This window comes from Moschus berezovskii, chromosome 12 (genome assembly GCF_049115385.1).
Source record: "Moschus berezovskii isolate FMDL1 chromosome 12, NW_MosBer_1.0, whole genome shotgun sequence".
In the NCBI taxonomy this organism is placed as follows: domain Eukaryota; kingdom Metazoa; phylum Chordata; class Mammalia; order Artiodactyla; family Moschidae; genus Moschus; species Moschus berezovskii.
This window is the reverse complement of record NC_142471.1, coordinates 73,256,593-73,400,771: the sequence shown is the minus strand read 5'-3', so window position 1 is coordinate 73,400,771 and position 144,179 is coordinate 73,256,593. Positions and strand designations below refer to the sequence as shown.

At 40.3% G+C, this 144,179-nt stretch overlaps 1 long non-coding RNA gene across 1 annotated transcript; it reads left to right on the top strand.

The window, feature by feature from the left end:
* The first annotated feature begins 61,985 nt into the window (after positions 1-61,985).
* LOC148776024 (uncharacterized) lies at positions 61,986-143,628 on the top strand. Its single transcript, XR_016038787.1, has 3 exons — positions 61,986-62,079; positions 124,133-124,291; positions 143,571-143,628. It is a non-coding gene; the product is annotated as an uncharacterized LOC148776024 (long non-coding RNA).
* The last annotated feature ends 551 nt before the right edge of the window (positions 143,629-144,179 follow it).

Below are 144,179 nucleotides of genomic sequence, written 5' to 3'. Positions count from 1 at the left end.
TCATAAGAACCTATGATTGCAGCCATGGTATTAAAAGATGCTTTCTCCTTGAAAGGAAAGCTATGGCCAACCTAGACAGCATATTAAAAAGCAGAGATATTACTTTGTCAACAAAGGTCTGTCTAGTCAAGGCTATGGTTTTTCCAGTGGTCATGTATGGATGTGAGAGTTGAACTGTAAAGAAAGCTGAGCGCCGAAGAATTGATGCTTTTGAACCATGGTGTTGGAGAAGACTCTTGAGAGTCCCTTGTACTGCAAGGAGATCCAACCAGTCCATCCTAAAGGAGATCAGTCCTGGGTGTTCATTGGTAGGACTGATGTTGAAGCTGAAACTCCAATACTTTGGCCACCTCATGCGAAGAGTTGACTCATTGGAAAAGACTCTGATGCTGGGAAAGATTGAGGGCAGTAGGAGAAGGGGACGACAGAGTATGAGATGGTTGGATGGCATCACTGACTCAATGGACATGGGTTTGGGTGGACTCTGGGAGTTGGTGATGGACAGGGAGGCCTGGCATGCTGCGGTTCATGGGGTTGCAAAGAGTTAGACACGATAGTGACTGAACTGAACCTATGATTAGAGGATTCTCACTGGAGAGTAGTGACAGGGCAGACTTTTCAGAGAAAGTGTTGAGCAAGAGGCAAGTAGAAATTGCCTGGGTGAAGTGAAGTGAAAAGGAAGGGTGCAAAGACTTCTGCAGAGGTTTTGGCATGTGGAGGGAGGAACCCTGCAAGAAAGAAGGCACTCCAGTGTGACTGGGATGGAGAGGGATCATGGGAAGTAGGGTGTGAAATGTGACCACACCAGTAGACAAGAGTAGGAATTAGAAGGGAGGGATGACAAGTAAAGTTGGAAAGGGGGGTGGGGAGAAGGGGGCAAATATGCACTTTGGAAGATCCAAGAGAAAATACTGTCAAATCATGTAGGAAAATAGTGGAGAAAATCAGGAGAGGGATAGTGCATAGGTTGAGTTCATATTGATGGGAATGCATTAGTTTGTTCATATTCAAGAAATGTTCAGGGAGTAAATGGTAAAGATTGGGGTAAACCAGTAAAAAAAATAATAAATGGGGGAGTTAAGGATAAAAATGATGGGGGAGTCAAGGATAAAGGCTAGATATCTTGCCTGACAGCAGGGTAGATGATGGTATTGTTCACCCAGAGAGGAATCTCTGAAACAGGACCCATTTTGGGGAAGAAGATCCCAAGCTCAATTTTAGAAAAGCTAATTTTGAGGTGTGTTTGAGACATCAAGGGGAATTATCAAATACAGAGTTTGTGCTTCTGATAAGAAACTACTATGCGCCTGCTAAACTAAAAGGTGACACTCTTCAGTAGCAGCTGGCACGTTGCCCCCAGCAATCACAGTTCCATTTTTGTTAATCTGTAGACTTAAAAATGGGTGCATCCCCGCCCCACCAGCTGAAAGTGCTGCTAACCTGAAACTAAGCAGGGAGCCAAGAGAGTTTAAATCAGAAGTCAGTGTTGAGCATGTGTTGAGGGGAGAAAGAAAGTGAAGGATAAGGAATCAGATTTGCCAGCGCAAAGTGAGGGACACTTCCAGGGCACATAGTTTGGAGGGAGGGACATTGGGGAGTCTCACATTGGACATTCATATAAGCCCTGAAGTAGCTGATTAATACTTGGCTGTCTAATGAGCTGATTGAATGATAATATATTTTGGAAAGAGATCTTCAAAGTTGCCTAGATGAATCATGCCTGTTACATTGAGGAAACTGAAGACTGGAGGGGATAAATGACTTGTCCAGGTTTGCCCCACTTGTTAGTGACAGTGTGTGGCTACCATCAAACTCAGTCTATTTCACAGTTAGTTTTGGCTTTGTCCCCCAGGATTTTGACTGTGAAGGGAGTGACCTGCAACATTATTTTACTACCTTGAATTTTGAATATAGATGTTGATCAAACAGTCCTGGTCCCCTTTAGTAAAGGAGAACATGTTTTTTGGCTTGCTGCCAGCACACACTTATAAATCACCCCACTGAAATCCAGAATAGCTCAGATGATGATATGAACCCTAACCACGAATTTATCACTCTGTTAACAACATTCAACAATTTTAGTTTATCACTATCCCAGGGGGAAGACAAGGGGAAAACCCAGTACAAGAAACAAGCTAATAAATTTGTTTTTAAAACCCAGCAACTTCTTCTCTCCACCAAATGTTGTAAATTCTGGGCATTTATGATTTGCTGGAGGAAGCAAGCTCAATGTCAGAAGTGTTTTAATAGCCCTTGATTTACTGTTTAAGTGCTTATTAGGATGATTGATGACAGTGTTTTGAAGTCAATCACAGATCTGGGAGAGATGGAAAATCATGGCTGTCTTCCTCTTGATTGGCTGTGTGTGGGGGTTGGTTTAGTTCGGTCAGGGGAACTTAGAAGCAGCACAAGGGCTCAACATGTATTTTCTTTTCTTTTTGAGTGACAGCTGGCTCTTATTTTTCCCTTTTGTCACCCAAAAGAATGCATTTACCACAAGGACATTTCTTAGGCTTCTGTCCCTCAAATGCCCACTTCCAGGAGTCACCCTGCTGAGTGGCAATAGTGTGGCTTGCTCTGGGGGCTTCACCCTGCCTTCAGGATTTACAGGAAAAATTATCCTTCTGTGTTAAGTCGTGAACACAGACCAAACTGGCACTCCATCTCCCATGCCTCAAAGTCCAAAAGCAAACCAGGAGGTGGAAGCAGTAATCGGCTTTGGTTTCCATTTGTTCAGACCATAACGACTGCCTCACCACGCACACCACCCAACAGGGTAAGCTATGAAACCTGTCTCTCCTTGATGGAGAGAATTAAGATGCATTTCACCCTGTGCTCATTTTCCAAATCTCCAGTGTCTAACATCACAGAGAAGGCAGAAGCGGGCTTTTCAGATGTAAATACTGTCACCAGTTACATGAAACTCCATGAAGTCAGCTCCTGAGTCTTTACTCACAAGACATTTAGATGAAGAATCATTGTATTTCAGTTCCAGCAGCATTTTTCTTCCCTCTAAATCCAGCCACTGTGTTCATCAATTTGTTTAATAATGCCTGGGGAGCCTTTGGTTCCTGTGTTGAATAATGAACGGTCAGAGTGCCCACCGCTTTAAATACTTTGTAAATCTGTGTTCCCTTCTGTGCAGAAGGCAAATTGACAGGAAGGAGACTTTCTTTTTTCATTCTAAAGAGAATTGGCATAGAGGAATTAATTTTGGTAATGACACCTGACTGAAGGAAAGATACTTTTGAAATACAGCTCCTGCATATTTTTTTTCTTTTTCTTTTTTTTAAGTAGCATTTCCTTTGTAACAGAGGTTCACAGTCTATCAAAATCCTATATAAAGCTTTAGAAGAAATTCAACAATGCAGGTCCTATACCTGATGCCTGGCTGGAACCCAGGTATGTACTTTTAAAGCTCATATACTTCAGTTCTTCTTGTACAACCAGAGCATAGGCCCTTTCCCAACCCCCATCCCCTGCCGCAAAAAAAAAAAAAGATTACATTGCCAAAAAAAAATGTATGCAACAGCTCTTTAATTAATGTAATCACATGGAGAGCAGTGGTCCTAAGCTTTTGTGGACTTCGATGCTCTGGGGAGCCTGTTGAAATGCAAATTCAAATCAGAGACTCTGATTCTTGTGGGTCAGGGTGAGGACCGGAATCTATAACAAGATTTGTGCAGGAAGTAAAAAGAGCATCTAATGAGAAAAAGTGTCCTGACTGACTGTCAGTGGTTACTATGGTATTTTGCTTGATTTTCTTTAGTTTCTTGTTTAATTATTGTGACTTAGAGGATTTGGTCACATTAAGTACATGCTGCTGCTGCTAAGTCGCTTCAGTTGTGTCCATCTCTGTGTGACCCGATAGGTGAATTTTATTCCTACTTCTCCAGGTTCAGTAGGGACAATCTTACAGTCTGGCCACAGTTAGCTATAAGTGATGATTCCCAAGAAGTCTTCGTATCTGAGGAGCTTTTGATGTAAACTGATGTCTACCTCCACCAATGATCCTAGTTAAGTTGCTCTGGGATGAGGCTCAGACTGGTATTAAAAAAAAAAAATCCTCATGGAATTCTAATGTGCAGCCAGGATTGAAGTCCGTTGGCCTAAAGAAAGATACGAAGCCAGAGAATTTCTCAGACTGGCACAGAAATGCAAAGTTCTGTAGCACTGACAGTGCAGGTGGGGTCAGGTCTTGGGGACTGTACTGCCCAATACTGAATTCAGGATCCTGGTTCTCTGATACTATGGCATGAAGCTCATCTGTTTGTTGAATAGGGCTGAGACTGTGTGACTGAAAAAAAAAAAAAAGGTCAAGAGAAGGAAAAAAGACATTTGCCAGTTTTGTTCTCATTTCTGAACTCTGTACCAAGACGCCGGGGCATCCCAGTATGGCACTGGCTGGGCCACTCTCCCCCATGGAGTCTTTAGGAATGCATCATCTAGGGATCTGGTGGATGAAGGAAACTCTCTTTCTTTGGAAAAGCTAGCTGTTCAGTTGTTGAAGTTAAATCTACAACACCGAAAGTTCTTGGACATCTCCTGAAAATCAGCACCATCCACTGGCACAGATCTTTACAGTTTACAAAACATTTTCATGTACATTTTCTCCCTTGACCTTTACAAAACATCTGTGAATTGTTCCAAACAAGACAAATGGAACTTAGAGAGTTTAAATGACTCTAAAATGGCAGACAACAGTAAAATATTGCATGATATTTGGGGGCGATAATTCAAGTCTTATGCTTCCTCTTCCAAATGCAGAAACTATCATCATAGTTGGAACGTGGATAAACATATTTAAAATGTTTGTTTCCAGCACTTATTTTATGAATGCTAAGCAATGATTAACATCCCATGAGATCTATAATTTTCTTGTTATTATCTTAGAGCAGGCCTAAGAAAAATACTTCAGTTGATTTAAAGAAGAAAAAAAAACAGGCAAAGTAAATAGTAGCATGTGTTGTGGTCCAGAGATCAAGTGGAAACCTGGCAGTGACTCACAAATGACAGAGTTGGAGCAATATTGCTTTAGTCACACTGTCATTGTGTGTGTATACGTGTGCAGTAGATAATAGTCATTTAACAGGTTAAAACTGTGCAGCGTAAATACAGGTTGCTTGAGCTTTGTTTACATTCTGTGGGGGAGACACTTGTCTTAGCTGATGTTATTCATAATAATTTATCTACATACTGCATACTTCTTACGGTGAGTGGTAAAGATGGGATATAAACTCACGCGTGGTTCTCTAAGGTGAACACTAAGGAGGGTTTACCCTGTGCCAGGTAACTGACAGTCACCTTTCCTGCATCATCTCATTTATGCCTCATACAGACCCTTTACTCAATATTGTCTTCAGCTTCATTTTGTATATGAAGAGTCTAAGGCACGGAGTTGTGAAGTAGCTTATCTCAAATGACACACTGGGAGAAAATGAAGCTCCTCATGTCAAGATCCCAGTTTTCAACTATATTCCTCCACTTCTACCGTGTTGGAGGCCTTTTTCAAATGGGGAACAAAATCAGATTTAAACTTGGAAGTAGGGGCTACAGAGAACAGAATTATTCAGCATAACCAATTTAGAAAAGTTGTTTTGCTTTGCTAAAGTGAAATGGTGTGGCTAAAAAAAAAAAAATCCTCACTAAGTAGATGGGAGTGAGTGGAAATTGCTAGAGAACTTTTAAAGTCATTTTCCCTGCTGTGATATAAGCATGAATTCCTTCCCACTGTGCCAAGCTCTGGACACTTAACTTTCTCCACAAATCAGTGATTGCATCATAGCAATACCTGCAGATATATTGTGCCGGTAGATATTTTTGGGTCTCTGTGTGGGGGAGTGTGTATATGCAGAGATGTCAAGGGAAGGGGACAGAATTTCATGGATTAGAGGGAAAGAAATAGCCACTGGATGTAATAAGTAAGAGAGATGGGGAAACCAGCTTGGGGCTGTATTAATTTTGAAAGTAAAACATTATGAGAATGCATAAAAATCTCAGGAAGGAAGTGGGATAAAGAGAGGAGATATTAACTGGGGTAGATAAGCACACTCCCCTACTTGTACAGTACTGCCCATACAGTAACTAGAAAAGGCACATTTGAGCGCTGCTTGGCAGAGGTGAAGTGGGGAATGTACGTGTGGGTTTCAGAGTGTGTATGATGCTGTGGTTTGCGGGTAACGGATCCCTCTCTGTAACTGTGTGCTTGTGAGTCGGCATTTCTCTATCTAATTTTCTATTCCTGAGAATATTGTCTCTCTCTTTCTCTTCTCATCATTTTTTCCCCATCATGTATTCCCCTACTTTATACCTATAGCCACTTTGTAAGGAAAAGATGGTGACTTCTGACAAAAGGAAATGCATTCTTTTCACCCCAGTGAAATCAGTGAGAGTCCTCAGCATGAGATCAATGGATTGAGGGCAAGCCAGGTAGCAAGGCAGCCAGCGTAAAATTGAATGCAATCCTCAAAAACCATGTGGTTCTGTGAATTTTCAAAAGGCTGTGTCAGAGCCTTCCTCCCAAATACCAAGGAGGTTAGGATCCTACCCCCAGGGAAGGAAGGGTGGTGAGGGCAAACTACTGATGCTTGGTGGCTGTGGTGTGCTCTCAGGGAAAAGCTGACTCCAGAAGATAGATATACTTTTCTTTCAAAGCATCTGAAGGAGTAAGGAAGTCAGGGAAGCTACAAGTATCATGAAGATTAAAAAAAAAAGAATGAAATGTTGAAAGATGGCAGGACAGGGTTGTGTGGTAGAGCCTGAAGATCCCCGGAGCAGTCTTTAGAGATGTCCCTAGATGCTGAGATGGCACTTGACGTCATCAGTGAACCACCTGGGAGCTGACTAGGCAAGCAGCGCATGCAGCCTGTCTATCTAGGATGGCTTCCATTACTGCAAAGGGAGCAGTTGTGTTGTGAGTTCCCTCCCTTGTTCAGGGTGTGCTGTGACTGGGCCTTGGAGGGGACCCTCAGCCACACAGTGAAGTTCATCAGCTGTACAGCTGAAGCAGGGATGCACTCTCCATGTTATCCACACCAGCCCAGAGAAGGGACAAAATTGGTCATTGAAATAAAAGAGGATCCACGCTAAGGGCTCCTGGAAGCCCTCAGTATTGATACGTAAGTTACGTTAGCTTCAGATTTAACAGCTAAATCCTCCATAATTGTGTGTTTGTCAAATGTCTTAGTACACCTCAGTGGTTAAAAATACCTATCCTATCTATTAGACATTTCCAAGACTATTGGGAAGTTAGGACAAGGGGCCCTGGCATATGACCACAGATCATAACCCTCAGAACTGTTTAGCTGACAATACTGGGGAGAATGCAAATACTTGAATGTGACTGTGTGTGTGTGTGTGTGTGTAAACTGGATGTGGATGTGGGAGGTGGGAGGGTAGAGGTACAAATACATAGATAGACATATAAGTAAATGCATATAAATCATGGGTTTCTGACCACAAAAGAGAGACCTACAGCTAGAGAAAGTGGTTCAATAAGAACTCAAAGCAGCAAATGCTGAGAGTCAAATGATGGATACATTCAGTCTTTCAGAGGAACAGTAATGATCTGTGTCTAGTTCCGCTTTCCGGGGGATTTGGAAGCAAAACTATCCTTACAGTGTGGGTAGAGTTTATATATGTAGCATAATCTTTTTTGACTTTATTCATAATACCATTATTTTATTTTTAGCGAATGGGTATAGCTTTATCACTATTCAGATTATCAGAGTAACATTTACTTTTTAAATATTGGAAAATTGAAAACATGTGCAATCCACTGTAATCCCAGCACCCTCAGATAAGTACTTTTATTATGTGTATATATATTCTTCTTTATTTCTATGTGTGTGGACACAAATAGAGTTTAATCATAATACATTTGATCTATATCCTTTATTTTTTCTCAGATCAGTGTATACTAATCACATTTCCATGTCACGAAAAATCAATCTACTTCATTATTTTAATATTATATGATATTTATTTAATGGATATATCAAGCAATACTTATACCAACACCATCATCATTGGATATTAGGTTCCTTCTGATGTGTTACTGTTGTGTGTAATACCAGGATAAAATCCTTTGAACTGGCAGTTTCACTGCTGGGAAATAATGAGGAAATATTGTACATTTTCACTCAAAATGGTGTGAACGATTCCTCTATGGAATTGTTGCAGTGAATGTACACCTACAGAAAGTTATCTGAGTAACTGTTTCCTTATACACCTGACAGAAATGGTTATTACCATTCCTTTTCAATCTTTGTCTGTCTGCTGGCTTAGAAATAGGGCATGCATGGAGAAGTAGCATTTGGGGGCTAAATGACCTTCATAGTGTCTGGAGGCTGATTCTTTTCTGTTACAGCAAGTTGGTCACTTGGCACATCCCTCTATTAGGTTCAGCCCCTTCCCCAGTGGGTTATAGCAGAACACTGCACTCTTGGCAAGCCACTCCAGTACTCTTGCCTAGAAAATCCCATGGATGGAGGAGCCTGGTAGGCTGCAGTCCGTGGGGTCGCTAAGGGTCGGACACGACTGAGCGACTTCACTTTCACTTTTCACTTTCACACATTGGAGAAGGAAATGGCAACCCAATCCAGTGTTCTTGCCTGGAGAATCCCAAGGACGGGGGAGCCTGGTGGGCTTCCATCTATGGGGTCACGCAGAGTCGGACACAACTGACGTGACTTAGCAGCAGCAGCAGCACTCTGTTAATTAGAGTTACTTTGGGGCTCAAGCAAAACACTGAATTTCTGGTTTGTATTTAAACTAGACTCACCTGTTTTTATAACTTACAGTTGTTGAACCTAACTATTTCCCTGAAGGAGGGAAAAGTGTTGATATGAGACAGTTGAGACTGGGGTTTTAAGAGGATAGAAATTGACTTGGGGATACCATCAGAGATAATGCAGAGTTTGCAGTAGATTATGGAAAGGACTGATAGTAAATTTAGATTGTTTTAAATCATTCTGCTGCTGCTGCTGCTAAGTCGCTTCAGTCGTGTCCAACTCTGTGCAACCCCATAGACGGCAGCCCCCCAGGCTCCCCCATCCCTGGGATTCTCCAGGCAAGAGTACTGGAGTGGGATGCAATCGCCTTCTCCGTTAAAGCATTCTAGAGCTTCCTAACTCTAAAATTCAGTATTTCCAGAACTGATGTAGACTTGGCTGACTTTTGATACAATTCAGTCTTTCGACATGTACATACACTAACACTTATATTACAGAGGGAGAAAGTGAGAATCAGAGAAGTGAAGTGATTTGACCAGAGTTACACAATGAAGTATTGGAAAACCAGACCCCTGAAATACTAGGCTTATTTATTCTTTCTTCCATTTTTCTTGATAACTGACCATTTCAATTATAAAATTACTTGAAGTGAAAATAGCATATTTTTAAATAATTTGCAAATTATCCTTAAACCATAACCTTTTAAAGGAGAGAGGGAGATAGGATAGGACTAGTAGTTTGTTAACTTTTAATAATCTTGCCCCACATTTCTGATAAGGTTTTAAATTTTTTCTTTATTATATTTTGATTATATTAATTTTTTTAGAAATGTATTTGTCCTAGGCTTTCAAATATTCTGCTGTCAAATTGAATAGAGGGCTTCTATTGTTGTTTAAACACTATGTATTTTTTCCTTCTCTAATTTTATTTTTCTAATAATAAAATCACCAGATTCATGTATTAAAGCTCACATTAATGTTTCCCTAAGAAGCAGCTCCTGAATTTATTGAACAATTTTCATCTTTTTCTTTTTTCTCTTCTCTAAGTATTTCTTTTGTTTTTATTTTTTATTATTTTCTGCTTCCTGCTTTTGTAAGTATTGTGGTTATTTTTCTACCTTATTAGATTTAATATATATATATTTTTTTCACTTCAATTATTAAAACATTTTGAGTTTAAACATTTGCTTAGTTTAGCTGTATTATATCACATCTTTTGATAGTAGTATTTACACTTTTATTATTTTCTAATTAGTCTCTAATTGACATTTTTATTTGCTCTTTCACTCAGTAATTCTTTTTGGAAAGTGTTTCTGATTTCTTATTGTAATACTACTTTTATTTAATAATTTGTTTAATCTAATTTTACTTCTTGAAGTTAACAAATAATGTGGCTCAGTAAAAAATTATGGATCTTGGCTTTCTTATTCTAGATCAGATGTCTAAATATAGGTTGACCTACAGGGATCCATCACATAGACCCATCACCCATTTATGGGAAACTTAGGAAGGATTTCTCCAAACTTGGCCAGGTTTAGCAGTAACTTTACTTTCCTACTTCTATGGCTGTTCATCTTTCTCTGATTTCATGGGTTTTTCCAAGGAAGGGGAGGAAGATCTGGATGCCATTAGAACCCAAAGTTATGTCAAGAACAGTAAATGATCTATTTCGAGTCTCAGTGTAAGTACCCAAGGTATGTGCCCTCCGCTCTCCACTAGCTCAGGGATGTAATTTTTCTCATCACTAACCCTGATCTTCCCTGGTGGCTCAGACAGTAAAGAATCAGCCTGCAGTGTAGGAGACTAGAGTTCAATCCCTGGGTTGGGAAGACCCCCCTGGAGAAGGAAATGGCAACCCACTCCAGTATTCTTGCCTGGAGAATTCCATGGACAGAGCAGCCTGGTAGGCAATAGTCCATGGGGTCACAAAGAGAGAGACACCACTGAGTGACTGACACTTTCACTTTCAACCATGTGTATCTTTGCTGCATTCTTCGCTTGGCACTTATACTTTTCACCTTCCTGTTGACATATGGATCCCTTTTCCTCTAAGCTTCTAGAGGCTGTCTGGTTCTTATTTGTCTTGATATTGTTATTGTTCAGTTACTAAGTCATGTCTGACTCTCTGAAATTCCACGACCGTATTGACTGAAGCACCCCAGGCTTCTCTGTCCTTCACCATCTCCTCCAGTTTGCTCAGATTCATGTCCATTGAGTCAGTGACGCCATCCAACCATCTCATCCTCTGTCTCCCCCTTCTCCTTCTGCTGTCAATCTTTCCCAGCATCAGAGTATTTTCCAATGAGTCAGCTCTTTGCATCAGGTGGCCAAAGTATTGAAGCTTCAACAGCAGCCCTTCCAATGAATATTCAGGACTGATTTCCTTTTAGGATTGACTGGTTTGATTTCCTTGCTGTCCAAGGGACTCTCAATAGTCTTCTCCGACAACGTAGCTTGAAAGCATCAGCTCTTTGGCACTTAGCCTACTTTATGGTCCAACTCTCACATCTGTACATGACTGCTGAAAAAAAGAAACAGCTTTGACTATATGGACCTTTGTTGGCAAAGTGATGTCTTTGGTTTTTTAATACACTGTTTCAGTTTGCCATAGTTTTTCTTCCCAGGAGCAAGTGTCTTTTAATTTCATGGCTGCAGTCACCATCCACAGTGATTTTGGAGCCCAAGAAAATAAAATCTGTCAGTTTCCACTTTTTCCCCATTTATTTGCCTTGAAGTGATGGGACTAGACGCCATGATCTTAGTTTTTTGAATGTTGAGTTTTAAGCCAAGTTTTAGAGAAAAGTTAAGTGATATTGCCTAGTTCATGTATTTGCTACTAGAATCGTGGATGTTATCCAACTCCTTCAAACTTCTCTGGAATAATTCCTCTTTCACTCTCCTCTTTCACTCTCATCAGGTGGCTCTTTAGTTCCTCTTTGCTTTCTGCCATTAGAGTGGTGGTGTCTGCGTATCTGAGGTTGTTGATATTTCTCCCAGCAATCTTGATTCCAGCTTGTGATTCTAAGTAGGCATTTCCCATGATGTACTCTATAGAAGTTAAATAAGCAAGGTGACAGTATACAGCCTTGATGTACTGCTTTCCCAATTTTGATCCAGTCCACTGTCCCATGTCCATTTCTAACTGTTGCTTCTTGACATGCGTACAGGTTTCTCAGAAGACAGGTATGGTGGTCTGGTATTCCTATCTCTTTAAGAATTTTCCATATACCTAAACATATGCCATGAACACAAAAAGCACCAAATAAAAGTTACTGTTATTAAATTGAAGTATATTTGATTTACAATATCATGTTAATTTCAGGTGTGCAACGAAGTAATTCAGTTACATATGTTATTTTTTTCAGGTTATTTCCACCATAGGTTATTAGAAAATATTAGAGTGAATGTTGAAACCAAATTCAAATTTTAAATTAATACAAATCTTGATTGAAAAATTTTGTGACTACCTATGATACAGGTGGGACTAGACAGAGCTAAATCTCTACTGATTGGAGAATTTCCCTGATGTCAACTATTGGAATTATTCCAGAGAAGTTTGAAGGAGTTGAATAACATCCATGATTCTAGTAGCAAATACATGAACTAGGCAATATCACTTAACTTTTCTCTAAACCAAAAGATTCTTTGTTCTCTTAGAACTGAGAGTCTTGATTTCTAGACTCTGAGTCAGGGTTGGGGAAAGAAGGGTGATTTTTCTTAATTATTACATAGCAAATAACAGCAGTGATGCAAAGTCACAGTAGTAAACAGGAAAATGAAACTATCTATCCCTATATGTTTAGCCATGGATATAAATTATTAGAATTGCACATATCTCCAGTCCAGTTCTGAAACAAAATCAAACAAATGAAGAAAGGAAGCCTTTTTCCAAGCTAATGAGAAATCTCATAGTAAGTAGAATTTGATTTCTTTGTCCCACTGAGAATGTTGTTATTAATGTAATTTAAAGGTAATTAAAAATGCATTTGGTTTAGTTGTTTTCCCTTCAAAATCTTTACTCTTCCTTGTCTCTGACAAAGTCCTGCTGAGTCAGTTTGATCTTCCAAAATAAACACTGTTCATTAATTTAGAGAATTTTAGGCAAAATTGCTAAGAAATGATGGTGTGGGAAGAAATCACAGAGCCAAATCACAACAGGGTTGTCTTGGATAGTGTGTATATACATTTTTTTTTTAAACAGTTATTCTGCTGCAACTCTTGGAGATGACAAGGAACATCCAGGACTCTTAGTGAACCTCATTTTTCTCAATGTAGGGAAGCATTTCATTACCAGCTGTATAGGCTTGGCTTTGCTGCTTCTTATTCTTGACAGTTACCACCCTAATTGAAGTTGCAGAAATAAAGGCCTTTAGAGGGGTCCATGAACACTTAGAATTAGCACATGCCCAATAGCCACGAGACTCTCCAATGGTGAATGTTATAACTGAAAGCTTGGAAGAGAAAAGGGGCTGCAGCACCCAGATCTGGAGGATTAACTAGACAAAGGGACACCGTATAAATTTTTATTTTTATTTCACTTGCTAAGATTTATTCTTTGATTCAATGCTTTGAATTTCATTAGGCAGGAATAACCACCCATAGATACACTTCTCAGGCATAGACAATCGATATTTTTAAATAATTTCACATAAACATAAAAATTATGTATGTATATTACAGAACATTTGGAAATTTTGAACATGTAAGTAAGAAAAATATATAACTCATAATCCCATTACCAATTGTAATACTTATGAATCGCTCACTATTTTCCTCCTGTCTTTTTCCTAAGTTTATTAGCATTAAAAAGTAAGTTCATACCATATATAAAACCATAAAACCTATATCTTTTTATATATTATTTTTCATGTCAGCCCTAGATTTCAAAACCTCATATTTTAATGTTTACCCTAAGTATTGTAACATATGGTTGATTAGTAATTTTTTCTTTTTTTTTTGGTTGGCATTTAGGTGATTTCTTCTTAATTGGCCATTATAAATAATACTGTGGTGATTTACAGGATATATTTTTATTGTATGTATATGTGGGTGTTTTATATGTATTCTTAAGGTAAATCTGTAAGGAAAGAAAGACACTGGATTAAAGGTTAGGGACTATTTTAAAATTTACTGCATCAAATTATAGGGTCTATATTAAGACTTCTATTATAAAAGGCTGAATTAATTTTCAAATATGTTCCACAAACTTATACTCCCACTGACATTATGCCAATTGCCTATATTACTAAATTTGCGCAGGCATTGCACATTATCGTATTTTAATCTTGGCTTATTTTTTGAACACTTGTAGCTTTGCTTGCTTAGGAAGTTGAACATTTTAATGTGTTCTTCTCCCCATCTTTCATGTTGTAGATACATTTCTCTCTCTTACTTGCCTTTCTACTTTGACTGGTTTTCATTAAGCAATCTATAGAGATGTATTCTGCCTTGAGTGTTACATTGGACTGCTCTCTAGTTATTATGGATTAACTCCTCAGGTCCTGGATGATCACTGTGATGGCAACATTGTTCCTGCCAACTCTCTTGGGTGATGCCTGTGTTTGGCTCTTTTTTTTCTCTAAATGAGAGAATTTAGCTTTCAACTCTAATGCGTTGCTTGCTCAGCCATTTTAGGTGCAGGGCTATAACCTCTCCATGGGTCACCCTTTTGGACGGAGGGCAACTTTAGCAACTGATGTGTGAACTTTTTAATTAAAGATGCTTAAGTGTTAGTCACTCAGCTGTATCCAGCTCTTTGTGACGTGTAGCCCACCAGGCTCCTTTGTCCATGGAATTCTCCAGGCAAGAATACTGGAGTGGGTTACCATTCTTTTCTCCAGGGCATCTTCCCCACCCTGGGATGGAACCCAGGTCTCCTGCATTGCAGGTGGGTTCTTTACAATCTGAGCCATGCTCAAGGGACAAGCAAAAGAACTGACTGAGCAGGTGGGGAAAGATCCCAGGCAACCCCTTAAGATAGACTATCCCTTCAAAGGGACGCTGTGAACTTAAGGGAAGTTTAATCTGTCTGTTCCTTTGTTTCCTCATATGTATGATAAGAACAATATCAATTTCTACTTTATAGAGTTATATAACTGCTTTTAAACTTAAAAAAAATTAGTATCAGATACTGTCTTACTTAGTTCCCCCAGAGACAGATTCTGATAGAAAGATTCTAGTACATAATTTATTTGCAGATGATTCCTGGGAACAAAATTTGGAGGGTAGGGAAGTGAGTCAGATATAGAAAGTCATCCAACAAAAGATACATTATCCAGCCAGTCAACACTGTGGGTGAATGAAACTTAATCTTATTGGGGAGCCTGGGAGTCAGTGTAAAACTGCCACCCTTGAGGTATCCTATATAAGGAGTGAGGGAATTAGATTATTTGTATCAGTTCAGTTCAGTTCAGTCACTCAGTCTTGTCCAACTCTCCGCGACCCCATGAACCACAGCACGCCAGGCCTCCCTGTCCATCACCAACTCCCGGAGTACACTCAAACTCATGTCCACAGAGTCGGTGATGCCATCCAGCCATCTCATTCTCCGTCGTCCCCTTCTCCTCCCGCCCCCAACCTTTCCCAGCATCAGAGTCTTTTCCAGTGAGTCAACTCGTCGCATGAGGTGGCCAAAGTATTGCAGTTTCAGCTTTAGCATCAGTCCCTCCAATGAACATCCAGGATTGATCTCCTTTAGAATGGACTGGTTGGATCTCCTTGCAGTATAAGGGACTCTCAAGCGTTTTCTCCAACACCACAGTTCAAAAGCATCGATTCTTCGGCGATCAGCCTTCTTCACAGTCCAACTCTCACATCCATACATGACCACGGGAAAAACCATTGCCTTGACTAGACGGACCTTGGTTGGCAAAGTAATGTCTCTGCTTTTTAATATACTATCAAGGTTGGTCATAACTTTCCTTCCAAGGAGCAAGCGTCTTTTAATTTCATGGCTGCAATCAGCATCTGCAGTGATTTTGGAGCCCCAAAAAACAAAGTCTGACACTGTTTCCACTGTTTTTCCATCTATTTCCCATGAAGTGATGGGACCAGATGCCATGATCTTTGTTTGTATACCAAGTCTTATAAGTCATTGATTGAGGGCTGCTGCATTGGGGTGGGAGGGGTTCATCCTCCGACACCTTTTGCCTACCGCTGTGACCATTGGTGGGGGAGAGGGGCTCCTGCCACCAGAGCAAAACCACAGGCAGTTGGAAGTAGGGCCATTAGTACATTATAGTGGTGAGGCCAAGGAGACATGGGAAAAGGACCAGCAGCTTTGATACTGTTCCAATCCCAGAGAGATTACAGATCCCTGGAGAGTTTATAACCTGAACATCACTGTGATCATCATGCTCAGAGCAAGCAGTACTTGTGAGTTTAGTTCTAATATTCAACAGACACTGTCGCCAGACACGGTGAAAGCCACTGAGAATATAATGACTAAGATATAGTTTCTGAACTCAGATCGCTCACAGTATGGTTATTAGAAGCAAAGGAGTAAGTCAATAAAAACTGTAATATATGCATGCTGTTTCAAATTCAAGAAAAGGTGCGATGAAAATTCATAGGTGAGACAACTGTGAGAACTCTTGAGGGAAAGCCATGACTATTGACTGTGTGGTTTGTGGGGAGGTGGGGAGTGGTTCTGGTAGAGATAATTTTTTAGCTTCTTTGTGAATATGAGTAGAAGATCTAGCTTTGCAGAGAGGGAAGGGATGGACATCCTAGGGAGAAAAATCTACATAATATGATGGGAATAGTGAATGAGAATGGCTTAACCTAGGATTTAAAGTAGTACTACATACCTGGAAGGAAGGATGCACTTAGTCAAGTAGTAATTTTTGAGTCTAGAGAGCCATACTGGTGCCAGGTCATGAAAGACCTTGTGAAGGCAGTTGTGGGGACCTTGTGGAAGTCGGGGGGTGGGAGGTGGGGCAAAGATTTTTACACAGAGAGCTCTTTGGTAAATACTTTCAGTGTGGGAATGTTATTTTTGGGAACAAGGAGACCCATTTAAGGGCAACTGTAGAAGTTTTAGCAAAAAAGGTAGTAAGCCCTGGTGAAAGTTCCTCAGGTGTGTCCAACTCTTTGTGACCCCATGGAATTCTCTAGGCCAGAATAACAGAGTGGGTAGCTTTTCACTCCTCCAGGGGATCTTCCCAACCCAGGCAAAATGGATTTAAGTAACAGTAAAGAGAATCAGATGGTAAAGCATCCACCTGCAATGCAGGAGACCTGGGTTCGATCCCTGGGTAGGGAAGATCCCCTGGAGGAGGGCATGGCAATCCACTCCAGTATTCTTGCGTGGAGAATCCCATGGACAGAGAAGCCTGGTGGGCTACAGTCCATGGGGTCACATAGAGTCAGACACTACTGAGTGACTAAAACACAAAGAAAATCAAAAGGAAGTGAGTTAGGCCTTGACAGTTGGCAGTAAGATGAGTGAAATGATTTAGCCCTGGATAATTTTTTGAATTTCGGACTAGGGAACTGACTGAATGGCTATGCTACTTATCCTGTGGATATGCTGGACACAGAGATTGGCAGTTTAGGGATGGGAGAACTGAAAGATGTAATAGGACAGTCAGTTCAATTCAGTCGCTCAGTCGTGTCTGACTCTTTGCGACAACATGGACCTCAGAACGCCAGGCTTCCCTGTCCATCACCAACTCACGGAGCTTACTCAAGCTCATGTGCATTGAGTCGATGATGCCATCCAACCACCTCATCCTCCCACCTTCAATCCTTCCCAGCATCAGGTCTTTTCCAATGAGTCAGTTCTTCGTATCAAGTGGCCAAAGTATTGGAGTTTCACCTTCATTATCAGTCTTTCCAATGAATATTCGGGACTGATTGCCTTCAGGATGGACTGCTTGGATCTCCTTGCAGTCCAAGGAACTCTCAAGAGTCTTCTCCAACACCACAGTTCAAAAGCATCAATTCTCTGGCACTCAGCTTTCTTTAAAGTCCAGCTCTCACATCCATGCATGACTACTGGAAAAACCATAAATTTGACTAGACAGAACTTTGTTGGCAAAGTAATGTCTCTGCTTTTTAATAGGCTCTCTAGGTTAGTCATAACTTTTCTTCCAAGGAGCAAGCGTCTTTTAATTTCATGACTGCAGTCACCATCTGCAGTGATTTTGGAGCTGCAAAAAATAAAGTCTGTCACTGTTTCCACTGTTTCCCCATCTATTTGCCATGAAGTGAGGGGACCAGATGCCATGATCTTAGTTTTCTGAATGCTGAGTTTTAAGCCAGCGTTTTCACTTTCCTCTTTCACTTTCATCAAGAGACTCTTAGTTCTTTAGTAACAGGACAGGGTGGTACTTATTTTTCTTTCTTTGGCCTCTACCATTCCTTCCTTCCTCCTTTTCTCATTAGTGCCTCGTTGAATCCTCAGCCCCAATAGAACATATTTCACTTTTATTGCCAAACCCATATTGTTAAATACCAGGGGTTCAGTGTGTAATTAATACAGGAAGTTTCATGGCTGCCTCTTGGGTGTCAACTGAAAGGAAGAGCACATGGGTTGGGATAGGGTTGGTTTTTAACTACTACAGAAAAACAAACATGATTTGGTCCTGAATTTCCATCCCAGCAGTACCACTACCTGCAAGTAGGGGTACACTACCCAGAAAGATGGTTGTGAGAATTGAATGACATAAGGAGTTAAAAGCTGTCTGACTTCCATGACAGCTTCCCTGGTAGCCTGCAATGCAGGAGACCTGTGATCAATCCCTGGATTGGGAAGATCCCCTGGAGAAAGGCATGGCAACCCATTCCAGTATTCTTGCTTGGAGAATCCCCATGGACAGAGGTGGGCTACAGTCCATGGGGTTGCAAAGAGTTGGACACGACTGAGCGTCTAACACATACACACGCGAACTCGTAAGGACTGTGCAATTACAAAAGAAAGTAATTCATAAATTAAGGCAAATAAATTAATAATGTTGGGCCAGCCTTTGCCCAAACCAACGTCTGGGTGGGTGACCCTGGGACCCAAGCACCACGCCGACAGATGCAATCAGCAAGAGGATTTTATTGAACGTTTGAGCAAACGGGCCCTCCGCATCAAAAGCGAGCCGAGGACCCCTAGCAACAGTTACAGACCGGTTTTAAAGCCCAAAATTTACATAATTAGCATATCACATGGGTATACAGCTCAGGAACTTTCTTTGCGAAACCTGAGCCTCCGGGGAGGGGCTGTTTCTTTTTTTTTTTTTCCTTCTGCAAGGCCCTTTTGGTTGCTCAAGTCCCAGGAACTTGTGAAAGTGTGAGCAAATGTTGGATTGCCCAAGTCCCAGGAACTTGTGAAAGTGTGAGCAAATGTTGGATTGCCCAAGTCCCAGGAACTTGTGAAAGTGTGAGCAAATGTTGGATTGACGTTTACACGGCGGGGGTGGGGGGGATTGTTTCAATAATAAGCCAGTGATTCCCTGATCAGAGGAGCCAAGACCATACAGTGGGCCCCTTACTTATGAACTAGGGAGAGACTACAAATAATTGTGCTTTAAGGTTTGTGGGGAAAAATAATTATAATAATAAAGATAAAGGTGGAAATGGGTGGCTTAGAAGAGAGCAAGAAACCACCAGCATAACAAATATTATAAATTCAGGAGCCTTTTTGTAGGGAGAAAGTAAGGAAGGCAAAAGAGAGAATAAGAAGAATGATGTAATCAGGCTAGCAGCCTCAAGTATCTTTCACTCCCCCACAAGTCTGGCTGTGGCTCCTGTCACCACACCACCTACCTCTCAGCAGTGTAACCTAGATCTGCACCCTGAGAACCCCCTCCCCCGCATATGCAAAAAACTTTATCTTCTAATCAGTGATAATGGCCATTTGTTTAACAGTGGGACAGCAGCTTCCTGTGCCAAAGGGGTTTTGGAATAGTTGGTCTCTCATGAATAAACAGAGGAAGAAGATTGTGGATGTGGGCAATTAACTAGTTTCTAATCTACCTGTGAAACTCCTGTATAGAAAGCCCAACAGAAGGACAGAAATCCTGCTGAAGAAATTAGCTGTCAGACATCTAATTAGGTGGGAGGATGATTAGCAGACTCAGTGCTGTAGGTGGGTTTATTTTAATAGTGTTTGGGACATAGTTGGGCAGAACAGCAGCTGATGAGCATGGATTTAAAGAAATCTGAAGAGCAACAAGACAAGAGTAGAAGTAGAGACATTCAGAACTTTTCCTTCAAAGAACTGAGGCAGTGAGAGGCTTTCAGAGTGCTCTGGGAGCTTGTTGAGATGGTGGCCACGGCATTGCTCCCTTGAAGTTACCTGCACGTATGGTCAGGCCACTCAAGACTACCATTCTCCCGTTCTCTGTACATCCCCTGCCTGACCAGTACCTGCTTCACCTATACCCTATTCACAAGACTGACCTTCCAACATACTTGCCCCAGGCCCCAGTCAGCGATTGTTCTTATCAAAGATAGTAACTGATGAGCCAGTTCAGTTCAGTCGCTCAGTCATGTCCGACTCTTTGTGACCCCATGAATCACAGCACACCAGGCCTCCCTGTCCATCACCAACTCCCGGAGTTCACTCAAACTCATGTCCATCGAGTCGGTGATGCCATCCAGCCATTTCATTCTCTATCGTCCCCTTCTCCTCCCGCCCCCAATCCCTCCCAGCATCAGAGTCTTTTCTAGTGAGTCAACTCATCGCATGAGGTGGCCAAAGTATTGGAGTTTCAGCTTTAGCATCAGTCCTTCCAATGAACACCCAGGATTGAGCTCCTTTAGAATGGACTGGTTGGATCTCCTTGCAGTCCAAGAGACTCTCAAGAGTCTTCTCCAGCACCACAGTTCAAAAGCATCAATTCTTCGGCGATCAGCTTTCTTCACAGTCCAACTCTCACATCCATACATGACCACTGGAAAAACCATAGCAAGCTTACATCAATTCCCAAATAACTGACAGTTCCTCCCAGCTACTCTCCGGGAGTGAAGATTGCCGCTGTGTCCTGTCCGCTGTCCACTGCACTCGGAGGGGGTGGTGGGGTGTTGCTCCAGCCTTGCTTTCAACATGAAAGATCCCCCATCCATGAAACCTCTGATATCTCTGTTGCTGCCTCCGGGCTCTTTCTTGGGTCTTGGGTGGGCAAAGATAGACCTTGCAGGACTGTGGGGTACAGTCTAGCAGTATGCAAATAAACATTGCCAAGTACTTCGATAGGGTTGAAATCCCAGCTAAGGAATAGGTGGTGGCCAAGCCAGCACCAGAGAACTGGAAGCAGGAACTTCAGTGACCGTCAGGTCAGGATACTGATAGCAAATGACCCAATTCCAAATGTTTCTTCCAATTTTATGTTTCTTGCTGCTGCTGCTGCTGCTGCTGCTGCTAAGTCACTCCAGTCGTGTCCGACTCTGTGTGACCCCATAGACGGAAGACCACCAGGCTCCCCCTTCCCTGGGATTCTCCAGGCAAGAACACTGGAGTGGCTTGCCATTGCCTTCTCCGTTATGTTTCTTACTTAAAGTCAAAATCCCAGGCTAGTGTGTCCCATTGTCTGAGCTTTGGCTGCTAGGTTCCCTCTTTGGCTCTATAGCGTAGAGAGAAGAAGATTCTGAGCACCTTTGAATTCTACTTGAAAGTCGCTCAGTCCTGTCTGACTCTTTGAGACCCCATGGACTATGCAGTCCATGGGATTCTCTAGGCCACAATACTGGAGCGGGTAGCCTTTCCCTTCTCCAGGATTGAATTCTACAGAGAGAAGTAAACACCTGTTTGAAGCACCCAACCCAAGATTCTCCTCAGTGGCGGAGAGTTAATTCCCTATAAGGGAATTTGGATGTTGGGAAGAAGTGGACTTTGAGTCATGCACACAGTCACAAAGGCAAATTTCCAGTGTGGAAGTGGTATGGAGATGGGTAGAAAAGTGTAACCATAAAAATTTATGTTTTTATGATAGGACTGTCAAATATTAAGATTTCAGACCAGGGGGTTAAAGAATGGACAAGGTTCATCCTTTTTTATTCGGGACATAGCTTAAGGGTAAACTGAAAGAAGGTCGAGAAAAGCAACAGCAGATTATTTATGGACAATCAAATATCCTCAGAGCCTTCTGACATTTCTGGGCTCAGTAACATAAATTAAAATAGTATTTGGGGCATGAACTTTGGAAATAAATTGGGAAGGGTGTCAGAATATTTCACCTCTCTCCATAAACTCTAAAACACAAGTCCAGCTCTATCATCTGTTTTGGGTGGTTTAGATGGGAAAAGTTTCCTAAGAATGAGCATCTAAATTGTCTGCAAAGTTTATCTTTTTTTTAAACCTTATGGTAAAAAAAAATGCATAATATAAAATTTAACAGTAGGTACATAGTTTATATTTACATTGTGTTAAATATATTCACATTGCTCTAAAGCAGCTCTCCAAAGGTTTTTCTTCCTGCATATATGAAGCTCTACACCGATTAGACAAAAGATCACCCTTTCCTCTTCACCACAACCTTTGGTAACCACCACTCTACTTGCACTTTCTATGAATTTAACTACATCAGATTCCTCAAATAAAAGGAATCATATAGTATCTGTCTTTCTGTGACTAGCTTATGTCACTTAATGTCCTCAGTGTTCATCCATGTTGTAGCATGTGACAGAATTGCCTTTCTTTTCCACTGAATGTATAGATCACATTTGTTCATACCTTTATCCATTGATGGACATTTGGATTGCTTCCAGCTCTTTGTTGTTGTGAATAGTGCTGTTATAGACACAAGTGGGCAAATATCTTCTGAGACTGCTTTCAATTATGTTGACTTTATATGCAAAAGTGGGATAGCAGGATCATTGTAGTCATTGATCATGACAGTTCTATATAATTGATTTTAAATTATTGTGGTAATTCTATCTTCAGATTTTTTGAGTAATTGCCATACTGTTTTCTATGGTGGTTGTACCATTTTATAACCCCACCAGTAGTGTACAAGGTTTGCAATTTCTTCCCTTCTTTGTCCACTTCATTTTTATCTTTTAAGGAAAAACTTTTCTAACTGTGGAAGAATTTGTATCTGGAGTAGGTGGGATCCCTAAAATGCTGTTTTCCATCATTTCTTGGGAGTCCCCAGAGGTTTCAAAACCCCTGCTGAGAAGAGACGGGGCAGAAAAAGCCCATGAGGGACTTAAGAGAGGTAAGCAAGTGATCATCTAACTTTGGGGTCTTAGCTACACTGAAATGACAAGGAAAGTGAGTGAAGTCTGAAAGCTTGTCTAGACTAAGTTTACCTGAGTGTCCGTGTCAGGAATGCTCCCAGATGTCATAATATGCTGTCATAATAGACAGCATCTGTTATGGAAAAAGCTAATATGTTGGAATACTTACAAAAGAAAGGTACATGGAGTTCTGCTAGTAGCCGTAGGAAACACAAAGTCTAATTGTCCCCGTTTTATGGGTTGAGAGAGCTGAGGTTTGTGGGAAAACAGCTTACCCAAAATTACACTGAGTGTTTTGTTTCTGAATCCAGCCAGATTTCTTAGCTTTTCTTCCAGGGATTGGGATTCTTCATAACATGAGAGAATAACAAGTCACTGTTTATCTTTTCTGTTTAGAAAGCTTTGTCTTGCTGGCATTACACATATCAAAACTAGGTATAACTATGTTTGAAACTGAAGAGCATCTGCTTTTCTTGGTGGAAAATGTCCAATTGACAGCTCCCTCAGTTTCTCTTCTTCCTTTGTAGGCTACACAGGTTTGTTCCATATAATCTTTGTAATATCATCTTGGAGTTTTCTTCAGAGTTGCTGCAGTCAGTCATTTTTTTTTTCTTTTAATGAACCATAGTTGATTTACAATGTGTTATTTTTCTTTTTTGCCTAAGTTGATAATGTTTATTATTATAACAAAAACCAAACAAGGAGACAGTAATTTAAGTTCAAGAACAACCACAACACAAAATACACACCAGATTAACACGTAATTGTTTTACTTCTAGATGCAAAAATATCTTTAAAGATGTTTCCTTCAAACTCTGATTTTATGCACTACTTAATTTACATATATTTTTCATAAAACCTTTATATTTATAGCAGATTTTGTTTTTATCAAAGAACAACCAGTATTACCTCTCTCTTAAGTAATCCAATTCATCATCCGTATTCTTTCCCGTTCTTGTGTCTGATAGTCCACAATGAACTTGGGATATTGATTAAATACTGGATATTGCCCTTTTGTCAGTGCAACAAAAGCATCAAGCATGCTGTCTGGATGGATATCAGTGGGTGTGGTATCCAGGAGACGATACACCTCTCTAATTACAGCACTTATATCCAGGTTATTCCGATGGTGAAAAAAATACTGTAAGAAAAAACTTTGTGATTAAACTGAGATTTACAGAGTAATGCAATTATAGTCATGTGTTATATCAAATATTATATAACATTTTATTCATTGAATAAAACAAATTTAAACATGTACATGTGAATTTAGCTTTAGGAGGTTTTTTGTTTTTTGCAAATTCACTGAAGCTTTTCTTAACGCAAGTTTTATTTATTTTTTTTTCGTATTTTTTAAAATTTATTTATTTTTTATTGGAGGCAAATTATTTTACAATATTATATTGGTTGGTTTTGCCATACATTGACATGAATTCGCCCCGGGTGTAAATGAGTTCCCCCTCCTGAACCCCCCTCCCACCTCCCTCCTCCCTTTTAACGCAAGTTTTAAAATGAAGGTCCAGTTTCATATTCTCAAAAATGTAATAAAATTACACAACCATATTATGAAATTGTGAAATGACACTTCTCAAAAATGAAGCCTTCCTTTATAGTAACAGACTGTTTCAACAAGACAAATTCTTCTACTAGAATTTATTTCTCTTCAAAATTCAAAATACAGAAATTCAAACCTAAATTAGCCTTTGAAAACAAGTTTGATTTTCAAAAAGTATCTGATAGTTACAATGTGTTAATTTCTTCTTTACAGCAAAGAGATTCAGTTATATATAAACATAAACTCTTTTTTTGCATTCTTTTCCATTATGGTTTATCACAGGATATTGAATATAATTCCCTATGCTATACAGTAGGACCTTGTTTATCAGTCATGGGGTTATTTTTGAAAGCCTGTTTCTTTAAGGACCTGGCCAAAGATCACCACATCTCATTTAATAAAGATGGTCTCTCCAGCCCATATAATGGTCTTAGAATGTTCTCAGTATGGGTTGGAACTAGTGACTTAAAAGAGAAGTCTCCTACACAGGACATAGAACCGCAACTGTAGCTTCTTCCTCCACCTTCACCACATAAGCCTTCTCAATCTCTCTACATGCACACAGCACATGTACACACCCCCACTAACTCCTCACATGCTGGCAGATTCTCCCAATTTTCTATTTATTTATTTATTTAAATTTATTTATTTTAATTGGAGGCTAATTACTTTACATTATTGTATTGGTTTTGCCATACAGTGACATGAATCTGCCCCGGGTGTACATGTGTTCCCCATCTTGAACCCCCCTCCCACCTCCCTCCCCATCCCATCCCTCTGGTTCATCCCAGTACACCAGCCCCAAGCATCCTGTATCACACATTGAACCTGGACTGGCGATTCGTTTCACATATGATAATATACATGTTTCAATGCCATTCTCCCAAATCATCCCACCCTCTCCCTCTGGCACAGAGTCCAAAAGACTGTTCTATACAACTGTGTCTCTTTTGCTGTCTCGTCCATTTTTCTATTTATTAAGTTACATTAACTGTGAAAATAAAATGTGTCACATGATCAAATGTTGCTAGATAAATGTGAATTTGCCACCTGCTGCTTCACTCCCCCTCCTTCTGGAAAATAAAAGGGATTGAATTTGCTGAGAAATTCCTCTGGCTTTTTTTTCCCCCTTAACGAAGCTCCATATGCAGGGAGAAAGAGCTCCAGCTGTAGTAAGTAGTCAAAAGTCCATCTCTGTTATTAATGAAGAACTCCTATGTAAATAAAAGCTCCATTTTATAAGACAAACTTCCTGTTTACTTGCAAACTCATGTTTTATATCAGAATTGGTGTACTTCAACCTCATGCTGCTGTCCTGAAGAGCTGGGGAGATCATTATACATTTTTGAAGACTATGCAGTGTTGAATAAAAATGTTTAGTTTATCATTTGAGCTAAACTCTCCCTTTGCTCCCCTTTTTTATTTATTCTTTTCCACACACACACACACACACACACACACACACACACACACACACACACACACATATATATATAATATACTCTTTTCCTCTGTAAATCTTTTAGGGGGAAAAAAGGGAAATTACCTTTGCTGGTCCTTTGAAATTATCTGCACTTATTTTCTGCTTATATTTCACTAGATTAGATGTAGCATGTTGACAACAGCATCTTTTAATTTTAAAGCTGTTTCGGGGTGTTTGCATCTTTGAATGTGAAAGATTATATTGCTTTAGTTTATTTCATTCATTCCATAAATAATTATTAAGTGTAGTATGTGCTAGGCACCATGCTACGTGCAGAGAGTAAATTAATGATCAGGAGTATACATATCCCTTGCCCTCAGGGAGCTTTTAGGCGAAAGGAGGAGGAAAAAATATAGATAAGTAGCTTTAAATGAATTCAGCATTGTAAAATCTGAACTGAACTACGTATTTTAGATCAAAAGAAGGGTTTTTCATTTGTTTTATTGATTTTATACATTATAATTTTTAAAAGTACTTATTGAAATGTAACCAGATTTTGTATCTATCAGGAAAAACTTTATCCTTTGAACCAGGCTCTGAGGAAGTGGAAAAAGAAGCTCCATCCTTTGGTGAGAGGAGGGGAATAGCAGTTGATAAAGTTTTCAAATGAGTCCTTTTTCCCTTGTGATTCTATTGAGAGAGTTTTTGAAAAAAAATTATTATTTTTAAGACCCCAAAATATTCATTTAAAGCAGAGTTCCTATATATGGGGTTTATCTAAAGCCCTTTAGAATGTTAATACCACATACTGTGAACTCTACAAGGATAAGCCATATCCTTATTTGTATTTACAGCTTGCCTGAAGGTGGCTTTATGAAAGATTGTGAAATAATTTGAATTAATGTACACATGAATGAATGAGTAAATAGGTGGATGAATCCGGGGCTTTGATAAAGTCCCAGAATATGTGCCTACAACCTTTCTTATCCAAGTGTAAAAGCTTTGAACCTTGATAACACTTTGGTAAATGATGGCACAGAATAGTTGAATGTGCTAGGTATTCTATGAGAGCATAGGAATGATAGAGTCCCTGAGCTTTCCCAGCAAATACTATGCAGTGATTGATCGAGGGCATTGTCCAGGGACCATCTGAAATGGGGAAACAGCCACTTCTGTCTAATATAAGTAAGACTCTAGGTGACTTAGAATAAAAGGTTGTTTCGAGTCAGAGAAATAGCATGCAATTGCAGTCTTATTTGAACAGTTGTTTAATTCTAGCATCACCAAGGAGTGTTGATGACCCATTGACAGGTATCCTAGTTGATTTGACTGCAAGGAAAATATTGGTCCATTTTGTTCAATTTCACATCTGAAGATTAGCTTAGTAGTAAACTCTTATAGAGTATAAATTGCCAGGAAACTTTTCTCAAAGATATGGAAAAAGCTTTGTATCAGGCATATTCAGGATCACATGGAAATGTCCTATGTCATAGAATGCTAGATTTTAGTGAATTGATCAGAATTAAGACCACACCAGTGCTTACCAAATTAGGAACTCTGCAGTGGAAGGAATAGTTGATCTCTTGCCCAACAAGAAATGAAAGAACAATATATCTCTTTAAAAAGTTAGGCATGGGAGTAGACAGTCGAATAAAGCTAGAGGTCTTTTAATTCTTCTTTTATGTCTTTGAAAAAGAATGGATGGATGGGTTTGTTTAGTCAAAACTCTAAATTAAGGCAAAGTCTATGGTGATGCTTCTTTTTTCATCTGTTTTATTCTATTATTCTTGATAATTGTTAAAGAGGACGTCATGATATCCAAATTCAAACTTCTGACTGCTTCAGTGTAATGATATGGGTAAAGGAAAACTCCAACCTCAAATCTGTTCACTTAGTCATATGTTTGGCACCTGCTGCATACAAGCATTATTGTTATTTCTGATCCCCCTATCAATGTTATGCTCACTTGTTTATTTCTCATTCCAAAATACTTTTTCCTTAAATTTCAAAGGGACCACTGGTTAATAACACAGTTTACCAGGTGCACTGTAAAAACAGTTTCCTACCCCCTGCAGACCAATCATCAGCTTGATTAATTAATTTAATCAAACACTCCAGTGTGACAGTTCATCTTAATTAGCTAATAATATTCTATCCCTCAGCACTCTTGGGACTGAGGTATTTTTGTTGTGTAAAACAATGTAGTCACCATATTACATTTCTAGTCTTGAAGGCCTGGGGGCTACCCAAGTATGGGATAAATTTAGATGTGTTTCACTGAAAATGAGTTGGAGAAGAAAATGGATCATAAGTAATACTAAATAATCCCTGAATCTGGAACACATGCTGGAGCAATCTGGCATTTTGCTGGAGCATTTGTGGTTGCTAGGATGTGGTACTGATGTTCTGAACTCTGTTCCATAGGACAACTTACTCAGTCCCCTTGAGATATGGATCCAAGATTCTATTTTAACCATAGCTGTCCAGAAAAGAAAAAAAAAATCACTCATATAACCACAAACAGTGCCAATCCTCTCTGGGTTTATAGTGCCACAAATGGGGGCCAGTTAACTGTGTTCTTCCCTCCGTAAACCAAGAATGGACTTTGTTAATATCAAAGCTTCTGGTGTGTGGAACTGAGAAAAGTCCTTAAGGTCTGTTCAGCATACTCCCTTAGTTGCCCACTGATTTATTTGACTGTCCTGTGTTCCTTTGTCTTCCTAAGATGTCATTTAGAAAAGTTTTCCCATCACTAATGCCTCTCAGGGCTGAGTTTACATACTCATCACCAGTGATCACATTTTAATTACATGGGCCTTTGTTTTGTTTTCTCTCTCTCTCTTTTTTTTTTTTTATTAATGTTCCTCTGAGGAAATTTTCCCCTTTCTGGACCTAATCAGGTTGTCAGATCAATTAAGGTAATTGACAGCAGGTTTATCACTTTCCTTAATCTGGAGTGTAGCCATTTTATTAGAGGGAAACAATCCCCAGATGATTTAGAGATAGAAAAAAAAGAAAAGTTTCAATCTGTATGAATAGAAGGAAAAAGAAAGTCAACCTGAAATGTCTGCATTCTGAATGAGAGAGGGAAATGGAGGGAAGACATAACCAATGGTTTTTAGAGCCAGCCTCCATCAAAGAATAAGGCAGTGGTCCTCAGAACTGAGTATGCATCAAAATCACCTGGTGGGATTATTTAAAAATTCAGACTGCAGTTACCACACCAATGTAGGTATTTCATAGAGCCCAGATCTGTCTTTTTATGAACATCTTAGATGATTCACCCCAGAAGGTTGTTCTTTTTTTTTTTATTTTTTACAATATTGTATTGGTTTTGCCATGCATTGACATGAATCTGCCCCAGGTGTACATGTGTTCCCCATCTTGAACCCCCCTCCCACTTCCCTCCCCATATCATCCCTCTGGGTCATCCCCGCACACCAGCCCCGAGCATCCTGTATCATGCATTGAACCTGGACTGGCGATTCGTTTCACATATGATAATATACATGTTTCAATGCGATTCTCCCAAATCATCCCACCCTCACCCTCTCGCACAGAGTCCAAAAGACTGTTCTATACATCTGTGTCTCTTTTGCTGTCTCGTATACAGGGTTGTCATTACCATCTTTCTAAATTCCATATATATGTTAGTATACTGTATTGGTGTTTTTCTTTCTGGCTTACTTCACTCTGAATAATAGGCTCCAGTTTCATCCACTTCATTAGAACTGATTCAAATGTATTCTTTTTAATTGCTGAGTAATACTCCATGGTGTATATGTACCACAGCTTTCTAATCTATTTGTCTGCAGACGGACATCTAGGTTGCTTCCATGTCCTGGCTATTATAAAAAGTGCTGCGATGAACATTGGAGTACATGTGTCTCTTTCAATTCTGGTTTCCTTGGTGTGTATGCCGCGCAGTGGGATTACTGGGTCATATGGCAGTTCTAATTCCAGTTTTTTAAGGAATCTCCACACTGTTCTCCATAGTAGCTATACTAGTTTGCATTCCCACCAACAGTGTAAGAGGGTTCCCTTTTCTCCACACCCTCTCCAGCATTTATTACTTGTAGACTTTTGGATAGCAGCCATTCTGACTGGAGTGAAATGGTACCTCATTGTGGTTTTGATTTGCATTTCTCTGATTATGAGTGATGTTGAGCATCTTTTCATGTGTTTGTTAGCCATCTGTATGTCTTCTTTGGAGAAATGTCTGTTTAGTTCTTTGGCCCATTTTTTGATTGGGTCATTTATTTTTCTGGAATTGAGCTGCAGGAGCTGCTTGTTTATTTTTGAGATTAATTCTTTGTCAGTTGCTTCATTTGCTATTATTTTCTCCCATTGTGAAGGCTGTCTTTTCTTCTTGCTTATAGTTTCCTTTGCTGTGCAGAAGCTTTTAATTTTAATTAGGTCCCATTTGTTTATTTTTGCTTTTATTTCCAATATTCTGGGAGGTGGGTCATGGAGGATCCTGCTGTGATTTATGTCGGAGAGTGTTTTGCCTATGTTCTTCTCTAGGAGTTTTATAGTTTCTGGTCTTACATTTAGATCTTTAATCCTTTTTGAGTTTATTTTTGTGTATGGTGTTAGGGAGTGTTCTAGTTTCATTCTTTTACAAGTACTTGACCAGCTTTCCCAGCACCATTTGTTAAGAGATTGTCTTTTCTCCATTGAATATTCTTGTCTCTTTTGTCAAAGATAAGGTGTCCATAGGTGCGTGGATTTATCTCTGGGCTTTCAATTTTGTTCCATATTGATCTATATTTTTGTCTTTATGCCAGTACCATACTGTGTTGATGACAGTGGCTTTGTAGTAGAGCCTGAAGTCTGGCAGGTTGATTCCCCCAGTTCCATTCTTCTTTCTCAAGATTGCTTTGGCTATTCGAGGTTTTTTGTATTTCCATACAAATTGTGAAATTATTTTTTCTAGCTCTGTGAAAAATACCGTTGGTAGCTTGATAGGGATTGCATTGACTGTATAAATTACTTTGGGTAGTATACTCATTTTCACAATATTGATTCTTCTAATCCACGAACATGGTATATTTCTCCATCTATTAGTGTCCTCTCTGATTTCTTTCACCAGTGTTTCATAGTTTTCTATATATAGGTCGTTTGTTTCTTTAGGTAGATATATTCCTAAGTATTTTATTTTTTTCGTTGCAAAGGTGAATGGAATTGTTTCCTTAATTTCTCTATTTTCTCATTATTAGTGTATAGGAATGCAAGGGGTTTCTCTGTGTTGATTTTATATCCTGCAACTTTACTATATTAATTGATTAGCTCTAGTAATTTTCTGGTAGAGTCTTTAGGGTTTTCTGTGTAGAGGATCATGTCATCTGTAAACAGTGAGAGTTTTACTTCTTCTTTTCCAATTTGGATTCCTTTCATTTCTTTTTCTCCTCTGATTGCTGTGGCCAAAACTTCCAAAACTATGTTGAATAATAGTGGTGAGAGTGGGCACCCTTGTCTTGTTCCTGACTTTAGAGGAAGTTTTTCACCATTGAGGATAATGTTTGCTGTGGATTTGTCATATATAGCTTTTATTATGTTGAGGAATGTTCCTTCTATTCCTGCCTTCTGGAGGGTTTTTATCATAAATGGTTGTTGAATTTTGTCAAAGGCTTTCTCTGCATCTATTGAGATAATCATATGGTTTTTATTTTTCATTTTGCTAATGTGGTGTATTACATTGATTGATTTGTGGATATTGAAGAATCCTTGCATCCCTGGGATAAAGCCCACTTGGTCATGATGTATGATCTTTTTAATGTGTTGTTGGAGTCTGATTGCTAGAATTTTGTTAAGGATTTTTGCATCTATGTTCATCAGTGATATTGGCCTGTAGTTTTATTTTTTTGTGGCATCTTTGTCAGGTTTTGGTATTAGGGTGATGGTGGCCTCATAGAATGAGTTGGGAAGTTTACTTACCTCTGCAGTTTTCTGGAAGAGTTTGAGTAGGATAGGTGTTAGTTCTTCTCTAAATTTTTGGTAGAATTCAGATGTGAAGCCGTCTGGACCTGGGCTTTTGTTTGCTGGAAGATAGAGGAAACATTAGTGGACATCTTTCGAAAAAGTAGGGTATTTAAATATAAAGTGAGGCCTAGGGCAGTGCTTCTTTTGTTTGAATGTGTGCACGAGTCACCTGGGGCTCTTGTTCCTCAGGTATGTGTATGGTATGACTATATACCTTGCAGGTTTGCAGGTGGTGGTGCTGTTGCTGCTGGGCAGTGGAAAGCATTTGAGGTGTCAGGGTCCTTGAACCGTGGTCTCTTTTATTGTGGTTCTTTAGTGCTGTGCCAAAAGGAGAGTTGGCAGGGGCGGTGGTCATGTCTGCCCATTAGAGCTACTAATGGTCATAAGGCAAGGAGGTTGGGCTTCCTGCCAACGTCAGCTGCCAGGGAAACCAGAGAATGGGGCTTCGTCCCTGGGTGCCTCAGCCTGTTGTCTCAGAAAGTAGCATCATGACTTTCTCCATCATTCTCTAAAACTGTAGAAGTATTAGGTCTAATTTCTGAATATATAACACAAAGAGAGGTCTTTAAAAAAAAATCAATCTCCTATTGAAAGGAAATGTTTATTGCAATGACCTTGATGTTTTGCAAATAATTTTCTCCAGCAGTTCTTGTGGCACATAGGCTTCTTTAAAGACAACACCTTGGGATTTTAACTACCTTAAAATTTTCCCAGATGCTTTCTTTCACATCTGTGGTAATTAATTTCTTATAGACAATTTCTGTTTTATTCTGCCAGTGCCTAATTCAATGCTTGGATAAGGTCTGAGACTTAATGGATTTTTCTATCTTTATGAACCTACAGTCTAATCAAGGAGGAAAGATACCATTCCCTGTTTTGTATCATTGGCTTTATTTTTTCACGTGCAAATAGCATATTCAGTCCAGTGGAGAGTAGGTTATACCTATCTGAGATAGTCATTGAAGTGACACTTAACTCATCATAGAATAAAAACCTGTGAGGCCAACAAAGCAAAATATTGCTACCCTCATTTTATTTAATATCACCAATTTATTTAATTGATTTCTCAAGAGTAACACTAGGATTCAAAATTTTCATTTAAGAAATACTGGTCATCTGCTGTTTGTGGGTACACACCGTATCTGTGTTGCTCACGGCCTCCATCTTTTGACTTCCTATCAGTGCTGTTTCTCCCATAAGAAGACTCTAATCTCCTTAATAAACAGGCACCAGCCTCTCAAATTCCTTCAAAATGTTTGGCAGGCCTTGGTCAGTTCGATCTTATCAAGAAGTCTAGAAAGTTAGAAGCCTGGAGGATTTACTTTATTAGATCACTGATATTTTATTCTCTGCATTCACTCTATAAAATGTATACTACTTTATGCCAGCTCTGAAGAATGGAAGAATGCTTATGTTCCATGTATTTTCCTCTAATAAACCAAAACGATTCTCAACTTTTATTTCTCTTGTCTTTATGATACAATGGATGGCTGGAAGGAGACAGCGCTGATCCCATTTGTAGTTGATGAAACAAAAGCCCAGATAATTGGAGATTTGCTTCATGCCATCCAGGTCAGTGATAGAGGAAAATCTAGAAACCAGTCCCGGTGACACAGAGTTTGGGGCTTTTTCTACTAGTCACTTCTTTCGGTACAGTGTATCTGTATGAGAGAGAAATAACAAACACACTGGGTATTCAGTAAATTGCCAACACCTTAGGAAAAATAAATCTGTAATGAAAAATTTTTCATACAGAAAAATATAGTCATATATTTCATAGTCAAATGAAAATAATAGTCATTTAAACATTACAGAGTATAGTTTAAGAAAGTAAATCTCTAAAGTGTTCAAACCTAGATCCTTTGTCTTTTAAGAGTGATTCTGTGACTGTCACATAGAATATTTTATAAACTAATTCTTTGCCCTGCTACTACTGATTGACATTTATTGAAAGCCCACTATGCACTAAGAACGTCGTATCTGCTTCTTTACTGGGAGGTTATATTTTAATATGGAGTTTCACAACTGTGCTACAGTAATAACGTTTTTCATTTTCCTATAACCCTTTAATCCATCTAAGACTGCTGTATGTCTGGTATAATGCTGCCATATTAATCTTTATTCTTTTTAGCTCAAAATACAATAAAGGCAGAATGTAAATTATGGCTGAAATGAAATAGTGGTATTATTACAAAATAGTGTAAATCAACATATTTCTAATTTGATTTTTTATTATTCTATAGTTTTAACAATGCATTTAATTTTCTTGAATTATTGAAATACTTCAGTCATGATCAGTTCTTATTAGTTGATATTGATGTTTCTTATCACTGATACATTTAATTCATGCTGTCTTATGTGATTGATATGTGTGTCCATTGGTAATCTGTTTGTAAGACTTGTGGTAACTCATATACTTCATTTCAAGAGACTTTGACCCTTTGTGTACCACTGTGTTTTCTGGGTCATAGATCTTTCCTACGTCCCTGGTTATCTCTTTCTATATATTCTCTCCTTGGTGCCTGGCATATCTCTGGACATATGATAGCTTAATAAATAACTGAAGAGTACTGACGCCCACCACACCAGTCCTGACTTTGCTCAGTTATTTGGATTGTCTAATAAAGTTGAGCTTCCATATCCCACTTTGAGAGTAGGTGCTTCCACTTAAACCTGTCTGTATTTTTGCACATTAGAGGTTCTAGGTTCCGGCGAAGGAATGGATCTGCTACATAATCTCTCTATATGGTTGGAAGTGAATGCATTTAGTTTACTTTTAATGAATGATACCTGCAGAGCAGCTCCTCAGGATCTTTAATAACATCCATCCTTCTTCCATGACCAGCCTGGTAAGGCAGAGTTACAATGAGCTGAACAGATCAATAGTAATCACAGAGTGCTTGAAAAAGACAGCCTCCCCTATAATCTTGGGACAGCTTAGTTAGCATTGCCACTCAACCCAAGATGAGGCTATGTGTGCGTGTGTCGTGTGTGTTGTGTGTGTCGTGTGTGTGTGTGTTGTATTCAATTTTGATGATTTCTAAGAAAATAATCCCCCATGGCCTCCTCTTTTTCTTTATTAAGTAAGCGTGTTAATGAGGCAGTGAGCATCTCTGCTTCTCCTGCTCTGAGGCTTCCCTTCACTTCTTCCCCGAGCAGTGCTCAGGTAGCCATATTAGTAGATCATATGTGCTAGACAGTGAATGTAGTCTTTTTGTAAAATCCTCTAAATCTTGGTCCTTTGCTGTTGACCTAATGGTCAAATATCATCTTTAAATATTTGGCCATGAGCCTTTTTCTTTGGAATAAAATATGAACTGTTTAATAATTGAAGGGCAAAAAAGAAGGACATCCAGTCCTGTTTGATCTGAGACTGACCTGAGGAAATTGAAAAATATCCTTTTTGTTTCTCTTTTCTCTAAGTTTGCTCTCTCTTAATTTTTTATTATTTTTTAAATAAAATAATTCTTGTATGATGTACAAAATCAGAAGACATAGAGAAGCAAAAGGAAGAATATCCATAATGTGAACACTATTTGTCTAAATTTGTCTATGATATTTTTTTCTGTTCCATAAAGCTTACCTCAGACATTCAAAACAACATAGATTTTTTTTCCAGCCAAAACACAAACTGTCTTCAGCATGACATGGGGACTGGGGTTTTACCAAATGCTATCCTTAGTGATGATTACATGTTAATTTCCAATTGTTCAAAGGTACTTTGTATCCCAAGAGAGGATTCACAAACTTCAGTATGTGCTTAGGAGCCCCCTCTACTTCTTTTCTCAATACTACATGTTCGAGTGCTGTGCTATTGAACTGATTTTAATTATCCAGTAAGATAATGTTTTATTTTATTTTTCCATTACCATACTCAGATAACTTTTTGGTATGAAAAACAAATCCTAACTCTTGAATAAATAAATATTTAGGTCTTCTTAAAAAGATATTCTCGGTCTGCATTGTTTTTTGGGTGGCTTTCCTAATTGACAGCTAGTGGTGATATTCAGCATGGAAAGTGTTTGTGTCCAGATGAGTGCATGAAATGTAATTTGTCTGGTATGGGCTTTAACTGGCAAATGTTAGAAATTGACCTTTTCAACAGAAATTTACTTGGAAGTCCTAAGTGAAGCTCTGCTTTAAGCTAAATTTGTCACTAAGACATGATTAAATTCTCTTAAATGTAGATCAATTACACATATTATTAATGGGAATTGAAATCTCCCTAAATGGTGCCATAAATTTAAAGGGGAGGGGAAGAATGTGAAGGTTAAGATGCCTCATTCACCAGCTGGATAAGCTTATGCTATCATGAAACTCTATTTGAGACAAAGAAAGTTGTTTGTTCCATAGTAGGCTGTGGCTAGACTTCAGAGTCTTATATAAAGAGATGGAATGTTAGGTTTTCACATCACTGGAATTCAGGAACTCCACATCTCACAGCACATGGCCAGAAGGTCATACGGGTGTTTAGAATGAGAGAAAGAAAGAAGAGAGGAAGATAAAGAATGAGGGGACTAAGATCCCACAAGCCTCATGACTTAGCAAAAAAAGAAAAAAAAAAAATATAGAAAGAAAATCTGATGGTCACCACGCAGGGAGAGGGAGCAGGAATCAACTGAGAGATTCATATTGACATATGCACCCTACTGTATGTAAAATAGATACCTAATAAGGACCTACCTTGGAGAAGGTGATGGCACCCCACTCCAGTACTCTTGCCTGGAGAATCCCGTGGATGGAGGAGCCTGATAGGCTGTAGTCCATGGGGTTGCGAAGAGTTGGACACAAGTGAGCGACTTCAATTTCACTTTTCCCTTTCATGCGTTGGAGAAGGAAATGGCAACCCACTCCAGTGTTCTTGCCTGGAGAATCCCAGGGACGGGGGAGCCTGGTGGGCTGCCGTCTATGGGGTCACACAGAGTCGGACACGACTGAAGCGACTTAGCAGCAGCAGCAAGGACCTACCTATTGTAGAACAAGGAGCTCTTCTCAATACTCTATACTGACCTATAAGGAAAAAGAATCTAGAAGAGTGGATATGTGTAACTGTATAACTGGTTCACTTTGCTGTACAGAAGAAACTAACACAGCAATTTAAATCAACTATACTCCAGATTTTTTTTTTTAAGAGTAATTTCACTGGAAAAAAGAGTGAGGGAGGAAGGAGTCAAATTTTGATCCTTTCCTAGGTGATAATTTACTATAGAATTAAGGAGAGGAACAAACAATATAGAAACGTGATGTGAGAAATGACTGACGTTCTCAGCAGGGAAAATAACAACGTATTGGCTCAGAACTCCAGCTACTGGTGTATTATGAAGTTTGAGTGATGCTTTGTACCTTGATTAGAGATGCTAACCTCTGAAAACAGTGAACAAACCAGATTCTTCCAGCTGTGATGCTGTATAAGGGGTCAACTAACTTATACAGTGGAAGTGAGAAATAGATTTAAGGGACTATATCTGATAGATAGAGTGCCTGATGAACTCTGGACGGAGGTTCGTGACATTGTACAGGAGACAGGGACCAAGACCATCCCCATGGAAAAGAAATGCAAAAAAGCAAAATGGCTGTCTGAGGAGGCCTTACAAATAGCTGTGAAAAGAAGAGAAGTGAAAAGCAAAGGAGAAAAGGAAAGATATAAGTATCTGAATGCAGAGTTCCAAAGAATAGCAAGGAGAGATAAGAAAGCCTTCCTCAATAATCAATGCAAAGAAATAGAGGAAAACAACAGAATAGGAAAAACAAGAGATCTCTTCAAGAAAATTAGAGATTCCAAGGGAACATTTCATGTAAAGATGGGCTCGATAAAAGGACAGAAATGGTATGGACCTAACAGAAGCAGAAGATATTAAGAAGAGGTGGCAAGAATACACAGAAGAACTGTACAAAAAAGATCTTCACGACCAAAATAGTCACAATAACGTGATCATTGACCTAGAGCCAGGCATCTTGGAATGTGAAGTCAAGTGGGCCTTAGAAAACATCACTACGAACAAAGCTAGTAGAGGTGATGGAATTCCAGTTGAGCTATTTAAAATCCTGAAAGATGATGCTGTGAAAGTGCTGCATTCAATATGCCAGCAAATTTGGAAAACTCAGCAGTGGCCACAGGACTGGAAAAGGTCAGTCTTCATTCCAATCCCAAAGAAAGGCAATGCCAAAGAATTCTCAAACTACCGCACAATTGCACTCATCTCACACGCTAGTAAAGTCATGCTCAAAATTCTCCAAGCCAGGCTTCAGCAATATGTGAACCGTGAACTTCCAGATGTTCAAGCAGGTTTTAGGAAAGGCAGAGGCACCAGAGATCAAATTGCCATCATCCGCTGGATCATGGAGAAAGCAAGAGAGTTTCAGAAAAACATCTATTTCTGCTTCATTGACTATGCCAAAGCCTTTGACTGTGTGGATCACAATAAACTGTGGAACATTCTGAAAGAGATGGGAATCCCAGACCACCTGACCTGCCTCTTGAGAAACCTGTATGCAGGTCAGGAAGCAACAGTTAGAACTGGACATGGAACAACAGACTGGTTCCAAATAGGAAAAGGTGTACGTCAAGGTTGTATATTGTCACCTTGCTTATTTAACTTATATGCAGAGTACATCATGAGGAACACTGGGCTGGAAGAAGCACAAGCTGGAATCAAGATTGCTGGGAGAAATATCAATAACCTCAGATATGCAGATGACACTACCCTTATGGCAGAAAGTGAAGAGGAACTCAAAAGCCTCTTGATGAAAGTGAAAGAGGGGAGTGAAAAGGTTGGCTTGAAGCTCAACATTCAGAAAACAAAGATCATGGCATCTGGTCCTATCACTTCATGGGAAATAGATGGGGAAACAGTGGAAACAGTGTCAGACTTTATATTTTTGGGCTCCAAAATCACTGCAGATGCTGACTGCAGCCATGAAATTAAAAGACGCTTACTCCTTGGAAGGAAAGTTATGACCAACCTTGATAGTATATTAAAAAGCAGAGAAATTACTTTGCCAACCAAGGTCCGTCTAGTCAAGGCAATGGTTTTTCCCGTGGTCATGTATGGATGTGAGAGTTGGACTGTGAAGAAAGCTGATCGCCGAAGAATTGATGCTTTTGAACTGTGGTGTTGGAGAAGACTCTTGAGAGTCCCTTGGACTGCAAGGAGATCCAACCAGTCCATTCTAGAAGAGATCACTCGTGGGTGTTCATTGGAAGGACTGATGCTAAAGCTGAAACTGCAATACTTTGGCCACCTCATGTGACGAGTTGACTCACTGGAAAAGACTCTGATGCTGGGAAAGGTTGCGGGCGGGAGGAGAAGGGGACAACAGAGAATGAGAAGGCTGGTTGGCATCACCGACTCTGTGGACATGAGTTTGAGTGAACTCCGGGAGTTGGTGATGGACAGGGAGGCCTGGTGTGCTGTGATTCATGGGGTCGCAGAGAGTCGGACACGACTGAGTGACTGAACTGAACTGAACCTATGTGAGGTCAGAAACATTGTAATTTTCTTTACTCTGGTGAGTCAGAGAAGCTTAAGTCAAAGATATGATTAGTGCTGCCAACAGGAATGCATATCAGCTCCTATGCCCATTTAATCTTTGAACATGACATGGAATCTGCAAGACAAAAGAGACATGAAAACTCAAAGGGAAAAGGAAACAAAAATGTGAAGGTGTTATTAACATTGCTGATAATATATTCTAAACTTGTGAACATTGCCTCTCATTCAGAGGTACTCTTAGGATTTATAACGTGCTTATGGAGATCAGACACATATCTCAGATTGTCGGCAAGTGGCTCTTCTAAAATCAAATCAGATCGAAAGACATCTGCTTACTCTGAAATGTCAATGACTTTCTACAAATGGCAAGGGGAGCAGACTGGGTGCATAGCTCACAAGTATGCTTATGCCAAATCTCTTCTGAGTCTTTCAACAATTATTTTTGTAGATTATCTGGCTTTAGTGGACAGAGTGATATAATTTCTAATGTATACGTGATGATAATTGTTCAGTAGAGAGTCATAATGAGACTTGACTCTGTGATGGTTTTTCTGTGTTTTTGTGTTTAAATTTATTCATTCAACCTCAACAATCATCAAGGAGTCATTTAGTACAGAGCTTAGTACTGGCTGTAATCACTAGACAATATAATTTGATATTTATCCTATTTTTACTAAAATTCTTTAGGAAAACCCTCTGCTAGGAAGACCACTGTTATGTTTGTTTTGCTACCCATCCCCCCCCCCCATTTAGATTTTGTGTATGTATGTAATCTCAGAGTGAAAAGCAAAGGATCTGCAACTAGGAATTCTTGTCTAGAGAATCTATAACAGGGTCAGCAAGCTTTGGCCAAAATCTACCTACCATGTGTTTTCATGAATAAAAATTTATTAGAAAATGGCCACACCCATCTGCTTCCATTTGTCTATGACTGCTTTACAGCTACAGCCACAGAGTTTAATAATTCCAAGAGAGACCCTTTATTTAGTGCTTCGTATTTAGTGTCTGGCCACTTACAGAAAAAAAAGTTGTCAGACCCTGATTGAGATTATATTCCCAACAGTTTCCCCAGGTTGGTAACAGCAGGTTGAGTTACAAGCCATTCTCCAGGTATCTTGTTAAAGATGAGAGTTATGCACAGACATCCCGGGTACAACCATGATACAATTTCACAGTAAATTCAGAGGCAGAGAATTTAGGCATTTATTGTCTTCATTGACCATCTGAAAGAGATAGTAACTTAGATTTCACTTTAGATGAACTTGCCCTCAGTGATCCCAGAGGAGATGGACCAATTCATATTCATTTATGTGTTCAGTGAATGTCTAGGGCCTGTGGCATACAATCATGTTCAGTACATGTTGGTGGAATGAATACAGGCATATCAAAGGGCCATAATCATTCCAATCCACTGGGGATTAATAGGATACCAGGTGAGAAATCTGTTCTGAGAATAGTGAGTTAGTAGAGTGGCAGCAAAGTTTCATCTTCTCAGCTCTTGATGTTAAGCCTATTGATCTTTAAGTAACTCAACTGTTCTTTTTTTTTTTTCCATTGTAAGTACATGTTGGGAAAGATAATAGTCCTTAGTTTTGTTATGTGGGATTTGAAGAAGGCATTGTTAGTATAAATCATGTTACTGGAACACATGACTAGAGATGTCAATGAGTTTCCTTTTCTGGCCTTTAAAAAATAATGTGATGCCAGCTCTTCTCTCTGAAAAGGTTAAAGACCAGGGGTGGAGTTTAGTCAACTTAGGCTCTATTTATCACCCTTGAAACTTTTGTTTCTAAGAGGGACCAGACAGAAGAATAGATATTTATTAAATAGTTACAGTATCCCAAAGTCATAATAGTTTTTTTAATCTCCATCACAACCCTAAGCTGTAGTTAACTATTGTTCTTTTGTAGAGAAAGAAACTCAAACCTAGAGAAGATGGAAAAATTACCTGTAGTCACCTTGTGAATGAGGGTCTAGCTGTCTTCTCCCTAGCCCTAGTTCTTTCCATTGGACCATTGCTGCCTGTCCTTTTCAAAGGAGTTTATTTTGCTTTTAGAAAGTGAGACTACTGCTCAGTTCTGAAGGTAGTAGCTGATTCTGGTACAAAAAGAAATTCTAATATTTTTTCCACTTTCTTCTAATTTTTTGTTTTTGTTTGTTAGCCTACTCTTTGTTCATTTCGTGTAGTTTCAAACACTCGAAACTTTTCCTCAGAAAAGGTCATTCTACTTCCAGGAAGCTTAGTAAGCTGTAGATTCCTGGGCACTTCTAGGACCTATTGGATTATTAGCACTTGAGTAGAGACCCAGGGATCTAAATTTTTAACAGTCTCCTTTCCTTACCCATACATTATAAATATCAAGCAGATTATCCTAGAGAGTTTGTTCTTTAATGCCTTAAAAGACATGGCATAAGATTTAGGACTTCCTCAACTTAGAAATATTTTTCCTAATTATATTTTTAGGATTTGTGTTCTTCTTTTTTTTTTTTTAATACAAAAAAGATTTTGTTCTAGTCCTTCAGTTCCAAGGCTAGTCTCTGGCTCATAATATTTTTAACAACAGTACTGCTGAAATGCAATAACTCTTTTTATGACTCACTGTCAGGAAGAACAAAGCAAGCTTGTATAACAAGTGAAATGGAGTCCTTGTACACAAAGACTTCATTTTGCACTATCATTGGAGTCTGATCAATATCTGTCCTGGGTTCCAAATAAGGGCAGGGACTACATTTTGCATTCCATCCACCTTAGCTACCAAGTGCCTAGTGCTGTCATTATCAATCTTGTCAGAACTAACCTCTCACATGAAACTGTGTTACAGTGGTTTTGCTGTCTAGCAAAGTACTATAAATTTAGCTGCCAACACAGCATGTGCTCACAGTTGTGTAGCTCAAAAGTTCAGGTGAATCCTGCTGGTGTGCGGCTCAGGGTTTTGCAAGGCTGAAATCAGACTCTCTCCTGGCTGGCCTCCCAGTGGGAGGCTTCGGGGAAGCGTTCTCTCCCATGCTTCTGAGGCTGTAGGTCTGAGGCCACTGGCTGTGACGTTTTCTCTGCTGTCATCTGGTCCTATTCTCTGCTCCTGGAGGCCACCCACATCCGCTCTCACATGGCCTCTCCATCTTCAGCCCAACAATGTCACCTAGAGTTGATCTTCCTCATGCTTCCTGTCCAACTTGCTCTTCTGTTTATTTATTTATTTGTCTTTAAGAACACATGATATTGGGTCTGCCCAGATAATTTGGGATAATCTCCCCATTTAACCGATCAGTAATCTCAATTATAAATACAGAGACCTTTTTGTCATGTAATATGACATATCCACTAGGAAGAGGACATCTTTGAAGGGGGAGGCAATATTCTGCCAACCACACTCACCTACACACATCATTAAACATCAATAAGAATACATTTCTTAACTGTAATGTAGGGATAAAAGTATAATAATGCAGTTTCAGTACAGTTCAGTTCAGTCACTCAGTCGTGTCTGACTCTTTGCGACCCTATGAACTGCAATATGCCAGGCTTCCCTGTCCATCACCAACTCCCGGAGTTTACTCAAACTCATGTCCATTGAGTCAATGATGCCATCCAACCATCTCATCCTCTGTTGTCCCATCCTCCTCCTGCCCTCAATCTTTCCCAGAATCAGGGTCTTTTCAACTGAGTCAGTTCTTTGCATCAGGTGGCCAAAATATTGAAGTTTCAGCTTCAGCATCAGTCAGGACTGATTTCCTTTAGGATTGACTGGTTGGATCTCCTTGCTGTCCAAGGGAATCTCAAGAGTCTTCTCCAACACCACAGTTGAAAAGCATCAATTCTTCGGCACTCAACTTTCTTTACAGTCCAACTCTCACATCCACGCATGACTACTGGAAAAAACCATAGCTTTGACTAGACGGACCTTTGTTGGCAAAGTAATGTCTCTGGTTTTTAATATGCTGTTTAGGTTGGTCATAACTTTTCTTCCCAGGAGCAAGTGTTTTTTAATCTCATGGCTGCAGTCACCATTTGTAGTGATTTTGGAGCCCCCAAAATAAAGTCTGTCACTGTTTCCACTGTTTAAATGTATTTTAATATTTCAGTGTTTAGACAGTACACTATTAGAAGTAAAATTTCAGAAAGAAGAGCTACAGTGAAGACAGACACAAGCGATTAGGTTTGGAAGCCTAAGTTCCATGAGTATCATGGTCATCAGTTATGTAATTTTTAGAAATGGTGAAAATCTCAGTTTAAAAAAAAATGGAATACAATCTTCCCCTCAGTTACACTGGAGCCAGATTTTATAAAATGTAGTATATTTTAATAATTGGAAAAATTATGTTTATATATAAAATGAAGTTTGCTGTTAGAGATATTTTTCTAACTATGTAAAGAGAACCTAATGGGACATTTCAAAATTATATGTGATGACACCTAGCATCCCCAGGCCCCCATCCTCAGTCATTATGACAATGTTAGAACATCTGACACTTTTACAGAGGATCTCCTAGGGGAGAGTGGCACCCCAGCTGAAAAGCACTGGGAGAGTGAGGAGGGGATTTTTTTCAGCTCAGACGTATTGATTAGTTGTATCTGGATTTTTTAAAGAAGCCCTTTCTGTTCTTGGGCTGTTCATAAAGCTTTAGTAACTCCCCAAAACAAATTCTCTAGGTCTCATATGACCTGGCCATGACTACCATAGGGCCGTATGTAGGTAAGGGGTACGGGTTGAGGAAGACCTGAAATCTTCAGTTCGTTCTTGGGCAAGAGTGTTGAGGAGATAATCTAAGACAGAGGTTATGAGTATGGACTTTGATGCCAGAAGGACTGACACTTGATACTGGGTCCTGCCCGTGAAGAAGTTATGTAAGTGTAGCCAAGTTCTCATGTCTTTTGGAGCCCTTTATCTCCCCCCCGTCTATACAGTACAGAAGTCTGTCTGTACGAATATCTTGCCAGGGGCTGTAGAAGAAGCCTTTGCTTTTTTCAGTCATGGCCCTCCCATTGCCCCTTTTCTCTACTCTACTGTTTCAGAGCAAGGTTCTGCATATGGCAGTTGCTCCATCTTTGGTGGGCAATGCTTGTTGAATCTGCATAGTTGTCATGCACGTTGGTTTCCCAGACTGGACTCCCCCAGAATCTGCAAATTCCCAGGTTCTTCTCCAGAATTCTAATCCAGCTGGTCCCAGAAGTCCATCATGATACGTATATCAAACATTTACACTATTTTCCACTGTTCACAAAACTTTTGCTGAGGACTGTGACTCTCTCTTGAATAGAGTTCTACCTCTTCAATAGTAGATTAATGCTTGATTTTGCTCCTAAAGCCCATGAAGCAGCCCAGTTTTGTTCCTTGAATTTTAGAAAAGATTGGTTCTTACTAATAATTTGTATAAAAACCCAGCTGTGGCAAAAATAAAAGTTCTCTCTCAGGATTTTCAAACACATTTTACAGCAAACAAGGGTTGAAATGCCTTTGGGAGTATGAAAATAGTAACTGATTCTCATTAGCCTCATCACTGTCAGGACTATTTGGTACATGGCTAATTACTTAAGGCCTGATGTTAGACACTGTACAAAGGAAACTGCCTGTATCCAAGGAAAGCTCCTCTAGGAAAAAAAAAAAAAACTCTTAAAGATATGAAAACATCACATCTTCAAGTACATGCATGCTAAGTTGCTTCAATCATGTCCTATTCTTTGCGACCCTATGGGCTATAGCCCTCCAGGCTTCTCTGTCTGTGGGATTCTCCAGGCTAGAATACTGGAGTGGGTTGTCTTGCACTACTCCAGGGGATATTCCCAACCCAGGGATGGAAAGCTATATCTCCTGTTTCTCCTGCATTGCAGGCAGATTCTTTACCACTAGTGTCACCTGGGAAGTCCTACATCTTAAGGTACCGGGGTGGAAAGTGATTAGGGAGGTGTTCACAGTGGTAGTATTTGCAAGAGACACAAGATGTTGCATGGTAATATGGGAGGGAAGTTTAGCTCCCAGTTAACTACATAAATGATGTTGAGGATTGAATGACTTAAGCAAGGAGTCCTGGAGACTCCTTTCCTAAGGCAATCTCTGAACAGGATTTTGGGTGATCACTCTTCATTTTGAGAAAATTTGACTCATACACCCTGATGTGAAAATGCCAGGGCACCCTGCCTATCATTTCTCTGTCACCCCTCAGGTAGCTGTGACACACAATCTGCACTTCTGACCATTTTTCATCTGGGAAGCAGCCAAAGAGCATGTTCTTTTGAGCACTTGCACTGCCATCAATCTCCAGCTATGTGCTTTCATCTCACTTCCTGTAAAAATTCATCTGGAGATCCTGTGCTTCACCTAAGGTTAGGGGTCAGGGGACCAACATACTGATCATATTTTGAATCACAATTGTTGCTATAAATAGCAGACTTTGTAACCTGGTAGATCCCTTGGATTCATAGTGATGGATGAGCTTCTGGTGATTAAAAAAAAAAAATGTCCATAACTCTCAAACTGTAGCTCAAGTTGAAGTGAACGATAATCATAAAGCATAACTAATACACTGCTGAATTATTCATGTTGATTATACAAACTGCACCCTCAATGTCAAAGAAGCCATACTCCTTCCAGGGTCTCTGTGAGCAGAATGTCTCAGGAATTGTCTGGTCCTAAGAGTAAAGGAACTGTCAGGTATTGAATCAGGCCGGTGCTAAGGAAGAGTGCGAGTTGAAGAAATTATATAAGTCATACCTAGAAAAAATTATGAATAATGAATAGAAATTATTATGAAATGTTCATAGATATAGTCGTAGATTACTAGGTTTTGGTACAATTGATAACTTGCTGGTAGCCTGCAGGTATTCCTCACTGAAAAATCAAGCCCAGGGGTGACTCCTGGCCTAAGTCCCCCATCTGGGCCATATTTCTCATTTACTTGGACTCTTTGCTTTTTTTACTTCTTGTATTTTCTAGTTTATTCTCCATACAGTAGCCAAAATTATCCTTATAAACTGTAGTCGATTTCAGACTTGGCTTTGACCACACCTTTCCTATGCCTTATGGTCTCACATGGGAGAAAATCTAAACTTCTTACCGTCTACTTTCAGGAAGACCTTACATGATCTAGGTCCTGTGTATTTCTCTGTATTCATTCCCCTCTAAGCTAAGAGTGCACAAGTTTCTTGTGGTTTCTTGAATACACCTTAAGGCCTTTGCATTTGTAGCTTCTTCTGCTTCCAATGGATGCTTACATCACCTACTCATAGAGGTCTCCCAAAGCCATCCGATCTATGTAGCCAGCACACTGTCATTGTTTACAGCAAGACCATCTTTTGCTTTCATCTGAGTATTTATGTAAACAGGAAAATATAAACAGTTTTATTGGTGGAATTGATTATCTCATGCTAAAATGCAGCCTCCTTGAGAATAGGATCCTTGCTTGGTTTAGTGAATATTTTTTCCCTCATGTCCAGCACTGGACAACTCACTCCAGTATTCTTGCCTGGAGAATTTCATGGAAAGAGGAGCCTGGCGAGCTACAGTCCATGGGGTCACAAAGAGTCGGACACAACTGAGCAACTAACGCAATGTCCAGAACTGTATCTGTAATATATTATCCTCAGTTTGCCTAGTTGTTGAGTGACAAGCTCAGTGGTACACACACTTTATTATAAAAGTGACATGCATATATTTTTCCCTGTACACAGTATTACCACTTCAGTGATCTAGAGTCATTGCTTTCTTTGTTTATAGGTGACTAAGGCTTCACTGATCTGATTCTTTCCTCTCTCTTAGGATTCAAAATGGAAACCATCCCAGAATGTTGGTAGCCCTAAATTTTAAGAGAAAGAAACCATGTCAGGCACCATGTTGACTGTTATTCTGGGGTCCAGACAGGGTTTTCTGTGATTATGCAAGTCTTTTGACTCTCATATGCGGTGAGCTCATTGTATATTAGTAAATATTTATAAAGCTCTCTATATTGACTATTTCCCAATCAGGTTGATTAGTGTTTCCTCTCAGCAACCTTGTGAGGTCAATCACCATTATTATTGAACAGCCCAGAGAGGTTGGGCAACTTGCCCAAGGTCACTCAGCAGGTCATTGGCAAAACCTCATAGGCAACTTCAGAGCCCATTACTGTGACAAGTCCTGGCATTGATTCCTCCAGGAAGGGTGACCCCTAATCACTTTTCTTGTAAGGTAGGCATATAAACACCAAATGTTCTGAAATGAGAGAAATGTGAAGGCCTTGAGTTGAAGGAGTTATTGGTGCAATTAGAAACTGGAGCCAGATATTGAAAATTGAAAATGCTGCTTAATGGAGGTGAATTGGAGGACATATTATTTTTGAGAGAATGAAAGAAATGTAGTTTGAAAAATAGGACTGTAAAAAGCAGAGATGTATGTAGAAAATCAATTTGGGTGGCTTTGGGAGATGAAAAATAGTAAGTTATAGGTCCAAAACCTTTCAGAAGAGTCTGGGTCAGGGTATTGGAAATAAGTTCTGTTCAGAAATAAGTTTAGTTCTCTAAAATAATATGCCACCAGCTCACCTCCATCAAGCAGAGTTTCCTGATGTTCTGTGAGGGTGAAATCTGGTTTTCAAATACATAGTATTTCAGCCCTTGAAGCCCAGCATATGAATTCTGTGGGTTCCACTTGTAATCAACTTGCCCTACTATATCTCCTGCAGGAATATGTATCAAGGAACATGATCTCAGTTTTAAGAAATCATGCTGCATCTCACTTTCCATTATTATTTTGGTGTTTTTCCCTTCCTTTAGGATCTAAGATAAGTAGTTCTTGAATAAATGGAGCTACATACTAAAAAAATATTAAATATAGGTCTAGATTGGTGAACTAACCATTTGTTGTTCAGGTGCTCAGTCATGTCCAACTCTTTGTGACCCCGTGGACTGCAGCACGCCAGGCTATCCTGTCCTTCACCATCTCCTGGAGCTTGCTCAAACCCATGTCTGTTGAGTTGGTGATGCCATCCAACCATCTCATCCTCTGTTGTCCCCTTCTCGTCATGCCCTCAATCTTTCCCAGCATCAGCGTCTTCACATCAGGTGGCCAAAGGATTGGAGCTTTAGTTTCAGCATCAGTCCTTCCAGTGAATATTCTGTATTGATTTCCTTTAGGATGGACTGGTTGGATCTCCTTGTAGTCCAAGGAACTCTCAAGACATCTTTTCCAACACCACAATTCGATTTGAAAGCGTCTATTCTTCGATGCTCAGCCTTCTTTATGATCCAACTCCCACATCTGTGCATGACTACTGGGAAAACCATAGCTTTGAGTATGTGGACCTTTATCAACTAAATGATGTCTCTACTTTTCAAGGTGCTGTGCAGCCATAAGTCAGACATCCAGAGCTTGGACCTGACCCCGTGCCCTTGCACTTGCTTCTTCCTCTGCCTGTAACACTTCATCAACATGCATACCTTCCCACATATATCACTCAGATTTATCCTCAAATGTCTATTAGTAAGGCCTTCTCAGACTATAGGGCTTCCCATGTAGCTCAGTTGGTAAAGAATCCACCTGCAATTCAGGAGACCCTGGTTCGATTCCTGGGCCGAGAAAATCCCCTGGAGAAGGGAAAGGCTACTCACTCCAGTACTCTGGCCTGGAGAATTCCATGGACTGTATAGTCTATGGGGTTGCAAAGAGTCAGACACGACTGAGCGACTTTCACTTTCCCTTCTCTGACTATGCTGTGTAATGTAACTGGCCCCATCCTCATTGTCCATCATCCTCTCTCTGTTTCCTTTACTTTCATAGTATTTACTGTCTCCTGAAAAAATTATTTATACACTTGTTTATGGGCTTCCCGGGTAGCTCAGATGGTACAGAATCTGCCTGCATTGCAGGAGGCCCGGGTTGGATCCCAGAGTCAGGAAGATCCCCTGGTGAAAGGAATGGCACCCCACTCCAGTATTCTTGCCTGGAGAATTCCATGGACAGACCATGGGTTTGCAAAGAGTTGGACACAACTGAGTGACTAATACTTATATGTTTCTAGTGTGTCTCTTTCTGCTAAAGCGTAAGCTCCAAAGGAACAGCGATTGTGTATTTGTTTCTTCTTTTTCTGTTTTATTGCCGGTGTCAGAAACAAGGACTGGGACCTAGGAGACACAGCACAAATAATTGTTGAATGAATGAACGGGCCATTATTCTATATCAGTGCACTCTAATATGTAGACTAACTACACGTTGTACGTGATTAGGAAGAATCAGAGTCTTGGACTTCTGGTGAGCATTTTTTAGCACCTATTGCTAAGTATTCTGGTGCTACCAATGCCACAACAAGTTTCAAGTCAAGAAACACCTGAGTGTTTTAATTTATATTGTGGTCATCCTGACATATTTAAGAATGCAATGAAGGGACAGTGGTAAAATTGTGGGTGGGACTGCCAGTTTTTCTTGGATTTTTGAATAAAATTGGCAAAGCTGAGGGAAGTAGGACCTGACAGTTTTCCTGGATAGTTATGGACAAGTGTCAGTGTGGCCTGGAGTCATGGTGTAAGTTAGACCTCCGGTTGGCTGGACCATCAGATTTTCTGAGCAGAGTATTGCCTGTGAGTGAGTTAAATATCACTGCATTAAGACTGGCAGGGATAAAGATCAACAACAAAAGTGTTTCTGGGCTTTCCTTTCAAATTTCATTCCTTGAGGGATTCTGAAATGTATTCTCAGTAAGCACTATATATCATTTGTGATTTTTAATATCCTCTTTGACTGTCATCCCTCATCCTGGTCCCTTTCCTGAATGTAACCACTATTTTCAGTTTGATATGATTCCAAAGTGTGGTTACACATAGATTTGTATATATCTATGCTTCTGATTTAGTTTATTTTGTAATTATTTTTATTATTATTTTAAATTTTTATGTTTTATTTGTTTTTAGTTTTGGAGGAGAATTAAGTTTTATATGTAGAATCATGTTTCTTATAGTATTAATTAATTATATGATGATTAAGCTTTATAATTATTTTTCTCTAATGAGATAATGGTACTTTTGCATATTTTATAGCCGGAAATTCTGAAAAATGCCTTAGCACATGAATCAGAAAACCTGTGTTCTCTTCATGACTTGGTCTCAACTGAATTCTTGGCTTACTTTACACTGAGTCTTAGCTTCTTTATCTGCAGAATCATAAGGTCAGACCTATTCAGTTGTGTAGCAACTGTACTTCATTGATTTCTGGAGGTTGTGTGAGAGTGTTAAAGGGTTACTAAAAGAGGCAAACTAGGGTATCTGGGTATGGGCTAGAGTGGACAACAGGGGTTTCAATGAATCTAACTCCTATGTGTCTACTATACAATTTGAAATATGTTTTAAATACCCCACTGCTTTAATAAAAAATAAATAAAAATAAAAACCAGGAGTTGGTGATGGACAGGGAGGCCTGGTGTGCTGTGATTCATGGGGTCGCGGAGAGTCGGACACAACTGAGTGACTGAACTGAACTGAACTGAAACAGATCAAATTACCTCTAAGACTTTATTGAAGATCTATTTTAGAATCTTTAGCTTTCTTCACATTAATAGATGGAGATCCCCCAATAAATAGTGATTATTTAAGAAACTATATGGAGTAATGAGGGCTTCCCTGGTGGCTCAGATGGTAAAGAATCTACCTGCAATGCAGGAGAGTCAGGTTAGATCCCTGGGTCAGGAAGATCCAATGGGGGAGGCAATGGCAACTCACTGCAGTATTCTTGCCTGGAGAATACCATGGACAGAGGAATCTGGCAGGCTATAGTCCATGGGGTCACAAAGAGTCAGACACAACTGAATGACTAACATGTTCACTTCACTTTTTATGCAGTAATGAACAAATCATGTTTTCTATCCAGGCTCAATCATTTCATCTTTAAAGAAGCTAAATAGAAAGCAGACAGCATGTAACAGACAAAGAGGGTATACCCTCCTCTTGAAACTCCAACCCCTGGTTGTCTCCTGTGATTTTGGGATGGTGTTTTTCTCTAAGCGTTACTCCAGGCTTCACTATGGATGTCAAGTTCCTCAAAACTACTCCTGCTACAGAAATTCTTGAATTTTGCAGTCATGACTAGAGATCAGTGGTTCAGTCCTCTCCAATTACATGTGGGGAAATAATTTACTAATTTCCAATTCACTTAATTTTTAGTCATCATGTGAGATTGAGGCTCCTACCATGTATAGAAAAAAAAACTCATAAAATATCCTTATATCATGACTCCCAGAGAACAACTTCCATAATTGAGGATAATTAATCATTTTAATATCAAGGAATCAAATAATTCCTATTATCATCACTAAATGACTAGTTGCTTATGCTTCCAGAATACATTTTTTTTCATAGTTTTCACTGTATGTTCTTATTGAAGGACTAGGAGGACCAATTTACATTGGCTTCATTTGATAAATATTTTACTTATTTTTGCCTATTTCCAGGCAAGATAATCACAGTGCTCCTTCAGTCAACCAGCATGCCATGTGAGAGTGAAGTGAAGCACTCTGTCAGAAATAGCAAATGCTGATGAGCAGTTGCAGGTTAAATTCATTTTCTGATAAGGATTCTAACGCAAGGAATATACATGTGGATGTCCTTTCATGTCTGGTACCGTTCAGTCTTCACAAGCAAAGGCATAAGCTGCAGTAGTCCCTAGAGCCATCAATGCCTTTAGAGTCTTGGTTTATTAGATGCTTGGGCTCAGGGTCCTCATTCAAATAGAAAATCGACTTTAGAATGATAATTGGCAAAAGTCATAAACAGTAGTGGTTTCTCACTGTTGAAGAAGGTGATCTACATTCTGGGAGCTCTGTGTTTTCCAGACAAACTATTCCATTTTCCTATAACGAGCACAAAGCTTAAATGGACAAGCCACCTTGTGTCCGTATGAATCTGGCTTTGGAGACTAAATGCCCAAGTTTGAATCCAGTCCCTGCTCATCTCATCATTGCTGGTTGGTATTGGCAAGTTGCTCTTCCTCTTTAAGTCTCAATCTCTCCATCTGTAAAATGTAGATGGTCCCAGTTCTTAACTCATAGGGTGTTATGAGGATTAAATGAGCTAATCCTTACAAAGTGCTTGTCAGCCCAGGGCATGGGATGTTTTAAACATTCAGTGAATGTCCACTATTACTATTCATAAAATATTTGGCACAGCCAGTTATGAGTGTAGCATATTGCAGCATGTGGGGCTGTGACCTCAGCATGGTCATGGAAGCTTTGCATTGGATCAGAAATGCCTGGGGATTAGGGTCATGTCAAAAGAGAGAACCCTTTAAAAGCTGAGCAGACTTTCCTTTCTCCTAAATTTGTCTGTATCCTTGTAACTGATAAATGCATATTATGTTTTGCATTACTCTATTTGTATATAATATTTAGTACATTAATGCATAATACATTTTACATACACATTTGTATGCATGCTTCCTAAGTAAGCCCCTAATTTCTCTTATATTTCTGCCTCAGCATTAATCCTGTCTGATTCAAACCCAGCAGGGAATCCTGAAATTTTCTTGCTCACTCATCCTCCAAAAAGAAATGCATAAAAAGAGAATAATGTGAAATTTCTTGAATGATAGCTTCTGATAATAGAGGAAAAGGTCTCAGGGTATTCAATCAGCAACATTGTTTGAGCACCTTTTGAACACCATGGAGAAGCTACAATGGTGGAGGGAGAGACAGAAGAGTAAGCATAAATGCAGCTTGTTGTCTAGTCACTGGCCATCAGGTGAGAGGGGAGTAGACCTAGATGAGGGTAATGCATGGCAAATGTGGAAAGTAACAGAACAGAGGATTCAAGTGAGTTATGTGGGATATAAAGGAGAGTCATCCCATTCAGCAGAGGGCTGTGAGAAGGCTCAATCAAGGAAGGGAGAAAGTATATGATTGAATTTTGATGGGGGAAAAAAAGGGTGAAAGGATAAATGTAAACTAGCCCTGCCTTCAGAGAAGGTAGTCTATTAGCACTGAACACTTTAAGCATTGACAATTTTAGGACAGCATAGACAGGTATGGGACGTTGTAGAAGAAACAGTAAAGGCTGCCAGCCAGCTGGCATTGTCAGGAGAGGCATCCAGGGAAAGCAAAAGAAGACAAGGATTGTGTGTCCTCTGCCCGCCCCACCGCTGTCTCTTGTGCAGTGGGCATTATATTTGCAAAGACAGGGAGGGATAAGTGAGGTTGCCTCTATGAAAAGGAGTGAGTAGTAGTTTCTCCTGGACTATTGCAATAAGATCTAGCCAGTGCAAAGATGGCAATGTTCTGCCCCAGAGATGGAAGGAGAGCTGAAGTCGTACAGATAAGAGACAGTGAGAACAGACAGTCCTCTCTGTGTGTGTCAGAAGGAACTCGTGGACATCACCTTATTAGGAAAATTACTCTTCCCTGCACTTACGCCCCAAAAAGCTGAACAGGAACCCTCTGACTAAGTTAATTTGCACTCCCTTTTTTAAGCAAAACACTCTGGGTATTAGTACCAGTTTTTGGTTATTTTTATACTCACTCAAAATGAACTGGGAGATATTTCAGAGGTAAGGGTAACTCCTTTCTTTAATATTAAGTATAATAGATCTTTACTTACTGCAGAAATGTATGTGGGTGGCAATGTCTTCCATTATCACCACTTTCCAACAGAGCAATAGGCATGCAGTTATAGTTAGATATATTCCAGTTTCTTAGCTATCCTGTGCAACTAGAAACATCAAGAATACAGTGCAATGCAGGGAGCCATATTCCATATCCTGCGATAAACCATAACGGAAAAGAATGGGTTTGTGTGTAATTGAATCAGTTTTTTATACAGCAGAAATTAACACAACATTGTAAATCAACTATACTTCAATAAAATAAATTAAAAGAATGCAGTGTGATGATACAAGGAAGAAAAGAATGATGGCAGAGAAAGACCAGGAAGATGAGAGACGACTTTCACAGCTTGTATTTAATGACATATAAGTACTGTCCCTTCCATTAAAAAAAATAAACACTTCTTTTCTATTACAAGTTAAATGACATTCCAAATACTGTGTCATATGGCAAAGTGGAAAGTATCTATATAGTGCATTGACATGCCTCCCCCAATCCTGCTGTTTAACCCCCTTTCTTCTGATTCTGCAGGTTAATCTGAAAAGCTCAGGGAATCCAAGAAAACAGAGGGAAGCTTGTTCAGCTCTGGATGCACCATAATGTCTCAGCAGCACTTTTAAATTACATGTTTAGGCTGACAGGCAAATGTATTTCAGGACAGAATCCTTAGAAAGCAGGAGACAATTTCCTTCAGCTCCACGTCATCGTTTGATGTAGATTGCCTATTATATTCTCGAGATATTATGAAAAATGGATTGGGAGATATTTTCTTGACAGTGGGTAGACTAATGGAATCTGGTGACTGTATTTAAAATGTGCAGGGGTTTGTTATAACATGGTAATAGAAATATCAATTGCACTGACAGGTTAAAAAAACCTGTCAATGAATGATAATGAAGTTATTTAAATGTCGACTCACTCGCAAACATTTTCCAAACCCTAAATTATTCTCACTGCTGTAACCTCATGCATCCTAAGTTCCGCAGGAACAGAGTCTGTGATGTAGCCAGTGCACCTTTGCCTCTGGAAGCTATTTTTATGCCACCAAATGCACCAGGAACAGTGGAGGTGGCTGCTCTTAATGATTTTAGGAAAGAAACAAAACGCAGAAGCCACAGACACTTGATTTAGAGTTAAACACTGTTCCTCTTTCAGGACATCTCATTTGAGCTGATTTGAGTGATGCCTTGATATTTCTTGTCCCTGGACTTCTCTCTACAGCTTGAGTCTTGGTTTTGTGGCCTTGGCATTATGGCATGGTGTGTCTGGAAGAGAATATATTCCCTCTCTGGGGCTTGGAAGTGGAGAAGGAAGGAGTCGAGTTATGTGGATACTTTCTAAAAACCTGTTTGAAGAAGTAGTCTAGCTTATCTTCAATTCAAGGAGGGTGTGCATCAGACTTCATGCATTCATCCACCCTCTGTCTGTAGAAGGCACCTGCTATGTACCAGCATCATCCTGAGGACTGGGGACTTGGAAATGAACAGAGATGTGTGCTTTCCTATGGTGCTTACAGTGGTCAGGTTATAAATGCCAGGCAGAGGTTGCTCCTTTAAAAAATAGAGGAGCATAGAACATGCTGACCACCCTAGTCCCACTTCAGCCTGTTGAGCCCATTGTATCTGCTCATAACAAGGACTTCAGTGATTCTTGCCTGAATAGGTGAGCTTCTTAATTTTGACTTCGCAGAAATCCAGTGGGCCTCATGAAAAGAGCAAACATCTGTGAAGCCAAAACAATTAGGTTCCTCAAGTGTCTGGGGCAATCTTCTGAGAGCTCAGAAGACAGCAGTCCACAAGACATCTCTCCTACCCTCATTGAGCTTGTATTCTGGTGGGAGAATTTTATTTTTTACAATAAAAAATAAGTAAAAATCTTTCAGATGTGGGTAAATACTATGAAGAGAAAATGAAAGAGGCTAAGGAGGAGCAGTGTACTAGGAGAGGGCTCGCTGAAAGAAGTGAGGGGCCATCTGTTAGGGTATCTAGATAAAGAGCTCTCCAAGTACAAGAATAACAAGACAGGAGGGGCAGGAATCAGGGGGAGAGGGGAAAAGGAGAGGTACTAGGAATGGGAATCTCAGGATTATATTGCCGTCCTACTAGATACAGAAGTCAATATTATTTGTCTATAGCAAGTCTGGTGTTTGTATGGAGACTAGACCACTGACTGGTTACCCCGCTTGTGAGCTAGTAAGTCCCATTCTGTTTGACTTCAAGTCGTTGCTCTTGCCGTTCAGCTGTGATGCCTTGGTAATCTTCATGAGCCATCATCACATCATTAGCAGGTTGACCCATTCACCTTGTCTGTATTTCTAGCCTCCCCAGGAGCCTAAGTGGGCCACATCAAGGCACACTTTCTTTGTGCATCGTTGTGAGAGTTTCTGGTTAGACTTTTCTTAATATTGTTTCTGTCGGGTCCTCTGAATTTTTACTAAATATGAAGAGAATCCAGGTTTGGGCCTACCCCATGGGGAACTTCTGATAATTCCGGTTCATAATCCTTTTGTAAAACTAGGTTTTGTAAATACATTTCCTTTTTCTTCTTGTAGATTTTGAGAGAGGAAGTGTAGCATGAGGTTAAAGATACAGCCCTTAGTGAGTGCGCCACCTCCAAGTTCTGTGGCCTTAGTTAAGTAGGTTGGTTGTACATGTGGGCCTTCCTTATCTATCGCATGTGACTAGTACCTGGCTGTCCATTGGAAGGACTGATGCTAAAGCTGAAACTCCAATACTTTGGCCACCTCATGCGACGAGTTGACTCACTGGAAAAGACTCTGATGCTGGGAGGGATTGGGGGCAGGAGGAGATGGGGACGACAGAGAATGAGATGGCTGGATGGCATCACCGACTCGATGGACATGAGTTTGAGTGAACTCCGGGAGTTGGTGATGGACAGGGAGGCCTGGCGTACTGTGATTCATGGGGTCGCAAAGAGTCGGACATGACTGAGCGACTGAACTGAGCTGAACTGAGTACCAGTGTCCCTCTCATGGGATTCTGAAGGAGCTGAAGAGCTTAGATCACACTGTAAGCACCCAATAAATGTAAATTTATAATATCTGTTAGGATTCTTAAATGTAATAGTCTATTCAGCAGTGGAATTCTGACACAGTTGTTACAGAAGCAGAGTACAGAATCAAGTTCTTACCCTTACCTCTCTGATCCAAGTTCTGCACCAAACTACTAACATTTCTCCTTCAAAATATGATAGGCTAAATGTGGTTACATTTAAAAATAGTAATAGCTTTATGAGATAGTCTTATCTTCTAAGCTAACTCATAACTCATTTTCAGTGATTGAGATTTTCCTTGAGGAGTCATATGATGGGTTTTAGTGAATGTTGGCCAAAGAATACTAAAAATCATCAAGAAAAAGAATGAGTGATAAAATGAGTAACAAAAGCTATAATTTGTAGATGGTTTATTACATACCAACCATTGTGCTCAGCACTTTTTATGGGTTAATTTAGTTTATAGATGATTCTGCGCTTATTTATTATCCCATTTGATATTATAAGATTATAGTAGAGGAAATCCAATCACACATTTTATTTCTGCCACTCCTTGTGGAAACTAGCCTTGCCTGGTATTCATCCCTTGGAGACTCTGTCATCTCAAAGAGATCATAAGTTCTTGGAAAACAGGGGCCATGCCTTGAACGTGGTTTCTCCACCCCTCAGAGAACTCTTCTCAGGTCTATGCATATATTAAATACTTAAATGAAGACATGCTTTCAAATGTTCTAAAAGTCGCTATTTAAGATGCATTGGTCGAAAAGGGTAAAGATTAAGGATCAAACACAAGAGTCTACAGTCCTTGATTTAATCATTTGCTATTTATTTTCCTGGGACACTTATTTTTTAAGCTTTCTGTATATTCTAGCACAGTATAGGTGTTGACAGAAGCTATGTTTTTAATCTGTAATAAGCCAACTTATATACATAACCTGAAAAAATGCTCGCTTTGGAATGTTTTAAAAAATGGTTCAGTTGGAGGATTCAAGGCTGCTTATGTTGCTTCTTAAATATGTCTGTGCATGGTACCTATTTTTAAGATTGTTTCCTTTTTGCCTTCAGAGCAACAGTCACTTTATAGTTAGCATAACTGGCATTTCTCTTGGCAAATTTGATTTGTTTTAAATATTTTTATTGTTCTCCTTTTCTTATGAAACCAAGAGCCATAATCTTTGTTTGGCTCTTTTTTTTTGGTCTTTCATATTGTTTCCCAAAGTATATTGTTCAGAAGACTAATCTCATTAGATATCTCTCACAAATGGATCCTATAATCAAATATGTTTTGAATATGCTTCATGAAATATGCATGTAAGAGGTTCACAGTATATATTAGAATAATAAAATTTATGTATGTATGTAAGAATAATAAAAATTCTAAGTTCTGAAGTTAAGAAATGTTAAATTTTGCCTAATCAAGTGTTTCCTAATATTTTCTTGATCTCGGATGATACTCCTCTCCCCTGTATCTAGAGATGACACTTAAAATATTTAACAGCTAGTGCACTGGCTCAACAGCCAGCCTGCTGCTCAACTGTCTGTCTCTTCTCTGTTCTTTCCGAGCCCACATCCCTAGGAGACTGAATTTCCCACATTTGACCATGCAGGCATGACTGGAAGCATCTGTTGGCTGTGAAGGGGAGTTTGGGTTTGCAGATGGACCCTAGGAATTGCCTTCCAGGGTGCAGTACCTCCTTCAAGGTCACTGTCTCCTCCGCTGGGGCTCAGACTGACTGTCATAGGCAGTGGCATTCAGAACAGGTGCTGGAGCAAGTGTCTTGGGTCACACAGTGACACTCTGCTGTTTCAGCCCTCAATCTTTTGCTTGCTGGGACTGTAAGGAGATCTGGGCATTTTCCAAGGAGAGGCCCTGGTGATGAGGCTGATAGAAGTAGCTACTCAGAGAATGTGGTGCAGTAAACTATTTGCCAACTGGTTCGCAATCATCGAGTGTCTTCACTCTTGTATCACCGTACCAGTGTATATCCCAGCTGCTTGGTTGTTTTACCCATGAAATTTGTCAACACTCTATGTAATTCTGGTTCTGTGGGACAGCCACAGACAATTGCTCGTCTGTGACATTTGGGGTATATGGAAATACACCAGTTTTTTCCTCTTTCTGTTAGTTACTATAATACCACAATGTTTAAACATTTAATTTGGCTTGAATTTAGAATTAACAAATTTTGATTCACTTTTTGAGCTTTGAAAAATCAAGGGGCAAAAATGGCACAAAAAGTCATCACAGATACCTGAAGTTTCTGGGCTGCTGATGTTATAATAAGATAAAAGTTCCCAGTAACATTGTAAGTTATCTGAAGAAGAAGTCATTCTTGTAAATCTGAATTAGTCACTCCATTATAATTTTTCACACTTGGATTTCAGTTAAGTGTGCGTGCATACGCGCGCGCGCGCATGCACACACACACACATACACACACACAGAGTTTGCTCTTGTAGTTGTGGTTTGTGTTTTGAATGTAAAAATATTCTTTGAGTAGCTCAGAGTTTGAGTTGATAGAAATTATGGGAAACTATTTTTCATGCTTTTATAAACTGATCCCTGCTTCTCCTTTCTTTTATCCCACTAGAAAAACATGAATTGTTCTCTCATCCCCAACACAGTTCTATCAATTCCTGTCTACCACAAAATTTATAAATGTGGAAGTATTTGTACATTTAATCCTCTTCCCATCGCCCCTTCATGGATTTTTGTATCTATGTTTTTTGTTCTTGAACTTGTATCATTAAAATACAAATAGAAAAAGTTATCCAATTAAAGGAGCTAGAGAAAGACTATTGAAATTTTGGAGACAAGCGAGTCTCAGTAAGAAGAGAAAGTTGACTCAGTATAACTACAGTGAGAGTGGAAAAAACTGGTCAAACACCAGGATTAGACTGAGTAAGGAAAGAAGCCTCAGATATTTCTTAGAAAGTAGGAGGAATTTTCATGTCCAGATGAGTCTGATAAGAAAAAAATATATGGAAGGAGAATTTAAAGAAGTTTGTCGTGGTTAATAGATAAGCTCTTCTGCAAAGAGATTAGGAATATTCTTCAAATACTCTTGGTTATTAAGTAAACATTTGTTCGATTGGGCTAAAGCCCAGGCTGGTCCTGAGGAAATCTAGTTATATATTTGGATTACATATGGTGATTCATGGGGTCGCGGAGAGTCAGACACGACTGAGCGACTGAACTGAACTGAACTGAACTGAACTGATGGTGACTTCTAGTTTTTGATGCTCTGACTACACCTGACCCCTGAGCAACACAGATTTGAACTCTATGTGTATCCACTTATACACATTTTTTTAGTAGTAAATACTGTAGATTCTACAATCTGTGTTTGGTTGAATCCTTGGATGCAGAACCACAGATGTGGAAAAACTGTGTATATAGGGGGCCAGTGATAAGTTTTATGCTGATTTTTGAGTACAGGAATTGTTGGCACCCCTAACCCCCTTATTATTCAAGTATCAACTCTACATCCCTTTTCTAAAAGCCTACCCATTTTCCATTCTCAAGATCCATAGTCCTTCTAAGAAACTTTTCATAATACCCCAATCTTCAGTGATTTGGAGTATAATCTAAATTCTGTAAAGTATTGTCTATATTTACTTACTTATAATTTATATATATAATATTATGTATTATAGTCTAATATCATCTATAATATTTATCTGTCTTTTATAAATATTTTTTGGTAAAGAGCTACCTGTTTCTCCAGCCATAGTAAATTCTTAATTCCTTAATTCCTAGTTAATATGTTTTATAGCTTTCTAGCTCTGGTGCCTGATCCAGAGTAGGCTCTTAATGTATGACATTGAGGTTGATAACAGACAGCTCTGCTATTTCATCTTTATGGTGTATGGAAATATGGAACTTCTATCATATCATAAATAAGTTTAAATAATTGCATTTTTGTGATTTTTCTGATTAAACCAACTTTATTTTCTGAGTCTTGTTAATTTTCATCACTTTTGTTACATATAACACATTGCCACTTTCTTTTTTTGCCTTTCAAAGCTATTAGATTCTTGAAAGTAGGGGCTGTATCCTGGAATATAGCACAGAGCCTGGTTCATTTCAGAGGCTCTACAAATGTGAATGGATGAATTGCATTTTCCTTGGGAATCTCCTATATGTGTCAAGAAGCTGACAGATTTTATATTTGTTCCCTTTAAATTAAAAAAAAAAATCTGTGGTATAATGTAACACAGAGCTTAGAGTCAGAATACCTAGAGTCAAATTCTAACTGACTTTGAAAAGATCATTCATGTTCTCTCAACCACTTTCTTCAAATACAGATAATATTTCCTACTGAACTTGGTTGCAACGATGATCTAATAAGATGTACAATTCTGAAAAATATAATAGACTTATATAGAGAAGGTGATTAAGGTCTGCTTATTCAGTCTAAATTAATAAATCATTGACCAATGTCAAGAAAAGATGAGGGAATCTCCAAAAGTGACAGAGTCAGTGCCAAGAAGTAATATCCTCCCAACTCCAGGAGGCTTAACACTGGAAAGGGCCACTGAGTAGAACTGTGAAATTTCACTTACTATTAAGACATCTTCTTATTCTTAAATAATAAGAAAAGACTGAATGACCTTTGGAGGGACTAGCCCACCATATATTTTATGACTCATGAAAGAAAACACAATTTGTAGATAAATCAGGAGAACCTACTTTTCCACTGTGCCAAAGATAAAGCAGAAGTTTGGAAATGTCAGATCTAAGTAAAAGGTCTTTGTTTCTTAGTCTTGATTCAAGGGATACCCTCATCCTTAATCTTTGAAAATTAAACACATTCTCCATGCAATGCACGTACCTTAAGGAGCAGTGAGAGATAGAGTTTTAATTTTTACCAATTCAATTTAAATGCAAATGTTAACCACTCACATGATGCTACTGTGTACATAATTAAGCATCATTATATACTACATGAATCATTTAGAAACCTCTGGAGAGCCATTCTACTATGTAAAACATGCATTACATTGACAAGCAGGCAAATGACGTATACTTCTGTCCTCATTAATGCTCCTTTTGAATTATAGGTCAACCGATTATGGGACAACCTATGAGAAGCTGAATGATAAAGTTGGGTTGAAAACGATTTTAAGCTATCTCTACGTGTGTCCTACCAACAAGCGTAAGGTAAGAAGTGTGTATTCAGCATGCTGTTTATTCATGATGTGACTTCTGTCTTGGCTGGCTCACCTCTCTAAACCACCTAAAAATCCATTACAGTTAAGCTTTAAGAGATATAAAGATGAGTTGATGGATGTTAAGGTGGTAAAATGTCTGACACATCATAATTTTCAGATCAGCAGCTGTGAATGTAGGAGAGAGAGAGGCAGGCATATCATTATCCTTTCCAAAAGGCAGCTATAGGGAATGTCCTGTTGTATGGATGTTCCAGACTCTTACAAGAGCTCTGACCAGTCAATGGCAGGAATCAGAATGAAGCTTGACAAAACAAAAGAAAAGATAGGATTTTCATGGACTGTCCACCTCTATTCCCTTGACATGGAATAAATAGATTGATTAGAATTGAAGTGAATGCGCTGTCCTAAGCAGGTTGGAAGTTTCATTTCTAAAGTTTATTCAGATTTCACACAAATGTCAGGTTGGAGGCAATGCTGGAAGGAACCCTGAAGATCATCATATACCACATACTCATTTTACAGATGAGGAAACTAGAGTTCAAAGAAAGGAAATCACTTGCCTCCATCACAGAGTAATAGGCACAGTTGGGACAAGAATCCAGCTTTCTTGCTTGGCAATCATCCTGTTTCCACTGCATTATACTGCTGTCATGATGAGAGGTTATTTATTCTTCAGTGAAAAGTGAAAGTGTTATTGCTCCGTCGTGTCTGGCTCTTAGCAACCCCGTGGATGCTCCTCTGTCCAGGCTCCTCTGGCCTAGGAATTCTCCAGGCAAGAACACAGGAGTGTGTAGCCATTCCCTTCTCCAAGGAATCTTCCTGACCCAGGGTCTCCTGCTTTGCAGGCAGATTCTTTACCATCTGATGCACCAGGGAGCTGTCATGAAGATAGGGTTTATTTATTCTTCAGAGAGGGATGTTATTTTCTTAGGAAGAAAATAATATTTGCTTTTAAATGAGAAAGACCTATTTGTTTTAGGAGGAGAGTGGTGGTACATTCATTGTCTGGGTTTGAAATTTTGCACTATCAAATTCTGACATATAATTTCTAAGTATTATATAAGTTATATGAATAGATAAGAATATCTATCAGGAAATGTAAAAAGGTTGTTCATTTGTCCCAAGCCATATTCTCTTATGTTGGTAGCCCTGATACTTATGTTCTCATTTCAGATCTGTCAATAGGTACTATCATTGACCTTGAGTAGGTAGGTACTACATTTTGTCATCTGGCCCGTGGAAGGTAGATTAGTACATTACTAAACAGTCATCCTCAACTCTAGCTGTATATGCAGAGCAATGGGCATCTTAGGGTGTGCAAACCTCTGCCCTACCCCTGTTGCTCTGGCTTAGGGCTCAAGGAACTGTATCTTGTACAAGTTCCTCAGGTGCTTCTGGTATATATCTGGGTTTAAGAACCGCCTATATAGGGTGTAATATTTCTTCTGGCTCTAAACATTTAAAGTTTTTCAGTTGGAGCAGCATAATTTCCCATTGTGCATAGACTCTGAAGTCAGATGGCTTGAGTTAAAACCCAGCTAAGCCAATTAACAAGTATATAACTAAGGTGATTTACTTAATCTCTCCTAGCACAGTGTCATCAAATTGAAAATAAGGATAATTATAGTACCTACCTGAGGAGGAAAGTTTTAAGGACTACATTAACTAAGGCACTTCAAGTGTTTAGCACAGAATAGCTAAGGCCTTATCATGTTTTCTCTTCACTTTATTCTCCTTTGCTCATCTTTCTTCTCCTCCTCCATCAAATAATTACTGGAAATAATTGTGACCATCCTCTATAAATATCAGTGACCATCCTCTATAAATATCAGTGTTTAGTAGACTTTCTGCAGTGATAGAAATGTTCCTCTAAGCTGTCCAGTGCTATAGACGCTAAGCACTTGGGGCTATTACTTAAATTATGGCTAGTGTGCTTGTGGGGCCAGATTTTACATTTAATTTCATTTTAGTTAATTTGAATGTAAATAGACACATGTGGCTGTTGGCCACAGTATTGGGCAGCACAGTTAAATAATGTCAGCCTCACAAATTTAGAGATTTACCCTGAACGTTCCTATCTTGCCCTTCCTGGCTGATGACTGGTCCAGCATCAACAATCACATCTAAACAATTTTGATCTGTTGTATACAGTAGAGCTGAACTTATATCCTTTATTTTTTATAATGAGATTTAGCTGTGTTTGTTGGCTTTGAATCAATTCTTGTAATCTCTATTGATTTTTTCTCTAGTCACATTTTTAGTAAATTTTATTTAACAATCAACCAATTGTAGGCACCATAAGATATAGAAAGAAATAAGCCAGCTTTCCACCTTCAAAGATCCTGTATTCCAGTAGTAAATGCAGTATGACTTTTTTTGTAACTAAGAATTCTCTGACTCTGCTTCCACCTAGCAGGTATCTTTGGGTGAGTCGTTTACATTTGTAAAGTGATATAATCAAAATAAAGGAATTTACATCTAGAAGAGACCTTAGAATTGTTCTGATCTAGGGATAGTCTCTGTTTTATTAATGCCATTAGAAAGGAATACGGTTTTTATTTATTTATTTATTTTTTTTTAGGAATATGGTTTTTAAAAGTCACATGTCAAGTATTGAATGTCAGCATAGGGTTTTCTGTAGCAGCAGAGTACATGGTAGTGACCTGAAAGTTACAAGATTGTTAGCAGGAACAGGACTTGAAGAATGAGATCTCAAGTCCAGATGTAGCTCCTAAAACTAGAAGGAAAGCTTAGATGTAATACAGAAAGGAGCCCTGCCATCAAACCTATTGATGTTAAAATATCAATGTCAATCAGCGTGCATAGTTAACTATAGTTACTCACAGGACTTTCAAAAAGACATTTGGCTATGGGCATAGAGTCGGACACAACTGAGCGACTTCACTTTCACTTTTCGCTTTCATGCATTGAAGAAGGAAATGGCAACCCAACCAGTATTCTTGCCTAGAGAATCCCAGGGACAGAGAAGTCTGGTGGGCTGCCGTCTATGAGGTCGCACAGAGTCGGACACGACTGAAGCGACTTAGCAGCAGCAGCAGCAGCATTCCTTTTTCCAGAGAAAAAGAAACTGTTGCCCATGACTCTGAGAACAGCTTTCTCAGTGCAGGTTCCCTTCCAGAAGCAGAGGCAGGCCTGAGCTGTTTAAATCACAATGTTTATGGGTGAACCTAAGAGAAGGGATCTTTTCCTCTACAGATAAATGAGGCTTTCAGGGTCACTTTCTGAGATGTTGATAGATTTAAGAAATATTGGAGGACGATGAAGGTCTTTACAATGGTGCAAAAATCAATAAAGTTGACATAGCAGTATATTTGTGTTCAGTTTTCCTACTTATGAGGTGAATTTATCACCGTGAAATATAGACTTTCCCCCCGCAAAGGGACATACTTGAACCAAAGAGATAGTACCTGCCCAGCATTTTACAGTGTGAATATATTTCCCCCAATCAATGAGAGTTTATGTTAAAAAAAAAAAAACGTAGAAGAAGAAGAAAAGAAATACCAGGCTCTATTAATTATGCAGGACAAAGGCATTCAGCTTTTCTCTGATTCTCCTAGGACTTCTACATCCTCCAGTGAAAAGGCAGTCTCCTTTAAAGGGTTGTATTAATTCTTTTAAGTCCCCGGGGTGCTGTCTAGCAAGTTAACATCTTTTGTACCAGATACTTCTCTCTCCTCTTCATATCAGTGAGAGCAATTGGAATAAAACTGACATCGGAGTAACTGTCTTACATTCCCAGGAACCTGTTTTGCCTTCCTGTTCTTCTTGCTATTTTTAGCAGCTTGTCAGGACAAGCACAGTTCTTCAATCAACATGTCTCCAGCAGTGGGCATCATGCCCTGGCTTTCCAGGCAGCTTGTTAGGGGCGTTACTGGGATCAGCCTCCAGAACAAAACAGGCCCATATTTACAGTTTAAATTGATGATCATTCATTGGCTGTTTCTCTGCAAGCCTGCTGTAAATTACAGCAGCTTTCCTTGGATTTGTCTGTTACAGTAAAAACTATAATCTCATCTTAGGTCAGTCTAGGCAATCTGAACTGACTGAGAGACATAGAAATCTGGCTCCCAGGTATTATCCTGGCTCAAGCATCCTCTGTGTCAGAGGAACTCAGCGCCTGGCCTCAGATATGTGAGGTAGGCTCAAAAGTTGCAAGGGTGAGTGGGTACAGGTGCCAGAGGAGAGGCAGGCTACCTATCCGTCACCATGCTTCCAAGGGAATGCATTCCCCCACCCCCCCAGTTCATGATAAATCCCAAGGCTTGCTGGATTCAGAAGTAGTTTATTGGCTGCCTATATATAATCTTCTGTGAGGAAAGATGATTTAACCTGTACCTGAAATGGACATCTGGGATGTAAAGGGTAAAAGTAATACAAATGTATCATAGAAAAAAAAAATCAATACTGAAATCTAAGTCTTACTCTTATATTCTCATTGAGTTTATTTGTTTTCTGCCTAAAAAAGGAAAACTTCTTTATACTGCATGTACATCTGCCCATAAAACCTTACGCATCACTCCCAACCAGCCTTAGCTATGCTCCCTTCATGCATTGTTGTAGAACATCTTCAAGGATTAAAGAATACAAAATCCTAAGTGGAATCCATTGGGAGAGAGAAGAAAAAAAATTGTTTTGTTTTAAAACTCAGAACATCCAATTCATTTAGTTGTTATATGCTTGTACTCTCTGTACAGTATGTTTCCAGCAAAGAAAAGACCTAGAAATTATTTGTTCTTTATGTTTCCTGTGCCCCCTGCATATTCCAGTTCCTTCTCCTCTCTGTGTCATCACCACTTAATTAATATTGTTCCTGCTGAGAGAGCCTTCCCAGACTTTCATCCTATAAATAGGATCCTGGCTTTCCAGAACACATTGATCATTCTTGCCGGTCTCTTGATACATGCCAACATGAAACACTGTTTGCATTTTCTCCAGATGTTTAGGTTTTAATTACTGTACTGTATGTGGCACTTTCTAAATAAGCATGTGATTATTGACTTGTTGCCTCTTCTTTTTATATCCTGGGCTTAATTCTTCATGTCATTTGCTTGGGTGGTCTATATCATGTATATATGTAACCTTTTCCTGGAGAAGGAAATGGCAGCCCACTCCAGTGTTCTTGCCTGGAGAATCCCATGGGCAGAGGAACCTGGCTGGCTACAGTCCATAGGGTCACAAAGAGTTGGACACGAGTGAAGTGACTTAGCACGCATGTCACCTTTTGGGACAGAAAAGAAATGTGTTTGGCAGTGTCCTCATCTTCTCTTAGGAAGAGTGATGAAATTGTTGAATTAGAATCTAAAAGATGTTGGACATTTTAAGATGCTGCTTTTGCGTTTAACAATAGGAAAACTGAGTCTTGAGAGTTTAATATCTTGCCTGAGGCTGCATGTAGTTGGCAAATAAAGAACAAAGATGATTAAACCTTTAAGTGTTAGTCGCTCAGTCATGTTCCATTCTTGCTGCTGCTGCTAAGTCACTTCAGTCGTGTCCGACTCTGTGTGACCCCATAGATGGAAGCCCACCAGGCTCCCCCGTCCCTGGGATTCTCCAGGCAAGAACACTGGAGTGAGTTGCCATTTCCTTCTCCAATGTGTGAAAGTGAAAAGTGAAAGTGAAGTCGCTCAGTCTTGTCCGATCCTTAGCGACCCCATGGACTGCAGCCTACCAGGCTCCTCCATCCATGGGATTTTCTAGGCAATAGTACTGGAGTGGCTTGCCATTGCCTTCTCCATGTTCCATTCTTAACAGACCCCATGGACTGTAGCCCACCAGGCTCCTCTGTCCATGGGATTCTCCAGGCAAGAATATTGGAGTGGGTTGCCATTGCCTTCTCCAGAGGAATCTTCCCGACCCAGGGATGGGACCCAGGTCTCCTGCATTGAAGTAGATTCTTTACTGTCTGAGTTAAAGTCATCCTCAAATGCCACCTGTTCCATAAAATGTCCAACACATGGCTGAGGATTTGAATTGAACTTAGGTAGGTTTTGGACTCCTAGGCTGGATCTTGAAAAGAAAAATACAGTGTGAAACTAGCTTTGACTCATTTATTTTCTCTAATTATAAAATTAATTTTTCTATGTAAATAAATAAGGACAGTTAAAAGGAAAAAAAATCCCTGTAGGTTTTAATAATTTCCAAGTCATAGTTTTATCTTTTTTATAATTTTATATATAATTTTATCTTTTCTAGCCAAGAAGAGCATGATTAATATTTAAAATTCTAGGACTTTGCATAGCATTCACTCGGCATTATCTGGTGAAGCCGAGGGGAGCAAGTGTATTGTATAATACATCAAAGGGGGTGCGTGGCATTTCCCTTGGCAGACAGGCAACACTTGCTCATTCTACCCTAACTCTTTTATCTGTCCCTTTGTACACAAGATCATGCATTTGCCTCTAATCTTTTAAAATATAATGTATATTTCATTCATAACAAAGTACAATGCATGAATCCAGAAAAAGAACGGAAGTTGTATTCTCCAAACTTCAGTAGAAGTGACTTTTCTGTTTTTTTTTTTTTTTTTGGAAACAAATACTAACTTGCCTGCATTTAGCCTGGGCAATGATGGCTAAAGGGAGTTAAGGGAGAGATCATGTCCTTTGATCCTTCCTGGGTACAGCTGAGTGTTTATACTGTTTCAGTCCGTCAAACATTGTTCTGTTCTTTTCTTGAGCCTTCAAAAATCAAATCAAATCCAAGAAAGCATGCCACATCTACATTTTTTTCCTCTGGGTGATGTTCCAACAGTTGTCCAAGCCCCTGGGTTTCAAATAAGCTACAGAATAATAACTGTAAAGTGCTCTGTTTGAAATGGGCAGAGCGCCAGAAGTAGTGCCCACCTGCAAACTCCCCTGTCACTCCAAGGTGGCCCTGGGGAGCCCTCTGGAACTCCTGGGACCCACAGAACACAGTGGTAAAACAGAAATAAAAAAAGAAAAAAATGAGACCACTGAGCTAAGCCATTCCCCCTTTGTATGTGGCACTACACTTGAAACAGCCATATACTTTGTACTATTTTATATAAATCAAAGCACTTATGATAACATTCATAGCTTTAAAAATCTCATCAAACCAGTCTTTTTTAACACAGTGTGGTACAGAGTAGGTACACAGTTGATTTTTATTGACTTTTATCTTTGTCTCTCTAACACTAATTTAAAAAGGAAAGAACATAAAGGCAGATTTAGAATGTGCCTGGTTTTCCAGAACTTACCAGGTTAACTAGTAATTCACTGTTTTACTTCATGAATCTTTAAGTAGCAATGCATATCATTTTGTTGTTCTTAGAAAGAAGCTTCTTGCATAATTAAGATCATATATTTCTTATTACTCATTTGTAAGATGTTGTGTCTATCACGTATAATAAGCATCTGATACATTAAATATTAATTATGATCTAAAAGGAAACAACTTATACCTGCATAAAGGTGAGTTTATAATGTTGATGCTATAATTCAGAGTTTTATTAGCCACATTAAAGTAACTAGCTAGATTTCAAACAAGTAGAATGGTTATACCCAGTAGTGAGTGTAGTGAAAGTTGTTCTGTTGTGTCCAACTCTTTGTGACACCATGGACTGTAGCCTGCCAGGCTCCTCTGTCCATGGGATTCTCCAGGCAAGAATATTGGAGTGGGTAGCTGTTCCCTTTTCCAGGGAATCTTCCCAACCCAGGGATCGAACCCAGGTCTCCTTCATTACAGGTGGATTCTTTACCATCTGAGCCACCAGGGAAGCCCTATAAATACCCAGAGGTCAACCATTTCTAAGTTTAGGTAATGCCTTCTAGTTGACTTCAGGTGGTATTTCTTTCCCAAAGGGGGCGGGGAATAGAACTCTGTCTTTTGGTGTTATTCCTTTTCAACAAATGTATTTAATGAGGGTAGAGATAGCCTGAATTAATCTTGAAATATCATAAAGTAAGAGTAATCTGGAAACTGTATGCTTCTTATACCAATGAATGGGTCTCAGAAGATAGTTGTTTCTGTGGGCCAGTGGACAGAAGTTTTCTCAAAACTGAAAAGAAACCTATATCAGAGGCTGGTCATCCTTCAAATATGCCAGAGAGGCTACCTACTTAACCTTCTTTGGGGAGCAGATCTTTTTTTATTTAGTTATCTACCTCCTTATTTATTTATTTTTGACTCATCATCTGTCCTTATTAGAATTCTTGTTCTCTGAAGTCTGACTGGCCTAATGTTAAATGCCCATCCATTACCCTTTTATGAAGGTCAGATGCATTATTTCAGGTTGATTCCAAGTTATACTGTGCTGTGGAAAATGGTCAGAGGTCTTTTCAACATTCTGGTCTCTTGCTTCCTACATACTCCCTGTGGTTTCTCAGAGGTTTCCATCATTCGGTGTTTGACACACTGTATCTAGAACATTTGTTTCTCGTGAATAGCCCTTGCTGCTCTCATGATGGATGGAGATGAATGCCTGCTGCTACAGGAAATGTGCCATATTTACTAGGGTGGGGATGTTTCACTCCAATATATCAGATCTACTCCAAGCTTTCTTTTGGGGCTGTCAGGAAAAACAGAGTCGATGTTGATGAATCTTTAATAAAATCACTATTTTTTTTTTCTTTCCTGGAGAAATTAAGAGAATACCTCTAGCCTCAGGAGCTGGATTGCTTCCATTTAAACAATTCCTTTTTCTGACCTGAACTTCCTCTTGACCAAATCTTCTTTTGATAGTTTTCCCCTCTGTTCTTCTAGGAATCCGCCTCTCACTGTGCTGGGTCCCTAGATGCTACCATGTTTCTCGTTCCATAACCCTCCAAGTCAGCTTCTTAAAATAGGTTTCACAGGACAAAATACCATAACTTGGTACAAGATGGACTACGATCTTCATAGGCAAAAAGGCCCGCACAGAGTATACACTCTGATGCCTGGACCAGAGCAGTCTCTTCTTTACCTGCTTGGGGTTGTGTGTGCTTGCTTGGGGACTGGAATACGAAGTGTCTCCATGATTGACAGCATCTCCCAACCAGGAAATGAGCATACCTGTTGAGGAGAAAAGGACAATTGCAGATGAATCCCAAAAATATAGAATGGTGGAAAATAAAACAGCCTGAATACACCATCTCTCACGGATAAGAGTAAAGTTATAGGAGGAAAGACACAGACGTTAAGCTCAGAGGGATGATGGTAGAGGTTAGTACAAAACATTTAGAAAACAAAATGGTGATGAGAGAAAGGTAGTAAAAGCACAGTGAACTCATAAGGTTGAAGAAAAAGAAATAATAAAATCATATGTATTCTCAGCAGTAGATTAAGAATGTTGAGATCTATGAGCGAGGAGGACTGGCTCATTCACTAGGAACTTATTAAGATTTTCAGAGGGAGTACAATTTACCTTTATCTCTCTGCTCTTCCTGAGTACTTTCAAAGTGGGAAAAGATGTTGATGGCTGTGGCCGAAATTGGTTTTGCCAGGAAGGAAAAACAATTTAGACTCAAGTGTGGAGGAGTGGCAGGCCTAGATCCAGGCTCCCCAGCTCCCCAGTGGCAGATTCAAATATCATTGCCACTGCCTGCACTTAATGAACTTTTGTCCTTTTAATTCTGTCTGCCTTAGCTGCTCCCCATCCCTCTACGGAATGGCCTCTTCTATGTATGTGGACACCTGCTGGTTTCTGCACTTGTCAGATGCTTCAACTCAGCATGTATCTTCAGTCACCATGGAGCTACACTTTGTCATTTGAAGGCAGTCATTGTGAATTTTTGCTTAGTAGAGTTGTGTCTGATTCTTTGCAACCCCATGGACTATAGGCCGACAGGTTCCTCTGTCCGTGGGGTTCTCCAGGCAAGAATACTGGGGTGGGTCGGCCCACCTTTCTCCAGGAGATCTTCCCAACCCAGGGATCAAACCTGCATCTCTTATATCTCTTGCATTGGCAAGGCGGGTTCTTTACCACTAGTGCCACCTGGGAAGCCCTAATAGAGTCATTAGTCATGTGTCATAGTTAATCTAATATACCCTGAAGCTGGTCTGACTGACTTTAAATTCCAGCTAGGCCACATACAAGGTATGTACCCTTAGACAAGGTTTCATTTGTTGGTTTGTTTGTTATTAACCTCACCACAACACTGTTTCCTTATCTCTAAAATAAAATGATTGTGTCCATATCAAGAGTTATTGATAGTTAGGAGAAGAGTTATATCAAGCGAAGAAGAATAGTGCCTGACACATAGCAAGTAGTTAGTCTCATTGTTATCATTTTTATCTGTTTCAAATTATATGATCATGCCTGATGCTATCATTTGTCAACTCAGCCAATCTTTTTAAATGACTATATTGTGCCATATCTTTTTTAAGAACTAGGAAGCAGAATAGAAATAGAAGACTTTGTCTTTGCTCTTAAGGATTGTACCGTCTGGCAGAGGAGATGAGTATATAAACAGTCAACTACAGCATGGAAGTTATGAATCATAAGAGTTATGTACATGGAACTCTATTTTGGGGACCCAAGAAAGGCCTCAGAGAGGAGCAAATATTTGTCAAAGGGGAAAGGAAAAAGAAGATGAAGAGTATCTTTCGGTGTATGTGCTGTGAGAAACCAGTGTTCACAGATCACTGTGCATGCATAGCATTGATTGATTTGCAGATAGTAAATCGATAAGCATGTGCTTGTTTTAACTATCTGTACCTATTTTCCATTTATATATGACTATACTGACTAATCAAACCAGAATTAAAGTTCTCATGACCCAATTATATTAGAATTCTAACATAATAATATAATTTTTTCAATTATTATAAACTTACACCTGTCTTTATAAAATCAATAAGCAAGGATGACATTATTAAAATCGAATTAATAAAACTAAAATTTACCTTATAAGTTTGATATATTCAGCATTTATCTCAACTATTGGTCAGACAGAACTGTAGATGAGGTTTGGAGGTACAAATTTAAGAAATCAATTGACATATTTTATTGAACACCTTGGTTTGTATGCAGTTCTTTGCAAGTGTTCAGTTCAGTTCAGTCACTCAGTCGTGTCTGACTCTTTGTGACCCCATGGACTGCAGCTCGCCAGGCCTCCCTGTCCAACACCAACGCCTGGAATTTACTCAAATTCATGTCCGTTGAGTTGGTGATGCCATCTAACCATCTCATCCTCTGTCATCTTCTTATCCTCCCGCCTTCAATCTTTCCCAGCATCAGGTGCTTTTCAAATGAGTCAGCTCGTCACATCAGGTGACCAGAATATTGGAGTTTCAGCATCCTTCCTTCCAATGAATGCGGCTGCTGCTAAGTCGCATCAGTCATGTCCAATTCTGTGCGACCCCGTGTACGGCAGCCCCTCAGGCTCTGCCATTCCTAGGATTCTCCAGGCAAGAACACTGGGGTGGGTTGCCATTTCCTTCTCCAATGCATGAAAGTGAAAAGTGAAAGTGAAGTCGCTCAGTCGTGTCTGACTCTTCGCGACCCCATGGACTGCAGCCTACCAGGCTCCTCCGCCCATGGGATTTTCCAGACAAGAGTACTGGAGTGGGTTGCCATTGCCTTCTCCGAATATTCAAGACTGATTTCCTTTAGGATGGGCTAGTTGGATCTCCTTGCAGTCCAAGGGACTCTTAAGAGTCTTCTCCAATACCACAGTTCAAAAGCACAGTTCAATTCTTTGGTACTCAGCTTTCTTTGTAGTCCAAGTCTCACATCCATACATGACTACTGGAAAAAGTGTAAATATATTGGTGAATTAAAAAAAGTATATATAGAGTGTGAACTTCACATTGCCCTTATGGAGTTTGCATTCCTTTTGTGACGATGCAGTTAATGAACAGTGCTGGATAGAAGATGATGGATTACGTGCTACAGATGGCAAAGGCTCTAAGAATCTGGAGAGGATTGTAGTCTGGGATGATCAGAAAAACATCAGAAGAGGGCTTAGACTGACCAATGAAGCAGACCAGTATTATAGAGGGTCATGGCATTCACAGCAAAAAAAATATATAATTATTTGTACCAACAATTATTGAGTGCTAGGCAGTAGATAACCACAGAGGTGGTGGCTCAGTTGTAAAAAAAATCCATATGCCAATGTAGGAGACACAGGAGATATGGGTTCATTCCCTGGGTCAGGAAGATCCACTGGAGAAGGAAATGGCAACCTACTCCAATATTCTTGCCTAGAGAATCCCATGGACAAGGGAGCCTGGTGGGCTACAGTCTATGGGGTTGCAAAGAGTTGGTCATGACTTAGTGACTTAGCATGCATGCACAGGCAGGCAGTAGAAATACAAACATGCATACAGCAGGGCCCTGTCTGCAAAGACAGCCAGGTAGAGATGAGTATGGGGTTGGCATTGATTTAGGCACTGTACCTTTGGTTTCCTGAAATCTCAATAATCTGATAATATGTTTTATATGCCTTATTCTTTTTGCATCTTAGAAGTGCTCATTACAATGCTCCTTTGACACATTCTTTAACCTAATCAGTTCAGTTCAGTCGCTCAGTCGTATCCGACTCTTTCCGACCCCATGAACTACAGCATGCCAGGCCTCCCTGTCCATCACCAACTGCCAGAGTCCACCCAAACCCATGTGCATTGAGTTAGTGATGCCATCCAACGATCTCTTCCTCTGTCATCCCCTTCTCCTCCTGCCCTCAATCTTTCCCAGCATCAGGGTCTTTTCAAATGAGTCAGCTCTTTGCATCAGGTGGCCAAAGTATTGGAGTTTCAGCTTCAACATCAGTCCTACCAATGAACACCCAGTACTGATCTCCTTTAGGATGGACTGGTTGGATCTCCTTGGAGTCCAAAGGACTCTCAAGAGTCTTCTCCAACACCACAGTTCAAAAACATAAATTCTTCAGTGCTCAGCCTTCTTTATAGTCCAACTCTCACATCCATACATGACCACTGGAAAAACCATAGCCTTGACTAGATGGACATTTATTGACAAAGTAATGTCTCTGATTTTTAATGTGTTGTCTAGGTTGGTCACAACTTTCCTTCCAAGGAGTAAGCGTCTTTTAATTTCATGGCTGCAATCGCCATCTTCAGTGATTTCGGAGCCCAGAAAAATAAAGTCAGCCACTGTTTCCACTCTTTCCCCATCTATTTCCCATGAAGTGATGGGACCAGGTGCCATGATCTTAGTTTTCTGAATTTTTAGCTTCAAGCCAACTTTTTCTCTCTCCTCTTTCACTTTCATCAAGAGGCTTTTGAGTTCCTCTTCACTTTCTGCCTTAAGGGTGGTGTCATCTGCATATCTGAGGTTATTGATATTTCTCCCGGCAATCTTGATTCCAGCTTGTGCTTCTTCCAGCCCAGCGTTCCTCAAGATGTACTCTGCATATAAGTTAAATAAGCTGACAATATACAGCCTGAGGCACTCCTTTTCCTATTTGGAACCAGTCTGTTGTTCCAGGTCCAGTTCTGTTGCTTCCTGACCTGCATACAGGTTTCTCAAGAGGCAGGTCAGGTGGTCTGGTATTCCTATCTCTTTCTGAATTTTCCACAGTTAACCTAACAGTTGATTTTAAAAATATAGGAAACTTATTAAACACTTAGGAGAGCACCCAGATCAGGTGAGTAGGTGAATATTGGGGGATGATGGTGAAATGAGAAGAATGGAGTGAAAAATGGCCATAAGAGAAGCAGTCTGAACAGTCAAGGAGGCTCATTCAGGTCCTTCTGATTTGGGGGATTGGCAGGCAATGCTGGTGTTTCAATTAGTAGTTATTCATCTTTTTTGCCACTACTTTTAAAAAGGGGCCAAAAGTTCTCTTGAAAAAACAGCAATAATAAATGCTGATGCTTTCCTCTCCAGTACCCCCAGTTTCACTAGGATGATTGTAGTTTTAGGAGCCAAACTATCGGGGTCCAGCCCCGATATGACCCAGGGTATCCTCGGGATGAACGGCGTCGGCGTTAGAGAGAGAGAGAGAGAGAGAGAGACAGGGGCTGATGATTCCTTGGTTTACGCTGGAAACCAATAAAACCCCAGCACGGGGCTTGCTCTGTTTACGTAGGCCGCAGGCGCCCTCTCGAATCAGTGGAGGCACCCCACCAGGGCACCCCCTCGAGTGGGTCTTAGAAGCCCAGGCAGATAAGTAAACTCAGAGGGCCCAGCGCTCCAAGGATCTCAACCAGAAAAAGGAGAATAGAGAAAAGGACGGAAAAAGAGAAAGAACGACACGGGGAGACCAAGCTTCAGTGAGCAAGGCCCAAAACTTTATTTTCCAGTGCTGCTTTTATACCCTAAGTTATGCGCATAAGAAACAGAGAAAGGGAGGTATAGAGTCACGCCAAAATCGCGTGGGGTCAGCAGTCTTGACCCTTATCAGGATCAGGGCTTATTTTTGTGTGTCTTGTGATAAAAGTTTTAGGTGGTTTACATCCTCTTCTGGCCAGGGGGCCTGCTAACAGTTTATGGCCCTCTCTCCTAACAATAGGTTGGTTAGCAAGTAAAAGGCTTATATTCTTTTAAGGTGACTTTCCTAGAGTCAGGTGCTAGACACATAACAAAGTTACATTCCTATAAGGCACCGGTGTAGTGAGCTGCAAGAAAGGAATTTATTAACTTAAGATCTGATGTGGTTAAATCAAAGGATTAATATATTTCCAAGAATACAATAGATAGAGGAAACTGCAGCAAGCATTGATTCAACAATGAAATCTTTTCTAGTACTATTCTAATGATTTTAACTTCTTCAACAGATTCCTGTATTTTAGAATATTAGGCTTTCTGTCCTTGCATGGCTGGGAGGCTATAAACAGTCACACTCATAGTTGTAAGAGCCCGGACAAACTTGTCATGCAAGTTAGAAAGCTATCAGAGGGGCTTGGATTGGAACACTCCTATTAAGCCGAGAACTTTTAAACTACAGCTCTGAATTAATGTTTTCAGAGAAAGGTGGTTGGGGGGAAGCCCCTGTAAGTATTAGAGTACTTAGTAAGAGGTGTAAGATAGTAAAGCAGTCAGATTCCAGTTTTCTTTGGGGTAGATGCTCAGGTAAGTCCAGGGGGTTCCTCGAGCCCTGATTAGCCTTTGCCCGTCAGGCCTCTTCCCCAATTGACCTTTGCCATGGGTAGGATTTCCCTCGCTGGCTCCCGGCACCAAACCATCCATCCAGCTTGACTCAAATAATCAGCGTGTTTGAATTCTGGAGGCATCTAGGAAAAGAGCTGAACTTCTGCTGGACTTCCCTGGTGGCTCCTACAGTAAAGCATCCACCTGCAGTGTGGAAGACCTGGGTTCGATTCCTGGGTTGGGAAGATCCCCTGGAGGAGGGCATGGCAACCCACTCCAATATTCTTGACTGGAGAATCCCATGGTCAGAGGATCCTGGCAGGCTACAGTGCATGGGGTCCCACAGAGCCACACACAATTGAGCAACTATGCACATCGGCTAGGAAAAAAGACACTGGACCTCAAGAAGGCACTTGTCTGATATGGGAAGCAGTCTGTTTGCTTTTGAAACCTTTTGTGGTGTGTTTGTCTGTACTCACCTCTTATGCTTTATGACTGCGTTATTTAACCAGCAGATTTACATATTTTCTCAACTGGTTACTGCTGTCTCTGTTTCCAGGGACCAAGCCCTTCCTGCTTCTATTTGGAAGTGCATTACTGGCATTTACAAACTCCCATGGAGGACTCAGTCAATTACCACCATAGATGCCCATTGTTCTAAGAGAGTTGACCTTTACCCCTAGGCACCAATTAAAATCTATTGCTTCTTACCCCTGCAGTGCTTGCTGTAATTCTGGCTCCATGCCTGGTGTAATTGGTGGGATGCTTTCTTCTTAGCCTTCATCTTATTTTTCTTCCCCAAACCCTAAAAGGTTGACTTGTGAATGGAAAAGTATGTTTTCTCTGGAAGAAAAAGAAGCAGACCCCCAGAGTTAACAAGTTTTCAATTCAATCACCTTTTGTGTCAACACAGAAGAAGACCCTAAATAAATAAAATAATTAGGCAAAATTTGGGACGTTGCCTGCAGGTTTATGACATGTGAATACATGTCAGCAGAGCTCACCAATTACTTCAAGATGGTGATTTGTTGCTAATTGCAGGGCCGTTCTGCCGTAGGCATAGTTGGCCTGTTCCATGGCAGGCTGTCAGAGGGACTGAAGCCCCAGAGTGCTGAAGTCAGGCACAGAGCCCTCTGCACATTAAACTATATGTATTACTAATGCATATCTAGGATGGTAGCCTTTTAGGTAATCTTAAATTTCTTTCTTTCTTTAATGGAATGTGAGATCAGGGCATTTAGAGCCAGAGTAGTTTGTCAGATCACAGATGTTCATCATGAGAAGATTGATATCTCTGGTCGACAGTAGCCTTAAGATGTGCTAATTTAAGGGAATAAACTTGATAATGTATTCAGAGCTTTATCATCTCCTTTGTAATTATTTCCACTCTTGACTTCTATTTCCCCCATCTTCTGTTGTAATGGAGGTGTGATGCTACTGACATTTTGATGAAGTATGAAGCCAAATTCTACCAAACCAGTTATTTTAGTAGAAATGGCCATCTGTAAACACAGTGGCCTAGGAAGAAGTCTCTCTGTACTCACATTGAGACAAGAAGTCCTGATTTGCTAGAAGTAAATGGAGCTTGAAATTTGCCTCTCATTGTTTAGTTTGGAATTCCAGATCTAAGCAAGTTGAAGTTGGACAGAAAGCACCATCCTCTTCTTATAGAAATAGCCACTTTCTCCCACCTCCTCCCTGCACTGCTAGTCAAACTACCAGACAGAAAAGGAAATTAATTTTTTGATTTGCAGAAGGGAAAACAGTTCCCACAGTTTTATTATCCTCCCCCATTTCCCCTGTCTTTACTAGTTGAAATTTTATAGACTCGTGAAGATTATACTTGTATGAGGGCTTAAATTTCCCAGGAGCTACAGTACTGTTTTTCCCACTTCAGAGGTCTTGGTAGTGCCCAAGAATCTAGCACGGTGAATGGGGATCATCTGGATCCCAGGAAGGCCACGTGAGCATCCCACTTCCCAGCAACCAATGGGAGCTGGTTAAGTTCATATGATAAAGCCCAGAAGATTATCCAACCGAAACCATTTGGCTCCATTTATTACAAAGTTTCACCCGTGGTTCATTATGTTCCTCCTATACAAACCCAACTCAGGGGAATTCCAAAGACGTCTGAAATAAATACACAGGAGAGAACAGTGTTGAAATTGGATATTCAGTTCAGTTCAGTCGCTCAGTCGTGTCCGACTCTCCGCGACCCCATGAATCACAGCACGCCAGGCCTCCCTGTCCATCACCAACTCCCGGAGTACACTCAAACTCATGTCCACAGAGTCAGTGATGCCATCCAGCCATCTCATTCTCTGTCGTCCCCTTCTCCTCCCGCCCCCAACCTTTCCCAGCATCAGAGTCTTTTCCAGTGACTCAACTCGTCGCCTGAGGTGGCCAAAGTATTGGAGTTTCAGCTTTAGAATCAGTCCCTCCAATGAACATCCAGGATTGATCTCCTTTAGAATGGACTGGTTGGATCTCCTTGCAGTATAAGGGACTCTCAAGAGTCTTCTCCAGAACCACAGTTCAAAATCATCGATTCTTCGGTGATCAGCTTTCTTCACAGTCCAACTCTCACATCCATACATGACCACGGGAAAAACCATTGCCTTGACTAGATGGACCTTGGTTGGCAAAGTAATGTCTCTGCTTTTTAATATACTATCAAGGTTGGTCATAACTTTCCTTCCAAGGAGCAAGTGTCTTTTAATTTCATGGCTGCAATCAGCATCTGCAGTGATTTTGGAGCCCAAAAAAACAAAGTCTGACACTATTTCCACTGTTTTTCCATCTATTTCCCATGAAGTGATGGGACCAGATGCCATGATCTTTGTTTTCTGAATGTTGAGCTTCAAGCCAACCTTTTCACTCTCCTCTTTCACTTTCATCAAGAGGCCTTTGAGTTCCTCGAAATTGGATATTACCTGTCTACAACTGCTTAGTCCATTTCTCCTTTCATTTCCATCCCTTCTTCTCTCCCTCCCTCCTTTCTTCTTCCCTTCTTTGTGTCCATCTTTCCTTCCTTCTCTCCCAAAGTTCACTTATATGAAAGAGGGAGTAATGAGACCACCTTATATATTTAAAACAAAATAGGTTTTCAAAATGTTTAGATAAATGTGTATGTGTGTAATCATCTCATCTTTACAAAAACCTCGTGAGGTGGGGATAGGAAAAGTTATGTTATTTTACACCTCACACCCAGTTACTAGCTGGTAGTCTTTAACTAGAAGCCAGTCTTTGCATTTTGGGTCTGTATTTCTTTTCTCTTAGTTTACATTTTCCAAACATTGCTGCAGTATTCTTGTCTGAGGCTAAGTACTGATTCCTCTATAGAACTTTAATGAATTTCGTGTATTAAATATGAATTATATAATCTCAGATAAAATGCAAAGCATAGAGCAAATGTAAAGGCAAAACCATATGTCACATTTTAAGTCAGCTTGTATAAAATCATCCAACCTCCTGCTTATCATTTCTTGATAGCAGCCTTGACAGCTTTACAGGATAAGCCTGATGTCTTAAAAAATATGAAAAAGATTCCATGTAGAGAGTCCTTATTTTAACCCCAGGTTCTGGTACTGGCTCCCAGGAAGAACTCAGTCAATATTTGCTGCTAAAACAACAACTTGACCTGCCTCTTGAGAAACCTGTATACAGTTCAGGAAGCAACAGTTAGAACTGGACATGGAACAACAGAGTGGTTCCAAATAGGAAAGGAGTACGTCAAGGTTGTATATTGTCACCCTGCTTATTTAACTTATATGCAGAGTACATCATGAGGAATGCTGGGCTGGATGAAGCACAAGCTGAAATCAAGATTGCCGGGAGAAATATCAATAACCTCAGATATGCAGATGACACCACCCTTAGGGCAGAAAGTGAAGAGGAACTAAAAAGCCTCTTGATGAAAGTGAAAGAGGAGAGTGAAAAAGTTGGCTTGAAGCTCAACATTCAGAAAACAAAGATCATGGCATCTGGTCCCATCACTTCATGGGAAATAGATGGGGAGACAGTGGAAATAGTGTCAGACTTTTTTTGGGGGGCTCTAAAATCACTGTGGATGCTGATTGCAGCCATGAAATTAAAAGACGCTTACTCCTTGGAAGGAAAGTTATGACCAACCTAGATAGCATATTAAAAAGCAGAGACATTACTTTGCCAACCAAGATCCGTCTAGTCAAGGCTTTGGTTTTTCCAGTGGTCATGTATGGATGTGAGAGTTGGACTGTGAAGAAAGCTGATCGCCGAATAATTGATGCTTTTGAACTGTGGTTCTGGAAAAGACTCTTGAGAGTCCCTTGGACTTCAAGGAGATCCAACCAGTCCATTCTAAAGGAGATCAATCCTGGGTGTTCATTGGAAGGACTGATGCTAAAGCTGAAACTCCAATACTTCAGCCACCTCAGGCGAAGAGTTGACTCACTGGAAAAGACTCTGATGCTGGGAAGGATTGTGGGCAGGAGGAGAAGGGCACGGCTGAGAATAAGATGGCTGGATGGCATCACCGACTCGATGGACATGAGTTTGAGTGAACTCCGGGAGTTGGTGATGGAGAGGGAGGCCTGGTGTGCTGTGATTGATGGGGTCTCAGAGAGTCGGACATGTCTGAGTGACTGAACTGAACTGAACTGAACTAAAAACAACAACAACAAAGCACAAAATAATAACCTAAACAAACAAATAAATTAATGAATGGATGAATGAGTAAGTAAAAGGAAATTCGAGAATTTTTTTTTCCTTAGTATCTCTAAGGTTAGAGCTGCCAACAGTAATCAGGATAGATTTGCTATGGCAGGAGAACGGGCGGTGACCCTCACAGTGCTTTCCTCCTCTGTCATATAGCTCCTGTCATGGGCATTATCCCTCACCTGGCCTCTGAGCTTCCCTGGAGGCCCAATAGCCCTTCTGTGTACTTAGAATTTATATCATTCTGGGTTGTTATTTTCTACCAGAAGGAATGCAGATCAGAAACGCACCCATCCCATCACCATACCCATGACCAGTGACATGAAGAATAAGGTAACCAGCCAGTTTGGGGTATAGGATCTGCTTAAAGGTAGATCCCATTGTCCTGAATGATGGTCTTTGGAGAAATCACAACTGAGCAAGGCTCCTTCTGTCACTGCATGCACACACTGCCGTGGACTTTTTCTTCTTCTTGTAGAGCTTCATTCATGGGTTCTGATTAGATCTGTGACCCCATCATTGCCTTTAATCCTTGAGCTACTATACCATCATTGAATCTCTATGTACCCACTTCTTCTGCAGGAGCCACATTTTTTATAAAAGAGACTCTCTTCTTCCAGGCAACTTCTACTATAGCATCAGTGAGAAACAAAAAATATTATTTACTCTTCTATGATGGGGCACATGGGCCCTCATAGATGAACCTCTTGCGCCCACCCACAATGTTTTCTTTCTTTTATTCTATATCAAGTATACATGATTAAAACTGTGAGAGGGAGAAATATAAAAGGAAGTATTAGAAAGGCCATTGTTTAAATTATACCTAAGTTGAGAGCAAAAGAAGATAGTGGCAGAGGAAGAGAAGATTGGATAGCATCACCGATTCAATGGACATGAACTTAGGCAAACTCCAGGAGATAGTGAAGGACATGGAGGCCTGGCATGCTGCAGTCCATGGGGTTGCCAAGAGTTAGCATGACTTATTGATGAATAACAGCTAGTTATAACTGGAAACTTCCCTTAAGCCTCTTAAATTAAGTGGTGTTTGAAGTAACCCAGAATCACACTTTTCAAAGAAATAGTAGAACAACAACGGTGCATACTTCTCAAGTCGGTGATTATAATAAACTATAAGCTGTAAGATATGCACATGTGAAATGTACTGAGAACATTCCCACACTTGATGATAGTTGATGCAAAAAGGAAACAAAACTTTGAAATCAGGGTAACTGCTATTAATGACATTTTATGCTGAGAAACCGGAGAAGGCACTGGCAAGCCACTCCAGTACTCTTGCCCAGAAAATCCCATGGATGGAGGAGCCTGGTATGCTGCAGTCCGTGGGGTCGCTAAGGGTCGGACACGACTGAGCGACTTCACTTTCACTTTTCACTTTCACACATTGGAGGAGGAAATGGCAACCCACTCCAGTGTTCTTGCCTGGAGAATCCCAGGGACAGGGGAGCCTGGTGGGCTTCCATCTGTGGGGTCACACGGAGTCGGACACGACTGAAGTGACTTAGCAGCAGCAGCATGCTGAGAAAACTAAGGCTCAGAGAGTGGGTTGTCCAGATTGTGTTGCTGGTACTTACACGAGGACTTGACAACATGGAAATTTTCCTAAGCTTCTTGCTTAACATTTACCCTCTCTGAATATTAACTAAAGAGTATAACCTCCCTAGGGCCACAGTTATTTCTTCTAATGGTGCATGTGAGATACTCAATTCTGCTCAATGAAGCAAGAGCAGTAACAATAATTCTATTTTTAGAAATTTATAGAAGAGTACTGTGGTTTCCCTGGTGGTTCAGATGGTAAAGAATCTGCCTGCATTGCAGGAAGCCCAGGTTCAATCCCTGGGTCACGAAGATCCCCTGGAGAAGCGAATGACTACCCACTCCAATATTCTTGCCTGGAGAATTCCATGGACAGAGAAGCCTAGCGGGCTACAGTCCATGGGGTCACAAGGAGTCAGACAGGACTGCACAACTAACACACTTTCATCCAACACACTGTGGCTTGAATGTTCTAGTATCTTTGGATTTCTCTATACATATATATGAAAATACTTGAAAATATGCCCACTTGCCTTTCTGAGATTCATAGGAAGTAGTGGCTAAATTAGTACCAAGATAACTAAATCTCAACATAGATGAGAATCATCTAGAGGATTGGTTAAAATTGTAGACTCTGAGAACCTCTTTTTCAGAAATTCTGGGTCAGAAGCTCTGAGCATCTGCATTTTCGAACCAGGCACCACCTGCCATCCCCCCTCCCTTAATTCTTTTGCATATGGACCTAGGGCCAGACTTTACTGAACAGAGATGAACTGTCCTGACAGTAACATGTCATTTTTTTCAAGGAATCTCTTGGTTTTGTTTTTCTTCATGTTGGTGACATGACTGTAAACTGAATGTTATGTGTTTGGAACCAGCTGCCCTCTACTGGGCAGTGGAAAATTTGATGTGAAATTAGGTGGTTTCTCTCCATGTGTCCCTTTGACATTAAGACTGGATTCCTTATGCCCCTAGCAGAAAGACAGCTGTGTTAGGCACTCGACCACTGTGTGGAATAAAGGTCCGGAACACACAGATGTATTTGGGGCATCTCTGAGATTTAAGGAAGTGATGAAACACAGTCTCAGGAGTGGATTAGGAAAGCTCAAGGCACAGGTGGCGTGGTGCCCGTCTACTCTTCTACGGAGAATGTAGTGGAGGGGCTAGAATAAATCATTCATGGAACACCTTACTAGCAATGTAACTTTGCAGAGGTGGGGGAGGCTGCTTTTACAGTATTTTCTATAATATTTGATAAGCTTAGGGAGGGGAGCGTCTTGAAATTTTATTTTTTGAGAGTTCTACTCCATTATTCCAGAATTCTAATTCCATTCCTTTGCACGGCAAGTGACTCTGTCTTGGTCTGAAACACAGGCAGCCCACACAGGCTTATTAGATACAAACTGCCATTCAAAGATCCCATGAGAGAGCTACACGAAAAAAACGCAGGTGTTTTTTGAAAAACGAATTTGGGAATAAATTCTAACAAGTTCCATGGCCTGCAAGAAGAGTGAAAAGAAGGGTAATCATTGCTTTGAGATTGGACCAGTGAAAGGGTAATTTTAAGGAAGCATTGATATGTGAACTTTCATCTATCACTGAACTCTATCTAACTTTCCCCACCTTCCAAGAAAGAAGAATGGTAGTAAACATGGATGCTTTTTATTTCATGTCTATGAGATCTCCTCTTCCCCACCCAATAACACTAGTTAAGCAAAATGTATTATAACACACACACACTCGCAACATTAACAAGGGGAGAAGATGACTTTTGTTTGAAAAGAGACATGAATGCACAGAGAGGGTTCTCTCACTTTCATCCAGGGCCAGGTGCTCAGACCAGCCTACCAAACAGATTCTAGAAATTTTGGTCACAGTGAAGGAGAGTTTGTGAAGGCTGTAGAATGAGTGGAAGAATAAATGCATTGGACACCACCAGATGCTCCTTTTCTAGCCCCTTTCTTTGTACTCAGCAGTTCAGCCTTCCTCTGCCCCAGCATCTCCAAAGCTAAGCTGTCACTCGTCTCTGCTTTGTGGTTTGGCTGTCATGTCTTTCAAATCCCTTCCTTGACAAGTGGAATTGAACAGGGCTGGCAGGGGGATCCTGGCAAGATGTGAGAGCCACCATGGGAGACCAATACAGATCGGATCCCGCAGTCTTCTCAAAAGGGCAGCCTGACTGTGGAGTCCCTCAGCCAAGAGAAGAGTGAGTTCCTCCATCCCTGTCTCCTTCTGTCCCTTTGCCAAGGCCAAAGTCAAACTTCATTTCTGATGTCCAGGAACTTGGAGGAGGCTGTTAGTCTGGGAGGATTTTTCCCTTTTGTTTTGTTTTATGTTTTTTTTTTTTTTAAATTGTATATCTACATAGCCCCTCCCTTCAAAGCAAATAAACAAAATTTTTAAAAAAGAAAAAAAAAAAGGGGAGAAAGTTTAGCTTGGCTAGGAGAAAATTATGTAAAGAAGGAATCTGAGTCTAATGACCGAGCTGGAATCCCACATCTTGTTTTCTTTACAACTGGCCGTAAAATGGACAACTGCTTTGAAACCTCTCAGCTTCTCTCTGAACAAGTTCAGTATCCTTTTTATTTCCATTTGCTCTTATGGTTTAACTCTAAAGTTTTGTAGGAAAACAGGAAGAAATACTGTGACTGCTGTGTGTGGCAGCAGGGAAGGGGCTGAAAGCATCAGGGGATGTGATGGCTGTCCTCCCTGCTCTAGTGATGGGTGAAGAGTGGCTGGTTAAGAGTGTGGCTCCTGGAGGCAGCCAGCCCCCACCCAAATCCCAGCTTCAGTGGCTTTAGCACGTGTGCTTGAGGACATACTCCTCCGTGCAGTGGGGGAGATCACATGGATGAGGGGTGTGAATTTGAAATGAAACAACACACTCCGTATACCTGATATTAATATAATACTGTAAATAGACTATACTTCGATAAAAATAAAAAAGGAAATGACACAGATAAACCAAACTGTGACCGCCCTTGAGTACAGACTGTATATTAGACCCACATTTTCTTTCAAAGCACTAGGTTTTTGCCTTTTGTAAGCTCAAAACCCAGTGGACATTTCAATTCTGATGTGCCCTTTGTGGGCAAATTCAAAGTGCAGTTGAAAAGTCGATTTCCCCCCCATGGAAGATCATGTAGTGAGCTTTTGCTACAAGGGAAAGATAGTCCTATTTTAGGCAATCATGAGGAGTGATTGGACCAGTCTTGGAGAAAGTGAAGCCTAGAGGGGCTTGAGCCATTTCTTTTGAGATGCATATAAAGTGGTTTTATTTCAGAACCCTGAACATCTTATTCCATCTAGAATATGGAGAAAGTACTAATTCTCCTTCATCTCAGGATCATTAAGAGAAAAATGCAATTGTACAGCAAAAGATACTTTGATAGCTGAAAAATAAGGTTCGGATATACACAATCAATGATTTTATAGTTATTTGCATGATGATTTTTCAGGAAAAATTTGACCATGGGGAAGGAGGATGTGCTTTATATGGAAGCTGAGATATGGACGTGTATGGGGAAAGTAAAAAGAAGTAGGAAGCAGATTACTGGAAGATTACATCTTGCGATCATTGGGAAAGAGGCGGAGGGCTCAATTTTTGCAAAATTATAACAGGAAAGGACCACCTATAATGCAGAAGGAATTTTAGAAAGAAAACAAAGACACCTAACTAGCGTGAAGGCAGCAGAATCTTCTGGTTTTAATTACCACCCTTGTGAACAAAAGTCATCATCCATCACTTTGCCTTAAATATATTCTCTGATGTACATGCAAAGCCACAGTTTTGAGTACCACTATTTCTTCATCTGTGAGTAGGGATAATACATATATCCTGTTAGCTCATTATATGGTGGCAAGGGCCAGGAAGTCACAAACACACAGGGCAGATATTTGTTGAATTGAGTTACATATTCTAAAACTACATTAATACTATGATGAGGAAACTTGAGAGTGTGTGATTAATCCCTACAGGACAGGCTTTTGGAGGGCTGTTTGAAAGAGAAAATTTTTGAGCTGGACATCAGACAATGGGAAGACTTTAAGAATGCTTTGATATTGTAAGCTAATGAAGGAATCATTGCAGTTGATGAAGGGGCTGTGGTGACTAGGTTTACTGTACATATTCTGCAAGTGACTCAGCTCCAGAAACTCGATTTTAACCCAAAATAGTTGAAGCTCAGCAGCTGGTATCTTATTGGCAGAAGAACCCACGAAGATGGCAGGAGAATAGGCTTTTGTCATAAACTGCCTAGTGGAATCCAATTACTTGGAATTAATATCACAACCCTTGCAGAATGTTTCCAGGGAGCCTTAATGACTCTGAGTGGTCAGGACCTCCTTTTACATCTCAGTGAAAAGCCTGCAAAACTACAGCCAGAAATCAGCAGCCGAGAGAAGTCACTTTTCTTGTATAGAGCTGCAAACTCAACATCTGAGCCCAAAGAGGAGGGGCAGACAATAGGGCCTTTGGGCTTTTGCAGTGGAGATGGCAACCAGAGTCCCAGTGCTTAGTCAGTGAACCAGTTTATTATATCATGTCTTATGGACCATTTAAACTGAAGTTTACATTTTCAAAAGGGACAACTTCTTATTCAATGTTGTGGTTTGGTCTCTATCCAGACACAAACATCAGGAGGAAAAAAGTGTTGGTTTTTTTTTTTGTTGTTGTTGTTGTTTGTTTGTTTTTAACATATCCAGCCCTGAATCCTCCTATGGGCTTCTAATGTGGAACTAGTGGTAAAGAATCTGCCAGGTGGCACTAGTGATAAAGAACCCGCCTGCCAATACAGGAGATATAAAAGATGCAGGTTCAATCTCTGGGTCAAGAAGATACCCTGGAGGAGGGCATGGCAACCCACGCTAGTGCACTTGACTGGAGAATCCCATGGACAGAGGAGACTGGTGGGCTACAGTCCATGGGGCTCACAAAGAGCTTCAGTTGCACACAACTGAAGTGACAGCACAGCATACAGCAGCACACTACATCCTCCTAAGTGATGGAAACCCTGTTTCCCTTATTTATCTCTTTTCTTCCTAAGCAGATCCATGTTAGCAAAAAAAAAAAAAAAACAACTTTGGTAGTGTCATTGACCTACATTACAGTACAAGCTAAGCAGCTACAGAAGTAATCTAAAGGGAAAGATGAGAAAGAAAGGGAAGGCTTGTTAGGTTCCCCTGAGTTAATCTCATTGTCCTTAATTTCCAAGAGAAGGATGGTAAACATATGTGCTTTTCTCGCACGCCTTTATTGATATTCTATTCAGGGCTCTGAAAATTAAAATACAGTGTCTCAGCTCCACTTATAGCAGGATACTAAGTGAGTGGGACAGGATGTTGAAAAGAGCCAAGCAATTATGCATTTGTCATGGGTAATAGGGAAGGTGGAGTTTCCTTCTTTATTTAAAAGGCTTCCTCTCCCATCAAATAGGCTCTCGTCCCACAGGACTTTGCTTGCTGAATAATTTGTAGTTTCGGCATTGTTCTGAATACCCAAGTGTAGAGGTGGCTCCATCAGACACTGTTTTCTTTATTTCCTGTAGATTATTGTGATATGCAAAAGATATACTAATAAGATAAAATAAAAACTAATAAATGCCATACCCAAATGCCACATGGGCACATAAGTTTTCTGATGGCATGACTGTTGGGAACTCTGCATAACAGGCCAGTCAACAGGCTGAATGGCCTTGAGCAACTTGTCTAATCTTCCTGGCATGTGGGAATAAAACAAAATCATAGGATTTTTTTTTTTTTAAGAAGTTAAATGGATAGTAACCTTAAGATCTCATGTAAATGCTGTGGGTCCTTACTAATTAACATATTCTAGTTTCTTTGATGCCTACTGCAATCTATTCTCTTTACCTGATCTTTATACTTTGTAAAACTAAGTAGCAATTTGCAGCTGCTGGCTTTCTGCATGGGGGCCCTGAAGGTAATAGATTCCAAGCCTTACCTCTTCAAGGAGTAAGTTAATCCTTTAAAATCTCATCATCCTTATCCTTCTGATAGTTGTTTGATAATATCCTTTAATCTAACCAATTGATTTGTTATCTCTAAACACCATTTTCATCTAATTTGCAACTATGATGTCCATTAGCAAGTGATTACAGTGAGTGAACTTAAATGCTGTATATTGAGAAATAAAATGCCTTTTCAAGTTCTTTGGAAGGCCTGGAAGTGATAAATCTGTAATTCTTCAGTTCAGTTCAGTTCAGTTCAGTCGCTCAGTCGTGTCTGACTCTCTGCGACCCCATGAATCACAGCACGCCAGGCCTCCCTGTCCATCACCAACTCCCGGAGTTCACTCAGACTCATGTCCACAGAGTCGGTGATGCCATCCAGCCATCTCATTCTCGGTCGTCCCCTTCTCCTCCCACCCCCAACCTTTCCCAGAATCAGAGTCTTTTCCAGTGAGTCAACTCGTCGCATGAGGTGGCCAAAGTATTGGAGTTTCAGCTTTAGCATCAGTCCTTCTTAGGAAGGCTTAAAAGTTTATGACAATTGGATCCTAAGGTTGATATAAATGGTTTTGCAGTTCAATATCTCATATTTATAGTTCTCACAGAATCTTCGGGCATGAGTGAAAGGTCATTCTGGAAATATGAAATAACCAGGAACTATTTTCAAAAAGTATATTGGGCTTCCCTTGTGGCTCAGCTGGTAAAAAATCTGCCTGTAATGCAGGAGACCTGGGTTCGATCCCTGGGTTGGAAAGATCCCCTGGAGAAGGGAAAGGCTACCCACTCCAGTATTCTGGCCTGGAGAATTCCATGGACTGTATAGTCCATGGGGTTGCAAAGAGTCGGACATGACTGAGTGACTTTCACATCTCAAAAAGTATATATAAATAAGTACCCTTTTCATAGAGCACTTATACCCCATTATCATGGGTTATCTATCTTTAGAAATAGCGATATTCTTTCCCAGAATATCTGCTTTATTTCTGAGTATGCCTCTGTGCTGTGGGCTTGCTGCACTCTAGTATGTGCGTTAAGAGACCCACACATTTCGGTATCATTTGTGGGTGTGACATGCTAGGGGATTTTAGTGCTCTATTTAGGTGAATGTTCAGATAACTGAAGCTTATCTTTAGAGGGCATTAGTGCCTTCCCTCCTTTCATTTTACTTAAAAAGATTTCAAAATTATATCCTCACCTTCCTTATTAAACAAAGCATTCTATATTTATTATTTCCTTCATTATATGAAGCTTAAATGTATTATTATTCTTTCCAGTGGCGGTGGTATGTAAGTGTTATCTATCTCCTTTATTGATTTTTTTTTTCTTTTCAGTAAACTGCTTCTCTTACTTCTGTTTATCATACAGAAGAATTTATCCTTGGAAAAATAGCTTTCTCAAAGCTACATTCTTAAGGTTTTCACTATGCTGTGTTTAAAAGGAATTTTCAAATACGAAATAGGAAAAAAAATGAAAGTTTTGTAAAGACTTAAATTGAAACAATTATATTTTGATTAGGTGCTTATTAAAGCGAAGGACTTCTGTGAACCTCTGAACCTGCACCTTTCATCTTAACCTGTAGCATTTCTCTGACAAAGAGGCCCATTCTTTCTAAATGCCATCAGTTTTCCCTACCTGGCTTCTTATTCACATTCTGTAATACTTTCAGATGCTAGTATTTGCTTATTACTGATGCATCACTGTGAAACTTTAGCTTGATTCTCCCAAACTTCTAGGATGCAGTTTTGCTAGAATGATAGTGATATTGGAAGTTCCTTGCAGCATCTTCAGAGTAGAGCCACCCAGTATATCTGAACCAGAGAAGAACTGGGTACCTTCTGATGAAAAAAGGAACCGGGAAGCATCTTCTTGCCCCTGCTTCCATCCTCCCTTCCTCCAGAATGGGTGGCAGAGCCCCACAGAAATGGGCCATATTTCCATCATTATGACATTTCTAGGTTGGCCAAGAGCCTTCCATTGAGAAAAGAGCATGGCCCAGAGTCACACCACATGCTCCACTAATGACACCCATCTGAATGAATGTCATGCTTCCTGCTCTGGGGTGGGAGTGTTAACGATGGGCTTCAAAGGGCAATGTAAAATATATCTGAAGGGAAACACATGCTATCATGGGTTTTCAAATTGCTTTCAGGCCACTCAACTCTGTTTGTCAAGGTTTTATGGTCCTTTGCCAAATGCCTGGCCAAGTCACAGACAAAGCCACACTCTAATTGATTGATCGACCATCTACTATATGTGAGGTAATAGGTGAGCAGGGTATATTTTCTCTATGTTAGCAATCTAGTAAAAGATGTATGTTATTCCATATTCAATTCAGTTCGGTTCAGTCGCTCAGTCATCTCCGACTGAATTGAACCCCATGAATCACAGCACGCCAGGCCTCCCTGTCCATCACCAACTCCCGGTGTTCACCATGTCCATCGAGTCAGTGATGCCATCCAGCCATCTCATTCTCTGTTGTCTCCTTCTCCTCCTGCCCCCAATCCCTCCTAGCATTAGACTCTTCCAGTGAGTCAACTCTTCGCATGAGGTGGCCAAAGTACTGCAGTTTCAGCTTTAGCATCAGTCCTTCCAATGAATACCCAGGATTAATCTCCTTTAGAATGGACTCTTTGGATCTCCTTGCAGTCCAAGGGACTCTCAAGAGTCTTCTCCAGCACCACAGTTCAAAAGCATCAATTCTTCGGCGATCAGCTTTCTTCACAGTCCAACTCTCACATGCATACATGACCACGGGAAAAACCATAGCCTTGACTAGATGGACCTTGGTTGGCAAAGTAATGTCTCTGCTTTTTAATATACTCTCTAGGTTGGTCATAACTTTCCTTCCAAGGAGTAAGCGTCTTTTAATTTCATGGCTGCAATCAGTATCCGCAGTGATTTTGGAGCCCCCAAAAATAAAGTCTGACACTGTTTCCACTGTTTCCCCATCTATTTCCCATGAAGTGATGGGACCAGATGCCATGATCTTTGTTTTCTGAATGTTGAGCTTCAAGCCAACCTTGTCACTCTTCTCTTTCACTTTCATCAAGAGGTTTTTTAGTTCCTCTTCACTTTCTGCCATAAGGGTGGTGTCATCTGCATATCTGAGGTTATTGATATTTCTCCCAGCAATCTTGATTCCAGCTTGTGCTTCTTCCAGCCCAGCGTTCCTCATGATATACTCTGCATATACCTTATAGGAAAGACTTAATTTCTAATTGATATGTCACATAGAAGGCCAGTTTCCTTAAATAAAAGCTCATGGGAGGAGACTCTGACCCAGATTTATGGTAGGCAGAGGGTTAGGAAAAGGTCTTCCCTGATAGCTCAGTTAGTAAAGAATCCACCTGCAGTGTGGGAGACCTGGGTCTGATCCCTGGGTTGGAAAGATCCCCAGAAAAGGCTGCCTACTCCAGTGTTCTGTCCTGGAGAATTCCATGGACTGTATAGTCCAAGGAGTCGCAAAGAGTCAGACACGACTGAGCGACTTTAAGGCATTCCAGGGGAGTGATAAGTGAAATTAGGAAAATAAAGAGGAATCAGTTTATTCTTAGTGGAGGGGGAAAGAAAATCCATCTGGCTGAGCAAACAGCAGTGAGAAAGAACAGTCAAGGGCTGACAAACAGTCCCTGAGAGTCACTTTGAGCTGTGGTTGGAGAAACTGAGTTATGCAAACCAGGGGTCAGATCATGAAAGGTTTTGTATATCATGGTGAGGATGTTAAATACTATGCTGAAAGGGACAGGATTACATTGTAAATTTTAGACAGAAGATGAGCACAATCATGTATCTGTAAAGTCCTGGTGCAAAAGGCTAAGAGGCAGGAGGAGTTTTCACCCTGAAGAATTTAAAGAATTCCCTCATTCATTCATTGCCTTTCCAAGATTCTGAGATGAAAGCCGTATTCCCAATGTTATTAATAAAAAACTCTTTATACTTACTTAACATTTGCTCAGAGACTTCTGTGGAAGAATTTAGCTTTGGTAATTTAAGCATAAAATTTCTCTGAATCTGGCAATAGTATTACCTGAGCTTAGAGTTCAGGAAGATTGCAGGGGTATCTGTAGATGTTTTGCTTTCCTGAAACAAGGTGTTTAAATGTGCTGCTAGTGTACTTCATCTCTTGTCCCGGGTGACATCCAAGGCACATTCAGGTTGGATCCATGACATCTCTGACCTAGAAGTTTCTTCTTCTCAAGTGTTGTTTCCAGATGTCCAAATCTCAAAACATAATCCTCCTTTGTCTGTTCCGAAAGACATTTCACTATACATTTTCCCCCAGAGCATGAGATTAATTATTTCCATACACACAGCTGTTAATTATGTATCCAAACTGCGGTTGATGTGGCAACTTGCCGAATTAGTCCCCAGGCACACTGTCTCTGTTTTTGAATAAGAAGAGATTTTCTTTGATGCAGTGATTATGACAAGTACTTTTCCACTCTCTCTCTCTCTCACACACACACATCAATTTGTTTGAATAAGTTGCACCTTGCCCAACTTTCTCTAACAAAACATTCTGAATGCTCTCCTTTTTTGACACTATTCCCACAAATTGGCCCCATATCCTTCTCAATTTTAGCCTGTAAGATAAGCTGATTTTTAAATGGTTGCATGTCAGTTTCACTCACAGAAATCATCCATACAGTAGATGTTTGGAGATTTTGATATGAAAAATGTCCTTGTAGAAATCAACCATAATAGAAAACTTTCTCCAGTAATTCTCCGCTACAAGCCTAGATTGGGAACCAGGGAGAAGATGCACAGTAATCTATCTCGTTGCGTCCCTTGGCTGTGACAATTCCGACAGATACTGCACTCCGAACCTCTTTTTGTCAGTGCTTCATAACTTGCAGAGAATGTTCTACTCTTCCTACCTTATTCGCATCAATCAATAAGCAATATACCAGCTGGAGAGAAGCCAGGATGTGTCATTGCGATAATGAGGCCTAAAGAGCTGATAGATGTTAGGGAAGAGATACTAAGCGCTTCCAGGACCTGGAACAGCTTGGATTCTAACAACCTTCAGCCATTGCTATCAAGAGGACAGGATCTAATCATTCGAAGGTACAAATATTGTGAAAGTGAAAGTCTGGCAGCAAGATTGTGTGTGTTTCTGTGTGTGTGTGTGTGTTGGTGAATGCTTACAAGTTTGTTATAATAAATGCACTAAGAAGTATAGAGAGGTGCCCCAACTTTGCATATTTCCTCACTATACAGCATTTCCCAAATGACGATATGCTTCTTTTGTAACATAAAATGTACTTGTTTGTAAAGGCATGGGTGTTTACAGGATTGATTTTGTCATTATAAATCATCTATTTCATCAAAAACTCTTATTTTAAACCCATGATTTTCACCTCTTGGCAAATTATTTAAGTGTCTCCTTTTCACTCTTGCAAGCAAGTTGATTTCGCTTTGGTGAACAGAGGTCTGGGCCTAAGGTCTGTGCTCCGTCTTGGTTTCCACTTCTCTTACAGACAGTGAGGCCCTCACGTGTGATCAGGTCAAGAGAGGTGACGCAGTCCTACTAACCAGACGGGACAAGATATCCCTGAATGAAGGATGGTTCTTTTCTTCCTGTGTCATCTGCATTTATACCAGCAGTTCCTGCAGGGTTTTTTGTTTGTTTGATTTTAATTGTGTAAAGTCAATGAGCACTACTTCATTGCCTGCTTTTCTCTAGAGGCAAATCCCCCTGAAACCAAGCTGACTACCTCCTCATATTCTCTGTGCTGCCCCTTCGGCAGAGCATTTTCTAATCCTCTCTTCTAGAGCATCTGTACCCTGTGTGGACGTTGTCTTTACTCTTGGGATGCTTACTTTCTGTTTTAGAAGTTACAACCTATACTTCAGTAAAGGGACTGACAACATAAGGCATCACGGGTCAGTGACTTAGAGCCATGTATCCCTCGCGTGCCTGAGTAACTAACACATTGAATCTCCTCAACGCTGTTGTTCAGTCACCCAGTCATGTTGCAACTCTTTGCGATCCCATGGACTACAGCATGCCAGGCCTCCCTCTCCCTCACCATCTCCTGGAGTTTGCCCAAGTTCATGTTCATTGCATAGGTGATGCCATCCAGCCAGCTCATCCTCTGACGCCCTCTCCCCCTTCTTCACTCAATCTTTCCCAGCATCACTGAATTTTTCGATGAGTCATCTGTTCACATCAGGTGACCAAAATACTGAATCTTCAGCTTCAGCATCATCTTTCCAGTGAATATTCAGGATTGATCTCCTTTAAGATTGACTGGTTTGATTTCTCTGCTGTCCAAGTTACTTTTAGGAGTCTTCTCTAGCACCACCGTTCAAAAGCATCAATTCTTTGGTATTCTGCCTTTTTTATGGTCCAGTTCTCACAACTATATGTGATCACTGGGAAGACCATAGCTTTGACTATACAGACCTTTGGTGGCAAAGTAATGTCTCTGCTTTTCAACACACTCTCTGGGTTTGTCATCACTTTCCTGCCAAGAAGCAATCGTCTTCTGATTTCATGGCTGCAGTCACCATCCAGAGTGATTTTGGAGCCCAAGAAGAGGAAATCTGTCATTATGTCCACCTTTCCCCCTTCTATTTGCCATGAAATAGTGGGGCTGGATGCTGTGATCTTAGTTTTGTTAATATTTAATCTTAAGCCTGTTCTTTCACTCTCCTCCTTCACCTCATCAAGGGGCTCTTTAGTTCCTCTTTGCTTTCTGCCATTAGAGTGGTATCATCTGCCTGTCTGAGGTTGTTGATGTTTCTCCCACCTGTTTTGATTTCAGCTTATAATTCATCCAGGCTGGCATGTCTCATGATGTGCTCAGCATATAGGTTAACCAAACAGGGTGACAGCAGACAGCCCTGTTGTCATCCTTTCTCAATCTTGAACCAATCAGTTGTTCCGTACAGGGTTCTAACTGTTGCTTCTTGACCTGCATACAGGTTTCTCAAGAGGCAGGTAAGATGGTCTGGTATCCCCATCTCTCTTAAGAGCTTTCCACAGTTATCATGATCTGCACTATCAAAGGCTTTAGCGTCGTCAATGAAACAGATAGATGTTTTCCTGAAATTTCCTTGCTTTATCTATAATCCAGTGAATGTTGGCAATTTGCTCTCTAGTTCCTCTTCCTTTTCTAAACCCAGCTTGGACATCTGGAAGTTCTTGATTTGCATAATGCTGAAGTCTAGCATGCAGCGTTTTAAGTATGACCTTACTAGCATGGGAGATGAGTACAATTGTCTGATGGTTAGCATTCTTTGGTGTGAATTGGGATTTGGGAATTGGGATGACGACTGACCTTTGCCAGTCCTGTGGCCACTGCTGGATCTTCCAGATCTGCTGACATAATGAATGCAAAACCTTGATGGCATCATCCATTAGGAATTTGAATAGTTCTTCTGGAATTTCATTGCATCCATTAGCTTTATTAACAGCGGTGCTTCTTAAGGCCCACTTGACTTTGCACTCCAGAATGTCTGGCTCTGGGTGACTAACCACACCATCATAGTAATCCGGTTCATTAGTATCTATTTTTATACAGTTCTTCTGTGTATTATTTCCATCTCTTCTTGATCTCTACAGCATCTACTAGGTCTCCACCATTTTTATCCTTTATTGTGCCCATCTTTGGGCAGAATGCTCCTTTGATGTTTTCAATTTTCCTGATGAGATCTCAAGTCTTTCCCCTTTTGTTGTTTTCTTCTATTTTTAAGCATTGCTCATTGAGGAAGGCCTTCTCATCTCTTCTAGCTATTTTTTGGAACTCTGAGTTTAATTGGATATACCTTTCCCTCTCTCCCTTGCTTTTCGTTTCTCTTTATTCTGATATTTGTAAAGCCTCCTCAGATAACCACTTTGCCTTCTTGCTTTTCTTTTTCTTTGGGATGGTTTTGTTCACCCCTCCTGTACAATATTACAGATCTCCATTCATAGTTCTTCAGGCACACTGTTAACTAGATTTAGCCCCTTGAATCTATTTGTTACCTCTACTGAGAATTCATACGGGATTTGATTTAAGTCATACCTGGCTGGCCTATTGTTTTCCTGTGTTTTCTTTAGTTTAAGCTGAATTTTACTATGAGAAGTTGATTATCTGAGTCAGGTCTTGTTTTTGCTGACTGTGTACAACTTCTCCATCTTTGTCTACAGAGAATGTAATCAGTTTTATTTTAGTATTGACCATTTGGTGGTGTACCTGTGTAAAGTCATCTCTTGTGTTGTTGAAAAGTCTTTTCTATGACTAGTGCATTCTCTTGGCAGAATTCAGTTAACCTTTACTCTGCTTCATCTTGTTCTCCAAGGCCAAACCCGCCTCTTACTCCAGGTATATCTTGACTTCTTCATTTGTATTCCAATCCCCGATGATGAATAGAACATATTTTTTAGGTGTTAGTTCTAGGAGGTCTTCATAGAAAGATCTTCTTCTATGAAGATCTTTGAATCTCCTTAATAAATGCTTATAAATTCAAGATGAGGCTGTTTGACATAAGGGGTAAAAACTTTGACACTGCCTACACTGAATCCTGGTTTGGCCACTAATTATCTGTGTAATGTTAGGTTAGTCACTAAATTTCTCTGTCTCTGTTTCAGTTCAGTTCAGTCTCTCAGTCGTGTCCGACTCTCCACGACCCCATTAATCACAGCACGCCAGGCCTCCCTGTCCATCACCAACTCCCGGAGTTCACTCAAACTCATGTCCACAGAGTCGGTAATGCCATCCAGCCATCTCATTCTCTGTCGTCCCCTTCTCCTCCCACCTCCAACCTTTCCCAGCATCAGAGTCTTTTCCAGTGAGTCAACTCGTCGCATGAGGTGGCCAAAGTATTGCAGTTTCAGCTTTAGCATCAGTCCTTCCAGTGAACACCCTGGATTGATCTCCTTTAGAATGGACTTGTTGGATCTCCTTGCAGTACAAGGGACTCTCAAAGAGTCTTCTCCAGCACCACAGTTCAAAAGCATCAATTCTTCGGCGATCAGCTTTCTTCACAGTCCAACTGTCACATCCATACATGACCACAGGAAAAACCATAGCCTTGACTAGACAGACCTTTGTTGGCAATGTCTCTGCTTTTTAATATACTATCAAAGTTGGTCATAACTTTCCTTCCAAGGAGTAAGTGTCTTTTAATTTCATGGCTGCAATCAGCATCTGCAGTGATTTTGGAGCCCCAAAAAATAAAGTCTGACACTGTTTCCACTGTTTTTCCATCTATTTCCCATGAAGTGATGGGACCAGATGCCATGATTTGTTTTCTGAATGTTGAGCTTCAAGCCAACCTTTACACTGTCCTCTTTCACTTTCATCAAGAGGCTTTTGAGTTCCTCTTCACTTTCTGCCATAAGGGTAGTGTCATCTGCATATCTGAAGTTATTGATATTTCTCCCAGCAATCTTGATTCCGGCTTGTGCTTCTTCCAGCCCAGTGTTCCTCATGATTTACTCTGCATATAAGTTAAATAAGCAAGGTGACAATATACAGCCTTGACGTACTCCTTTTCCTATTTGGAACCAGTCTGTTGTTCTGTGTCTAGTTCTAACTGTTGCTTCCTGACCTGCATACAGGTTTCTCAAGAGGCAGGTCAGGTGGTCTGGTATTCCCATCTCTTTCATAATTTTCCACAGTTAATTGTGATCTACACAGTCAAAGGCTTTGGCATAGTCAATGAAGCAGAAATAGATGTTTGGTAGACTGATACCTCTTCCCAGGTGGTTCAGTGGTAAAGAATCCACTTGCCAATGCAAAAGATGCAGGAGATGTGGGTTTTATCCCTGGGTTGGAAAGATCCCCTGGAGAAAGGCATGGCAACCCACTCTAGCATTCTTGCCTGGAGAATCCCATGGACAGAGGAGCCTGGTGGGCTACACTTCCTGGGGTTGTGAAAAGTCAGACACAACTGATCATGCACTCACACCAAACCCTTAGAATGGGTCCTAGCACTTAGTCCGTTCCGTTCCGTCGCTCAGTCGTGTCCGACTCTATGCGACCCCATGGACTGTAGCCTACCAGGCTTCTCCGTCCATGGGATTCTCCAGGCAAGAATACTGGAGTGGGTTACCGTTTCCTTCTCCAGGGGATCTTCCCGACCCAGGGATCGAACCCGGGTCTCCCGCATTGGAGGCAGACGCTTTAACCTCTGAGCCACCAGGGAAGCCCAGCCCTTAGTAAGGCCTCTTAAATATGATGCTATGTGACTCTGATGCTGGGAAAGGTTGGGGACGGTAGGAGAAGGGGACGACAGAGAATGAGATGGCTGGATGGCATCACCGACTCTGTGGACATGAGTTTGAGTGAACTCAGGGAGTTGGTGATAGACAGGGAGGCCTGGCGTGCTGTGATTCACGGGGTTGCAGAGAGTCGGACATGACTGAGCAGCTGAACTTAACTGAACTGAACTGATGTGAATTAGTAAAAAAATAAAAATTATAGTTCAATTATAAAGTGTATGGGCTTCCCAGGTGGCGCTAGTAGTAAAGAACCTGCCTGCCAATGTAGGAGACATAAAAGACATATAAAGCACATAGATGAATTTAGTTTAATGTCCCAAACAGTACTATTTAGAGACTTTCTCCCTCCCTTCTCTTTCCTTTCTTCCCTACTCTCCCTCCTTCCTTATTTTTCTTTCGTTTTCTTTCTCTGCCTCAATTGCTCTCCTTAAAATTTGAACTGGGATACATATGTAATGTAATAATATGTGAATATTCACCCCTCATCTAAATACTTAATGAGTTAATTAATGAATAAAATATCCTAAAGTGTTTCTTTGCTTGTTTGTTTTATTGAATTATGTTTCTGTCCATTTTATCACCAACTATTAATTAACTATTTTATCTATCACCAACTATTAATTAACTATTTTATCACCAACTATTAATTAACTATTGGAGAAGGAAACGGTAACCCACTCCAGTATTCTTGCCTGGAGATTCCCATGGACGTAGAAGCCTGGTAGGCTACAGTCCATGGGGTCGCAAAGAGTGGGACACGACTGAGCGACGGAACGGAACGGAACGGATTAATTAACAATATACTATGTAGAAGACTGGAGAAGGCAATGGCAACCCACTCCAATACTGTTGCCTGTAAAAATCCCATAGACAGAGGAGCCTGGTGGGCTGCAGTCCATGGGGTCGCTAGGAGTTGTACCCGACTAAGCGACTTTACTTTCACTTTTCACTTTCATGCATTGGAGAAGGAAATGGCAACCCACTCCAGTATTCTTACCTGGAGGATCCCAGGGACGGGGGAGCCTGGTGGGTTGTCGTCTGTGGGGTCGCACAGAGTTGGACACGACTGAAGCGACTTAGCAGCAGCAGCAGCATGTAGAAGACAGCAGAGGAAGATGAAAGATCCCGTGTCTGGTATCAGTACTCCAGTGTGGTAGAGGAGACACACAAAGCAACAGCAACAACAGCATTGAGTACTTGGCTTGGGGAGATAGCATTGCACCCAGTGTGCTTTTGAAGAATAGGGGAGAGTCACCTCACCCAGCTTGCTGTTTCTTCCCATGATGGCCCTATAACCTGTTCGGACCAATTTTTTGACCCCTCATTCTCTGGTGTTGGTGGTTCCCTGGTAAACTACAACATGTAGACACAGTAGCCCCTTGTTATGGTTTTGTTTACAGTCCTAGAATTGTTCTGGCAGACATGATATCAACCTTTAGGAAGTCTTGCATTTGTATATTGACTTTATATAAATATTGTTTAGGGAATACTTAATTATTTTCAAGATTATTAATGGAGGTAGACAGTTACTTCAACAGTGTATGAGTCCTTCTTGTGTGTTTAGTTATTTATTACTAGACCATCTTTTCTTGCTTGAGAGACTGGAGCCATAACTTAGAGCTAAAGCTCTAGAAGACACCAATCACTACAAGTCGATTACGGATGAGACACAGCATATTCAGTTGCAATGGTGCATCAAAATCAGGAGTTCAGTCTGTGTAAATTGCAGCAAAATAGGGTAGGCAGACACTTTTGATTCCTTGTAATAGGGCTTGATTTATCCCTTTAACCAAATACTACACTTATGGCAGTGCATGTGATAGTTCTGTCTTCAGTCATGTAGATCTTTTCCTGGCTCTAAGAATCCTAGGTTTCCTTGCAGGAAGTTGAAGAATAAAGTGACAGAAGGTAGTTCCCCTTTTAAGAAATGGTACCTCATATTTCAAAGAAAGGTCAAATGAACTTTTGTCTCAGCCTTGTTTCTTGGCCAATCTTTGTCTATTATTCAATTATATACATACATAATTTTTATGGACTATTGTGTGCTTATTAGCTTTACTTTCTACACATTTATGCCACTCTGGGGATGTACTCCTCCCTCAGTGTCCAGACTGCTCTATCAGAGCCCCTGTCTGCAAAAGCCATTGACTGGGAATGGCTGGCTGCATGGGCTTGAAGATGGTAAAAGCAAATTGACCATCTGTCTGGAGCTGGTGTAGATGCATAACAGAGATGATTCTGGATAATATTCAGTTTGATGTTTTACCCCAAAGGTGGTTAGAGGGGTTTTGTTTTATGTGTTTTTTCAGCAGACCTGGTTTAAAAATTCATGGCTGCACCTGGTTGTTTGTTCATATCCTCTGTTTTTCAAATATTCTGGCACAGCCAAAACCCTCCTCAGCAAGAGACTAAATTGGAAAAGAATTGTATTCAGAGCTTAGAAGAAAATCTGTGCAATTTTCAGGAAAATCACCTAAGTGTAGGTATCGTGAACTGAGAAGATGGGGTGTTTTTCAGGTCAGGATTTCCAAAAGTTAGCATCATGTGGTTCAATTTTCAATCAGTCTTAAAGCAAAGCATCCTGTAACTGAGTAATATATTTGAAACATGGAATTTTGGGTTGGCTCCTATTTCCTGTGATTTCCAGAATGGCTCAGAGGAGTTTGATGGACTAGATGCAGACAAGAAGAGCCAGAGCAAAATGGCACTATTTTTCCCAGTAGATAATCTTACTAAATCTCTTAAAGATGATAGATCAGTGAGAAAAAAACAGTTGTTATTTAATCAGAGAGAGGTGCCTATCTCTTCTGTGTAAGATTTATTCTTGATTGGAATTGAAAACTGGTTCAGCTAGGGATGAGCCAGATTAAATTTGGTGAGGATCCAGAGATCTCAGTTTCAGATCAATTAGTCTGTAATGGTTTCTATTTCCCAGACTTCTCTGTCTTTCTCTCTACCCTTTTCTTCAGGGAAAGTGAAGAAAGATATTTAGCCTCAAGGCTGAACTTTAATAAACAAAGTGACCTTTACATTTTAGCTCAAAGAGGTAAATATAATCTTATAGGTTTCATTGACAGCTGAGCCTGAATGGGGTGGGATTTAAGCTTATAGTGCAGTACTAGAAGAATTTACCTTCAGGGAAAAAACAAATTTGATAAAGGAACTGGTGAGAAATGCCTTATGTCAAGAAGATCTATATCTTCTTAAAAATTTGCAAGCCTAGATTGAGAAGCATACTAAAGTTTCTGTGATTTAAAACTTCCATTTAGCACAAACTTTCTTTCTGCTGTTCTTCTTACCGCAGGTTAACTTGATTTCAGCAAACCTGAACTGTCAATATGTAAATTATGAAATTATCCACTCGACACAAAGAAACAGCACATACTTCTTCTAAGTAACAGGTGTTCCTTGCACATTATGCTAAATAAGGGCAAAACTTAAGACTCAAATGCCAGGATATAGTGCCAAGAAAAGATCATTTGAAGATGAACAGAGTGATATTTTTTGGAATAGGTAATATTATTTATAGGTATTAGGAATTTGATTCACTAAAATTTGATTTGTCTACCTCATTAGAATGTATCTTTCACCCCAAAATATTTGCATATTGTGTGAACTGAAAGAGACACTAGAAACTAACTTTATTTTCCAACTCAGCATTTTAAGATAATGACATCTGGGCTCAGAGAAGTTTAGGTGACTTTTTAATGTTCTAGAACCAGCCAGTGGCAGAAGTGGACCACACTTCCCATTTCACTGTACACTTCCTTCCCCCATGACCATCAAGTAGTTCAACCACATTACAGACTACTCACTTTTGGGACACTGGGCTCCTCTACTAGTCCTGTAGTTATGGCACATTTTTAACTTTTATTTTGGATAACTTGAATATATGGACCAAGCATCTTGTTCCCCATAAACACCAAGGGTAACAAAAAAGACTATCATTGAGAATAGATTTGGTTTTGGTCATCTTTCCCAACAAAAAGGATCATAAGAGCTAAAGCTCCTTTTCACACTGGAAACAGGACAACATCGCCTGATTTGTCCCCATTCTTATTCTTTTGTATCTTGAGATTTATCTAAAGCCACAGAACTCCCAGAGCCAGTTATAAGCATGAACTAACAACTTTCCCATGTCTTCTGTGAGCCAGCGATGTGGACAATAAATTGGTAGTTCCCATAGCAAACACCCTCTTCCAACAACACAAGAGAAGACTCTACACATGGACATCACCAGATGGTCAACACCGAAATCAGATTGATTATATTCTTTGCAGCCAAAGATGGAGAAGCTCTATACAGTCAGCAAAAACAAGACCAGGAGCTGACTGTGGCTCAGATCATGAACTCCTTATTGCCAAATTCAGACTTAAATTGAAGAAAGTAGGGAAAACCACTAGACCATACAGGAATGAACTAAATCAAATCCCTTATGATTATACAGTGGAAGTAAGCAATAGATTTAAGGGACTAGATCTGATAGATAGGGTGCCTGATGAACTCTGGACGGAGGTTTGTGACATTGTACAGGAGACAGGGACCAAAACCATCCCCATGGAAAAGAAATGCAAAAAAGCAAAATGGCTGTCTGAGGAGGCCTTACAAATAGCTGTGAAAAGAAGAGAAGCAAAAAGCAAAGGAGAAAAGGAAAGATATAAGCATCTGAATGCAGAGTTCCAAAGAATAGCAAGGAGAGATAAGAAAGTCTTCCTCAGCGATCAATGCAAAGAAATAGAGGAAAACAACAGAATAGGAAAAACAAGAGATCTTTTCGAGAAAATTGGAGATATCAAGGGAACATTTCATGCAAAAATGGGCTTGATAAAGGACACAAATGGTATGGACCTAACAGAAGCAGAAGATATTAAGAAGAGGTGGCAAGAATAGAGAGAAGAACTGTACAAAAAAGAGCTTCATGACCAAGATAATCACGATGGTGTGATCACTCACCTGGAGCCAGACATCTTGGAATGTGAAGTCAAGTGGGCCTTAGAGAGCATCACTATGAACAAAGCTAGTGGAGGTGATGGAATTCCAGTTGAGCTATTTCAAATCCTGAAAAATGATGCTGTGAAAGTGCTGCACTCAATATGCCAGCAAATTTGGAAAACTCAGCAGTGGCCACAGGACTGGAAAAGGTCAGTCTTCATTCCAATCCCAAAGAAAGGGAATGCCAAAGAATGCTCAATATACCGCACAGTTGCACTCATCTCACACGCTAGTAAAGTCATGTTCAAAGTTCTCCAAGCCAGGCTTCAGGAATATGTGAACCGTGAACTTCCAGATGTTCAAGGTGGTTTTAGAAAAGGCTGAGGCACCAGAGATCAAATTGCCAACATCCGCTGGATCATGGAGAAAGCAAGAGAGTTCCAGAAAAACATCTATTTCTGCTTCATTGACTATGCCAAAGCCTTTGTGTGGATCACAATAAACTGTGGAACATTCTGAAAGAGATGGGAATCCCAGACCACCTGACCTGCCTCTTGAGAAACCTGTATGCAGGTCAGGAAGCAACAGTTAGAACTGGACATGGGACAACAGACTGGTTCCAAATAGGAAAAGGAGTACGTCAAGGTTGTACATTGTCACCCTGCTTATTTAACTTATATGCAGAGTACATCATGAGGAACGCTGGGCTGGAAGAAGCACAAGCTGGAATCAAGATTGCTGGGAGAAATATCAATAACCTCAGATATGCAGATGACCCCACCCTTATGGCAGAAAGTGAAGAGGAACTCAAAAGCCTCTTGATGAAAGTGAAAGAGGAGAGTGAAAAGGTTGGCTTGAAGCTCAACATTCAGAAAACGAAAATCATGGCATCTGGTCCCATCACTTCATGGGAAATAGATGGGGAAACAGTGGAAATAGTGTCAGACTTTTTGGGCTCCAAAATCACTGAGATGCTGATTGCAGCCGGGAAATTAAAAGACACTTACTCCTTGGAAAGTTATGACCAACCTCGATAGCATATTAAAAACCAGAGACATTACTTTGCCAACAAAGGTCCGTCTAGTCAAGGCTATGGTTTTTCCCGTTGTCATGTATGGATGTGAGAGTTGGACTGTGAAGAAAGCTGATCACCGAAGAATGGATGCTTTTGAACTGTGGTGCTGGAGAAGACTCTTGAGAGTCCCTTGGACTGCAAGGAGATCCAAACATCCATTCTAAAGGAGATCAATCCAGGGTGTTCATTGGAAGGACTGATGCTAAAGTTGAAACTCCAATACTTTGGCCACCTCATGCGTCGAGTTGACTCACTGGAAAAGAGTCTGATGCTGGGAGGTATTGGGGGCAGGAGGAGAAGGGGATGACAGAGAATGAGATGGCTGGATGGCATCACCGACTCGATGGACATGAGTTTGAGTGAACTCCGGGAGTTGGTGATGGACAGGGAGGCCTGGCGTGCTGTGATTCATGGGGTCGCGTAGAGTCAGACACGACTGAGCGACTGAACTGAACTGAACTGAAAGTCTGTTTCTTAGGGTCCTAGTTCTTTAGAAGCTCTGTGAACAAAAACAGATTTTGTCCTCAAATACATTCAGCAAATGTTAAAAAAGTATCTCCCTTTTTGCTTCCAAATGTGCTTTTCAGACACTTTACTGAGTCAAATAAACCTCATCCTTTTTTCTTTATTCGGCTGTTCCTCAAATTTACATGAATATTAAATCTTTATGATATTGTAACTATGAATTTTGCTTAGAAAATGCTGAGCTCTGTGCTTTAGTTTCATGTAATTGTAGTAGACATTCTGTGAAATGGACATTTTCAGCTGCATTTCATAGCCATGGAGACAAAGAATCAGATAATAAGTGATTCGTCAATGTCTCATCGGTAGTAAGAATTAAGAATCAAAGTCAAGTCCGTGCAGAAGTCTCAGTTCCAATACCTGTTGGCTTGAGCAGGTAACTGAGATGTGACTAGGATTCTCTGGACACAGGATTTTTATTTCAAAGGAAAAAAAATGAGATAACACATGAATAGGGGAAATGAGGAATATCTAGCGTCTAAGGTAATCTGTGTCCTCTCAATCTGTTGTTATGTCCCATTTTTAATTGCAACAAGAACATAGTACTTTTATGGAAGCTCTGAATTTGCACTGTTTTGTTTCTATCTTTCTCTCTCTTATTAATGACAGAAACCAATAGATCCAGCTTTTAGTACTGAAAAGGCAACAGAGGATAATGTTGAGTGCAGTAAACCAGAGAACATAGGATCTCTCTCTATAGGAGACAGCAGCTCTAAAGCTCTTGCTGATTCTGACCTTATGGGAATATGGTCACAGTCATTCTGGACATTGCTGGAAAATCAGTTGATCAACAGTTCTCTTTGAGTTAGCATTATTTACATCAAAAAGAACTTGGGAGTTGGTCGGAGTCACCCTATGGACCATGAGTTTTAGCCTCTGTTTTTCACTGTGCTACTTGCCAAGAGGGAGTGGTGGGTAAGGAAGCCTCTCGCTGAAATGATTCTTTGTAGCTTTATGGTGTTCTTTGTGGCAATTCCACATTGTGTGACTTGAATTCGTTGAACATTGAAAAGGTACTGTGCTCATTTACATTGGCAACTGTTAAATTGGGGAGACATATGTTTTCTTTATTCTCCTCTCCTGTTAAATCCTTGAAGAGCTTTGCTTGTGAGACTCGGCTGTCTTTTTCAAGGGGCATGTTTCTCAATCTTTTTTTTTTTTCTCCTGAATCTCCAACACTTTCAAATTTGGCTGGAAATAACTATAAAATATGATTGGCATTCTGGTATATTGGAATCATTATGGTAATGCTTAATCACCCAACTCTGAGGATAGCTTTATTTGGTCTAAGATCATTTGTGTGTGTTCCTGATACTTCTATTAGCTGAACCGATAGAACAACCTTTTAAGTGACTGTCTTGCCTCCAAATTATTTTCTCTTTAATCCAAATTCTATATTACCTCCACGGTGGTCATTCAGCATGAGCTACAGTGGAGTCTTTTAATTTCCCCTGCTTTAAAACCTTGAATTTGTGTGTATGGCTCAGAATAAATAGCCTCTCTTGCTATTTAAGTCAAAAGTCCTTTAAGTGGCTAGTTAAACTCTTTTAACTTGACTGCAGATAGCTTTTAGGCTGTAGAGCACCAGTGCTGCAATGGGAAATTGCAAAAAAATTTCAAAGAATCTGCCTGCAATGCAATAGGCTCAAGTTTGATCACTAGGTTGGAAAGATCCCCTGAAGAAGAAAATGACTACCCACTCCAGTATTCTTGCCTGGAGAATTCCATGACAGAAGAGCCTGGTGGGCTACAGTCCATGGGGTCACAAATAGTTGGACACAACTGACCAACCTCAGACCATTTTACCTAACTTCTGCCATGCTGAGGAACTTGCTATTACCTGAGCATATTGTGTGTGCTCACACTTCTCTGATTTTGTTTAGGTTGACTTCTCTGCCATGAGATCCTTCCCACCCGCTTCTGTCAAGTACCTGTACATCCTTCAAAATCCACTATAGCATCAAATGCCCTATGACTCCTTCCCTCATTCCAACACCAGGAAAAGAAGTGCTCCTTTGTGTTTTCTCACAATGTTTCGTATGTGTTAGTACCTGTATGACTGCACTTTTCCTGCTGAGTTTTATCTCTTGTCTCTGTGTCAGAGCCAGTTGTAAAGGATTCACAGTGCAGTAAGGCATTTAGTGTCTCATTTGTAATTTAATCCCCAGTCTTAAAAACAATAGTTATCACTTGGTACCTAAAACTTACTTAAATAAATTAGAAGGGTGGGGGGAAAGAGGGAGAGAAGAAAGAAATGAGGGGGAAGTAAAACTTTTTTTTTGTAAAGAATCATGTTTTTCTATTCAGTCTTGAAATACCTGAAGCCTGAATTTAAGAATTTTAATTGTTGAGGTCATTTCGGTATTTTTGGTAAAATATCCTGTAGATAAGACAAGCTTTATAAGGTTCTGTTTAGTGCCTTAATTATGATTTGACTGTAAATTGTATTGAAGAGGGAAAATACCGTTTAGCTGACATTTTCTCTTGTGTTTTAGACAAATTTACTCACATTGGTTAATAACCACCCTGAGCTCATGCTCACTGGTTAGAAGACCTGCTTATTTTGTGGGCTTCTGTTTAGAAAGCAGACCTGGGAATCAGGTTCTTGGATGTGAGTCATGTAAATGCCAGAAATGCTCTAAATTGTCTTGGAGAAATTATCACGTCCCTTCCTGCCTAATTTCACTCCCTTGAGGTTTGCTTCAATTTCCGGTTGGAATATCTTAATTAACATTTGTAAAGCACTGTGTAGTGCTTCAGTGAAAATGTCATGTATATATAAAATCTTCTTAAATAGTAGCTCAACACATTTGTGGAATTTTTGTGTATGCAGTGAAGTCTTTTTTAACATCTTATAATTTATGATAAATGGATGGCAGGGAAAGTTTGCCTGTGAATTGATGATTTAGTCAAAATGGAGAAATCATGTTTTTCTGGGGCTGCTTTATTCAGAGAACACAATTACTGAGGTGCCATGCAGTTAAGAGTTTTTAATCTCATAAATGTCTTCAAACTTGAAATGCTCACCTGGGTCCCCTATGTGCATGGGTGTATAATATGTGCAGATGATGCTTTATTACTTTTTTCTAGAAACTTAGATGAAGATTGAAAATGTGCATAAATAAACTGTTATAAATAGACTATGAAGTAGGAATGGCATTCTAATATAAATCAATTAGAAAAGCAGAAACAATCATGATTTAAAATGGGGAAAAAATATGAACTTGGCAATCTACCAAATGAGGATATTCAAATGACTAAAAACACATGACAAAAGGAAGGAAATGAGAAAAAAACAAATTCACTATCATTAGTAATGTGTCTTGACACAAAATGCACCATTTCCACAGTTAGCTTAGAGAACATTATAAAAAGAAAGCAAGAATAAAAAAAGGTATTGGTGATAGGTACTTCCCATGTCCCTGATGAGGGACCGTGAATCAGCATTCTCTTTTTCTGAAAGACATTTGGTAATATCTATCAAGAGGGATAACAAAATTCCTATTCTTTGATCCGTAAATTCAATTGTACTTTGAGGAAATTGTTGTTGTTGAGACACTCAGTCATGTCTGACTCTGCAACACCATAGACTGCAACATGCCAGGCTTCCCAGGCCTTTACTATCTCTTGGAGTTTGTTCAAACTCATGTCCATTGAGTTGGTGATGCCATCCAACCATCTCATCCTCTCTCTCCCCTTTCTCCTCCTGCCTTCAATCTTTCCTAGCATCAGGGTCTTTTCCAATGAGCCAGCTCTGTGCATGAGGTTGCCAAAGTATTGGAGCTTCAGCTTCAGCAACAGTCCTTTGAAGAAATAATAGTTGATATACAGAAGTATTGATGTATTCTTTATCATCTGATGGCTCAGACAGTAAAGAATCTGCCAGCAGTGTAGGAGATCCAGGTTTGATCACTGGGTTGAGAAGATCCCCTGGAGAAGAGAATGGCTACCCACTCCAGTATTCTTGCCTGGAGAATCCCATGGACAGAGGAGCCTGGCAAGCTACAGTCCATGAGGTTGCAAAGAATCAGACACGACTGAATGACTAAGACTTCACTTCACAGAAGTATTAATTTACATTGGGTCATAAGATTATCATAGTGAAATTTAAGAGCCTTCTAATAAGGGATTAATTGCATAGTAGTATATCCATACAATCAAATTCTGTGTAGCCAATAAAAAATGATAATACTGAAGAATATTCAGTAGCCTGGAAAATGTTTATAATGTAGTTTGAAAGTGGCTAAAGCAGGTTAAAAAGCAGAAAGTATCGCTTGGTACTCTCTCTCGCTGTATAAATCAATCACTTCCTTTTTACGTCCTCTACCGTGTGTGTGTGTGTGTGTGTGTGTGTTTGTCTGTCTGTCTTTCTCTGTCTCCTCTCCTATTTATGTATGTTTGTATCTATATATTCATAGAAGCAAAGATCGAAAGTCGCTCAGTCATGTCCAGCTCTTTGCGACCCCATGGACTATACAGTCCATGGAATTCTGCAGGCCAGAAGACTCGAGTGGGTAGCCTTTCCCTTCTCCAAGGGATCTTCCCAACCCAGGGATTGAATCCAGGTCTCCCGCATTACAGGTGGATTCTTTACCAGCTGAGCCACAAGGAAAGCCCCCACATACTTAAAAGATGTTTTATGAAGAACATACATAAAAGATGTTTGCAAAGGTTCTATGAAGGCAAAATTTTTGTTCTTTTTGAACTCTTTTTTGGGGAACCCTTTTATTCCTTTTGAATCAGTGGGCTGAAAAATACCACTGAAGTCAAGAGGGCTGGTTTTGTGGATATTTTCTTAAAGTGTGGATTCCCCATTGGTAGTAACTTGGAGCAGATGAGTGTTTTATAGGGTTGGAGTAGTAGCAGTAAGAATTGAGCTATGCAGCAGGATGCATATAAAATAAAAAATATAAAATATATAATAAAAATTGTAGACAGTTTTATACCAGTCTGTGTATGATGAAAATTGAACTTGGTGTATGTTTCTGGGACATATTTACCATTCAGCCATTCACCTTCAGACCCAAATGGTCTTTTGTTGTTTTTTTTGGTCCAAGGCTACCTAAAAAGTCACTGAGTTTATTTTAAGACCTAAGAGAACAATCAATATTCTGTTTTCAATTGCTGGATCATGTCATAATTGGTATCATTGCTTTTGTTGTAAATATAAAAGGACAAGAGTTGGTTTTTTTAAGAAACCCATTTATTTTTTATAGCATAAGATCCTTAATTAAATGACAGGGTTGTAATGCCAAGGTAAGGACTGTTATATTGAAGAGTTATTTATATACATTTTAATGAACATCTAACAGATCTATTCTTCTATAATTTAATCTGGGTAATTTATATACCCCAAAAATCCACAGATTGGAGTTTCTTGACCTTGGGTTTCCTGATATCTCTGAGACTGATGATAAATTCATTTAGGCTTCAATAAATATGAACCTTGAATTGATACCAGATTGGGAATCTATAGCTTTCAAAAATTTAAGGTAATAGCTATTTCACAGTCAAAATCCAATGAAAAATCTGAAAATCTCAAAATTACTTGTATTCCAGATGCATTATGATTATGTGAAGACTTTTGCGGCCTGATGAACTGCAGGGTTCCCTGTCCTTCACTCTCTCCTGGCATTTATTCACGCTCATGTCCTCTGAGCACTGATGGCATCTGACCATCTCTCCTTCTGCCACCCCCCTTCTCCTCTTGCCCTCAATCTTCCGAGCATCAGGATCTTTTCAAATTAGCTGACTGTTTGTATCAGGTAGCCAAAATACTGGAGCTTCAGGTCCAGCATCATTCTTTCCAATGAATATTCAGGGTTGATTTCCTTTAGGATTGACTAGTTTGATCTCCTTCCTGTCCAAGAGACTCTAAAGAGTCTTCTCCAGCACCACAACTCAAAAGCATCAATTCTTTAGCCCTCAGTCTTCTTTCTGATCCAGCTATCACATCCATACACGGCTGCCATCAATTCTTGCCATCCTGTGTGTGTATGCCTTTCCCATCTTGAGAGGTGGAGTCGATTTTTTTCTTCTCTTTAAATCTAACTCAGAATTAGTGATGTGTTTTATCAATAGAATGGGGCAAACTGGATGTGTAGAACTTCTGAGGGTGGGTCATAAGAAGCCTTGCAGCTTCCACTGGAGTTTCTTGAAACACTCACTCAAGGGACCCTCATACTGGGAGAAGCTAGCCACCAATTACGAAGCCCAACAACCATGAAACTAGTATTCTGTGAAGTTCAAGCCACATGGAAAGGGCTTGCAGGATGGGATTCAACATAGAGAGAAAGACAGAGTCTAAGATACAACACCTGAGTGAAAAGATCATTTAGAAAGTGGAACCTCCAGTTCCAGCCACCGCAGTTGACATCAAGTGACTGTGAGACTCACTATCCAGCTGAGCATTTACGGAGTCCCTGACCCATAAAACCAAGAAGAAAATAGATGGCTGTCTTAAGCCTCCATTCTGATGTAGTTGTTGCACAGCAATAATAAGTGAACAGAGGTCACTGTCTCTATCATCAGGGATGGGTTCTGCTGCTCCTGAGTTACATGTTTTGAAATGGAATTAGCCCAAGATATAGAACCGCCATGCAATCATGGGAAAAAAAAGAACACTACTTAAAACATTGCATTAGTATATATTGTCTGCTCTGAAGGAAGGGAAAGAAGAGAAGCAGCAGCAGAATGTAATTATGCTCTGGGGCAGCCTGATGAAGCATATTCACCCTGTTCTGCCTCTCCAGTGGTCATGTATGGATATGAGAGTTGGACTATAAAGAAAGCTGAGCTCCGAAGAAGTGATGCTTTTGAACTGTGGTGTTAGAGAAGACTCTTGAGAGTCCCTTGGACTGCAAGGAGATCCAACCAGTTCATCCTAAAAGAGATCAGTCCTGGGTGTTCATTGGTAGGACTGATGTTGAAGCTGAAACTCCAATACTTTGGCCACCTGATGCAAAGAGCTGACTCATTTGAAAAGACCCTGATGCTGGGAAGGATTGGGGGCGGGAGGAGAAGGGGACGACAGAGAATGAGATGGTTGGATGGTATCACCGACTCAATGGTCATGGGTTTGGGTGGACTCTGGGAGTTGATGATGGACAGGGAGGCCTGGCGTGCTGCGGTTCATGGGGTAGCAAAGTGTCGGACATGACTGAGCGACTGAACTGAACTGAACATGTGTCTGAGACTTCATTAATCTTCTCAGTACACCCTGGTATATTTGTCTGCTTACCATGAAACGTTAATACAAGTAAATTTAACCAAACCCCTGAGGATGATGACGCTTAATGTGCAAAGGATGAAGAACGTGGGTATGTTCTGTTCACTGATTTTCAGAGTGGATTCATTCCTATTGGCTCTTCTTCTCTATCTCCTGATTTTCAACTTGACATTTATTCAAACTCTGAAATCAAATGCAGTTTAAGAGATTTTACCCCAAATGGTGTGTTTCTCACCTAAATCAATGTTAAAATATACTGATAGCCTCTCTTCTTGCTCTTTCTCTCCATCTCCTTCTCCTTTATCATTTCTAGTGGAATAAAGAGATTTCTTATCATTAAATGAACATCATTTCTTGTAAGTTTCCTATGAGCAAAGAAGATGAATGTCCATTTCTCCCAGCATCACGGCTCCCTCTGATAGCAGCTAACATTTTAAAATGATGTGACCTTTTGCCATTTATAGATCTTCAGGGATTTAAGAGAGAAGTTACTCTGGGACTTGTAATGACCACGGAAGTGTATTCTGATTGAGTTTGAGCCGAGGCTATGGATAATGCTGCGATTTTTTAAGTCGACTCAAATATTCCCAAGGGATTTAATCAGTCTCCATAGTGTCTGCAAAAATAAAAATGTCTCTTAAATTTTTACATCATTCTTTTCCTTTGAAATACGTTTTTTAAAAAAGTAGATGATGCAATACTTAGCATCAATGAATAGTTCCCATACTCTACTATACCCTTAGCAGGATAATAGCATTGTCTCCCTTCAGCAAAAAATAGTTTATTTTTAAAATGCCAATTAGACTTAGGATCTGTTTGTCAGGAAAAGTACATTACATTACAATGGTTTTATTGGCTTTTAGCGTAAACTTTTTTGAGAACAAGCTGTACTGTCATTTGATCAGGGCTTTTTTGACCACTTCTATAATTATTTTTCACCCATTATTCTGATAAAGCATAAAACCATTTATATGGAGAGTGATGCTGAGGAACGAAGGAGGCCAGTACTGTTGTAAAAAATCTGAGTGTGGGCCAGGACTGGGCATTTTGCTTCAGTAGATTTATATTTAAAGCCCCTCCCCAAATTATCTATATTTTTTCAAGAATATCTTACCAATCATCTTGTTATTGAAACTCCAGTATTTAAGTCCTAGTCCCTTATTGCCACATCCTTCTTCCCATCTAGGCAATATTTTCATGAGATATTTGTAATACAAGGTTTTTTTCTTTCTTTATTAGAACTTGACCATTTCATTTTATCTGAACATTCAGTACTAAACGTGACATTCTTTGTGAAGCAATAATGGTAACATTGGCATAGAACTCAACTCTGCTTTCACACAGATGGTCTTATTTGACCCCATAAACAGCTTTACCACTGATTAGCTGTGTGCCCTTGTGCAAATCACCTCACTCCTCAAAGCCTCCTTTCCTCATCTGTCACATGCACATAATATCTATCTGAAGTATTTTATCAGTTAAATGAGGTACTGTGTTTTAAAGGTTTATTTTTTTTAAATTTTTTAAAATTTATTTTAATTGGAGGCTAATTACTTTACATTATTGAATTGGTTTTCCATACATTGACATGAATCTGCCCTGGGTGTACATATGTTCCCCATCTTGAACCCCCCTCCCACCTCCCTCCCCATCCCATCCCTCTGGGTCATCCCAGTACACCAGCCCTGAGCATCCTGTATCATGCATCAAACTTGGACTGGCAATTCATTTCACATATGATAATGTACATGTTTCAGTGCCATTCTCCCAAATCATCCCACCCTCGCCCTCTCGCACAGAGTCCAAAAGACTGTTCTATGCATCTGTGACTCTTTTGCTGTCTCATATACAGGGTTATCATTATCATCTTTCTAAATTCCATATATATGCGTTAGTATACTGTATTGGTGTTTTTCTTTCTGGCTGACTTCATTCTGTAAATAGGCTCCAGTCTCATCCACCTCATTAGAACTGATTCAAATGTATTCTTTTTAATGGCTGAGTAATAACTCCATTGTGTATATGTACCACAGCTTTCTTATCCATTCATCTGCAGATGGGCATCTAGGTTGCTTCCATGTCCTGGCTATTATAAACAGTGCTGCAATGAACATTGGAGTATATGTGGCTCTTTCAATTCTGGTTTGCTTGGTGTATGTGCTGAGCAGTGGGATTGCTGGGTCGTATGGCAGTTCTATTTCCAATTTTTTAAGGAATCTCCACACTGTTCTCCATAATGGTTGTACTAGTTTTCATTCCCACCATCAGTGTAAGAGGGTTCCCTTTTCTCCACACCCTCTCCAGCATTTATTACTTGTAGACATTTGAATAGCAGCCATTCTGACTGGCGTGAAATGGTACCTCATTGTGGAGGTGGGTCATGGAGGATCCTGCTGTGATTTATGTCGGAGAGTGTTTTGCCTATGTTCTCCTCTAGGAGTTTTATAGTTTCTGGTCTTACATTTAGATCTTTAATCCATTTTGAGTTTATTTTTGTGTATGGTGTTAGGGAGTGTTCTAGTTTCATTCTTTTACAAGTGCTTGACCAGTTTTCCCAGCACCATTTGTTAAAGAGATTGTCGTTTCTCCATTTAATATTCTTGCCTCCCTTGTCAAAGATAAGGTGTCCATAGGTGCATGAATTTATTTCTGGGCTTTCTATTTTGTTCCATTGATCTATATTTCTGTCTTTATGCCAGTACCATACTGTCTTGATGACTGTGGCTTTGTAGTAGAGCCTGAAGTCCGGCAGGCTGATTCCCCCAGTTCCATTCTTCTTTCTCAAGATTACTTTGGCTATTCGAGGTTTTTTGTATTTCCATACAAATTGTGAAATTATTTGTTCTAGCTCTATGAAAAACACCGTTGGTAGCTTGATAGGGATTGCATTGAACCAATAAATTACTTTGGGTCATATATTCATTTTCACAATATTTATTCTTCCAATCCATGAACACAGTGTATTTCTCCATCTATTAGTGTCCTCTCTGATTTCTTTCACCAGTGTTTCATAGTTTTCTATATATAGGTCTTTTTTTCCTTTAGGTAGATATATTCCTAAGTATTTTATTCTTTTCATTGCAATGGTGAATGGAATTGTTTCCTCAATTTCTCTTTCTATTTTCTCATTATTAGTGTATAGGAATGCAAGGGATTTCTGTGTGTTGATTTTATATCCTGCAACTTTACTATATTCATTGATTAGCTCTAGTAATTTTCTGGTAGAGTCTTTAGGGTTTTCTGTGTAGAGGATCATGTCACCTGCAAACAGTCAGAGTTTTACTTCTTTTCCAATTTGGATTCCTTTTATGTTTTAAAGGTTTAGTGGAGTGTGTGGTACATAGTACATGTTCAGTGAATGTAAACTTGTGTGTAGTATCCCTACCCTCAGTGCTGAAATGGAGGCTCAGAATGAGATTGAATTGTGAGCTCTTAAAAATGACTTAACAAATATGGCAGAAATGAAACTCAAATCCGCCTTTGCAGTTAGGGCTCCTGAGACACTGTGATTATTGGTCTGTTATATTATGGTTTGTTTTTTCTTCTTCTCATGGCCTGAATAGTATTGACTAAACTCACTTTCTGTTTTCTGAGGAATTGCACACATCCACAGCAACATTGACAGGGGCTTGTTTAGGATTTGGTCATGCCTCTTCTTGTGGAAAGCAAGTGTGTGGTTCAGGCTCCCTACCTTCAGCCCTGCATACCAACCTGCCTCTGTGCATGCAGAGGGTTATAGTAGTGGGAGCATAGTCTCACAGTGAAATGGTGTATTTTAGTTTGAGATTGTCTGAGTTAGAAGAGAGGGTTGTTGTCTGTAGTCCCAAGAGAATCAGAAGCAGTCTTCTATAAACTTTCTTTTTTGAATTGTCTTCCAAGAAGTGTAACACATATTTTATTACTGGTGAATCTTACTCTTCTGTGTACCTCACAGAGTTTGGCAAAAAGAGTACTGAATGAATTATTGTTATCATTACATAATAAGTAGTAGGTCTTCTATTAAGAGAAGTGTGATGGCCTGAAATTGTTTGATACACTTCTTGAAAACCTCCTTTATCCCCCCTGAGACATCAAAATCTTTATTAAAGAAAAAAGACTTCATTAAAGAAAAAAATAGTTTAAAAGTAAACTTAATACAATGAAAAAGTTTCTCTACAATTTCATTGAATCCATGTTTCAGGTCACAGGAAGCTGGTCTATTGCTCAAATGGTCTCTTGGCCGCTTAGTATTGAATGACCCTCCCTTGTGTTAATGAACATGGGTGGGTTAAGGAACGTGAGATGAGCTTCACTGAGTTCACGGGAGAGGGTGAGAGTGGGACTCATATCGAGTATTTGCTTGCTGGGTCCATCTTTCTACAGACTCGTTTCTGACAGTGTTTACTTGATTAAACCTTTTTTCTTTTCCATCACTTTCCTCTCCTTTTCTCACTATTGTTTATACTTCAGTCATTTAGTTTTCACGAGTCATGTTGGAAGCCTGTATAACTTTCTTTAATACTGTCCTCTAAACAGCTACCGGTTGCTAAGCACTTGTTGCTGTCACCCTCAACTCATCCATCCACATTGGTCAACCTATGAATCACGTGCTCTGATTACATTTCACTTAATTTTTTTTTTTTCTTTACTGGAGCCAGAGGTTTGCAAATAGCCTCTTATACTGTTTTATAGACTTTTGTTTGAATAGAGTGGCTAGATTGGAGAAGGCAATGGCAACCTACTCCAGTACCCTTGCCTGGAAAATCCCAGGGACGGGGGAGCCTGGCAGGATGCCGTCTATGGGGTCGCACAGACTGAAGTGACTTAGCAGCAGCAGCAGTAGCAGAGTGGCTAGATGAGTGCCCAGTTGCTGCCATTGCTATTATTCTTGGTCACTGTCATTATCACTATGGAAATTATATATTATGTACCTGTGACATAGGCATCTGGATCTGAGTAAGCCTTGAGCAAAGAAACAGATGACACCAGTGCATTCCCTCTTCTTGGTTCTGCCATGAACAGCAAGGAGTGACAAACAAGCAAATGAATAGTGAACAACATATAAAATAAATACTCTTTGCTTAAGGACCAAGGAAATGGTGGGAAAACATACACACCTAGTTGGGGTGAGTGTCTGTTGTCACTCGGTCATGGCTGACTCTGTGACCCCATGGTCTGTAGCTAGGCTCTCCTGCCCATGGAATTCTCCAGGCAAAAGTATGGGAGAGGGCAGCCATTTCTTTCTCCAGCTGCCTCTTATTAACTCCATGCTGCCTTAACAGGTATATGATGCAATTCTAAGAATAACATACACCTAGGAAAAGAATCCGGAGAAGGCAATGGCAAGCCACTCCGGTACTCTTGCCTAGAAAACCCCATGGATGGAGGAGCCTGGTGGGCTGCAGTCCGTGGGGTTGCTAAGGGTCGGACACAACTGAGCGACTTCACTTTCACTTTTCACTTTCACACATTGGAGAAGGAAATGGCAACCCACTCCAGTGTTCTTGCCTGGAGAATCCCGGGGAAGGGGGAGCCTGGTGGGCTTCCATCTATGGGGTCACACAGAGTCGGACACGACTGAAGTGACTTAGCAGCAGCAGCAGCAGCAGTAGCAGCAGGAAAAGAATTGGGAGAGCTAAATAGTAGGACATTCCACAGGAATGTCCTGAGTAGACACCAGGAAGGACCAGAAAGCTGCGAGGCAACCTTTTGTAGAAGTACATCATGTAGCCATAAGTTGAATCTGGAGCGAGTCAAAGAGACATTTAATTTTTGATGACACTGAGCTTTCACGGGGACTAATATCAAAAAAAGAGAGAAGTGACGTATTTGAAATCCATAAATTGCATTTCATGTTCATTTGTCACCTCTGGGAAAAGCAAACAAAGTCTCTTCTTTCCCCCTGAAGTGGATGATGAATGATTGCTTAGAGTTGGGTGGTGTAAGCCCTTGTCGCCATTATTGACTTTCTGTAGAAAGTAGTTCGTCTGTAGTTGTAATGCATGCAGTGTACCCTCCAAGGCATGAGTGAACTGGTTCTAATCACTAATGGGCTGATCTGAACAGACTAATTACTTTCCTGTTAAAGACAGACTCTTCCTAATGTCTCTACCCTCTTTGCTTCCAAGTAGAAAGCAAGGACTTGTTTAAGAGACTCGAACTCTCAATGGCACAGAGATCCAAAGACAAAGAGGGCTCGATTCATTTGCTCATTTACAAAGATGTATGGACCTACTATGGATCAAGCTTTATGCTAAGCAAACAAGTCATCCTTTTAGAGAGCTCACTTCAGGAATCCTGCTGAATTTTGAGTCATGCCTTTTATAGAGGTCTTTTAGAGTTCTGTCACTCAGATCATATTTCAGAATGCAGAGGATTAAACATAGCAAAACATCATTATTCAAACTTATAGGAAGAGCCAAAGGAAGGTAGAGAGCCAATGTAAATTGGCAAAAACAGGGATCACTGACCACATTTAAGGAATGTAATTGATTATTTTTTGAAGAATAGACACTAATTTGAAGTTACTATTTTGATAATATTTCCTAGTAGAATACCTTCTTGAGAAGATAGGACTTTATCTATAAATGGCATCATTTACTTCTACAGATTGGATCACACTTATTACTTACACCATATCTTTTTTCTCAAATGGGTTAAACATTTTCTATTTAGATCTTACTTAAATTCTTTGCTTATTAACATATTTAATTTTCATAACCTACAAAATGACAGAACAAACGAACTCATTGGAAATATAATTACTGAAGGATTCTAATTTGAAGACAGAAATAATAAGATTCCACTAATCCAGTTAATGAAAAAGTTGGCTTAAAACTCAACATTCAGAAAACTAAGATCATGGCATCCAGTCCCATCACTTCATGGCAAATAGATGGGGAAACAATGGAAATAATGTCAGACTTTATTTTTTTAGGCTCCAAAATCACTGCAGATGGTGACTGCAGCCATGAAATTAAAAGACACTTGCTCCTTGGAAGAAAAGCTATGACCAATCTAGACAGCATATTAAAAACAGAGACATTATTTTGCCAACAAAGGTCTGTCTAGTCAAAGCTATGGTTTTTCCAATAGTCATGTATGGATGTGAGAGTTGGACTATAAAGAAAGCTGAGCGGCAAAGAATTGATGCTTTTGAACTATGGTGTTGGAGAAGACTCTAGAGAGTCCTTTGGACTGTATGGAGATCCAACCAGTCCATCCTAAAGGAAATCAGTCCTGAATATTCATTGGAAGTACTCATGCTGAAGCTGAAACTCCAGTACTTTGGCCACCTGATGTGAAGAAATGACTAATTGAAAAAGACCCCGGTTCTGGGAAAGATTGAAGGCAGGAGGAGAAGGGGATGCAGAGGATGAGATGGTTGGATGGCATCACCAGTGCGATGAACATGAGTTTGAGTAGGCTCCGGAAGTTGGTGATGGACAGGGAGGCCTGATGTGCTTCAGTGCATGGGGTCAGAAAGAGTCGGACACGACTGAGCAACTGAACTGAACTGAATCCAGTTAATAATTCATCAGGTGCTTTCTATGGTTCAACCACTGAATCAGATGTAACCTAATTGTATTGAAGGTTGTGATTAACTAATTGAAATACATTGTATACAGTGGTGTGTATTAATTAATGTGTGTATGCATTTGTAACTTTATTGTTCAGATAGAAATGAATATAGGTAATAATATTAAAAGAAAAAAAGAAAGCAGTCAAAAATTCAATCCATGATGTGATATGTAGCTGTGGATATAGAAGTAGCAGAAGGGGCCACAAACATGATTAAACTTGTTGAAGGGATAGGGTCAATGCATTTTTCATTTATTTTGAATTCTACTGGCAGTCTTATTGTTTTTGCAATAAAAATGACTAAATAAAAATGGATCCAGACTGAGCTGTTTGCTTTGAGTAAATTGAAGCAGAGATTTGAAAGAAGAACCACTGGAAAGTTCATGTAGTACAGATACATCTAAAATTCTCACAGAGGGATCTCCTGACATCTTCTATAATGTCTGAAGTGTCAAGTTCCCAAACAGAGGGTTTTATGTAAGAAGGTATAGAAATCATGAGATTTCGACCTACATATTTTTCATACCCAGAAGAAAAACATGGAGGCCAGGAGTTTTATTTATTCAATATTAAATATCCATATGTTTGAAAATATTTGCATCATTTTACCTCTCCATCCCATGTTACTTGGATACAGACTATCTCATACAGATGACTCAGAGCATAAATGAGTATCAAAATATTCTAAATAAATGATAAATAAAAAACAACTTGATATCTGTATATTCTGTAGGCCCAGGGTTTTTACTTTGATGAAGTAGTCTGCCAGGAGAAGCAGGTGGTGGGATCCACACTCATGGGAAGAGAGTAAAACATATTCTGGTTTACAGAGAAATAGAAAATTAGAGGGGGAAAATCACCTTGCCTGAGACAATAGATGCTCTATAAAATTGAACCTCTTCATATTATCATGGAAATTACTTGTTGGCAGTAGTGCAAAAAGGCTGTTATATATTATTGTTAATTGTGGTTGGAGACAGAAAGCAATATGATCATTTGATGACTTATTTGTTATTTAGAAAATGACAGCTTTTATGTGTCAGTAAATAGGAAATCACCTGGAAATATTCTTGTGAATTTAGGAACCATGTGATCGTTCTTGCTTAATGCATACAATAGACTTTAATGATGCCACGGAAGTTTGTACTTAGCAGATTATCTGCTGGTTCCGCACCAGCCATCCAAAGGGGGAACACTGTCTGCTTGGTGGCTGCAAGACAGAGAAACCTATAGCTTTGTCAGGATTTATGTTCGATGGACAGTGGCTTCACTGGAACATCGGATGAGAGGCAATTAGTCTCCAGTTTTGTGTGTGCTCTCCAACTTGTCCAGACAGGGGCTGACAACCATGGCATTCCACTCACTCCACCACATCCCTTTCTCCTCTTCAAGAAGGGCAGGGAGAAAAACAGCAAGGAACCTGAAATCCATCCTTGATAACATAAACACATTCCAGTTGAGTGTGTCTGGTGTGCGGTCCTTGTGTGCCATTTGCCGTGACAAGACACGTCTTTGGAAGATGACACTATCTTGAGGTTTTAATATGATTGCCTCCGATGCCTGAGAAAGCCCTGTATGTTGGCCTGACACTCTGTTCTTTTATGACAGGGCTCTAGTTTTTTTATTTCTCTCTGTCTCTCCTTTCCCTGGAACTGCAGCATCCTCAGCTGGTAATCTTTAAACCCTGGGCTGCAGAGGTTTCTCTTCATACGGCCACACATTAAGCACATCTTTCATGCCTCTCTGAACCAAACTCGGAGAGTGCCAATTAATAAGTTGATGGGGAAGAAGTCAGTGGGTAGCATTAAGGCCACCTGTCTGGAGGCGTTAGGTGCGCAGAGGCAACCTGCAGAGTCTGGAATGAGGTCCTTTATCACATTCTAGAGGCAGAAAATGAGAGAATAAAAAGCAGTTTACAGGGCAGCTCCTGCATCTTGCTCCCACTGTGGATTCTTCATACTGCTCTGGCCAAGGTTAACCCTCAAAAGGAGAAAATCCCAAGCCTCTGGAGCTGTGACTTTTTACATGAGTCTAGAGTATTCTCGTGTCAAAGGCTAAAGATGGAGAGGGCATTCAATGACTATTTTCTTACATGGAACTTCCATTTATATATGTTCAAACTGTTCTGGGCATCTTTCTACGTCTTGTGACTACTCTGAAAACTCTTTTCATCCATCCCTTTAACTCATGTTCATTAATTTGATAAATATCTATTGAGTATATAATATATGCTGGACCTCATTCTAGCTGCTGGGAATATACCTGTGGGGGATAAAAACAGAAATGTCAAGTATGGCTATTCTCATGGAGTTTATTTTCTAAAGAAAGTATATAGACAACAAATAAATACTCAGAGAAGGCATTTGAGTACACTGACTTTGACTCAAGATTCAGAGAAACCAGGCTAAAGGCAGGATGGTGTGGGATATTGTTAATATGAATAGAAGTGAAAGGTGAGTGCAGAGAGAAAGAGAGAGAGCCGGGCAGTCAGGCACGAAGAGGAAAATTTATTAGAGGGAAAAGAGAGGGTGACTGGCCCTTAAGGAGAACCCGCGTCCTCCTTTCTGACGGAGTCCCCACCAATGAAAAATCCTCTAAAGGAATGGTCACGTAGCCAGAGGTCTGGAATCTGGTGGTCTCGCAGCTTTGAGAAGCTAGGCACCAGTGAGATAACAGGATGCCATTGGGGCAATTTGGTCAGTCTTAAGGATCACTGTGATTTATTCTTTGTTTGCAAGGTCAACATAATGAGCCATCTTGTCAGTGAGAACCCACATGGACCCTATCAGGAAGGGTTTGTAATAAGAGAAAAATCTAATGGACTCCAATCCTATTGCTGTTGGTATTCCTTTCCACCTTTCTCACAAATGCCGGTGACAAGTCTTGCTCTCTCATTCCCCCAAATGGAGACTAGACAGGGCTCAGTAGGAAGGAGAGTTAAGGTCAGGAGAATAATAGAAAATATTTCAGATTAAGGAAATAGCATTGGGGAGGGGAGTCAAAGAGCCCTATAGGAGAAAACTCACTCCTCCATTTCTTCCCACCCCCCACCACCCCCCACCCTCCCAAGCCCACTTTCACTGTCCTACCTCTTTCATTTCTTGATGAAAACATTTTCATGACCTTGGTCCAAGGCAGGAGAGGGAACCTGACAGTCGAGGTCATTGTTTGGCCAATTGTTCTTCACCTGCTCCTTTTTCCTTTCTTGTCAAAAATTTAGCTCATCTTTAAGCTTTGTAAATTTACTTTTCTCTTGTTTTCTTTCCCATAATCTGCCACAGATTATGTTGCTCACAGACCCAGAGATTGAGAGCAGTTTACTGATCAGCTCGGACGAAGGGGCAACCTATCAAAAATACCGCCTGAACTTTTACATCCAGAGCTTACTTTTCCACCCCAAACAAGAGGACTGGATTCTGGCATACAGCCAAGATCAAAAGGTGAGTGTGATCACCTTGCTCAAGACAGTGGTGCATGGTTGTCCTAGGGAACAACAACCACTTAGTCATCTCTGTATTTCTTCTCAGTGGTCAGGTTTGTTATGTGCAGGAGCTTGAACCCTGTGCCAGTGGGGCAAGGAGCAGGAATGTGGATCTCAGGCTGCTTGTCTGAGCTGTGTAAACGTCTGAAACATCATGCAAAGGAAAAGCTAGACCATCAGGAAAATGTCGTGGAGAAGTAGTTCTTACCTGGAAGTTTCAGTCCATCGACAGCCCCCGACCCCCATGGAATCTGAGACAGTTTTGTGTGTGTGAGATATAATCATTTTTTGTAAAGGACCCCATAGGTTTTCTCAGAGCCTTAAAGGGCAGGATGGCTCTGAAAGAGTTAAGAGCAATAGCTAGTGACTTGTCAAAATAGCGAGAGAAATGTACATAGATGACATTCAGAGTCAGGTAATCCAGGACTTTTCTTCTCTTGATGGTTAGGCTGAGGATAAATCTATTTTTTAAGAAGGCATTGCTTGATGTTATGCAATTGTATAAGCATGTTACGTTTATTGTATGTTTATGTGTGTATGCAAGTGCATGGCAATATGTATATATATTTTATGGGATAAATACTGTAAAATATATCATGTACTCTATACTGCAGATGGGCTTCTCTAGTGACTCAAATGTTAAAGAATCTACCTGCAATGCAGGAGACTCATGTTCGATCCCTGAGTCAGGAAGATCAACTGGAGAAGGGATGGCTACCCATTCCAGTTTTCTTGCTTGAGAATTCCATGCACAGAGAAGTCTAGAAGGCTACAGTTATAAAATACATATAAGCCCCTGCTTTTAAGGAACTTACATTTTCAGGTAGACTATAAGCCTGACAACAGCAAATACAATCAGATTAAAGTTAGAAGAAACAAAATATACAGAGGCAAATGTGAGAGAAACCTAAAAAGAATAAGCCAAAAGGAACATAGCTAAAATATTGGAATGCTTTTTGTGAAATGCATGGTTCAGTGAGGTCATTCTGAATATTCTCTTTAGAGGACTTGTAAGTTACAAAGGATGTATATTTAAAGAAATATTGGACTTAGCTGTGAGGAGGGTGTTTGAGGATTTTATCCATCTGGACTGGTATAGACGTGTGGGGGTTCTTCCTGATGAGAAAGGAATGATACTAGCAACTTTTCAAGGTCTCTAACTGACATGAGCATTTTTTGAGGAGGCAAATTAAAATTCTTAGGATTAGAGTTTTATTCATGCTGCCCTTACTGCCAAATAAAATCACATTAGCCTAAAAATAGAAAAGATTTGCAATTAGTATTTTTTCCTCTTGAGCAGCCTGGCTCCCCTTTCAGCAGAATGTACAATTTCATTCCTGGAGTCAAGCCACCGTGCATTTGGTCCAGGATGGTGCAGTTACCAAAGGCAAAACTGAGCAGCTCAGAACACAAAGTATTAGACATTTAATCCACTGGGCTTTTGTATTGTATTTGACAGTTGGTTAATTTTCCCCGATGCCAGAGGCACAGTGAGGGCCAGATTTACCTGGCTGAGTGAAAACTATGCATCTTTGCAGTTGTGTTGGAAGAAAAGGCCAAAAATGTGACCCTTCATGTGCCAGCACCTCAGACAGTAGCCCCATGACCACAGTGGCAGAGTGAATTACCTTGGAGAAGTTAGGGCATGTGGGAGTTATGGCCCCAACTCAGCCACATATGGTACTTGGGGTCAGCCTTCTTTGCTTAAGATGTGTTTGTGGGTAGTTATGATTGCAGGTGCACTTCCACTGAGATTGAAAAAAGATTAGGCTCTGTTTTACGTGCTCAGCGTGGTGCATTGTTGGTATAAAATAGCTATATTGAGAAGTATTTGGTCAACCTAGGGAAAAAAATAAACACACATGAGTTCAGTAGTCTAAGAGGGACTAACAAGGCAGATAGAGCCTTCATTCACATATGGTAGATACACAATCAGAGTTAGTTGGATGGATTCTATGAAAATGGCAGTCCAAAGTTTAGGAGATGGAGATCTTATAAAATGATTTCACCTGGACTTTAATGAATATGTCTTATATCTTTTTTGGGGGAGGCACACTTTATACAAGAGGAATGTCATAAACAATAATGTAAGTTTGTATAGTTAGAAAACTCATGTTAACAGGATCATGAATATGTTGATTTGGCTGAAACTGAAATTATGAAAAGTTAATTATGCATGTACTCCTGGACCCAATCTTGTTTGTTGTTGTTTTTTTTTTTTTTTTTAACTGTTTAGACTGTTAGGAAAAGTAATTCTTGTTTTTCCAATTAGGAGTTTTTTGAACATTTTGGTCAGTGGATTTACGTGTTCAGAGCTATAGATTACAAAAATTAACCTGGCAGTAGTATTATGATGAACTGAGGTATTATGAGGTCCAAACCAAGAAGACCAATTAGACTGATATCATAGAATACTTGGTCTGGAGCAGACCAAATGAATTCTGTCATTTTACAGGTAGAGGAAGCCTTAACAGTCTTTGTTCTGTATGTAGCTGACAAACCAAAATCTGAGAAGATTTTTCCCCAAAGGGGAAAACACTCATTAGTATAACATGTCTAAGTTAGGCAACTGGAATCTGAGTATGAAACTTAGTAGAGTTCTACTAAATGGATGGTGATATCTGGAGATACCACCAAAGGGGTAGAAGTCAGCCTGTCTGCTAAGCTCTGTTTCTCTAGAGGAGAATGAAGGAGAGATGATCCTGGGAACAAAGAATTATGAGAAACCCACTAACAGAAGTAGGGGTTGGGTGAGGGCTCCATATGTCAGGATTTGAATCACAGAATGAGGAGTGGTCCATTAGCAATGAGGCAATTGGGGTACAGTCATCCGATGAGCTGCGAACTGGTGGAGTTGGCCTAAAGTCAAGTGGAGAAGATGTGTGGCCACTCCAGTGGGCCAGTGATATGGAAATAATAGCTGTCAGTCACCCACAAATCACAGAGTTTTTAGCCCCGATGAGAGGCAGCAATAGGCCCCAGTGAGGGCCCCATGCCGGTGTTGGCAGGTGAGTGACTTTTGGAAACAGGAACGTTCATTCTTCCATGTAAGTATTGCTCATCAGTGTCTGACAGTTACTGCTGCTGCAGAGCTCTCAGCGAAGATGGTGGCTTAAGTGCTGGGATTCACTCTGCTGAGTGCTATTTCCCATCAGTCTGTGGTGAAATTCTGTGGGTTGGAAAGCACGGAGGTGGCAGCTCCATCAGAGCTCCCCTGCGCACCGACTGCCTCGCCTCTCTCCCATCGTTGGCTGTCGGTCTTTTGAAGCATTCTTCCTCTTTAGAATACGCAGCCACCTTTACTTTTCCCTTATTTCCCTGCCATGGCTTTCTCTCTCCTTCCGTGAATGAGGCTTTGAGGGCCCCAAGGACACAGTCTGGATCTCTGGCTCACAGGAAAGAGTCCATATGGGCCATGGCGCTCTGCCCTGACTGCATCTCATCTTGAGTGTCTGGACTCTCAGTGGAGGTTTTTTGATGTGAGCATTTTAAGGGACTTGAAAGAGTTTGGTTGAACAGATTGTCCTTTCTGGCCCAAGATAGAGTTTTGCTGGCCATCAATTCCATAGGAAGCCAGATTTAAAAAAAAAAAAAAGAAAAGCTTTTAATCAGAGAGAAATGTGTATAGCCAAATGCCCTTGAAATCCATAAAACCAGAATATTTTGATATTTTAGCCTTTTTTTCTTATTTTTTCTTAGATAAAGAAATATACCTGTGATATTCAATATCTAGGTGGTTGCCAAGAGATAAAAGTGTTCTTGAATGAGCATGTGACTCTCCAGCCACCACTAGAATAATTGAAAAGAAAAGGCATGAGACCCACTGAAGCTCTAAAAGAAGTAACCTGCCTTTTTAAAAAGCCCTATTGGGGGACTTCTGTGGTCTAGACACAGGTGATAGACTCCTTGGCCTCTGAATGTGAGGCTGTGCCTTTGGAACGCCCTGAGATTTTCAGAAAAATAAGTGTTATAGACATTATGGAAAGTTTGTGCCAAATGGGCCAAGGTAACCCCGTCACGTACAGTCACACCCTTTCAGCTTCTTACAAACCAACAGTGAATCACTGTGGATGCCGTGAAGAATTCTGCGGTGTTTATTCCAGGAGCACCAACCATCTCACGCTCCTTTATTTATCTGTTATTTCTGTAATTAAGCAGTAGGCAAACCAAACATTCTGCTCATTGCTTTTGTGTCTTTGCATTTGGAAACTGAGCAGCCGGGAAAACAAAGACACAGAACTTCCCCTTCCTTCCATGCTTCTCCACCTCTTCTTGCCTCAGTGCAGGAAACCGCCCAAGCAAGGCTTAGCAGCAGGCCGAGTCTGCCAGATTACATCTTTATTTTAATTTGGCAATAAACTAGTGTACAAACTGTGCTATAAAACATTGCCTCCAACGGCATCTCTCAGTCTGTCTTAAACACCTCACTAAACATGATGTGTTGGGAAACATTGGAAATGAGAGAAAACAAAACGCAGATGTGACTGAAGGGAAATAAAAAATAGAAATTTGTAAGAATAGGCATCTAACTCAGTTCTGCTGACCATCCTGGGGCTCTGGGCTCGAGGCCTCTCTGTTAGGGGTTGCACTGAGGAGTGATTTGTACAGGGGAGGGTCCTCAGTGTTGTGAAATCAATGTGAACACTCCCCGGGCTCAGACTGCCTGGTTGCTGGGGAAGAGAGACCCTCTTGCTTGGCTTATTCAGACTGGCAAGGTCCTTTCCTTGGGCAGCTTTGCAAACCTACCTGCTACCCCAACCATGAGCAGAAGGTACCACTCTTCTCCTGTCTTCTGCAACCAACTTCTTCTCCCCACCCTGTGGATGCCACATCCTTCTAGGCCACAAACTCAGTTCCCACACAGACAAGCAAGAGTCTGACTGAACAGAGCAGCTGGGTTTGGGCTGTGGGAGACTGGGGAGCAGGTGTGCATTCAGGAGGGTGGGTGGATCAAGGTAGGGGGTTCTTGCCCTACTGTTCTTGCCACCAAGAATGACTCATCCGATGTCATCAGACTTTTCAGAGTTTTTCGAGAGAAGTAATTCTGTTTTGTTTGAAATGTGTTATTTTTAAATGTTTGTAACTAACTCAAAAAGTTAAAGCAGAAAACTGTACAGGGCAAGTCAACCTCATCTGCTGCCTTGTATTAGTCCCCAAATCACTTTTCTTTACTAATCACTTTTCTTTTTTTTTTTTTTTCCCTTATTTCTCCATCTTTCTCATCATCTTTGTTTTCCTCTTGTTCATGGATCTTCCTATCAGTTTTATTTCAGGAGGTGTTCAGTTGTTTTGTGAATTAAAAAAAATGCATCCAAATGAGTGATCAATTCTGTGGAGGGAGGACAAGACCTTTAAGACAATTTGATGGGTCACTCTTCATTTAGTGGCAGTTCTAAAATATTCATGAGTTTGTATGGTCTCACTTGTTCCAAAGCCCTATGAGTCAACAGTCCGAGTAATACCATGTGGGAGCTTTCAGGATCTCTGTTCTCCTCCATATTACAAATGATCAAAGTTTATGAATTAAATGAGAAATCTTCAGGCTTGCACAGTGGCCTCACCTTCAGGATTTTGGTAAATATGTGTAGGATATACAAAGGACACAGCTTTTAAGGAGGAGAATGTGTTTTGATCAGGAAATCCTTTTCACAAATAATTGAAACCCTGGATATTGACAGCGACATTCTCTATATAAATGAAGACTGAATTTGAGTTAAAATCATACATTGATAGAAAAGGAAAATTATACTGCAAGTTTGTTTGAGGGCATACAATAGAATTTTAGTAACTTGCATAATAGTACATTTTTAAAAGAACTGCTTTTAGTTTTCTCTTTTCTTTATATCCAGAAATTTTATTTAAACAGTTTTATATCTATTTCTTTAAAAACAAACAAACAAAAACAACACTTTCTTTTATTTCTTTTAATCCTTTTTACTTTTCCTGTCTGGGCACTAACAGAAGGCCACTGCTTATCACAACTGCTTTGAATGCCAGGAATTTCCTGGGAAATAATGACTGCTCAATAAGGGAAGACATGTCAGCAGTTTCCAAAACTCGGCCATATTACTTTCTCACCAGTGATAGGCAACATAGCAAGTGAGGCAGGAACATCAGCTCTACTCTGTCAGACCCTGTGAATGGCTGTGTGACCTTCAGCAAGTCACTTAACTGTTAGAGTTTCTCCAGCTGTGAAATGGAAGTAATGATAGTACCTGGCTCACAGGACTGTTTGAAGATGCTGAGATAATGTTTGCAAAACACTCAACACAGAGCCTGGCACATGGTTATTCAAAGACCTAGGAGAGAGAGCCACTTGGAGTGGCATAACTAGATATAGACACAGGTTGCCTTAGCAGTAATCCAGGATTGTCTTCCCCACATACAAGAAGTTATAGATACTTTAGTCAACGTTGACTGTACTCTTAGTCGCTAAAAGGTACCATTGAACCAGAATGAATGGAGCAAGCAAGAACCGATATTTGGTCCTAAGAAAATATTATCAATTATAATAACAGTACGCCATTAAATATTAAAGTATTTGCCTTCATAGCAATTCTATTTGTTTTTGAATAGACCTAGCAACCCTTTCATGTCAAAAGGGCAAGGTTGAAATAAAATATAAATAGATCCTTCAAATTCAGCCCCCGGGGGTATTCAAATGATTTCTGAACAAGCACACTTAGGAGACTGATACCTACCTAAAGCCATCACGTTTCCCAAGGCACTGCATTAAGTAAAAAGGCAGTCAATTATTTATAAGAAATATGTACAGTGTCATATACCATGCTGCTTTGGCAAGATTTCCATGTGCTTGAAATTTTCCAATATCAGAGCTGATTTCTAATCTCATGAATATGTTAATAATTTAAGTATCCAAGTACAAAACTGGCAATTAGACTGGAAACCAGGGAGCTTGCTAAATGTCAACCCCAATGCTTGTTTATAAAACAAATTCTCAAGCTAAAATGTCATCCTGTGCAAACACAGAAGGACTGTGTTCACCTTAGCTAACTTGTTTAACCAGGTTGTATCATTATTTTTCAGTTGCTACATAAAGCAGATTGATCTATCTATTCCTAAGTTTGAATAAACGGGCTGCGACAATTAGGAGAAATGGACATTTTAAAATAAGGTTTGGACAGACAGAATTATGCTCTTTGGTAGCTATTTGAGCTTAATTTATTTCAAATAAATTACATTTTTGCTTGTGAGTTTTGTAGCTAGCTTTTTTGATCTGTTCTAACCACCACTTGTCTAAATGGGTTAAGATGCCTCTTAAATCCAGGCATCCATCCGGGGAACTTTGAAAGACATTTGACATCCTAAGAGGGCATGGACCTCTTTCTTAAACCTGTCTCTCAGAGTGGCCCTTTAGAAATCCAGTAACACTGATTTTTTCCTGTATTCTTCCTTTTCAAGAGTGGTTGTAACCAACAGTGTTGCCACGGAGGGGAGTGGTTTAGAGAGAAGGCTGTCTTGGCCTTATAAATAGACACATTTTGTGAATTTATGACTCTGAATTTCATATTAAAAAAAAATCAGTGTTACCTTGTCCAACTTCCTCTTTTCAGCATAAGAGGATATTGTAAGTACAAATTATAAATGGCACACTCAGTGGTCTAAGAGACCCGGAGGCCAGCCAGGATCTCGTAGCCTGCAATAGGAAGAGAAACTAGAAGTCAGAAACCGCCTCCTGAAATGACCAGATCCTATACTGTAAAATAGTATCAGATGAAAAGTCACAAATTCCAATCGGCAAGGCTGTCACTCACCTGACTTGCTTAATTTCAGTGTCTGCCTGGCTGATCTCGCTGCAGACCTGATGAGAAAATGTCCCAGAATAAGACTTGTGGTCCAAAGTCAGACAGCCTCAGCTACTCCAGGAACAGCCAAGCTAAGCAATATCCAACCTCAGAGGCAAGGGACTTGGAACTGTTGTCTAAGATCCTTCCTTGCTTCCTGAAACTCAGAAAGAAAATAGCAATCACACCTGCTTCTCCTTGCCATTCCTTGTTTTTTCAGGGTCTGTGGGCAGTTCAGGATAGAGGCAATGATCAGCAGGAAGAGGAAAGGGTGAGAACTATTACTGACCCTTTACTCCATAGTAAGCCCTCTGCCAGGCTTTTCGCATTGATTCCTCAACTTCTTTCTTACATGAAACTTTGACTTTATCTTTATGCCTGTTTAATATTTGGGGAATCTGAGGCACCAAAAGGTTAAGAAAATTTCCCAGGGTGGTTGATAGAGCCAGGAGTCTAATCCAGGTCTGATTCCCTTCATACTCTGTCCTCACTGCACCAAGCACTGCCTCCCTAGAAAGCCATTGTGATATTTTCTTTTCTTTAATTGCCTTTTTTTTTTCAATTTTGTTTAACCATCTTCCCCATGTCCAACCTACTGTGAAACCTGTTCCCTCTGACAGATGCTGTAGTATGCATTTCAGAGCTGAGTTTCACAGCAGAGGGAAAACTGCTGTTTAAAGATCACACAACAGAGGAAGAGAGAGCAAGAAGGGAATTGTCCCTGGCTGATTCCTAGGCAGCCAACAGTCCCTTGTGACTCAGAAGGCCAGCTTGTGTCACAAGCACTGTGACCTCTGCACTCCAACCTTGCACTAGCTCTGGTCCCAGGGGTCTATGTGTAAAATTTCCCCTTGCCCAGCAAAATGACTAGAGCTTTCAGAAGTGACTTCTTCTGTAAATTGGTGCAGTCACTGTGGAAAACAGTATGGAGATTCCTTTAAAAATTGAAAATAGAACTACCGTATGATCCAGCAATCCCACTCCTGGGCATTCATCCAGAAAAGACTCTCAAAAAGATACATACGCTTCATGAGGCTTCTCTGGTGGCTCAGCGGTAAAGAATCTGCCTGCCAGTGCATGAGATACAGGTTCAATCCCTGATCTGGGGAGATCCCACATGCCACAGAGCAGCTAAGCCTGTGTGCCTCAACTACTGAGCCTGTGGTCTAGAGCCTGGGAGCCACAGCTCCTGAGGCCATGTGCTGCAACTACTGAAGCCCATGTGCCCTAGAGCCTGTGCTCTGTAACAAGAAAAGCCACCACAATGAGAAGTTTATGTACCACAACTAGAGAGTAGCCCATGCAGCCTGAAGACCAAGCACAGCCAAAAATAAATAAACAGAATTGTTTTAAAGAACATACATACACCCCGATGTTCATAGCAGCACTTTTTGCAACAGTCAAGACATGGAAGTAGTCTAAATGACCATTGACAAATGAATAGATAAGGTATGTGACACACAAACACACATGCACAGATGCAATCACTCAGCCATAAAAAAAGAATGAAATAATGCCATTTGCAGCAACATGGATAGACCTAGAGATTATCATATTAAATACAGTAAGTCTGGCAGACAAAGACAAATATCGTATATCACTTATATGTGGAATCTTAAAAAATGACACAAAAGAACTTATTTACAAAACAGAAACAGACTCAGACTTAAAAAAACAAACTTATGGTTATCAAAGGGGAAAGAGGAGTGGGGGAAAGATAAAATAGGAGTTTGAGATGAACAGATATCCACTACTATATATAAAATTGATAAACAAGCTTCTATTATATGTTATAGGGAACTATATTCAAAATCTTGTTATAACCTATAGTGGAAAGAGTATGTAAAAAGAATGTGTTTATGAATAAAACTGAATCACTTTGCTGTACACCAAATGCTGGCACAACACTGTAAACCAATTATACTTCTATGGAAAATTAAAAACTGGAATGAAATAAATAAAAATAAGTCAGTAGTCCTTGGAATGATTAGATTAAATATTTAGATATTCTAGAAAAGTATCTAAAGCCCATCATTCAAATTTAAGACAGAATTTATAGTTGCCTGTGTATGTATAGCACAGGGAGTCAGTCATTATCTTGCAATAACCTATAATTAAAAAGAATCTGAAATAGGATACACACACAAACCCATGTATCTGTGTGTGCATATGTATATAAGCTACACTTAAATGAAATGACCCTCTCTTATGCGCAGTCCTGGTCAGACTTTTTCTTTTTAAAATTTTGCTTATTGTTATTATTGTTGTTGCTCTTCTTCCCCTCCCTCCTTCCCACATCCAGGGGCCCTGGCTCATCCAGGCACCCATCTCTTCCCTGCTCTGCTCAGCCACTTGCAAACTGCTCTCTCCCCTCTGTCCCATCTCCTCACGGCTGATGGATCTGTCTTACGGAAGCACACTTCCAATACGTTCCAAGCAACAAGTTTTTCCTTCTGCTTATTTTTATCTCTCAAAACTTGCTAAGTTGCCTCATCTGTGCATTTAAGTAATGGTCCAATTACATGGTTATTGAGAGCTATTCATTTTTTCCTGTCAGCGTCTAGATATGGGGGATTTGTGATATAGATGCTTAGCATCTAATTATTTTTATTTATTCTCTATTTCTACATCTATATTATGGAACCTTTAAGGCTAAGATTCCATTTGAAAATTTCCCTAAGTACCTCCGGATCTGGGAGCACAGGAAATGGCCACAAATTGATCTGGTTCACTGTCGCCTATTGACCCTTGCTGCCCAGCCCACCCAAGTTCCATATGTTTAATCCCCTAGTCCTGCCAAACAGGACTGTGGGGCATGTGACAGACTTCATTGCCGGCTGGGGATGGCCGGTGACAGGTTTGATAAATCCAACCTCAGGAGAATTTGATAGAGCTGGTGACATGTCATCATTCCTGGTCACTCTTCATCAGCAAAGCTTTGGGGCCCCTTATTTTTTGACCTCATTGTCCGTTGAGTCCCGTCTCCATTAGCTCCCCACGAGTTTGCTTGGATTGCCTCCACCCAGCCTGTTCTGTGTTTAAACCAGGCTGTGTTTATTGCCTCTGCTCCCACTTCACTTTCCTTTACCCACCCCCGCCAAGCTGGGTCTCTCGTAGTTGACAAAAGAAGAACAAAGACACTGCTCTATTTTTTAGGGCTTCCCTGGTGGCTCAGATGGTAAAGCATCTGCCTGCAATTCGGGAGACCCAGGTTCAATCCCCAGGTCAGGAAGATTCTCTGGAGAAGGAAATGGCAACCCACTCCAGTACTCTTGCCTGGAAAATTCCATGGACGGAGGAGCCTGGTGAGCTACAGTCCATGGGGTCGCAAAGAGTAGGACACAACTGAGCGACTTCACTTTAACTTTTTCTGCTCTGTTTATTTGCTCAGATTGACCCACTTTTCCTGGAAGACTCTTTCCTCACATTGTCATACCGAGACATTTTAACTGTATGCCCAGTCCCGCCTTGAGAACTTGGGCAGACTTCCTGCTTCTAATGTCTTACATAAGCCACCACAGCAATCTGGACAAAATATAACACATTACTACATATCATATATGACAGATGCTGAGAAGTTAGCCTTTTCTTTGAGGAACTTGCATCTCTTGGAGGTGGGGGAGCTGGTCTGGGATGGTCATCACGGTTCTTTATCTATTCCTGTCCCCACTGGCCAAAGAGACTTGTGTCAGAACTGGGTGAAATTTTGAGGTCCCTTATGATGTGATACTCTGTGGACATGAGTTTGAGTGAGCTCCGGGAGTTGGTGATGGACAGGGAGGCCTGGCGTGCTGTGATTCATGGGGTCGCGGAGAGTCGGACACGACTGACCGACTGATCTGATCTGATCTGATGATGTGATTCCCCACTAAGAGTGTACTTTGGCCTCCTTTGCTGTGCAACCAGAGCATCAGAGCCCATCTCTGAAGACCATGGATTTCTCTGGATTGCTCCTCTTCTTCCTGTGGAGGCCAGTAGAGGAAGGAGTTTGATATTTGCAATGCCCCAGGGCTGGCACTATAAATTTATTGAAAGTCCTCAAGGCCCCATCCCTTTTCTTGTTAAAAAAGAATGCAGTAACAGCAGTGAGAACTGGAGAGGTAACTGAGGGCTTTGTACCCAGACCGTCCCCAGGGTAGTATTAGGATGAGGCAGATCAAATAGAACTGGCAGGGTTTTCTGTCAGCCTTTTCAGGAAGGGCAATTTGCAAGCCTCCTGACTCTGAAACTATTAAGGGCAGAGCCGCAGAGGGAAGGGAGCAGGCAACCTTGAAGAGAGCCAACCGCAGGATGTGTTCCTCCAACCTGGAAGCCTCTGCAGGAGACCATGTGGAGGAGACCCAGGACCTGCTTCCTGATGAGAAAATCGCCATGGGGACCTTTGTGGTGAAAGCATCCAAACCTATCAATCAAAGACTGAAATTCTTCCCTGGTGGCTCAGATGGTAGAGAATCTGCTTGTGATGCAGGAGACCTGGGTTCAGTTCCTGGGACGAGAAGATCCCCTGGAGAAGGAAATGGCAATTCGCTCCAGTATTCTTGTCTGGAAAATCCCCATGGACAGAGGAGCCTGGCGGGCTACAGTCCATGGGGTCACAAAGAGTCAGACTTGACTGAGAAGCTTTCACTTTCAAAGAATGAAACATGCTATCACTCTTACCTTCTGCCAAATGGTGTCCTTGCACTGAGTTCCTAGCGGCAAAAGAAAATTCCTAATAGGTCGCTGTCTTAATGCTATAAAATGAGGGGCTGAGTTGATCTGATTTAGAACAATTGAGAAGACTTTCCAGGGACATCAGTGCTTGCAAACTTTTGCATCACCACAAGGAATTTGAATTTCTATTTAAAAAAAAGATGCTGTTCTGCTCGCGATTCAGCCAAAATGTGAATGGTAAGAAGATGGAAAATGAAAGTTGGAAAGAGGTACTCTCATACCCCACTTCTTCCAGCCCTTCTTATTTTGCTGTTGATTAAGAATCCTGAGCACAGTTGGTGGCTCTTACTCTTGCCCACCCCCAAGCTGTTCGTCCCCCTGTGGCTTCCCTCTTTATTCTCCATTGGAGCCTTTGCCCCTCAGCCAACTTGCAGCTCTCCAGGATGGCACCAGAGAGGATTGTACAGTTGGTTGAAAGCTGGTAATAAAACCAACCCTTGAAATTGCATCCTTTGCAATTAATTGCTTTTTTATCGCACTTTTCATATGGCAGACAAAGACAGATGGCAAGAAAACAAGCCAATGTGATGGTGATCAAGTTATCAAAAAAAAAAAAAAAATGGAAAGAAGGACTGACTAACTCTTCAGGGGAGGAACATGGCAGGAAGAAGTGTTGAAAGCCCCCACACTAGGGTAATAACAGAGTGGAGAGTTGGACCTTGAGCTGCTAATACATCTTGAGCTTAGATGAGCAATGAGTTTGTGCTCATTAACTTACATTTACTGAGATGGAGAGGCGGTCTCAGGCAGTTTAGAGTGATTCTAAACTGGAAGAATCATCTGCCTTGCATTCTTTTATTAACCAGAATCCTTTCCTTCTCCCTTTCTAAAATGTCTACTCCTTCCATTTTTTCGCTAATATTTTGTACCAGGATTAGTAAAAAACAAAACAAACAAAACAACAGATCTAAATCCTTCCAAGAAGGCATTTGGGGCGGTCGTGACAGAGGATTAGTAGATAAGCATTGCTCTCCTAAAACTAGCTCAGATATTCTTTTATGCTTCCTCATCAGCCTCCTTCTGTCTTTCTCTAGGTTTGGCAGTGCTGGAGAAAGCTGTGGATGCTTTCTCTGATGTGACAGATAGTAATGATAGTACTCAGTTCTGTGTTCTGACAGTCAAAAGAAACCTTGGAGCTGGAGACAGACAGGGAGGGAAATAAATCTTATTTAGGTGCTGCTACCACTATGAATTTTATTAAAGGACATTGACTCATTCTACACAGAAAGCCTTCCACTGGTGGCTGAGATAGTCATTGGGTGAAAAAAAAAAGTCTTAGGTAGCACTCTCTATTTTGTGAAGGAAAACTTTGCTGTCAGACTCTGCAGGTTTAATGAACACATTAACTTGGATGGCTATGAGTTGCTTTCTCCTTTTCTTGGTGTGACATCAGGCTGGACAATTAAATTCTTAGAGAGGAAAGGTTTGAAGTAGTAGGTGGCGTGTACAGAGCAGTTCTGTCTAGGCGTGAATATAAGACCCTGCCTTCAAATCCTTGGGAATTTCAAATGTGCTGATGTTTATAGTTTTGTTTGTTGGTTTTAGGTACAGGCCTCTACCTATGGATCCATGGAAGTAAAACATCTTCCTCTGCTAAATTACCTTTGTCTATTCTTTGGGAAACCTGAGTGTTTTAGTAGGTAGATCCATCACTAGGGAATTTGCATGATGTCAAGTCAAAACTTTATTTTTCCCCATTGGTCATCTACTATGTGTAAGGCACTGTGTAGATACAAAAAGATGGAATTCCAGACACATAAAAACTTTGTGATCTCATCAGAGAGGGAAGGGATGATCTCATATATTTTAGAGTGAGTTTAGATAGGTAGGACTTTCTGTCTTGCATTATAAAAGGCTCTCTTGAAAGGCTACTAAGAAAGTTAAATATATGGACTATAGTTTGATAGCATTTCTTGTACCATAGTTCTTTGGAAATGAGGCCACTAGGAAATCTCAGTGTGTAGGAGAGGGTTCATAGAAAAGCTGTCCTCTCATCTGGACCTAAAGACTGGCATTGTGGTAGGCAAGCCTTGAGGCCACCTCTGCCAGAGTGGGTAGCACCAGGGAAGGCATGGCAGGGGGCATGTGCCCAGGTGTGAATGGAAAGGGGAGAAGACAAGTCCACTGACATGAGAGGGTACCTTTTGAGATAGGGAACTATAAAAAATGTCACTGAGCTGAATAAGAGAGGCTTGGTTTATTGGATTGTTCGATGTATCCACTGCTTGAGGGGCCTCTAGATGCTCACAAATAACAAGGCATCTCCTTGAAGAGGATAAAAACAAATATCACGGGATATGCCTGACTGGTCCACAGGTTCTGAATCCAAGCCTAGAGGGATCAATTTAAAAAGACATAGAGGAAAACACACACACACACAAACACACACGCAGATGCTGGCACCCAGCAATTCCTCACTGAGATGAATTCTATGTGAAGACAGAGATAGCAATCCCTTGGTGTAGCTGTAGGAGAGCTCAGAATTTATATATGATTTTCAGAATATATGTGTATCTAGCCTTCACACAGAATTATTATTATTTCAAACCACCCTGATTCTCTTACATTTGCATAAATCTTTGTATATAAGTATAGATACTAACATACATTTATAAATAGCTATAGGCATACACAGTGGCATGATTTCTGTTCCTTTTGAACTCATAGAAAGCAATGCAGCTCTGGGTTTTAATTTTTTAAAAAAGACGGTGCAAGAGGAGAGGAAGCCACAAACACTCAGGATCAAGTGATTTCTGTTCTGATCCAAGTTTGAATATTAAAACGCAAGTGTTTGGGACATGGTGGGAAGCAGGACATGCACCCTCTGTCTGCTTGGCATCTGAATTAAGAGGAAGGAGTTGTCTTGTCTTCTGTTACCTCTATGAGGGGAACTGTCTCCCCCTTTCTCCTTGGCATTCTTAAAATGAATCAAGCATGAAATGTACCCAGGAAGCCTTCCCCAACCCAGGCATTGTAGGGCAGGGAAAAATAATAAGACTTGAAAGGAAAAGTCACAGATTCTTCTTGGCTGAATGCCCAAATACTGTGTAGCTGGGGCCAAGTGAGCTCCTCGCTCTGGTAGCCAAATACTTCAGCCTCTTTTTTGACTTCAGGATGTGTTTTGATCCAGTGTACACAGTGTTGTAGCAGGCTCTTCCAAGGGTCAGTAAATCCTCACTTGAGCTGACTTACTTCTTGGACATGCCTGGTACATCTGCAGCCATGGTGAGTCACTTGGTGAGTCATTTGACCCTCCAATGAGTGCTGAGGCTGGAGAGGGTGGACAATCATGGTACTCAGAACACAGTGACTCACCATCCATTCACTGTGGGATCTGGCACGCGCAGTGGTGGATGACTGGGATGTGAGTGGGTTACAGATCAGGCACATAGCAGAAAGGAGATGTTCCAACATGATATTTTCAAATCAGCCGGCCAAACGTCCATGGGAACCGGAATGCCTCGAGCAATAGGAATCTCTGGGCTGCCATCTTCTAGAAGCAAAAGAACAACAACAAAACACAAAGAAAGGTTCCTGTAAAACCATCCTGGGTATGGTGCTGTGAAAATTACTGGAGAGGAGCAGGAGTAGGAGTGAGCCAACAATGAAGAACGAGATATAAGAAAGACATTTTTGGAGGGGAAGGAGTATGTGGAGGGTTAGACCCTGTGTCGTGAGCAGTGTTTCTTTGTGGTTGCCCTTGGAGGTCACCGTAGCAGTGTAGCAAATGGATCTGAAATCTCTCCAGCTGTGTAACCATTGGTAGAATGGCCATAATAGCTTCATATATTACTGGGAGGGATGGTATGTGGATTAAATGAAGGAATGCATGAGAAGCACTTGAGTTATAGTAAGAGCTTAGTCCATGTGGGCTGAAGTTTCTCTGCTCTCTGTTTAAAAAGACATCACTGGCTCCTTCTGCCGGCAGGACCGGATTTTCTTCTCCCTACTTGCCATTCAAAGCCTTTTCAAGTTGCCAGTTCAGTTAACTCGCTAAATTATGTACAACTCTTGGAAACCCCATGGGCTGCAGCATGCCAGACTTCCCTGTCCATCAGGAACTCTCAGAGTTTGCTCAAACTCATGTCCATCGAGTCAGTGATGCCATCCAACCATCTAATCCTCTGTTTTCCCCTTCTTTTCCTGCCTTCAATCTTCTCCAGCATCAGGATCTTTTCCAATGAGTCAGTTCTTCACATCAGGTCGCCAAAGTATTGGAGCTTCAGCTTCAGCGTCAGTCCTTCCAATGAATATTCAAGACTGACTTCCTTTAAGATGGACTAGTTTGATCTCCTTGCAGTCCAAGGGACTCTCAAGAGTCTTCTCCAGCACCACAGTTCAAAAGCATCAGTTCTTTGGTGCTCAGCTTTCTTTATAGTCCAACTCTCACATCCATACATGACTATTGGAAAAAACCATAGCTTTGGCTACATGTACCTTTGATAAGCCACATTTATCCATATACCATCCCTGAGTTTCTCACCTCTTATCCATGCTATTCCCTTTGTGAGTACTGCTTGTCTTATCTTTGTCAGTTTGATCTGCCATTCAGTCACATCCATGGTGAATCACCATACATCTCAGAAGCATCCCTAATTGATTTCTGAATCCCCTTCCTTTTAATTCCTTCATCTGGTGATTGCATGCATTGCTCATTAATTTTTGTCAGATTTGGGTTATATTATTGGCTTTCTGGTACGGACCTAACAGAAGCAGAAAATATTAAGAAGATGTGGCAAGAATACACAGAAGAACTGTACAAAAAAGATCTTCACGACCCAGATAATCATGATGGTGTGATCACTCACCTAGAGCCAGACATCCTGGAATGTGAAGTCAAGTGGGCCTTAGGAAGCATCACTATGAATGCTAATGGAGGTGATGGAATTCCCGTTATTTCAAATCCTGAAAGATGATGCTGTGAAAGTACTGCACTCAATATGCCAGCAAATTTGGAAAACTCAGCAGTGGCCACAGGACTGGAAAAGGTCAGTCTTCATTCCAATCCCAAAGAAAGGCAATGCCAAAGAATGCTCAAACTACCACACAATTGCACTCATCTCACATGCTGATAAAGTAATCCTTAAAATTCTCCAAGCCAGGCTTCAGCAATACGTGAACCGTGAACTTCCAGATGTTCAAGCAGGTTTTAGAAAAGGCAGAGGAACCAGAGATCAAATTGCCAACATCCAATGGATCATCGAAAAAGTGAGAGTTCCAGAAAAACATCGATTTCTGCTTCATTGACTATGCCAAAGCCTTTGACTGTGTGGATCACAATTGACTGAGGAAAATTCTGAAAGAGATGGGAATACCAGACCACCTGACATGCCTCTTGAGAAACCTATATGCAGGTCAGGAAGCAACAATTAGAACTTGGCATGGAACAACAAACTGGTTCCAAATAGGAAAAGGAGTACGTCAAGGCTGTATATTTTCACCCTGCTTATTTAACTTATATGCAGAGTACATCATGAGGAACGCTGGGCTGGTGGAAGCACAAGCTGAAATCAAGATTGCTGGGAGAAATATCAATAACCTCAGATATGCAGATGACACCACCCTTATGGCAGAAAGCGAAGAAGAACTAAAAGGCCTCTTGATGAAAGTGAAAGAGGAGAGTGAAAAAGTTGGCTTAAAGGTCAACATTCAGAAAAGTAAGATCATGGCATCTGGTCCCTTCACTTCATGGCAAATAGATGGGGAAACAGTGGAAACAGTGACAGACTTCATTTTTGGGGGCTCCAAAATCACTGCAGATTGTGATTGTAGCCATGAAATTAAAAGGCGTTTCCTCCTTGGAAGGAAAGTTATGACCAACCTAGATAGCATATTAATAAGCAGAGACATTACTTTGCCAACAAAGGTCTGTCTAGTCAAGGCTATGGTTTTTCCAGTGGTCATGTATAGATGGGGGAGTTGGACTGTGAAGAAAGCTGAGCACAGAAGAATTGAAGCTTTTGAACTGTGGTGTTGGAGAAGACTCTTGAGCGTCCCTTGGACTGCAAGGAGATCCAACCAGTCCATCCTAAAGGAGATCAGCCCTCGATGTTCACTGGAAGGACTGATGCTGAAGCTGAAACTCCAATACTTTGGCCACCTCATACGAAGATTTGACTCACTGGAAAAGACCCTGATGCTGGGAGGGATTGTGGGCAGGAGGAGAAGGGGACGACAGAGGATGAGATAGCTGGATGGCATCACCGACTTGATGGACATGAGTTTGAGTGAACTCCGGGAGTTGGTGATGGACACAGAGTCCTGGTGTGCTGTGATTCATGGTTTCGCAAAGATTCAGACCTGAATGAGTGACTGATCTGAACTGAAGTGATTGTCTTTCTGAGAGCCAGGTCTAGATTTTGGACTTCTTTGTATTTCAGACAACAGTCTGCATATTCCAGGGCCAGTGGTACAGCTTACCAGGCAGAATGGGGAATGAATCCAAATTTATTTTAATATTTAGTGGGCATGTGATTTCCAACAAATCACTTAATCTTTTTGAGCTTCAGTTTGCTGAACTATAAAATGGAGATATCAGTGTCTTGCAGGATCTACATGAAGAATAGAGATGATACATGGGGCACTCATCTGGCATAGGAAGGGTGATTAATAAATTGAAGATGTTATTATTATTATCATTATCATAAATCCAGTGAATCATGTTTTATGCATTCAGTGTACCATGACGTCCTGGTGCTGAATATTTTGTCTTCTCTACAGTTATACAGCTCTGCTGAATTTGGGAGAAGGTGGCAGCTTATCCAGGAAGCAGTTGTACCAAACAGATTCTACTGGTAAGTCTCACTCTATTTTCTAGCATATTGAGATATCACCTGGGAAAATGAGCATTGGAATCTTCCCACCCAGAGCTCTCACATGAAGTCTGTTCTTATTGGGATATACACACATTCTGCAGGGCAGAAGGTGACATTGGAGTGGTATACTTGGTAAGGGAATGTTAAAGCAGTATCATAAATTACTTTTAAAAATGAGATTAATGACAGGAAGAGCTATGAAAATGTTGTTTTGTTATATTTTAATGAAACTTTGAGATAGACATTTAAACACATTTTAATAGTGATTTTTATTACTAAAAGTGTTATACACACATGTAATACATGTTCAGATTAAAGACTTTCAGTGTAAATAAGTAGATCTTAATTAATCTAAAAGCAGATCATCTTCCCATTCCTGATTTCGACTCTTTTAAATATTCTTTTCATCATATGGTACACAACCAATGTTTCTAGTTTCTCACTTCTCCTTCCATAAACATTCTATGAATACCTAAGCATGTGTAAATACAAAGCATTCTAGTGTAATGTTGAT